The sequence below is a fragment of the Nicotiana tomentosiformis genome, chromosome 5 (genome assembly GCF_000390325.3).
Source record: "Nicotiana tomentosiformis chromosome 5, ASM39032v3, whole genome shotgun sequence".
Classification (NCBI taxonomy): domain Eukaryota; kingdom Viridiplantae; phylum Streptophyta; class Magnoliopsida; order Solanales; family Solanaceae; genus Nicotiana; species Nicotiana tomentosiformis.
The window spans coordinates 13,304,592-13,427,614 of NC_090816.1; the positions used below are offsets into that span (position 1 = coordinate 13,304,592).

Here is a 123,023-nt window from a genome sequence, read left to right on the forward strand (position 1 = left end):
GACTCCAATATTATCAATGTTGACTTGTAAAAGTGTAATTATTTCAACATCCTTAAATCCTAAGTAGACGGTTGGGAACATAACCAATTCAATCTCAACTGCTTTAAAGCAATCTAAACTGACCTAAATCGAATTATCCATTTGAAAACTCTAGAACAGACTCATTGTAATGTTTCAACATGGAGGTTAAATCGATATCTGATGATTTAATCAATATATTTGGTTTTTTGTCAAGAGGCTCATTATAAATGGTATGCATTTAAATCTTTTAGCATTTATTTGGATGGAGCGGGAGGAACTAGGGTTTCATTCCCGTAGCCGTAGCCGAAGCCGAAGCCGAGCGAGCGACGACGACGACGGCGCGAGGCTTGCTTTCTTCTTAACTCTTTAAGAGCTACAAGAAGAGCAATTATATATATACCCACCAAAAATGTCTTCCACTTCCAATATGGGACAATGTCTCATTGTTAAGAGGGAAAACTTAAAATTTTACTCAAAATTTCATTTTCCCTCCATTTCCCATTCACCCTCATTTTAAGAATATTACATCTTAAATTAAAACCTCAACATGCACAATAGACAACATTCTTAGAAAGTATGAGAAGAAGAGTTTAGATGTAATGTAAGAAGTTGATCTTGGAAAACAAAGATTCATCACTCTTCACCCTCATGATTTTCTCTTGCATTAGCATTTTGGTCTTAAAAAAATAGAATCAACTATTAATTTCATCTCTATATAGCTCGTAACTAACAGTTTTTTTATAATTCATCGCTAATTTGTGATTAACTACTAATTTTATTGTTTAACTACAAAAGTTACTTGTCGCTAATTTTTGGTTTTTAGTAGTATGCGTAATAATAGATTGATTATGCATGTCAATAGGCAATAAAAGCACACTGAAGTTACTGTAAAGATGTCCCGTAAATCTTTTGTCCTTTTCGTGATTTTTGTGTTGAATGTTTTCACTTGACTTTTGCTCACTCCAGTAAGGAAATTTTGGCACGATTAATTAATGCTTCGTGTACGATGAGAGCAGAGCAACTATATTCACCAGTGACAATGTATGTATATTAGGACCTTTTATTTTTGGACCAGTGCAACAAAAGCTTTCATTATATATGGTTTATTTAAACTAGAGAAAAAGGGCTAAATTTACCCCCTTTACAATTCAAAAAGGTTTAAGTTTATCCTTCATTATTCTTTCATAAATCGCTCTATTCCATCTTCAGTGAAAGTTCACTGAGGGCACGACTATAAAAGGGTATGGAGGTCGCATTACGGTATATAGGTAGCCGAGTGTTGTCTCGCATTCTTATGGGAGAGGATGGGTGGTAGTTTGGAGCTCATTATCTACTTCTATTTTTTTGTCACTAGTATTAGTACTATTCTTTGATTCTTATGTATTAAATATTGTTTCTTGTATTGCGATTATATATCTTATTATTTTAATGTTGTTAATGCCCCTTTTTTCAAATACTTTGTAATACTTTTCTTTATTATTTTTCCTTATTGATTTTCTTTTTTAAAATTGCTTTGAGGTGTTTTTCTTGAGTGGAAAATCTACTAAAAATAACATTTTTATCTTTATAAGACAGGATAAATTCTGTATATGTATTAGCTTACAGAGACCCCACATTAGATTGTGCTTGTTATCGTCACGCTATTCCACTTGAAAGCAACGTTTTAAGATGGTGGATTTAATGAGAGATTGACCCTACTACACCCCGATTGATAAAGATAACAGAGAAAATCTTTTGCATTCTTCCCACTTGGGTAGTTGTCCAAAACCGGTAAACCCCACTTATACGATGACATAATTAACTAGTACACTGTGGGACGGTTTGGTTTTAAGATAAGTTATTTGAGATTAGTTATACTCAAATTAGTTATATGGGGAAGTTATCTTGGTATTATTTTTTACTATTTACTATTTAGTATGTTATATCCGGATTCGCGTCGAGAAGTCCCTCGTTAGGGTAAAGTACTCTCTGACAAAGGCGACTACATACCCAAGGCTCGAACCCGATATTTCTGATTAAGGATGACGGAGACTTACCATTCTACCATAACTTTTATGGTATTCCAAAATTATTTTTGCTCATCTATCATACCAAACGACCCATACAAGTATAATTTAACATTTATAATTTAAAGATTAAATTTTATTTATTATGAGTAGTTAGATATTGTTATCTTTTTAGTAAATCATGTGATAGAAATTTTGGTACACCAAAAGTGTATACAACTAGGGCCGGATTGGTATTATGTATGAATTCACGTGAACCTAGTAGTTTTTGCTTATATTTTATATGTATATTAAAAAATTTATTAAATATATAAGAATATTAAGTTTGGAACTCAGTTCGTTGGTCCGATTATTCTTGAATCATAAGATCATTTAAAAAATTTCATAACCTTCAAATCATAAGTCCGCATTTACGTACAAATTGAACAGTTGAACTCTAACATATACGTACAAAGTTGCTTTTCTTTTTCCGGCAAGCAAATCACAAACTCTTACTAAAATTAACAAAATACGCTTCTAAATTTATGGATAACTCTTTCTAAAATTAACAAATATATATAAGAAGGTTGCTTTCTCTTATTTCCAACTAATCACAAACTCTGCTGTTTTGAGATATATGTATACTAGCATTGTATGCATATTTTAGTTTTCCAAATTATCCCTGCCATCATATTTAATATAAGAATTTTTAGGGCCTTTTTGGTATAATAGATATACGTATATTTTTTCCGAAGTTATGCCATCATATGGGGTATATATATATAGGTTCACCCCTGTATATATATATATATATATACAAAAACACAAAACCACACTCATTTCAATTTTTTCAAACTTCTTTTAGTAAAAAATTCAGACAATACTGCAATGACAACACAAGAAGAGGGATTAACGTTAGAGCTCATTCGACAACATCTCCTTGAAGATTTCACAAGTAAAGAATCATTTATCGACAGCCTTAATTCTTGTTTTACCGATCATATCTCCCCTACTTTGACCTCAGTAAAAACAGAGCCTTCTACTTCCAATAATTCACTCTCAGATTCTCCTACATCGTACCCAAATTCACCAATTTCCCATTATTTCAGCGATTTCCCAGAATTCAATACAAATTCAGACACTAATCTTAGCCCAACATCCGACAGCTGTGTTAGTTCCAGGTCGACTATTTCATCGGATACAATGAGTGGTAATAATAATGAAAATGATAAGAAGAATTACAGAGGAGTAAGGAGAAGGCCGTGGGGTAAATTTGCAGCAGAGATCAGAGATCCTAATAAAAAAGGGTCAAGGATTTGGTTAGGTACTTTTGATGCTGACGTGGATGCAGCTAGAGCTTATGATTGTGCTGCATTTAAGATGAGAGGTAGAAAAGCTATTTTAAATTTTCCGTTGGATGCCGGAAAGTCTGGTGCTCCGGCGAATATTGGCCGGAAAAGAAGAAGAGATCAGGGGATGGAGATGTTATGTTAAATTTTTTACTTTGGAGATTGAAAATGTATAAAGAAGTGCTGCGGTTTTAAGAGTTTAAGTTATATATTTCATCTGTTAATATATTTTTTATATCTCATATCATCTAAAGAATATTTATTGGTAGATCTTTTTAAAATTTGAGATTTATAATCTCAAAAATAAAATAAATTTTCGTATGCAACAAGTAAAGGTGACCTAATGATATAAATATTCTTTATACCACCAACGGTGCATATTACACATCTCCATTACTTACGAAGAACAAGAGCTACGTTAAATGTCCAAACAGCTGGTTAGTTAGTTATAGCTAGCGTTGGGACATAGATTAGTTGAAACTTGAAAAAAAAAAAAATTAAAATTGTATTGAAAAATATTTTTTGGAAATTGAGGTTATTTTGGACATGCATTTTATTTGAGAAAGATTGAAGTTTTGTAACTATAAGGAAAATTTTCACTCAAAAACTAGCCCAAACTAATTTTTGGAACTTGATCAAATTTCATGAACAAATAATATTTTTAATAATTTTTGGAAAAAAATAGCTAAAATTAATGTCTAAACGGGAGCTAAGTTAGGAGCCGACCCGTACAAAATATCTTGGGAGTTAGGATACTTGTAAATTTTGGTTGATTATGTCGATTAAAGTTATATAATCTCTAAATTTGAGAGATACTATAAGTGCTCCTAAGTTCGTACGATTTTTCTCTAGCAGACCTCAAATTATTAAAAGTATTCGGACTCTTTATAAGTCACCTAAGGTATAATCTCATACAAGTTAATGAAGAAACTAGAAATATCTAAAATAACAAGAAGAAACCATAGCTTTAAGTGTGGATTGGATATTTATGGTTTTGAAGTAAGCAGTAGGATTTTGTGACCTCTGCATGTTGAGTTGGGGTCTTTATTATTAGGATGTCCATCTTTGTTTCGGAGGGGAGTTTTGAAGCAATAATAAAGTTATTTACGTGTGACCTATAGATCACGAGTTCGAACCGTAAAAGCAGTTACTAATATTTGTATTATGATAAGTTGTCTATATCTCATCCCTTAAGGTGCGACCTTTCCCCGGACTCTGCGTAAACACGAAATGCATTATGCAACGGCTTTCCTTTTAGCTCCATCCTTGTTTCAAATCCAGTTGGGGGTATCTGAAATTCAGTGAATCTTTCTACAACAAATTTTGCAACTTGGCATTTGGCAGGTTATAGACAATATTTTCCAATTATTTCTATGTCCGACTTCATGTTGACATTGAGTGGACTCTTTGTATATTTTAGTTAATTTAATTAATTTTGAATTGGGTCCCAAATTAATTGATTGTTGAACTACTGAGCTTTAATCGCATCTCTGAAAAGTACCACATCCATTGGATTAGCAAATTGGAAAAAAAGCTCATAACTAACATTTAACTTCAACATGTATTTTAGGAATTAGTTGAAGTTCTTGTTTCGTTTTCACTACTATTCAGGTTTGACTAAAAGGTGCAAGATGGAAAAGAAGCTTCACAAATCACCAAGGATTAATCGTTTTGATGACACAATTATAGAAAATATTAAAACAATTCTTGGTTGTTGTTACTGTTCCTCTTTCCGTAATTCTTTGTCATAATTGATGTGATTATACTTTCCTCGACAGAATTGGCTTGTAATCTAATGGCTGCAAGTTCTTGTGCAGAGTTTCAATTTCACAAAATGTTATTTTCCTTTCTATCAGTTCGTTACTACTTCATATAATATATTGTTTTTGGTTTTTTATCTGGTGTTCGGTACCTATATTGGGATCCGATTAAATCCGAATTCGTGTCGGGAAATCCCACATTGAATGGTAAAGCGTTCCCTAATAAAGACGACTACATATCCAGGGACTCAAACCCGAGACATGTGGTTAATGATGAAAGAGTAATTATTACTTCACAAAAACTCTTGTCGGTCACTACTTCATATAATTGACCATTAAATTAATCCTCATTGTAAGTGCAGTTGGAATCTTTCAATCTCAATCAAAGTCTGGAACTCTAACCTTTTCTAGCGCTTTTCTTTTCTTAGTAGATCTACCTAGCACAAACTTGAATTAATTGAATTAGTGAGTGAGTCGAATATCAGATAATTAAACTCAAAAAAGAAATAAAAATATTCTTTCCAAAGAGATATCTAATGTTCACATAGAGATAACTTTAATTAGGGACAAAGATGTGGCAAGTTGAAGCAATTCTTATCTTCTTTGCTCAAATACACTGCAGGCTGGCCAAGAGAAACAACAATAGTGATTTAGCCAATACAATAGTAAAGTCCTATTGCAGGTCCACACATTGTACGGAAAGGTACGCAACTTGCATTAATAGTACACTAATTCCCTCTTTATAGGATTTTCTTGAAGTTCTAAAGTAAAAATATATATGATGTAAATTCCGAATTTAGTAGCATTAATCTCGGAACCTTATTATAAACGGACAAAATATGTAAACTTCGACCTATATAAATATAATTGTAACTCACCCAAATTAGACAGTGAAAAAACAAAAAGATAATCTTATGCTCCTGCTAGTCATGAGGTTCGAAGAAGGATCATGTCAAATTGGATCTTATTTATGCAATTTAGATTATTTTTATGACTTGAACTCGCTATCTTCTACAAATACGATGACAACTTTTATCGTTACACCAAAACTTACTTAGTATAATACATAGTAAAATAATAATAATAAAAATAGTAAAACGGTGGAAGCTGCAGGAAGGGGACATCTAATCTCCCTCAAGATAACTGCATTAGCCATGTCCTATTATATGTATAGAAGGTACACCCACTGTGCTCTTGCAGAAAGATGAGTACTGAACCCATTTGTGGTTGTTTTTGTCAAGCAGGACGGAAATGCATATAAAAAAAAGAGTTACCTAACTATATATAACGTTTTTTTAAAGAGCACTATACCTTAACGGACGTGTGTGTATATATATATATATATATATATATATATATATATATAAAACGCCTTTATAAACAACGTTATGCATGGGCTGATAAGACAGTATGCATAGTGCGGTATATAAAAGTGCTATATGTATAGCGCTGTTATATACCACGCTATACATAGATAAAAACGGTCCTCTTCCCTTCTTCCCCACCAGTCCCCTTCCCCCTTTTTAAAAAAAATCCCCCTCCCCCCCTAAATTTCTCCAAAAAAAAATCCGAGTGGACCCCACACGTCACACAAAACGACAAGATTGTAGGTCCCACATCGTAGTCAAGCCTTCTATTGTTGTGGTTTGCTTGTTTCGGACTCAAATTTTCAATTTATCAACTTTCCAAAAAACATAAATCGAGGTATTCCGATTTAGTTTATGTCGAAACTCGTATAAATAATGCATACTAGTTGTTTTGAATGTGTTTCCATGTTATTTTGTATTTTTTTTTGCGATTAAACTATTATGTTATTTTAACCGGACTAAGATATTAGTGTTCTAAAAATATATATAAAAATTGAGAAATCATTATTATTTGTTAATAAAAATATTTAATAAATTTCTTTTACTATTTTATATGTATTTTCGCGAATGTTTTGTGATTAAATTTATTGTTGTTTTTATCTAGTTTAGAATATTTATTTGCTTAAAGACTAGTAATATAGTACCCTTTTAGCATAGTAAAATGTAGAGCCTTTTAGCGCAGTATCCATGTAGTTTAAGTATCTCTTATATTGATAGATCAAACACAAACTCAGTCCAATTTATAAAAATTAATTATTTAATTTACAAAACAAACATATAAAATTATGAAACTAACATGTAAAATAATAAAATTGACACATACAAGAATTTAGGATAGTTTGGTGCTACTGGTCCTCAAATATAGAGCCTGAAACCCATAGATATATACTATGTCCAATTAAATATTGTAGAACTTTAAAAAATAATTATTTAATTTACAGAACAAAGCATACAAAATTATGAAAATAATAAAATTGACACATACAAGAATTTAAGATAGCTTGGTGCTACTGGTCCTCAAATATCGAGCCTGAAACCCATAGATATATACTATGTCCAATTAAATATTGTAGAACTTTAAAAAATAACTATTTAATTTATAGAACAAAGCATACAAAATTATGAAAATAATAAAATTGACACATACAAGAATTCAGGATAGCTTGGTGCTACTGGGCCTCAAATATCGAGCCTGGAACACATAGATATATACTATGTCCAATTAAATATTGTATAACTTTTAAAATTAATTATTTAATTTACAGAACAAAACATACAAAATTATGAAAATTATAAAATTGACACATACAAGAATTTAAGATAGCTTGGTGGTGCTACTGGGACTCAAATATCGAGCCTGAAACCCATAGATATATACTCTGTCCAATTAAATATTGTAGAACTTTAAAAAATAATTATTTAATTTACAGAACAAAACATACAAAATTATGAAAATAAGAAAATTGACACATACAAGAATTCAAGATAGCTTGGTGCTACTGGGCCTTAAATATTGAACCTGGAACCCATAGATATATACTCTGTCCAATTAAATATTGTATAACTTTTAAAATTAATTATTTAATTTACAAATCAAACATACAATTAATGTTGTTTAATTTACAGTAGACGATTTGGATGTACGCCTATGCTTCCCGGACCTTTCTCCGATGAGCTATTAGTGTGACATGGCGATCATAGGTTCTCCTACGTATGGGAGAGAGAGTTACTAGCCCAGACTCTCCGCGCCACGAGAGTGGACGACATGTGGGATTTTATGAAGGACAGAGATCTCCATCCCCGTGTAGTCCAGTGCCTGCTGGATGCGGGCTTCTACATGATTTTGGAAATCGGGCGACTACAGCTTGACTGGTCTTTGGTCACGGCCCTGATAGAACGGTGGCGACCGGAGACGCACACATTCCACCTCCCTATTGGCGAGGCCATTATCACGCTGCAGGACTTGGAGGTTTTATATGGGTTACTCGGGGAACCTAGTCAGCTTAAGATTTCTTCATCATCTTGAGCAGCTAGATGATTTACCCGAGTACAGCTAGGGTGTTGCTGTTCTCGCCTACTTGTACACGCAGATGTGCCGGGAGAGCATGGGCACCCAACATGACGTATGTGAATTTTTGCCGCTGCTACAGGTGACAACATATTCGAATACTCTATTCACTATAACATATCTAGTAAAAATTAATCTTAAATTTTACGTTAACTTTGTATGTTAGGTTTGGGACTGAGAGTGGTTCCTGCAGTTGCAACCTCCTCTACCACCATTACCTCCGAATGTACCACCACTGTTTCTCCCTCTAGCTAGGACGTGGGTTCTCTGGCGGGGATACGTACATATCTACAAGGCTCGGCATAATCTCCTCCTTTGCAGGGATTTGTTGGATATGCTGGAGGGCGCACAGGTAAATGTATACCTAAGTTTACTTGGTATAGCTTCACATGTGTTGCACATACTCACATTTTCTGATGTTATTTAATAGTTCATCTGGACGCCATACAACAACGACTTGAAAGGGGCATGGCCGATTATTGCTCGGCCGACCGACTGATTTGGAGCACTTCCGTCCCGCTGATGTGCCTCGATATTGAGGAGCATCATGCCACGGAGCAGGTACTTTGCTAGTTTGGCCGTCCATAGCTTGTACCGAGAGGGCCCACATGGGAGCCCACACATTATCACCGGGGTGATCGTTCCAAGGTGGACGACGCACATGTGGCATTGCTAGAGGCGCAGGTCGATACTTGGGACCGGCGAGCTGACTTGATTCAGCCCCCCCTCACAGAGCCGTACGGATACTATTCATGAGTATATGCCCTGGTACCGCCGCGTTACCCGACTTTTCGTCGGGAATCCCATTCATCGAGCTGGCGGTCGGTACGTTCCATACGTCGGGTGGCACGAGGCCCTAGTATGTTTTCTGGTATTATTACTTATATAACTGTAACTTAGTGTTCTGTAGTTTATATTTTATACGTTGTGCAGGCTATTTGCCTACATATAATCTACCAGATGGGATTGCAGATGCAATAGAATGCCAGCGAGGGAGCGGCCGCTTTGCACGATTATGGCCGGCAGCTTGCAGAGGTGGCTGCCCGGACACTGCAGCGAGCCCGGGAGGATCAGTGCTTAGGATACGACCCTGCTTATGTGGTGCCAGAGCAGTACCAATGAGGTAGGGGTGCCCCATGAGGCAGGGCTGCCCCAGTGGGTCATGGTGGGCGGCGAGGAGATGGTCCCCAACAAGGGGGCGTGGAGGCCCCTGTTGATGATGTTGATGCTGATCTGTCGGGTGACCTTCACGAGTCGGACGAGTATCCCAGCAGCATGTCGTCATACATCCTTGGGTTGCAGCTCACTCTAGGGACTTCGCAGGTGACCCCGTTAGGTCCATTATTGATCACGGGCACGAACATTACCGGAGAGGATTGGGATACATACTTCCCAGGCCCATCGACCGCTGCTGAGGATCGGCCGACCCGAGATGTGGATAGTGGGCGTCGGCTGAGTTATGGCTCATCATCGAGGGGTGCTAGGGAGCTTTCACAGGCGCATGCATGTTTTTATTAGTATTTACTTTTAAAAAAATTCTTTTCTCATTTATTTTCCATAAATAACTTTATTAATTTTCTTATTAAGGCTCCATCCTCGCCCTTCACGGAGGCCGCTTTGTGCGATGCTGACCTGGCTGCGAGGGATGATTATATTCAGGAGGACGACGAGATCGTGCTAAGACAATTTAAATTGTTGTGACTTAATATATATTTTCCTATACTGAGATAACTTATTCTTCTATAGGTTACTACTGGACCGACGGCCACTTCTACGATCTTATGAGCACTACTGATGATCATGTTGCAGCGCATCCTACTATAAAGAGGCGACATGATGAGGATGATCCTGATAGTGTAGCCGGGTGGGATGGGATGCGCCTCAGACCAGCGGCTGCATTGAAGCACACAGGCAGTGGAACATATTGATTTTTTTTTGTATTTGATGTAAATATTATTTTATGTAAATAATAGCAATAATTTTTATTGTTTTCGTTATATGCGCATTATGTATATATTTCTCGGGTTCTTTGTTATTTTAATACTGCAACACAAACACAAACACAAACACATACACAAACACAAACAATATAACTTAACATAATTTAAATTCGGCACACATAATGAAAATACATGACATGGAAAGCATAACGATAAAATACAACACTCCACACATACATTGGTTTGTTTAGTCAACTATTCTCTTCTTCAACCACTCAAATTAATCCAACTACTTATTTTTTTCTTCTTCCACCTCTTTTAGTTTCTCCTTCAACGCCGCAATTTCTCATTTATACATAACCTCATCACGCTCGTATCTTTTGTTCAAATCATGAATATACTGCAAAGTTTGTTTGTAGCATTCCTGCTTACAGAGTTCATCAATCCATACCTCAAAATTGCAAAAACGTTCGTCGGGAATCCTATAAAATTTGTTCACACACATTCAGTATCGGCGCCCAACTTCACCATCATCCGAACAGTCCGCCATCATACAATTTTTGCCGCACTGGAACCTTGGTACATAAAGGCGTTTAGACATTTGTTAAAGCAAAAAACAAATCCTACTTTTATGGAGAGTTTTGCTATTGGTTATTGTTAAGCGCATAAATAACTAGAATGCGCCCGTTATTTATAGGCAAGACAACACACATAACATATTATTTAACCGCGCTATGCTTCGCGTGTTAAAGATTCTTTCGGATACAAAACAAAGTTTTTGCAGGCGGACAACTTTTCAGTTCGACAAGACAACACACATTACGTAATATTTAACCGCGCTATGCTAACACATAACGTAGTATTTACCCGCGCTATATATATTCACATATTTATCAAAAGTCTTCCTCCTCTGACAGTGTAGTTTTTTAATAATAATTTTAGCGTGAAATTTGAAGGTCTACTAAAAACTTTTCTTTTTTTTAATTTAATACTATTTTTGATTACATGAACGGGAGGGAGAAATTCATTAAATCACTCAACTGAAAAATGGACAATTATCAATAAGATCTAACAACAATGGAAACATAATTTTATTTGATACATCTTTCACTTAAACAAGTACATACACTTATTACAACTACATTGCGAAACCCAGTTACTACGTGTATCCTTGATAGTTGGGAACATTAGAAGAACTCCCACCACGAGCTGGATTACCACCGCCACCCAAACCAGCCGAAGGACATTTTCGACGGTCATGTCCTGTTTGCGAGCATATACCACATTTGCGCACATAAACGGTATCGCTAACATCCATTTGGTTCCGTATACGCGTTCTCTCCTGCACCTGTATTCAACGCAAAAACTCCTTGTTACACACCATTTTAAATGGTTCCGGCGGCCAATAATGCTCAGCACCCACTGGCTGCAACTGTCCACTATAGTTGTTTAAGTATGCAGCGACACTATATTATTTATCAACGTAGTTGGTTGGCCCTAAACCAACATGTTAAAAGCACCTGATGACAGGCGATCACGGCATGTGGTAGATGGACCATTTCCCACAAGAGCATAACCTTGTAGATTCGTTTATGGTATGTACATTATTCCTCCGATTTTGATGGATAGTGGTGCGAACTTCAAAAACATTTCTGCCGTGATCATACTGTAAAAATGAATGCCAATGTACTCGCCGCCTGTATTTCTCAAATCTCTTCATTGGCAGTGGCATAAATTCAATGCCCCTTTCCATCAATGATGTTGCAGCTGCAGCCCTTTCAACAAACCTCTCCGCCATCAGCTTGAACGACATGCGCACCATGTCAGTGACATGCAATCCTCTTGCCGACTTCAATAACCCGTTGAAAGACTCTGACATATTTGTAGTCAGAATTCCCCATCTTCTTCCACCATCCGCATGCAAAGTACACTTGTCAAGCTCATGTCGCATCAACCAACCAAAGGCTCTCTCGTCTTCCTACCTGATAGATTATGTGTGCCTCCGAAATTTATGCTCTTGGTGTTCTGTTGCTGCCATCCACATCAAATCATGCAGATCCTTGTTGGGATGTGCCTTCTGGAAATTGTTCTTCAGGTGCCTCACACAGTAACGATGGTAGGCATAAGGTTCTTGCCATGCAGGCAAATTCTGTACAGAACTTAAGATGCCACCATGCTGATTAGATATTAGACAAATACCGAAACGTTGCTTGACAACGTGGTCTTTCAAATGGTTCAGAAACAACGTCCACGTCTCTTGGCTTTTATTGGCACAAATAGCAAAAGCTAGAGGAAATATTTGCCCATTAGCATCTATTGCAACGACGATCAACAACTTGATATCATACTTTTCATAGACATGAGTGTCGTCTATGGATATTACCGGCTTGCAATGCGAAAAACCATCAATTGTTGGTTTAAATGCCCAGAACACGTAATTGAATATATTTTCTGGTCTTTCCGGACTCCGCTCAAGCTTCCATTCAACAACTGTCCAGGGGTTAAAGTGCTGCAGTGCTACCATGTACCTGGGTAGAGCTGCAAATGACTTATCCCAATTACCATAAACAATTTCAAACGCACGTTTGCACCGGAGAAATGCCTTTCTTTTGGTAATGGTATGGCCATATTCCTGGTGGACTGATGTAATACACTCTTTGATTTTATACATTATGGACGCTTCAAGGTGTGGAATAAGGACAAGAGAAATCAAGTCAATATCCAAGTTGTAGTGATTCACATTGAATGTGTCCATTTTACATCTGTGGGTGGGAATATATTTACCCATTTTCCATAGACCTGTGTTCTTCTTGCTCGCACGCAACATCCAATGACAACCCGTAAACCATCTGCGGCAAACAACCTTGTATACATCCGGACTTGACTCACATACCGTCATCTCACAACACTCTTTTACGTTGTACATTTTTGCCGCCCTGCTTAGGCGCACTTTATCATGAAAAAGCATGCCCTTTGCCAGCACCATTGGTCTAGAATCATCCCACATTGCTGTCCGAATTTCATCAAAATCCCTTGTGAGAGCATCCGTATCTGGCATACTTTGCAAATGATCAAGGTCGGGAATCTTCCTTGAATGAAACAACACTTGGGACTCGTACACTCTTGGTCTAACGGGGGGTAGAGCATACTCCCTCGTCAAATCAGGTCCTTCATTCTCTTCCTCCTCATCACCATCCTCATGAGGGAAGGGTGTGTCGTCTCCGGAATCATCGGCATTATTGTCATAATCACTGTTCTCTTCTTCACTCTGTGCATCTGCCAGATCACGATTTAATATGTCGTCTTCGGGCAATTGAGTCAGGACAGGTGGTTTAACTTGCTCGTTTTCATTACACAAACAACAAAATAATAAGCTACTCAAATTAATAAATACTTTCCATATAGTTGTATCACTTCACTTATAAGTTGTAATGTGTTGACATTCCTTGATGGATATTATCCTATTGGTGATGACTCCCGGATGGACCACCATGATCCAACACACCAGAACTACGCATATTCCAACTGGGCATGGGTTTATAACTTGTAAAAGTCATATCTATGAGTGTTAATACAAATTCAATACAACAAAAATATACATCGTAACACTAAGGAAAATTAAAGTTTACCACTCATCTTGTGGATTATGTAAAGCAGGAGAGAAATTATTGCCTCGCTCCTCATTCGCCTGTGTTGATAAGTTTAAATCAGGCCAAACTCTTTCAGCCGAAACTTGTCCGGCAAAAACTACTCCAGAATAATCACCCGACGACTGGGGTTATCCCTACTATGCTCAACCTCATTATTGTGAACGTCTTCGACCTTGACGTACATTTTCAACATTTTTATCACAAGAAATTCCCGGTATTCATCCGGAGTCCTAAAAAAATCCCTCAAAGTTTCATCATCGTCGATGTTAAACTCAGCGTAACAAGCAACCTCTTGTGGAGTGACGGAATACGGATATCTTTCGGTTACTTTGAGGTTCACCGAACGTTTTCTCACACTCATTTTATTACATAACAACGATACCAATCTATCGTACTCCATTGTAAGTGGCAACTTAACATGACATTGTGGAGATAAGCTATAGCTCACACAGTTATTCGCCACCACAACCTCACCCCTCCCCTCCCCCCCCCAATATAATGAAACCCTTACTTTTCGCTCTTCAGACATTATGAAAAAATGCTTGAGAATTTAACAAGAAGAAAAATTTGAACAGGAGTTAGGAATATTTTTGAATGGATTTTTGTAAAATCCTAACACCTTTAAATAAGGCAATGCCTAGCTCGGGGGGCTGAATTGTTTTAGGTATAACGCTCTTTTAAAGGGCGCTATACCCATTTGAAATATAATTATGGAGACTTATTGGTGGGCCCACAAAATAGGTATAGCGCTCTTTAAAAAAGCGTTATAGATCTATAAAATGCGATTCTTAAAGGCGTTATATGTATAGCGCTCTTTTAAAGAGCGCTATACGTTAACGTCCAAAACGTCTGTTAATGTATAACGCACTTTAACAGAGCGTTATACATAGAAAAATCACTCTTTTTGTTTACACTTATTTTCGTTCTACTTGGTAAAAAGAACCACAATTAGGTTCTGGACTCGCAGAAAGATTAATGTAGCAGATAGATAGACTATGTCTTTCAAAAGGCTATAGTCTTGTTGACTTGGGAAGTGGTGCTCTAGAGAGAAAGAGTGAATGTATTACTCCCTCTTTTCAATTTATGTGAACTCATTTGATTGGGCAAAAAGTTTAAGAAAAGAGAGAAGACTTTTGAACTTGTGGTGTAAAATAAAGCACATATATTTTGTGTGGCTATAAATCATTGCATAAAGATAAATTGTTTCCAAATACGGAAATGAGTCATTCTTTTTGGCACGGACTAAAAATGAAATATGTTCACATAAATTAAAACGGAGGGAGTAGTATCTATCTACTTTTCTTTTTTCTTCTTCCTTTTTTCTTATCTTTCTTTTAATTTGGATAAGAAACGTACATTAAAAATGTACAACCGATCAAGAAGTTCTTAAAAAAAGTAGAAGAACAAGAGGTTGTGAATAAAAAGTTGGATACTGTATGAGTAAAATCTGTCTTTGGAATATTTAAGCCAAAATAATACTAAGGAAAGAATTCTCAAGTCATCATTTGTCGAGATGGCCCAAGAAGCAACAAAGTCTGTGGTCGGAGAGTCAACAAGAGTCGTAGTCAACAAGGGTCGTTATCAACAAGAGCCGTAGTCGAGGTGCAACCAAGGGACGAGGTCGAGGTCGAGGACGAGTACCGTTGACAAAGTTGTATGTGATGACCCAAAAGGTCATCTTATATTTTAGAACTCGAATCTATGCTTTTAAGTCTTAAAAATCTCATTTTTATCCTCCTTGATTTGCGTGCACAATACGGGCAGGTTTCCGGAAAGCTTTTATGTTGAAAACTAATGAAAATAAAATATTTTGCCTTAAAAGTTGATTTTAGTTTACTTCGATCAACATTTTTTGTAAACGGGCCCGGATCCATACTTTGACGGTGTCGGTAGGTCCGTATCGAATTATAGGACCTGGGCATATGTCCGGAATCGAATTCGGAGGTCCCTAGCTTGGGTAATGAATTTTTGATAAAAATTAAAAGTTTGGGAATTATTTGTTTTTAAGAATTGATTGATAATTGGCATTGTTAGTATCGAGTACGTATTTTAGTTCTGGAGCCCGGCATAGGTTCATTATGATATTTAAGACTTATCTGTGAAATTTGGTGTGAAATGGAGTTGATTTGACGTGATTCGGACGTCCAGTTGAAAAAATAAAAATTTTAAAGTGTTTTTGAGAATTTCATTTGATTTGGTGCTAAATTCATAGTTCTAGGTATTATTTTGGCGAATTGATCGCACGACCAAGTCCGTATGATATTTTTAGACTTGCGTTCATGCTTGGTTTGGATCCCCGAGGGCTCGGGTGCCATTCGGGCGATGCGCGAGTTGAGTTCAAACCTCAACAAGGCTGCTGGTGCACCAAATCCGGTGTACCCGCACCTGCGAGCCTTTGGTCGCAAGTGCGAGGTCGCAGGTGCGAGCGATAGCCCCGCAGGTGCGACCCAGGCCCGGACCTCATTTTTCCGCAGATGCAAAATTCTCTCCGCACGAGCGGGACCGCAGAGGCGGAACCTTGTCCGCAGGTGAGGCCCCAGTTGGCCTAGTCATTTAATTCGGATTCCAGTCATTTTGCTTCTCGTTTCAAAAGGATATGAGGCCTAGGGTGATTTTTCAAAGATATTTTATTCCCCAAATCATAGGTAAGTGTTTCTTAACTCGTTTCTTGCAATCTTTTACTTCATTTTACAAGAATTCAACCTAAACTCTAGAGTTTTCATGATAGAATTAGGGGTTAGGGTAGAAACTAGGGATTTCGGGATTTATGGGGATTTAGACCTCGATTTGAGGTCGGATTCCAAAACCAATTACATATTCGGTCTCGAGGGTGAATGGGTAAATAAATTTTGGTCCGAACCTCAGGTTTTGACCAAGCGGGCCCGGGGTCAATTTTTGACTTTTTGGAGGAAAAGTTGGGAAATCTACAATTAAAGATAAAGTTGTGATTGAGAATTTAGTGGCCTTCGGAGCGAGGCAAGTGTCGTGCCTAAATTTGGCTTGAGGGAATAGGTATTGTGTGAGTATTTGCTACGTGTTTTGTTATTGAATACGATGTATAGTTGAGGTGACGAGCATCTATGCGTTGTAGTCGAGTCATAGCATGCGAGTGAAATTCCATTCTTGCGAATTTGTAGTCTTAAATCTTGTTATCCATGCTTATTGTCATTGTTGAAATGTTGGGAGACGTGTATCCGGTTCCACCAAGGTTGATAAAATTGTGAATATTAAGTCGAAGGTTGAGATGTTAAATTGTGAAAGTAATCATTGATGAAATATTGATTTTTTTGTGAAACTTCTCTATATCCGTTGTTATTGATTCTGTGAATTGTATGGAAGATGTAAAGCACGAAGGGTGATGTCGTGCATGATTTATTTATATTTTGAGGAAGAGTGTAAAGCACGAAGGGTGATGTCGTGCGTGATTTATTTATATGGTGAGAAAGAGTGTAAAGCACGAAGGGTAATGCCGATGTCGTGCGTGATTTATTTATATGGTGAGAAAGAGCGTAAAGCACGAAGGGTGATGTCGTGCATGAATTATTTATATTGTGAGAAAGAGAGTAAAAGCACGAAGGGTGATGCCGTGCAGTCTTATTTATTATTTGGTGAGGTTGAGAGTAAAAGCACGAAGGGTGATGCCGTGCAATTTTCCTTGCTATTTTAATTGCTCAATTCGTTTAAGGATTTTCAGTTTAATTTTTCCTTTTCATTATTCTCACTCTTTATGTTGTATTCCTCCACTGTATGTTCCCTTCCCATTATTTCCATGCTATTTCTTTATTTACTGTTGGTAGCACTAGCAGAATTATATTGTTCAGGTTAAATGTGGGTGTCTTGTCCTAGCCTTGCCACTACTTTGCCGAGGTTAGGCTCGACAATTAGCAGTATATGGGGTCGGTTGTACTGATGTTGCACTCTGCACTTTCTGTGCAGATTTTGACACCGGCTCAGGTTGATCGAGATTTGCTACAGGTCCGCTGTCCGTAGATTTAAGGTAGATCTGTTGGCGTTCACAGACCTTGAAATCCCCGTCTATCTTTTATGTCCTATTGTTTTCTTTCATTCAGACAGTTGTATTTCTTTCAGACTATTACTTGTAGTAAATTCTAGAAAGCTCGTGAATTGTGACTCTAGATCCGGGTGGTAGTAATTAATACAGTTTTATGATATTCCGTACTTATTATATTTCATCTTAGTTAATTATTATTATTTACTGAATGGAAATAAGGAATTGGTTAAACGATTTTTCTAACATTGGCTTGCCTAGAAAGTGGAATGTTAGGCACCATCACGGTCCCGTCGGTGGAATTTTCGGGTCGTGACACTGTAACGGCTAGTTTTCGAGATAAGACATTAAAGAGAATATTCTAATGGATATTCTATACACTTGTACTATTAGGGTTTCTTAGAAACATGTCCCATATAAATAGAAAAAAAGACCATGATAGGGGTATGTGATATTCATTTGTAAAGAACACACTTTGACTAAACAATTCGTCTTTCTCTCTTGCTAAAACACAAACATCACCTTTTCACTAAGATTCTTGTCCATACTTTTCCATCAGATTCGAGAATAACTTGAATATTCAAGAATTTATCTATCATCACTCATTGTAAGGAGAAAGATCCACTTATTCCATTCATTATTGGGTGAATAATTTCTCCTATTTATTTTAATGTCATTTATTGTTGTTCATCATTACTGAATACTACATCATTACTTTTGATTTCTAGGGTATTTATTGCATGTTATTGCTGTTACTCGGCCACAACTACGCAACATTTATTGCCTCTTTTAAAACTCCATCTAGAGATATTATTGTTAGCTTAGATTAACCCTTATTTACATAAATTTGGTTATTTGAACCAAGATATATATTTTTTGGTCAAATAATTTGGCGTCGTCTGTGGGGATTTCTTAGATAAATTTTTAGTATCTTCTAGATCTACAACAAAGGTCACTAACGTAAAAAAATCCAAGACCTCCTTTCTTTGTGTATACAAAACCCTACATGGCAGGTCACTGAGAAAAAAGGACGAGGATAACAAGTGACCGCCCAACCAACCTCATGAATGTCACCCGAAAGTTGTGAAATGGCAGATGAGGGCGCGACCCCCAGTGCATCCCTTAGACAGGATGGGTCATCGCCCCCATACTGCAGCATAACAAAACCCCGTGGTAAAGGAGCCTCCACATCCGCAGAGGAAGGGACAACCCTAGTTGTGAAAAACCTTCTCGAGGTGTGGCTAACTGACACGCTAACAAACGTCCTCAACAAACATGCTCCAGGCATGACTACAGAAACCGCAAGGCCTTGCACGATACAACGAACAGATGAGCAGTGCAACCAACCCCTCCCTCTAACGACAAGTATAACTCACAATGTCATTGATAGTGCAGGTCACAACACCTTCGCTGCCTTATAAAATGGATTGAACAAATGGAGAATGAAAACAAGGCGCTCCGAGACCAGATGAAAGAACACCAACAACAGGTTGATAAGATAATGGGCACTCCTAAGTTGCTGCTGAAAAGGGACGTTGGCCGGTTCGTTGAACAGTCGTACAGTGATGATGCAGCCCCGCATGTCATACCAAAGACCTTCAAGATGACGCCATATCTCAGAAAATATGACTACACGACCGATCATGAAGAACACATGACTCACTACGTCACCGCCATGAAAGGCAACGACCTCGCCAAGGAACAAGTGTCCTCCATTTTGCTGAAAAATTGGCGAAACCATCATGGGAGGAGCACTGACGTGGTATTCACAGCTACCAACCCGCTCCATAGAAACTTTTGAAGAAATGGCTGATAAATTTGTAACCGCCCATGCCGGAGCGAAGAAGACCGATGCAAGAGTGAACGGCATATTTGTCGTCAGGCAGTCCTTAGGAGAGGGGTTAAGGGACTTCCTCGCTCGGTTCAACCGAGTAAGTTGACTCTACCAAATGTATCTGAAGAGATGGCGATCGCAGCCTTTCAGAACGGGCTGAGTAAAGATGGTTAGAAAGCAAATAGAAAATTGTTGAGTCGGCTGATGAAGGATCCCCCAACCACTTGGGATGAAATTCACAATGCTTATTGTGGCGAGCCCGATGCAGATGAGGACGACCTTAACGGGCCAACTCAATGATTAACCTTAATACAAGATAAATCTAGAAAAGATCGAAGAGACAGCGCCAGAAGAGATCATCCAATTCCGCGACCTAACAGGGAATGACACCAACCGTATATCAGAACGGTCGTTGTGCCCTCCCCCCGCTACGAAAAAAGCACATCCAAATAAGGACGGGAACTCATCGGAATGAAAAAAGGTATGCCTCCCTTATTATCTACTCACAATTTGTTTTGTCAGATACAGAGATAGTCTACGCCTTGGAGAAGCTCGGACCAAAAGTGAAATGGTCGTCGAAGATAATATCGGACCCGAACACTAGAAAGTATGACGCCCTCTGTGAATTCCACCAGGAACGAGGGCACAAACCGAAGATTGCATTGCCCTCAGGCAGAAAGTCGTGAACATGTTGCGATGAAGGCACCTCAAATAACTTCTAAGCGACAGGGGAATAACCAGTTTCTCCAGAGGATGCGAGCACCAAGGACCGCCAAAGCTGTCGTCGCCAGCTTGCACCATCAACATGATTATCGGCGGTGGCGATGACGCCTATATCAACAACGTGAAGTTCACCACTATCCAACAAATCAAGCGATCTATCACCCGCAAGCGGTACGACGAACGCGAAGAGAATATTCGACAAGTCGGATGCCGACAGTTTGACTCTTCCTTATAATGACGCCCTCATTATTACTTTATGAATTTTAGATACCAATGTTAAATGCATTATGGTAGATGACGGGAGCGGCGCGTGCATTATCCATCCCCGAGTACTTTCCCAAATGAAACTCGAAGATAAGATAGTGACGTGCTGAATCACGTTATCTAGTTTTAACAATGCAGTTGAACGGACATCCGGGGAAATTACACTCCCCGTTTTGGACGGCGGCGTAACTCTAGAGACAACGTTCCACATCATGGACTAGGTCACTGCGTACAACTCCATTGTGGGACAACCATGGATACATCTCATGAAAGTCATCCCCTCCAACTTATACCAAGTAATTAAATTTCCAAACTCCATGGGGGATTTTCAGCAAACGCGGAGAACAGCTTACATCATGACCCTCTTGCTGAGCTTAAGCTCTTCCTCTCTGCTTCTCAACGTCCCCTCTAGGACGTTGCACTTCCCCACCATCCGCACCAACTCCTCGTCTCGGGCCTTCAAATCAACGGCAAATGCAACCATAAAGAAATATCAACAAGGGCACTCCCCAGGTACCACCTCGTAGTCCCAAATTATAAATAAATTCACAATATCTCATTTTCTTATATCACCGCAGGAGCCTTCACATTTAAATTTTAAAGAAATATATTTTTTTCCGAAATAGCATCTCGCGTTTTAGCCACCCTTATCACACCGCATAACTTCTAGTAGTTCCCCTACTAGCCACGCGTATCAAGCCACCCTTATCTCACTGCATGTGTTTCAACACCCAGACCTTATACCACCGCATGTGTATCAATATCACAATATATCATAATTTGTACCTCAAGTGCCCAAATATTTTAACTTGCCAAAATAAATCAACAACAATAATATTTTCCACAATAAAGAGCTCATGGCTCATGCCAAAATAAATCAACAATAATATTTTCCATAATAAGGAGCTCATAGCTCAATCACAATAAGTACGAAAATCTCACAAAATATTCAGCAACATAATATTTCACAAATTTAACACCTTGTCTAAATATCAAAATTTTAAATGTAAAATAATTTATTTTTAATAATATTTAAATTAAGAAATCCATCCTTCAAATAATGCACATAACAAAAGAAATAGAGTTTCAACTAAACAGGTAAAATACTTAGCAGGAACAAGTCAAGCAAATTTAAAGTATAAAAATTAGATCAATGATGAAGAATATAACAAGATAAAATAATTTAATGAATATGCAACGGTGATCTCCACAATTTAAAGACATAATCTTCCACATTTAGCCTGTGTACACACTCGGCACCTTGTATACACGACTCTCAACACATTACAATTATCACATCAATACCAATCCTAGGGGAAAGTTCCTCCACACAAGGTTAGGCAATTCACTTACCTCAAACCGCGCTCAATCAGTCAAGTAGTATGCCTTTTCCTCGATTTTTGGACTCCGATCGGCTTGAATCTAATCATAATTAATTTGATTCAATCAATACAAATTATAGGAAATAAATTCCATAAGAAAGTATAAATTTTCTAACAAAACCTAAAATTTAGCACAAAAAATCGCCTATGGGGCCCATGTCTCGTAAACTGACAAAAATTATAAAATCTGAAAGCTCATTCAACCACGAGTCTAACCATACCAATTTTACCACAATTCGACCTCAACTACGCCTCCAAATCTCAAATTCTCATTTTGAAATCCCTAAGTTCAAATCCCCGATTTACACCTGAAAAACATGTAATCTAGTTGGATTATTCGATGATAATTCAATATTATGGAGTAGAAATGATCACAAGTGACTTACCTCAAGATTTTCCGTGAAAACCTCGTTCAAAAATCGCCCAACCCGAGCTTGAAATGCCCAAAAATAGAAAAAGCTCGAAACCCCTCTGTTTTTGTACTATCCAGGAGTTTCCGCTTCTACAGAAGTTTTAGTCGCTTCTGTGCAACCGCTTCTGCGGAAGCCACTTATTTCCCCCAACTCCGCACATGCGCTAAAAAATCCCGCACATGCGGGTGCGCTTCTGCGAACTCCTCACCGTACCTGCGGCCATGCCGCACCTGCGACCTTCGTCCTCCTCAGCCTTGGCAGCTTCTGTGATGGCCCTTGCTCACCTATGGTGTTGCACCTGCGAGCTAATTACAGCTGCTGCGATTACATCAGATGGCAACATGTTTACAATTTTGTTCTAAGTCCGAATTTGATCCGTTAACCATCCGAAACTCACTAGAGGCCCCCGGGACCTCAACCAAATATACAAACAAGTCCTAAAATATCATACAAACTTAGTCGAGTCCTCAAATCAAATCAAACAGCACTAAAAACATGAATCACACCTAGATTCAAGCGTAATGAAACTTAAAAATTCCAACTTCTACATTCTTGTCGAAACCTATTAAATCAATTTCAATTGACCTCAAATTTTTCACGCAAGTCATAAACGACATAACATAGCTATAAAAAATTTCAGAACTGGATTCCGACCCCGATATCAAAAAGTCAACTCCCCGGTCAAACTTCTCAAAAATTTAACTTTTGCCATTTCAAACCTAATTCCACTACAGACTTTTAAATAATTTTTCGGACACGCTCCTAAGTCCAAATCACCATACGGAGCTATTGGAATCATTAAAATTCTATTCCGGGGTCATTTTCACATAAGTCAATATCCGGTCAACCTTTTCAATGTAAGCCTTCAACCTTGAGACTAAGTATCTTAATTCATTTCGAAATCTCTCCGGACCCGAACCGACTACCCCGACAAGTCACATAACAATTATAAAGCACAGAATAAGCAGTAAATAAGGGAACGTGGCTACAACTTTTTAAGCGACTGGTCGGGTCGTTACACTTTAACATCACGTAAATTTCTTTGCACCTCTTCTCCCTGCAAGCACTCTCAATTTCCAAGACGACCATCTACAAAACGAACAAAAGAAGTTAGAGACTGTGAAGAAACAAAATCAAAGGAAAAATAACTAACAGCGAATGTATTTACCTGGAGGGCGAGGCCAACAATATTGTTCGACGGGTCGCTATCGTTCATATCCTTGACGGTCATACTCTCCACTTTAGAACAGAGAGGGACAAGTGAAGGGTTAATTTGCTCAGTATTCACAAGAAAATTACGGTCCATAGGATCGTAATAGTCCTAGAACCCCCCTCCAACCTTACTTCGAGATGGGTAAGCCCCTCGTCGATCATACTCAGTTTGTCCGCATCCATGTCGACATCAGATCCAACATCCTCTTCAGCAACAACCTTACTTCTATCATCAATCAAAGGAGGTGCATCCGCTGTAACACTGGAAGATGAGGCCTCGTCGCATCTTGGAAGCACAGAGTCGTCGTCCTCCACGCCCTACACGGTATCCTATCCGACCGGAATCAATTCAACATGGTCGGGAAGCCCAAATTTATCCCTAAGTTCTCCCAATTCTTTCTCTGTCTTCACAGACTGAAAGGCCCCAATGTCAGTATCTGGTAATTTAGAGAAGCCAGACCAAGTATCAGGGTTGCGAGGAACTATCTTCTCTACCAACGGAAAACTTCCATTATTGACGACAACAGGAACGTTTTCCTCGTGAGGAGGAAACACCGTCGCCAAAGGGATCACTTCACTCCCCTCACTAGACTCGGAAGGCATGTTAGACATGTTTTAAAAGAAGTATCGAACGGTGTAGAACTGAGAACGAGTGCAAGTCACTAGAATAGAAAGAAGAGGTTTGGGGCAAGGGAATAATGCTAGGTTTTGAAATAGAAAACTTGAAACTTCAAAATCATATCCTAACATTCCTATTTATAAGGATCTTGGCTCTAGAACCAAAGACAGTTCATCATTACCTAGCACCGGAATTGAAGCGGCAAGTTCAATCAAGGGTCACACACGAAACGAAGCAACACATAGGGAACATGCGTCATAATGAAGGATAACGTCATGACGTCATCCTAATTTGTGGATAGCATAACTCCAACAAACCAAACGGAAAAATCAAAGCGTTTGAAATAAGCGGCCCACGTAGGGCCACGTTGCCAGTTAGTCGTAAGCACTCCAACCCGCACAACCCGCTCGATTGTTCTGACCACGACGAACAAAATTCGCTCATCGAACTCGACTGAAGCCGGCCTCAATAAGCGGAGTAACTAACTGTATGGGTCAAAATCTATCTTTGGAATGTTTAAGCCAAGATAATACTAAGGAAAGAGTTCTCAAGTCGTAATTTGTCGAGATGCCCAAGAAGCAACAAAGTCTGTGGTCGAAGAGTCAACAAGAGCCGTAGTCAACAAGGGTCGGTATCAACAAGAGCCCTAGTCGAGGTGCCAACAAGGGACGAGGCCGAGGTCGAGTACCGTTGATAGAGCTGTAACAACTAATTTTCGAGATAGGATATTCAAGAGAATATTCTTGTGGATATTCTCTACACTTGTATTATTAGGGTTTCTTAGGAATATGTCCCATATAAATAGAGAAATGAGACAATAATAGGGGCATGTGATATTCATTTGTAAAGAACACACTTTGACTAAATGATTCGTCTCTCTCTACTAAAACACAAACATCACATTTTCACTAAGATTCTTGTCCATACTTTCCATTAAATCCGAGAATAACTTGAATATTCAAGGATTTGTCTATCATCACTCATTGTGAGGAGAAAGATTCACTTATTCCATCATTTATTGGGTGAATCATTCCTCCTATTTACTTGAATGTCATTTATTGTTGTTCATTATTATTGAATGCTACATCATTACTTATTATTTCTAGGATATTTATTGTATGTTATTGTTGTTACTCGGCCACACCTACGCAACATTTACTGTCTCTTTAAAAACTCCATCTAGAGATATTATTATTAGCTTAGATTAACCCTTAGTTACATAAATTTAGTTATTTGAACCAAGATATATAAATTTTTGGTCAAACAGACACTATTTACCGTCATGATTTATCATAACTCTTACTAATCAAAAGGTTCTTTTCCAAGAAATCTCACAAACTTGTATAAAGTATTCTTTGCATTATATGTGACGTAGTTTGATATACGAAGGTCATGCAAACTGATTTTTAGCGTGAATGAAAATATTATTTTCTTTAAAATAAAAGTATATATATTTAGAAATCACATAAAAATATTATAAGTCACAATAGTTAACAATGCAAAATATTTAAAAAGTATTTTCTAAAAACCAATAAAAAAACATTCTTCAACTCTCCAAACATCAAATGTGTATCATAAAATGGAACAGAGAGAATTTTTTTTATATTTTTATTTTGAGACTTCTTAGAAGGCTTTATATTACTTTCACTATCAACATTATCTAATGACGTTCACTTTCACGAATTCAAATTTATTTAATCAAATCAAAATTTAAATTTTCTTTTCGTTCTAACTATATTCTAAACTATCACTCTTAATTAATGTAAGGTAAATTAACTTCTACATTTATTTTAGCAAGTTCAGACAAAATTGAACAGAGGGAGTTTAATACAGCTCTTTAAAGGATTAACATACTTAATTCACACATTTTTGTTACACATCTTCTTTCTCCTAAATAAAAACCTTTACACTGTTACAAATTCAGCATCTCAAGCTCCATCCCGTTATCTCTTCTCCTTTTCCGGCGAATATTCGCCGGAGCACCAGATTTTCCGGCGTCCATCGGAAAATTCAAAATAGCTTTTCTACCTCTCATCTTAAACGCAGCACAATCATAAGCTCTAGCTGCATCCACGTCAGCATCAAAAGTACCTAACCAAATCCTCGACCCTTTTTTATTAGGATCTCTTATCTCTGCTGCAAATTTACCCCATGGCCTTTTCCTTACTCCTCTGTAATTCTTATTCTTATATTCGTTAATATTACTACTCGTTGTATCCGATGAAATAGTCGAGTTGGAACTAACAGAGCTGTTGGATGTTGGGCTAAGATTAGTGTCTGAATTTGTTTTGAATTCGGGGAAATCGCTGAAGTAATGGGAAATTGGTGAATTTGGGTACGATGTAGGAGAATCTGAGAGTGAATTATTGGAAGTAGAAGGCTCTGTTTTTACTGAGGTGAAAATAGGGGAGATTTGATTGGAAAAACAAGAATTAAGGCTGTTGAAAAATGATTCTGTACTTGTGAAATCTTCAAGGAGATGTTGTCGAATGAGCTCTAACGTTAATCCCTCTTCTTGTGTTGTCATTGCAATATTGTCTGAATTTTTTGCTGAAATAAGGTTGAAAATTTTGGAGTGTATCTTTGTGTTTGTTTTATCTATATATAGAAACAGACACACACATATATATATATATATATATATATATATATATATATATATATATATATATATATATATATACACGCACAATTATCCAACACGCTCAAGAGGGGGTGGGGTATGACATTTTATTGGGGAAACGGCTTGGACACTGTTTTTTATTTGTGTGTGACAGAGAGTTTGTGATTAGTTGGAAATAAGAAAAAGCAACCTTCTTATATATATTTGTTAATTTTAGAAAGGTTATCCATAACTTTAGAAGCGTGTTTTGTTAATTTTAGTAAGAGTTTGTGATTTGCACGAATAAGAAAAGCAACCTTATACATATTATAATATGTTAGAGTATATATAGAAGTTCCAATAGATGATCTTATGCTAATATGTAAGAATAATCGAACCAACGGTAAAGCTGTTTTTGTGTGACTTTGGATCACAAGTTCGAGCCGTAGAAACAGTTATTAATACTTGTATTAGGGTAGACTGTTTATATCACACCCCTTGGGGTGCGGTCTTTCTCCGGACTCTACATGAATGTGGGATGCCTTATGCACCGTGCTACCCTTTTAATTGGACCAACAGTTTAGGCTGTGATTAGTTGGATATGAGCGAAAGCAACCTTATATTTGTGAGAGTTTAATTTATATCAATGTTGACAATTTTTACATTATCATATCACCATGTATTTCATCCATTTTAATTTATATGAACTTTTTTGGAGTACGAGAGTCAAATTTACTAATTTGCTGTGTGAATTCGAATAAATAATTTTTTAACTTTATTGAAATAATTAAAAACTATATAAAAAGCACTATAGATCACAATAAGTAATAATTTAGAAAAACATTAAAGCTATTTGCAAAAAATATGATCAAAGAAAACCTTGTTTGACTCACCAAATAATAATAAGTTTATTCTTTTTGAAAATCGAAGGATTATAAGTATTCATCATGGTTGAAATTAATTTTTAAGAGAATTAGACAGACAATCTATTAGGATAAATAAATATAGTGATAATATAAAAGAAATTTACACTGTTAGTCTATATGAATTAAATCATATCCATAAGAAGCTTTTCCAGCCCCCATATTTCTATCTTTGTTTTCTCCTTCTTCATCTCTTATCTTTTTTTTAGAGTTAAGGGTTAGATTAAGGAATGGGGGACGGGAAGAGGAATAATGCTTCGAAAGTCTATGTTGTATTTCGTGGTAAGAGGACTGGATTATACAACTCTTGGCACCAGTGTGCTCCTATGGTTACTGGTAGCAAGGGTAGCATCTTCAAGGCTTTCAAATCATATGATGAAGCCATAGCAGCGTTCAATGAGTTTAGAAAAAGTTGTCAAGCTGATAATATATCGGCATCGAAGGTGTATGTGGTATTTCGTGGTAAAAGTCCCGGATTATACAACTCTTGGTGTGAGTGTCCTCCTATGGTTATAGGTGTCAAAGGAAGCATTTTCAAGTCTTACAAATCTTATGATGAATCCATAGCAGCATTCAATGAATTCCAAGAAGAAAATGCTAACAGTGAAGAAACATCTTCAAGTTCGTTTGTAGATGAAAGTGGTGTAGGGGTTGAAGGTGACAATGGAATAAGTGTTATTTCATATGTGTTGTTAGCTGGAATGTTTGTAAGGATGAAGATATCAGAAAATTGTTCAGTTTGATTATTAATAAAATTATTTTTCCCCTTATGAACTGAACGTTTTATCTATATTGTTGGATCTCAATTGAAAAGTTTAGTTCTAAGTGTCAAAGTGTTATTATCTACTGACTAGATGTTAAGTAGTTATAAGTGTTAGATTCATTTTGCACATGTTTTAAACCTTACTACATTGATTCATGATATTCATTAGATTTTGGACATTGCCTGAAATGTTAGATGAACATTTCACATTTGTTTGATTCTGGAAAATGGTAGTTATGTCAGATTTTGGACACTGTTTGATTCATCTCTAAAATATTCTTGTCAATTCCTTCTTTTGACAAGAACTTGGGAAGTTTGCTTCATAAGTACTTCTTCTATTTTCAACTATCTTCAAGTTTTTTTACATATTTCTTGACAATATATTTTCCTATTGTCCAAGGTTTGGTGTCATAAGTTCAATGTATTATCTTAATTTGGCAAAACATTAACCACCTTTAGAGGACTTAATTAATCTTTACAAATGCTACATTAGTTCTTTCATTGCATTTGGCATCAAATGAACAGTTGCACTTTTGAAGACAATATGAATGTTTTGTTAACTGGAATCAAACGATCATTTAAGTAAAGTAAAATGATTCAAAGACATAATAATATAGTTTCATTAATATGAAATTTTATAACATTACTAAAACATAATAACATCAATAAAAATATCACCATAAGGGGTAGACAACTTCATAGACTATTAGAAAAACATCACCATAAGTGAAAGACAACTTGCGAGAAAACTTCATAATGCATGAATTACTCAATATTCTGGGTCACAAAGAGAGACTTGGTGGTCTTGGAGGTAGATTTAGTGTCACTAGTGATAACAATAATAGAATTGCTCTTAGCTTCATTCTGGACGGATGGTGTGGGCATATCATCAAGCATGTTATAAATTGAGGTTAGCGGATGCTCCTCCAACATGACACTTTTTAGGTAATCAATGCTTGAGTCACGAACCACCCTCTCAAGCAATTCATTAACCTCACGCTTCAGCTTAGTAAATTCACGCTTAAGATCTTGGTACAAAATATTATGACTAACGGGTGAACCATGGAGTGGCTGTTCAACAACTTTCTTGATCGGCATCCTATCCATTGTTATGCTTAGATGTAGTAGTAGTTTCAGTTTGTTTGTTTTATGTAGGGTTAGCATACGAGAAAAATATATAGGGAGAGTTATAATAGCTATTTCACTTCCCATTAGAACTTAATGTCTCTTTGTAGAGACCCTATGCAGCCATTACTCTTCCCAATAGTCACCTCCACTTCTCCATACGGACATTACACTTCCCAGTAGCCACTTTCACTCCTCTACGCATCCATTACACTTTCCAGTAGCCCCTTCCACTCCTTCATGCAACTATTACACTTCCCAGTAGTCAATTTCACTCCTCCATGCAACCATTACTCTCTTCCATGACTATAATTAATTATCGAAACTTGTCTTTATCCATCCGCCTATACAGATTTTGGATAAAAAAAATTTAACTTCTGCTATATAGTGGCAGTGCCCTTCATAGGTTTTATCACATAGTCTTAATCTTAGATTTATCAGACTTGAGTAATCCATGTAAATATTATTTGACCCTTGTTTAGGTTTAGGTTTATATTTTGGTTCTCTTTTGGTTTAGGTTCGTTTACGTTTAAGTTTTGGTGGTTGAATTCTAATTAATAACGGATCGGTCTCAAAAATTTTGTATCGGTAAATACAATTTTTGATTTTCCGTGTTAATTTTTTCACTTCTCTATGAGCAAATTAATGTCGATTTTTAAACTCTTTTTTAAAGATAAGCTTCCCAGTCTTGTTCTTGGTTATAAAAGGATAAAAAAGAAGAGGGGGACTTGGCCTAAACGATGAATGCTAAATAATATCTTGGTTATAGTTTTAGCTTAGTCATTTTTTGCACTAAATATATTAAATGATTTCCAGTTTAAATAGGCTTTTTTTAATCTAGTAGTCTTCTTAAAATAAATAAATAAATATAACAATAATCATTTGAAAAAAAAAATATTATAAGGAACAATCATATTAATCCAGAAATATGTTCTTATAATACTACTTTGATCCGTTTGAAGTCACTACATATAACTAAAAGCACATATGACGAACTAAGAATTAGGTGTTCCTTGCACTTCAACAAAGAAGATCACAACCCCTAATGTAGCCTCAACTAGTTCAAAGAGAAGAACACTCCCTTTCTTCAGATTATTTTCAACAACAAATTATTTCCACCCCTTAACGAGTCTTCTCCGAACACCACATGTGAGAGTCACAACGCACTCCTTCCCATTACATAGAAGCATTATTTTAACCCAAATAGGAGGAAGATAGTCACATATACTCTTTGGAAGAAACTGCAAGAACATAAAGTAAAAATAGGGTTCGGGATTCATTGCTAGTTGGGATAATCAATAGTTATCAAATTATGAAAATTAAAAAAAAATTACCAAATCATCACGCTTAATGTACGATCTGAGCACGTTCATCCTAAACCATGTATAGAAATCATCTTCAATCCATCCGTTAGCATTCATGTTTATAGTATCGTTTTTGTTTGGAGAGTTGAAAATGTTGTTTAACACTTTAACTTGTGTTTAAGAGATATATAAAGAGTCAAAGCATTTAATTTCCCTCCAATCGTATTTTTACTTTTCCTTTTGTTTCCCTCCGAAAATTTTATTTGACATTTTAGTCCAAAAATGTCATCTTGTTTTCCCTCCTAATAAAGTAGCTAGAATACATTTTAGTCCTAAAATTTAATCATGTTTTCTCTTTTATTACAATTAAGATTATCCAATAAAAATATATAGAATTATATATTGGTTGTTATATAAACGGTTAATATGACCTTAATGAATGAAATTATACATTGGCTATGTATAACATAGGCCATATGGCTATAACCTTAGTCAATGGACTTATGAATAACTTTAGGCCGATACGCATGACCTTAATGAATAAAATTATATAAACAGTCAATATAACTATGAATCATAATGATGTAATTAACATAGACCATATTACTATAACCTTAGTCAGTGGACTTATATGATTGCTATGAATAACTATAAGTCGATGCGTATGACCTTAATGAATGAAATTATATATTGGCTATTATATAAGCGGTCAATATAACTATGAATCACAGCGATATAATTAACATAGGCCATATTACTATAACCTTAGTCAATGGACTTATATGGTTGCTATGAATAATTATAGGTTGATAAGTATGACCTTAGTGAATGAAATTATACATTGGCTATTACATAAACGATCAATATAAATATGAATCGCAACGATGTAATTAACATTAGCGTAGTATATGACTACAACCTTAGTTAATAGACTTATATTGTTGCTATGAATAACTAGTGGCTGATACGTATGACCTTAACAAATGAAATTATATATTGTCTATTACATAAACGATCAATATAACTATGAATCGCAACGATGTAATTAACACTAGCATAGTATATGACTACAACCTTAGTCAATGGACTTATATTTTTGTTATAAATAACTAGTGGCTTATACGTATGACCTTAATGAATAAAATTATATATTAGCTATTATATAGACAGTCAATATAACTATGAAACGCAACGATATAATTAACATAGGTTATATGAATACAACATTAGTCAATGGATTTATATGGTTACTATGAATAACTAGTGGCTGATACGTATGACTTTAATGAATGAAATTATATATTGGATATTATATAGACGGTCGATATAACTATGAAGCACAACGATATAATTAACATAGGTTATATGACTACAACCTTAGTCAATGGATTTATATTGTTGCTATGAATATCTAGTGGCCGATACATATGACCTTAGTGAATGAAATTATATATTAACTATTATATAGATGGTCAATATAACTATGAAGCGCAACGATATAATTAACATAGGTTATATGACTACAACCTTAGTCAATGGATTTATATGGTTATTATTAATATCTACTTATTATTATGGTTTGAATTAAATAATTTAACAATTGAGGTCAAAATGAACATTACACGGGCACACTTAATTCAGTAATATTTCATAATTAAATTGCTAATTAGGTCCCAAATCTAATAATTGATATCAAAATTCATATTACAAGGGGACTAAATATGCAAAATACACATTTTAATTAGGTTCCAAATCTGCATTTTACTAAAATTTATAGTCAAATATGCCTTTTTAACGGTTGGCCGTGTATATATACACATTCACCAAGAAAAACCCTATAGACATAAACACACACTCTTACACAAACCCTAGAAAACCAACTATGGAATCCTCTCCCAGCTCTGCCAAACGATCCCTATCTTACTCCTCTTCTGATGATAACGAGGACGAGCATAATCCAACATTTGAAGTGCTTTTGAAAGATTCATACATCAATCACGACTATCTGGTAAATGAATTTTTTTTATATAAATAATTTTAAACCATTAACCTTCGGCAGTGTGTCTTATTTTATGGGGGGTTGGGCTAAATGAGTTTTCTACTATTATTTTTGATGCCTTAACTCCAGATAAATATATGCATCGGTATATTATTGATGCCTCCGGCATTGTGGCTTTTTGTTTTATAGTTTAGGGTTAAAAGTTATTACTAATGATTTTTTCTTCTATTTGCAACATATTCCAAAACGAATCTACGAACATCTTCCTGAAACAAATAACACCGCGCTTCTTCAATATAGGAGCAAAGAGTGGTTTGTAGGATTGATCATTGGTGAACGAAGAAGGCTGGAAAATATTTGTAGTGGAGAATAATATCAAGCGAGGGTCGTTAAATTTGAGTTGGTTGAAATTGCACCATTGTTTGTTTTCTTCAAAGTGCAAGTGAAAGGTCAAGGAACTTCTGAAGATCCGGTTAAAATTAATTAGTTTTTAGGTTATGTTTGCGTTGGTTTTTCCTTTTTTTAGCTTTTATTTTTAAGTTCATCCAGTTATGATATATGTACTTTTATTTTTTATTGAACTATGAGTGATATCAAATTTCTATCTTCATCCAGCTCTCATGTGTTTTTTGTTATAACTGTATCTTTTTTTCATATATCATTTCAAAAGACTAAAACAGTCTTGAATACGAAAGAGTTAGGAAGAGCAAATAAGAGGTGTAAATGCTTTATTGAGAAGTTAAATGGTTGGTATGTGAATAGTTTTGTTAGTAAATAAGATTCAATATCTACATGGGGATTCAAAAATTGTAGTTATCAATATAATTTTGGTAACCAAAATAGTTAATACAATTCAACTAATACCATTAATTTCGACAACAACTCTATCCAAACCAAATCAGATAGTCGCACCAGTAATAGGTTGTTCATTCACTGACATGATTCTTTAGGCTAACTAAAATGGAGGATTCATTAGGCTAACTAGAATGTAAATAATTTTAATGGTTAAATTATTATGCTAATTAAGATTCTTTTTTTCAGTGGTCTTACTGTCACGACCCCAATTTCCCTCTATAGGGTGTCGTGATGGCACATAGTCTCTATGACTAGGTGAGCCTAACAATTTGCGAAATAACTGAATATAAAACTAAACTCAAATCTCAACATATGAAATATAAACAAGAACTGCGATTCAAATAATTAGAACTCCCAAAATCCGGTAAAAATAAGTCACAAGCTCTAAGGAGAAAGTGCTAAGTGTCCATATACATCAAAATCTAATAAACATAAAGAAAGCAACATCATAAAGTTAGAGGGGGACTCTGAGATCTGCGGACGCTGGCAGTTATACCTTGAAGTCTCCACGTACGGTCTAGCTCACTGGCACCTGGTCTGATAAGCAGTACCTGGATCTACACAAAAAGATGTGCAGAAGTATAGTATGAGTACACCACAACAGTACCCAGTAAGTGTTAAGTCTAACCTCGGTAGAGTAGTGACGATATCAAGTCAAGGCCTTACTGGAACAAAAGAGAAGCAAGGCAGAAGATATAATAATATAATGAAACAACGGAGAATTTAACAATGGGAAATTACAGAAAGGTAACAACACAACAAACAAGGTAAATAACAGGGGTGCTCTCGAGGTACCACCTCGTAGTCCTAAATGTAAATACATAACAGGGGGATCTCCCGAGGTACCGTACCGTAGTCCCAAAAGTAAATATGCAATAGGCGATCTCCCGAGGTACTGCTTCGTAGTCCCAAAAGTAAATATGTAACAGGGGATCTCCCGATGTACCGCCTCGTAGTCCCAGAAGTAAATATACGACAGGGAATCTCCCGAGATACCGCCTCGCAGTCCCAAAAGTAAATATGCAGCAAGGATTCTCCCGAAGTACCGCCTCGTAGTGCCAAAAGTAAATAGACGACAGGGGGAGCTCCCGAGGTACCGTCTCGTAGTCCCAAAAGTAAATACACAACTTATAACCTATGGAACAACGAATTTACAGCAAGGAACCATATAGTTAAAGACTGGATACAAAAATCAAGGAAACAGATAATTTACTAAGCATGTTGCATAAATTTCAAGTAAGAGTAAAGACACGTAGACATGTGATACTAGGCAAAACATGATAACTACACATGCTAAGGCAACGCAGTTAAGGAATTAAAAGAAGACTACTCAACAAGAACCAAAATTTCCACATTTAGCCTGTGTATTCACTCGTCACCTCTCAAACACGGCATTCACATATTACAAATTGTTACAATAGTACCAAATCCTAAGGGGATTTCCTCCCGCACAAGGTTAGACAAGTCACTTACCTCAAGTCTCGCTCAATCAATTGATAAGAATGCCTTTCCCTCGACTTTCTGACTCCGAACGGCCCAAATCTAGACAAAAGCAATTACATACCATGAATACAACTGCAAAAAATTAATTTAAATAATAAATTTATGACTTTAGCAACGAATCAAAAATCACCCCAAAAGGTCGACATGGGCCCACGTCTCAGAATCGGGTAAAAGTCACAAAATACGAACACCCATTCGATATAGAGTCACAAATTTCTCAACCCAAATCCTTAATTAAATGAAGAATCAATGATATCTTAGTGGAAATAAATAAAAAACAAGTCAAGAATCCTTACCCAAATGTTTTCTCTGAAAAACTCTCGAAATTTCGCCTCAATCCGAGCTCTGTAGGTTCAAAAATGGAGAATGAAATTAAACCCTCGGAATTGGCCCTTTTCTGCCCCGCGAAATCGCTTTTGTGACCACATTAGCCACTTCTATGGTACCGCATTTGCGGTCTGTCCTTCGCATATACGGAGGCCACTAAGCCGCCCAACCGCTTCTGTGGTCAAGTCCCCACTTCTGCGGGTGCGCATCTGCGCAAACGAACCCGCTTCTGCGGACCAGCCTCATCAACTCTACTTTCGCTTCTGCGACCCTCCAAGTGCACGTGCGAGTCTGCACTCGCGGAATTCCTTCCGCATCTGTGCAACTCAGCTTCTATTCCATTCCCCCGCATCTGCGAGCTCGTACCTGCGATCAAAGCTCCACTGGTGCGGTTACACCAGTAGAGCCTAGTCTTCAGCAATCTCACAACTTTAATTTTTGATCCGTTAACCATCCGGAATCACCCGGAGGTCCCCAAGACATCAACCAAATATACCAACTAGTCCTAAAACATCATACATACTTAGTCTAGCCTTTAAATCACATCAAACAACGCTAAAAATACGAATTGCACATCGATTCAATCCTAATGAACTTTAAAACTTTAAACTTCTACATCCGATGTCGAAACCTATCAAATCAAGTCCAATTGACCTCGAATTTTGCGCACCAGTCATAATTGATATTACATACCTACTCCAACTTCCGAAATAGGAAACCGACCCCGATATCAAAAAATTCACTCCCGGTCACACTTTTTAAAAATCATCAAATTTCCAACTTTCGTCAATTAACGCTGAAATGACCTACAGACCTACAAATCAACATCTAGACATGTCTATAAGAACAAAATCATCATACGAAACTGTTGGAACCTTCAAATCCCAATTCCGAGGTCGTTTACTCGAAAGTCAAACCTTAGTCAATTCTCCCAACTTAAAGCTTCCGAAATTAAACTTTTCTTTTCAAATCCACTCCGAACTTGCCGAAATTAAACTCCGACCACACGTACAAGTCATATTACCTGAAGTGAAGCTCTTCAAGGCCTCATACCGCTGAACGATGCACTAGAGCTCAAAATGACCCGACCTTCTACCCCATTTAAACATACGTTCGTCCTCGAACGTGCTAAGGATTTCCCCGGAGTTGTCCAAAATCATTGTTCAACACCTCGTGCACCTACCCGTACCACCACAACCTAGTTAAACACATTATCTCGAGCCAGACTGAAGATCCTCCCCTTATCATTTAGTCAAAAAGCCTTAGAACCAAATGTTAACCTCCGAATTGCTTTACAAGTCCTGATTCTAACATCACTGTATCAATCACCACACACTGTACCAAAACATGATCGTGCACCTATAATGAATTCACACTATGCACCACATAAGTTGGTTTCCCATAATAACATCCTCCAACCACAATAGCTGGAATTTCACGAATCTGATGCCCGCAATACACCTTATGACGCATATGAGTCATGTTCCAACTCTCGAAATACTGCCACGACAGAAGAGATGCATAGAAACTATTAACCTCCTGCCGAATCAAAAAATCATGGAGTCTCTCTTCCTAACAAGGATCATCACCTTATTCTGAACTGAATAACGATATTTGCTCTTTAGCCTACATAAACATAGCTCCGATTGCACTGATCCCAGGTCCAATAACCTCGTCTTACCTAGTACAAGCTGCTCAGGCAATAAACCATCTCAAACACTGCCAAAGATTACATATGACACCCACAATGCGCCAATAAGCTACAAACGCGAATGTGATACATAAGGAAAACGAACTCTCGAAAAAACCCTACTCGGCCCGCGTAATGAATAAAACGGCCGAAGAGATGCTATGAACCTTTCTCCTAGAATGAAAAACAAATACACACAATAAGTAAGTATAGGGGACCGTACTCAACATCTCACTGTTGCGGCGTGCAACCCGATCCACATATGATATTGTTGCGGCGTGCAACCCGATCCAAATATGATACCGTTGCGGCGTGCAACCCGATCCATACATAACAATTAACAAGAACGTACCCATCAATCCATAATTCTTCTGCCTACGGAATACCGAGTACCGTCCACAAGCACGCCAAGTGCGTAATACAAAACCTATGGAGATGGATAGCTCCAAACGCTATGAAGCCCAAACACGACTAAGGTACAATAAATGACCTGCATCTCGAGAGTCATCCTGCTCATATAATACCACAAGCTACACGGAGCCACAACACACATGCGAATAGTCAAGCCGTCTATCGACCCACACAACACAATAGAGTATTACATGGAATACCCGGTAACGGGAATAACACCCAATGCCCGATGACTCCTCCGTAAGCAATGCTATGATGAATGAACACATCCGACCTGACGTAGAACACACATTCACATTAGGCCCACCCGCGGACCTCAAATCGATTCCGATCATACCATACTGAGCCAATAACCTTCCAAGGATCCATAATGGCCCAGTCATGACACATACGAGCAGACATTCACTCCGGACCAACTCCTATGGTTCACAACTAAGGGAATAGAGCGCCTTCCATAAATAAACTTTCACATTAACGATAGTACCAAACATCTCCGTACTTGGTTTCAATCTTTTACAATCAAGTGACTAACATGTCACACTTATATAGATTTCCCCAGGGGGTACACTCCCACGACCTTCCACCCAGGTAGCAAAGTTCGTACATCCATACCACCAATCGTACTAATTCTGTAAAGCAAATCAAGAATTTGCAAATCAATACACAAAGCCTCTTATACAAAACGATGTACTCAGGTGACACTACAAAAACAATGCCAGCTTACTGTGAACATCCAAATTCTTCCCGGCTTATCCGAGCTCGTGACATTCTTGACAACACTGAACCGCAACCTTGATCCTCAACTTCTAAATTCCCATACCACTCACTGCACCCATCATGCTGCTACGGGAGAATACATGAATTCATCATAACCCTTGAACTACCAGTAAAATAAATATTACATTGGATAGAAACCTTTCACTTAGCTCATTTCAGAAGAGCCTGCAACACGCAACTTAATTCCCGAACAGTAGAAAAATACAAACCTCAATACGTGATCTAAACCGCCGGAATCCATTTACACAACAAGGTCATTTGAATCAAATACCTCTAAAATCAATCACGTTATGGTAGTTGTCAAGCCCGTACGTACAACCACAAATCACACGTGTAACGTCACATGCTGAAAGAACTGATCATTGCCACGATCATGCCGGTTCAACTATTACTAACCGACCCCACTTCTTTTAATTTACTCTTGACCTGCCTTGGAAATAATAATAGCATCCTTCACGACATAACGAACTCAACACTAATCCTGAGTGACTCGAATTGCGAGACCACATCGTCCCAATACCCATGAATCATCTCATACCCTTCTCAAGAACACAACATCATCTCCAACTTGTACACCCACTCTGAAATGATCCCGTATATAACCATACTTCAACGCTCGGCTAGCACATGAACACCCTCTCAAAGAAGCAACCATCTGAATTATTTTCCTTGTACATTACATCCACGAGAAGCATAAACTCTGAGTCTTCCCAAAACCCGCACATGAATCGATAAGGCGAAGTATAACACACATTCATCGAGTTCCTTGTTCGAATTACTCCCGATATTTCCTTTTTCCTAGTCATAAATAATCCACCAACGCATCGATGACCAGAAACCGCACAAGCAGACAACCACGTGATGGAATGGTAGATGGTTGGGCTCCCCCATTTAGCTTTAAGCTACCATCACATAATGTAGAGCCCACAACGATCCCTCCTTCTCAATTGCCATGATCTCGCACCGTCAACCCGCTAAATTTCTTGTAGTTCCTTATTAAACTTTTCATGAACATTCCGAATTATCAGCCATAATCCTATACTCGACCTTCCGCTTCGTACTAAGTAGAACTCTTTGTAGAAACTTCATCAAAATCACACAACCAATGACATGTCCACATGAGATAACCCACTTGTGGAAATCCATACTGATATCCCCCAACGATGTTGCACTGGGTACAACTACCACAAAATCAGTAACCCTCCTGAGCCCGTGCTCATCCACTGGATGTACAAGTCCGTTCATTTCCCATTGATATCGACTGAAAGTCCGACAATACATTCCACCCTCAAAGTCATGTTGCATCCCAACAATAATCAAGTTTTCACATCCCTTTTCATTTCAAGAAAACTTCTTTCTACCATATTCATTGTTCTTCAATACAGTATCCACCATCCCAAATAAAATTCATAGACCTAGTCACTTTTCCACCATGATTCCCTAAACCGCTCTAAACTCTCTCAAGGCACGCAGCTGTCCTACCACAGAATCTATATGTTAATCTGTCACTCTTACTTAGGTTAAACCATCTCCTTTAAGAAACTTCTCGTCCTCTGCTCCTCATACTTGACCTACCAGTAATTCAACCACCACGAGACACTTCCCGCCATGTCCTCCCTCATACTTCGCTGCCCAAATGTTGTTTCAAATCAAATCCATACATGTAGCGTTGGAACTAATGAATTTCTACCAACTCTAGACCTCCTAGAAGATCATCTTTCTGGAGCCATCAACATTAGAAATACCAATTTGATTCTGAACCGCTACACACCGCTATCTCTGACAACCTCTTCTTAGGAGCCACTTCCCAATATCCTGCCCTGAAGGAAAATCGAAGAAGACCATAACACCGGCGAACCTTAATGCGTTCTAACCAGGGCGACAACACCACATCACAAATGAGAATTCCACCGCACTCAAAAATATCAAGTCTCGTCGCTTCATCGACTAAGGCCTGAATATCCATAGTCCGATTGCCTTTCCTTTGCCAGAATTAAATGCTGAACCTCTAAATCATGCACTGAGAAATCCTTCTTTCAAGTCATTCACTGCCTCGACACATAGACAAGTACCATACCATTACACCAACGCTGTGAGATTACAATGCGTAAACATCATAGCAATCCGTGTATAGCCTAAAAACCATAGGGAGTACAGATACTAAACCGAAACGACAAAACATCATTCCGCAAGGCGAACATAATATCCCACTCGAACACGTAAGGAAAACATCTTGCACCATATCTGCAGTACCACTACAACTTCTCGATGCCCAATTGATAACAAGCGCTTTACATCGCAGGAGATTGAGTAGGAAGGAAATAAAGGCATAGGCGTCAAAGAATCAAATCGTACGGTGAGGAAATCAAGGAAGTGGAGCTTTTCCAAACAGTTCTGTAGCCTCCCAAAGATAAGTACAAACGTGTTCGTACCGATACGCAAGACACTACTAAACCTGCTTGTGACTCATAACACCTATGAACCTAGAGCTCTAATACCAACTTGTCACGAGCCCAATTTCCCTTTGTAGGATATCGTTATGGAACCTAGTCTCTAAGTCTAGGTAAGCTAAATAATTTACGGAATAACTGAATATAAAACTAAACTAAAATCTCAACATATGAAATATAAACAAGAACTGCGATTCAAATAATTACAATTCCCAAAACCTGGTAGAAATAAGTCACAAGCTCTAAGGAGAAAGTGCTAAGTGTCCCTATACATAAAAATCTAATAAACATAAAGAAAGCAACATCATAAAGATAGAGGGGGACTCCGAGGTCTGCGGATGCTGGCAGGTATACCTTGAAGTCTCCATGTACGGTCTAGCTCATCGGTACCTAGTCTATAAGCAGTACATGAATCTGCACAAAACGATGTGCAGAAGTATAGTATGAATACACCACAACGGTACCCAGTAAGTTTCAAGCCCAACCTCGGTAGAGTAGTGACGGGGTCAGGTCAGGGCCTTACTGGAACAAAAGAGAAGCAAGGCAGAAGATATAATAATATAATGAAACAACGGAGAATTTAACAATGGGAAATTACAGAAAGGTAACAACACAACAAACAAGGTAAATAACAGGGGTACTCTCGAGGTACCACCTCGTAGTCATAAATGTAAATACATAACAGGGGGATCTCCCGAGGTACCGTACCGTAGTCCCAAAAGTAAATATGCAATAGGGGATCTCCCGAGGTACTGCTTCGTAGTCCCAAAAGTAAATATGTAACAGGGGATCTCCCGATGTACCGCCTCGTAGTCCCAGAAGTAAATATACGACAGGGAATCTCCCGAGGTACTGCCTCGTAGTCCCAAAAGTAAATATGCAGCAAGGATTCTCCCGAAGTACCGCCTCGTAGTCCCAGAAGTAAATATGCAGTAGGGGATCTCCCGAGGTACCGCCTCGTAGTCCCAAAAGTAAATACACAACAAGGAGAACTCCCGAAATACCGCCTCATAGTCCCAAAAGTAAAGACTCAACTCATAACCTATGGAACAACGAATTTACAGCAAGGAACCATACAGTTAAACACTGAATACAAAAATCAAGGAAAGATATAATTTAACTAAGCATGTCGCACAAATTGCAAGTAAGCGTTAAGACACGTAGACATGCGATACTAGGCAAAACATGATGACTACACTTGCTAAGGCAACTCAGTTAAGGAATTAAGAGAAGACTACTCAACAAGAACCATAATTTCTATATTTAGCCCGTGTATACACTCGTCATCTCGAGTACACGACATTCACACATCAAAAATTGTTACAATAGTTCCAAATCCTAAAGGAATTTCCCCCACACAAGGTTAGACAAGTCACTTACCTCAAGTCTCGCTCAATTAACGGATAAGAAGACTTTCCGACTCCGAACGGCCCAAATCTAGACAAAAGCAATTACATACCATGAATACAACTACAAAAAACTAATTTAAATAATAAACCTACGAGTTTAGCAAAGAATCAAAAATTGCCCTAAAAGGTCGATCTGGCCCACGTCTTAGAATCGGGTAAACGTCACAAAATATGAACACCCATTCGATATCGAGTTCACCCATACTAAAATTATTCAAACCCGATACAAAATTCTCGATCAAAACCTCAAAATTCGGCCTAAGGATTTTCCCCCATTTTCACAAATTTCTCAACCTAAATCCATAATTAAATGAAGAATAAATAATATCTTAGTAAAAATAAATCAAAAACAAGTCAAGAATCTTTACCCAAATAGTTTCTCTGAAAAACCCTCGAAAATCCGTCTCAATCTGAGCTCTCTAGGTTTAAAAATGGAGAATGAAATTAAACCCTCGGAATTGGCCCTTTTCTGCCTAGCGAAATCGCTTATGCGGCCACATTAACCGCTTCTGCGGAACCACATTTGCGGTTCGTCCTTCACATCTGCGTAGGCCAATAAGCCGCCCAACCGCTTCTATGGTCAAGTCCCCACTTCTGCGGGCGCGCATCTGCGTAAACCCGCTTCTGCGGACCAACCTCATCACCCCCGCTTCCGCTTTTGCGACCTTCCAACCGCAGGTGCGAGTCCGCACTTGCGAAATTCCTACCGCATCTGCGCAACACAGCCCCCAGTCCATTGCTCTGCATTTGTGCGACACAGTACGCACCTGTGAGCTTGCACCTGCAATCAAAGCTCTGCAGCTGCGGTTACACCAGCAGAGCCTAGTCTTCAGTAATCTCACAACTTTAACTTTTGATTCGTTAACCATCCGGAATCAACTCGAGGTCCCTGGGACCTCAAAACGTTATACCATCCAGTCCTAAAATATCATACGGACTTAGTCGAGCCTTTAAATTATATCAAACAATGCTAAAAATACGAATTGCACATCGATTCAAGCCTAATGAACTTTAAAACTTCAAACTTCTACATCTGATGTCGAAACCTATCAAATCAAGCACGATTGACCTCAAATTTGGCGCACAAATCATAATTGACATTACGTACCTACTCCAACTTCTAATATCAAAAATCGACCCCGATATCAAAAAGTCTACTCCCGGTCAAACTTTTCAAGAATCATCTAATTTCTAACTTTCGCCAATTGACGCCGAAATGACCTACAGACCTCCATATCAACATCCGGATACACCCCTAAGACCAAAATCATCATACAAATATTTTGGAACCTTCAAATCTCGATTCCGGGGTTGTTTAATTGAAAGTCAAACTTTAGTCAATTCTCCCAACTTAAAGCTTCCGAAATTAAATTTTTCTTTCCAAATCCACTCCGAAATTTCCAAAATTCCCGAAATTCAACTCCGACTACATGTACAAATCATATTACCTGAAGTGAAGCTATTCAAGGCCTCAAACCGTTGAACGAGGCGCTAGAGCTCAAAACGACCAATCAGGTCGTTACACCTACTATGTCCCAAGATCGTGATTATTAAAAGGGACCTCTTTATGCAAAATATATCTATATTTCATAATCAAAATTGCTACTTGGGATTCAAATTTAGGATGAAAAATGATGGAATTAGCATTAAAATACTATTTAATTAGCACTCAAACGATGAGATACAAAGTTGTCAAAATTGAACGAAGAAAAAACTTAAGAGGGAAAATTAGCATTCAAAATTTTTAGTAGGGCGTTTGAAATATTTTTTTGGACTGGGTTGGCCCCATATATATAGTCTCATATACTCAAACCCTAAAGACTTGTACTCACCTACAAACCCTAACTATGGACGCATCTCCCTCTACCAAATCAGCCCTATATTACTCTTCTACTAGTGATAATGAAGAAGACACTCATCCAACATTTGAAGTGGTTATGACTGATTCATACGTCAACTACGATGATCTGGTAATTATTATGTCCTTTAAACTTTATTTCTTCTAATTTTACAATAACTTCTTGAGTTAATCCTAACAGAATTTATTTTTACATAAAATACTTTTGTTTCTTATACCTTAAATCCAGAAAATATATATGCATCAGTATTGTATATATGCTTTTTCTTGTTTCAATTTCATATTTTTCGAAAACTTAATAGTAATGGTTTTTTTTCTTGTTTTTGTATATTCCAAGAAAAATCTACAAGCATCTTCCTCCAACAGTAGAAACCGTGCTTCTTCACTATCGTGGCAAATAGTGGTTTGTATCTATGAGTGTTGGTGATCGAATAAGGTTCAAAGAAGGTTGATTGTTTTGGACAATTATGTCAAGCGAGGTTTCGTCGTCAAATTTGTGTTGGTTGATGTTGCACCAATGTATGTTGTCTTCGATGCTCAAGTGAAGGGAGAAGGGACTTCTGATCATAATTCGGTTGAAATTGATTAGTTTCTAGGATGGGTTTGTGTTGATTTATCCTTTTATTATCTTTTATTTTCATGTTGCTTTGGTTATGGTAGTTGTGCCTTTGATTTTCTGCTGAACTATTGATGTTATGAAATTTCAATCTTCATCACATTGGTCTTCTTTACTATAATAATTTTTTTTTAAATTATCATTCAAAAAACCGAAATGGAATGATCAGTGATCATGTATTGGAAGAGTAAATGCCTTATAAGGAAGTTAAATGGTTGGTATGTCATTAATGTGAGAGGGAGTTTGTATTCAAAATAAATTTTACACAGATTTTACATTTATGCTAATTCCGGAAAAAAAATAGGTATTGTATTAAAACAACTTTGGTATCCGAAATCATTAACTACAATGCAACTAACACCAATACAACCTGAAAATCGAAGCAAGCAATTAATGAGAAGAATAAGAGCAGCAGTTAATGTGTCGAGGGGTCGCATGTAAATTAATGGGGAGAAGAAAAGTTGCATGTAGAATAATTAAGAGAGCAACACTGGATGAAATGCAATACGTGTATCAATACCTAGGGTAGGGTTACAAAATAGTAGTTGAATGTTGGTTAAATTTTCGGGAAAAAAATGGTTGAATGTAAAAGTTGAAGGTAGGGTTTTAAATACCAAGATAGGGGTTGAAGGTAGGGTTTTAAGTTGCAAACTGGATGTTTTTTATTTTTAGTAATGTCAAGATGTGAGTATTTTAGTTCTTAGTTTTGTACTGATTTTAATCTTGTCAAGTCTTTCGCTTCTGTACTAGTTACAACTAGTCACATTTTGTTAGTCTAATCCTCTAAATTCAAAGCAAGTAATAATAAAATGAAGTATTTAACAATGACAATTATAATACCATACGTTTAAACTCATTACAAAACAAAATTAATAAATTCAAAATAAATCTATCTCAAATCAAATTAAATAAATTTCAAACTTAAATCATCTCAAACTAAACGGTCAAGTCTTCCACTTCCTAGTTTGCTTCATTGTTTAGATCAGGCAAGCTATTCTGTGGTGGTAATGTTGCATCATCTTGTTGTAATTAGAGTAAATAAGACTAATAAGTATAAGCAATGTATTTACGTAAAAAAAATTTAATCAAATTTGTTATACTTTACCTCAACTCCTTCCGCTAGCCGAAGAGTTCCACCACTTCTACCACCACCTCTACCCTAGCCTCTACCACTTCTATTACCTCTAACTCTACTTCCACCACCTATTTGTGAACTTCTAAAGTATGAATCAATTTGACCTCTATATCTATTCAACCACGAGATGCTGCGTATCTAGGATCTCTTATATTTCTTCCTTCACCCCCACCCCCACCCCCACCCCCACCCTTACCCATACCATCATGTATATCTTCCAATTCCCAATTTTGAGCTATCATATCATCATCTCAATTCAAAAGGTCATGCTCCAATATGTTCAAATCATACTTAATATATTGCCTCATCACTTCAGTGTCCAATGCAATATCACAAACTCATTCAAAATACTTTAATAGTTCCTTGTACATCATGTATTCAAAATTCATGCATGGGTAACCTCCTAGAAAGAAACGTTTCAAGTGTGGACGAACAACATCTCTTCTCCACCTTTTCAATATATACCTCTCATTAACGTTTTCAATCATCTTATGAGACAACACCTTAAGTATATGGCAACATAGAATACCTTTTGTTTCAAACCACTTGCAGTTGCAACTTAGATATTCGCCAATAGGTGTATATTCAACCGTGAAGACAAATGGATCTCTAGTGTTAACTCTTGAGCGAATAATATATTATAATGTATTTCTCCACTCCAGGGTTTGCTTGATGATCTTTAGGGATGCTGATTTCACAATGGTACAGTTTTCTTAATTGTACTTGAAAAATTTCAAACACTTCACGAGTATAATATGCGTGAAGTTTTTCCTCCCGTGCGAATTTAGACAAACATTTTGGTTCAAAGCATCTTGACCTATATTCAGCTTCCAATTCTTTATCGAACTTAGCTCTTATGGCTAACTCATATTGCTGAAAAAATAGCTTCAAAGTACTTTGGCGGGTGATAAATCCATCAAAGAAAGCATGCATTCCTTCACTTTTTTATGTGGACAATATCCCAACCCAAAAGTGGTCATTTAGGTATACATGAACCCATTTTTCCTTCTCCAAATAAAGCTTATAAAACCAATCCCTTCCATCTAAGATATATTTTGCAATATAATCAGTCCATCTTCTCTCAAACTCAGCAACGTTAATGCTATCAAGGACTAAAGCCTTAAATTCTGCCTTTGCAATCTTACCATTAAGAACTCTGCTTAACTTCATAGGCAGCTTTGCGAATATGTGCCATATACAATATCTATGTACTGTATTTGGCATCAATGCATTGATGACAACCTTAATACTATTACATTGGCCAGTCGTGTTAGCTAATGGATGAACATTGTTTAGAGCCTCAAGCCATGTAGAGAGCACCATTTTGTAACTTGTTATATTTTCACTAGACATAAGAGCGCATCCCAAAAGTATGGACTGTCTATGCTGATTGACACCAACAAATGAAGCAACTGGCATATTGTATCGATTCACAAGGTATGTGGTATCAAGGCATATTACATCATGGAACTCCTCATATACAACCTTAGAGTGTGAATGAACCTATACAACATTACGAAGTCGACCAAAACTATCCACATCTACGGAGTAGTAAAATTTTCTATCTTTTTGCTGCATGTCACTGAAGAACTTGAGTTATAATTTTGTGTCTCCTTCTTGCAATTGAAGCTTTCTACTCTTCAAAATATAATTTCAGTCCTTTGGTGTACAACCCTGATTTTCGGGGAGCAAGTACTTCAGCGACTCTTATATTTTTTTAGGGTCTTAAGCCAGCAATATCTTTGGCTATAAGAGCTCTCTTAAGAGACTTACTAAGCAATCTGTGTCCACCCATCAATCGCGATAGTGTTGGTTCCAATTGATGATTATGTTTTTTAATCACATTTGAAATACGTCATGAACCATTCTCCTCCAAAAGTTCATTTATTCTAGCACGACAATTCCTTCTCTTGGTAACATGCTTATTCCTTGGTTTTCTAGACCTATCACAACCATATTGCACATACATTACAATATCACCACCTTTTTTGTTTAATATTCTTTTGATAATGCAAAATCCTACTAATCTTGCATGTTCTTTGTAAAAATAAAACATAACATCCTTATTACTGAACCGCATTCCAGTAATTGGACCTATTACGAGATCTTCTTCATTGAACTCCTTAGATATTTCCCTGTCCTCTCCACCTTCTCCCTCTTCCTCTAAATAATGGCCGACATCATCATCATCATCAGCAATATCGTCAACATGATCTTCTCCATCATTGAAGTTGCCGTCTGAATCAATGTTACCCCACTCATCTTCATTCATCAAACTGTCGTCCGAATACAGTCCTAAAGTTATGTGTAATGCATTCCTTAGTTGCTCTGACCTAGTTTCTATGTTGTTATTCGGGTTTAATAGCTCCAAATTGGTTTCTTGATTAGCATTCATGTTTAGGTTAAGAGAAGAGTGGTGAATTATGTGTTTAATAAAAGTTCTCTTATCATATGTGTATGGTATAACAAGGTTACTTGAATTTACATACTGTATAAATATTCGAAAAACAATATACGTATACATACGAAAGCTTTTGATCTTCCCATCCATATAAATTTTATTTAAAAAAAATACATAACAGTGTACATATACATACAAAGACTTTTGATCTTCCCATGAGAGTGATGATTTTATGGGATCAATGTTTTGGGATAATCAATAGTTATTAGCTTGTTTGGGAGAGAAATATTTTGGAGGAAAATAATGACTGTTAAGCCAAATATGAAATTAAGGGTTTTAAGAATATTTTACGGGTGTTGCCATCGTTGGACCACTATGAGTGTGGCCAAATAGCAGCACTCTTAAGAATTATCCTTAGCTAACCGATGGTGAGGTGTGGCTTGTGAGGTACATGGAAATGCAAATTGTGTCCCGTGATGTTGGAGAGGGGGAATTGATTTGTTGACGTTTACAGGTTTTGGACAACAATGACTATCCAAGTGGGAAGAAGACGAAGACTTTGTCGATCTGTCTTCTTTTATCAAGTGGAATGCAGTAGGGTCAACCTTTAATTAAAATCTACCATCTTAAAACGTTATTAAGGTACTTAAAGGTGATTAATATAGTTTAAACCATATATAGTTATAGCTTTAGTTGCACAAGTGAAAATACTAATCACACGGAAGATACTCTTAATATGATGTGATATTGTATGTTTTGGGTCAAGCTCGCATGATTTTCCCCAAAAGATCAATCATCATTAAACCCTGTAGACGAGCAAAGGCATTAAGGCCTCATTTGTTTGCACTTAATGGAGAAATCATTCAGATCTCATACATTAGGTGTGTTTATTTTTTTAAATCTAAATCTTAATTATTCAGATCTTAATCACTAAGTATTTTTTTTTTTACTTCACAATCACTTAATGGGTCTGAATAGGCCTGTATGATTAAGATCTATAACAGAAACTTAATTTCATTAAGATGCTATCATCCATATTTATTTTTAATTGTCGTCACCGCCTACCATTATCAACTACCACCATGCCACCACCACCACCACCATCCTCAATCATAACCGCCACCATTATCGACTACCGCCACCATCCCCATCACTCCCACCACCATCATTCACAACCACAACCAACACTCATCCACCTCAACTGCCACAACTAACCACCCCCATCACCATCAATAACCATAGTCGGCACTGCCCATCATTATAAACTACCACCACATTCCTCAATTACAACTACCATCACCGCCCGCCATTATTAACTATCACCACCCACCACTACCATCCTCAATCATAATGTCCACCACTATTAATCACCACTAGCTACTACCCTGAACCACCACCATCAACCAAAACTACCACCAACCACCGCTTCTAGTTTGCATTCGCAAGCACCATCGTTAGCCATTACCACCACCAACTACCATATTTTTATACATTCAGATGTTAAAAATCAAACAAACTTAATCCTTTAGCATTCAGATCTTAATACACATCTTAATATTCGGATGTGTATTCAGATTTAGATGTCTTAATCTTAATACACATCTTGATATTCGGATGTGTATTCAGATTCAGACATTTTAATCTTTAAAAAAAATGAGGCATAAGCTGGGCCTCATACCACACTTTGCCATCTTCGTAGTTCCGCCGCCAAGTCATTGGCTCTGATACTCTTAACATAATGTGATATTGTTTGTTTTGAGTCAAGCCTACACGGTTTTTTCTAAAATGCCTCTCACCATTAAGAGTATTCAACTCCTTATATAGTTTTTTCTTCTTCCTACTTTCCATGTGAGACTTTGTTCACACACATCCATCACAATTTATATAGCGTAATTTGATCGGAAGGAAATTTTAAGAAAGAACGAAAGATGTTTGGAAGAACTGTATTAAACCAGTATTCTTGATTTAAGGTTCAAAACTTGTATTCACCTCTTTTAATAAATAGATTAATTCTATTTTAACCTAGTATTAACTGCTCCTATACGACCATGAAGCTAATTAAGATTTACTCGTAGGAGGGCTTTTAAACAAAGTTTAGGTTTTATCTATAAAGGTATCAACAATTTTTACTCAACGAAATCACTTCTAAACAAATTATAGGTAAGTGTTTTTACAAAGCATAACTAGCGTAAAAAGCTGATGGATAACCAATTGTAAACAGTTAAATTACACATAACTTGACATACACAGAATTTTGCGCAAAGTTTAGATATGGCAGTAGGGACTAAGACTTTATTTCTAGTATGTGATGGTGTTTATTTTGCATTTACTTTTTAAGCAGTATCTACCTATTTTATATATACATATTAGCTTTTAGAAAAATATATAAAATTTCACTCTTTTCTGTGTATGACTCGTGTCTAAGCAAGTAGATAAAGATAGTCCAAGCATTAACACAGAGAGAAAGAATAACTTCACACAGTAGGAACCAAAGCACAGGACCATTTCCAGATGCTTGAAGTTGATTAGGGCAATTGGACCCTACCCCTTTTTAATTTGGTTCATGCATTTACTATGTCAACAGCAGTCTGAGCCCAAGGCACAGACAGACAGTGACCTAAATTTGGATAGTTTATAGATCACAACATAGTACTATCTATAGCAATATATGTAGACAAGTTTTACAAGTCTAGAAACTAGCAAGCATAGGCGGATGGGTCGTTTCATTTTATCTTCGTACTTTCGTTACAGAGCATAAATTTGTGTGTAAAAATTTACTATCATTGAAATAAAAAATAGATATGAATCCATAATTTTAAAAATACAATAAGTTCAATACTAATTATAAACCTTAATGAGTCGGTTGGTACGCGGACTAAATTATCTCGGGATTATAGTCCTAGAATTATAATCCGTAGACTAATTTATCCCATATGGGAGGTGAGATAAAATAATACCAACTTTGATGGGATAAGGTGAGACAAGATGAGATATTCAGGATTAAGTCTGGGACTAAGTTTATACTATGTTTGATTGACGAAATAAATTTATCCCGGAATAAATTTACACCGTCAACCAAACATAATATAAATTTAGTAACACACTTTATCCCACCTTATCCCCGTACCAAACGACTCCTAAGGGGTTGTTGGTTAGTAGGATAGGGATTAGACAAGGATATCCCATCCTTGTCTATCTTGGGATGTCCCACGTGGTTAGTTATCTCACATTCTATATGGGATAGCTAATCTCATTATCTTAGTACAAAATGGTTCCCGAGACTAATTAATATTCATAACCAAACGCGGGATAAAATAATATTGCATGGTATATATTCCAAGATTGTTTATCCCTTATTCCACTAACCAAACAATCCCTAAAGGTTGAACCCATAAAGTTTAAGTCTTGAATCAATCTATGCTAGTAAGTGGCGAATCCAAAAATTTATCCAAGAGAATTCAAATTTAAAAGAAGTGAAAAATATTTCCCAATAATAAGTATTCAATATATTTATATACCTCTAAAACTTAATATTTTACCTATATACAAAATATAAATTTTCGACGAAGGACGGTCTTCTCCCATAATGCATAGTATGTCGATAAACACAAAAATCTACAGGGGAAACAAGTTGATGTACCACTTGCTGAGTCCTTTAAACTAGTTGCAAAGCTTTTGTCTCAACATCCCTAACATGGGCCATATATCATTATTTGTTAGTAAATTCATCAATGTCACCATCATAGCAGTGCCATATGTGCCTTTCCAGCATTGAGCACGAACACATACATCAATTGTCCTCCAATTCAACTATATGTTGTATATGTATATATGGGAAAAAGGATAAAAATACCTCTCTACTATATCAAATATTTGAATTTACCTTCTGTTATACTCTAGATTCATCCATATTCTTGTTATTAACTGTGTTGCACGGACTCTTCAAAATAACTGTCGCACCCATATCGGATTCTGCAAAAATACATTACTTTTGAAGGATTCAATATGCTCTCATCGATATTTTCAGAGAGTCCGATCAACATAGGTTATTAACATTTCTTTTCGTTTTGGTCCTTGATCCTTAATGGAGTTTCAACCTGAGATATATTAGAGAGTAATTTTAAACGATAGTAAAAAATAAATGGATAATTTTGAAACTTTTTCTCGAAGTATTTAGACATATAAAATCCAACTATTTCAAGCTGGAGCTCTAGTAATGGCAATGCAAATACGATAGCCATCGGATATTTGGAGCATTTATTAGATACCAAGGGGAAGGCGCAGCCGCAAAAATCCAAAAAGGTCAATAACTTTCTCACTGGGCCAAGGGGGACCCCTAATTGTATCTTGCTTATCCAGAAACTTTTGATATGTCGCTTTAGCCTATTTATTATTTTTATTTTATAGAACTCTCCGGCCTTGACGTAACTGGTAAAATTATTGCCATGTGACCAGAAAGGTCACAGGTTCGAGCCGTGGAAACAGCCTCTTGTAAAAATGCAGGGTAAGGTTGCGTACAATAGACCCTTGTGGTCCGGCCCTTCTCCAGACCCCGTGCATAGCGGGAGCCTAGTGCACCGGACTGCCCCTTTTATTTTATAGAATTCTCCAAACTGTACATAACGTTATTTCATAGGTGCGACTTCAATATTGTTACTAAAGCAGATGCATAATAAAGCAAGCATAAATATAAAAGGCATAGACTGTATTTAAAAAATGTAAACACAGTGGTCCAAGTGATGCAGTCTAGATAGGTCAAGCTTCATTTTGTTCAGAAAACTTAATATTGCAAATCTGGAAACATGGCATATCACAGTCCAGGATTTAGAAACATTGGATTCAGTATGAGACTAATAACAATATTAAAGCAGTATACCGCAATTACTTTAGATTCAGACTCAAAAAATGCTAAATCCAATCCTACAAAGCATAATATAGGCGGTCGCATGTAAAAGGTTGTTATGTAAGTATACTCACGTCAGCAACTTATCTTACATAATAGATAAGTGACACCACTTAGAAATAACAAAAAACTCATTTTCCAACTCAACCTACAACTAATGTCTTCCACCATGTGGAAATCAAGGGTTCTTTATTTTTATTTTTTTAACAGGTCCAAAAATGAGTTTTTATTTTTTTAAATAGTATCACCTGGATATTACGTGAAGTCAATAGCAGAGTCGCAGCCTATATAGTTTGTGTTTTCGAGTAGCATTTTCTGGCGTTTTTTGAAATTTCTATGGTATATAGGTACAATTGAATTTTAGTTCACAAATTAAAAATCGAATGACCATTTTTATTTATTTTTTTGGTTGCAAAATCTCTATTATAAACTAATTAATAAACAAAATCTCTATTCTATTATCCGATAAAAAAGACAAAATGGTCTTCTGTTGCAGTAAAACACTTCTTATGTTGCCAAAATACTAGCTGTTTTTATTTTTTTCGTGAAGTCACATGTAAGCCAAACAATTACTCCCAGTTTGAAAACCTCTGTATCTATTTATAATACGTTTTACACCCAATTGATTGCAATGTTGATCTAACTCCTTGCTCGCAAGCATCCTATGGATTAACTCACAGTTTTCTCTAAAACCATGAAAGAGGCTTGCAGCAAAATGCCTTAATCTCAAACTCTAAGTTAAGGTCATAAATTTTCATTCACCATGTCGCTCCATTTAAGCTCATCTCTGGTGTCGATGTGACATGCCTTGGTGAACACGTCCCAATGATATATTATGTATTACGAGGATTCATCATAAATTGACTAACTTTGTGCTTACTGCTAATCAGCTACAACCCTTATCACTTACCGGGCTTGAAATCGACAATATGAGCAAGTTCGCACATGCTGAGTTATGAGATAAGTTTGCCTTTAACTAGATAAAATACATGGAGTAATTTTCCCAACCTTTCTCGTCATCTTTGTATAAGCCATATATCCCAAGCATATTCTGAAACCGCTTCGCCATAATCGAGTGCTAGTAAAGGTACTATCTTAAAGACAACCTAACGTTATTATTTATCCAAATGAATAAATTAAAGACAGATTACCTAATGTTATTTCCTAAACGTCAAAGTAGCCTTAATAATATCTTACAAGTCTCTCTTTCTGCCTTCAGTATTTTCATCAATCTAGCTTTTCTCTTTGATTTCTTTCTACTTTTCATGAACTATTTGTACTAAATTTGTTGTTCAGTTACTATTAGCAGCTTCAACGTCTCGTACATTGTGCTTAATTAAGTCTAGAACTATCACAAGGTGCTGGCTTGCATAGAAAATTGTACTCCTTGCTCTTAAAGAAGCAAAAATTGAGTAAAAATTGAGTACAACTTATCGGTCATTATCTTGACTTCAATTCCCCAAAAAAGAAAGTCAATGACACAAACCTGATTAATATGAAAGGAGTGTATTTGATTCTCTGAAGTTAATTAGTAGAGAACAACAAGGTTACTATTACAAATACCACTTGGGTAATATTTCCATAGGGGTTACAAATGGATCTGCAGGTTCACTAATCATTGATGGTTCTAAAATGGCTAACCCTACATTAGATGCAATAGTACCTAGAATTACTATCGGAAATTTATAGTATAAAAGATCATAGGGCTAGGCTATGTGGCCACTGCTACCACAGAACTCAACTATTGTGTTTTGTCATAGAGAAGTTTTCCCCCTCCTACAAATTTTGTCTTGCATAGGAAGGGTGATATCAGATATGTGATCAGTGGTTTGACGTTGGAACATAAACTCCAAACTCCAGTATAGGAAAGTGGAAATTGTATTGAGGAAATAATATTTTTCATTTTATGAATGAACTGTGTTCATGTACCCTAGAGCACAGTGAGTTAACAAAGTTCCTCATAATTGTTTCTTGTTTACAATTCATAAAATGGGTTATAATGAGACCCAAAAGAATCTTACCTGCAAGGCTGCAACCAAAGATGAGAAATTCAAATTACTTGTCAGCAGACCACAACAAGCCTTCTATGCAAGACAATCCAAAGTCTAGGAAAGAAAAGGAAATAAGAGACTACAGATGCAAATAGTAGATCACCTTGAATAATTCAGATTTGATTTGGCTTCTATACAATAAAATTATCAATCATATGTTGTATAACGTCAGCACCTTCGGCATGCATATATTGATCCTTCACCTGTAAACATCCAATGAGCATTACAGTCTTAAGCCCACATTACATTTGACTAAGGGTAAAAAGGTGAAAAAGCTTTAATCCTATTGTGAGTTGCATTTTTACAGTTTACTCTATATACTTTTAATTGCATTAAGTCACATGGTTTATCAATTGAATGACAAATTGCATGTAGTTACAGGGTTTATGAAGTGAATGAGAAACTGCAAGTATTACAGGGTTTATTAAGTGAATGACAAAACGCATCTAGTTTCAGGGTGTAGTAAGTGAATGACACATTCAACCCCTTTAATAAGCAACAAAGATGACCTAACCCATTCCACGGAACCTAGAGGGAAGAGAACGGGATGAGAAAAATAAAGAGAGAAAATAGAAGAGTGAAAAAAGTTGCAAGTCCCGTTGGTCTGGTTAAAAGGAAATAATGGAAGTATATATAAGATTTGTCCTTGTTTTGGGAAGAGAAATAGTAAGCCCAAGAGAAAGGTAGACTCCTTTTTGAGTTTCAGTATCTTTCCACCTTTACATACCAAAACGGAGAGGAAGCTTATAAAACTTTCTTCATTTCATATCCTTCCTCTTCTTTCTAAACAAAGCATAAGATCACATTTCAAAATATCTACGTCCAATCACCAGCAACCATCTATCCCACACTGCATTTCAACACCTCAAAAATTACTTTTGTTTACTGCTTTAAATTGTAATGCCTTTCTCCCAGCTAGCTTATGAATTCAAACAAAAGAACAGAATAGGGTAAAGTACATAGCACGCTCCAAGAATGTCAATGTCTTACACTGGCTCTTCCCTCCACTGCTACCCACCACCACAACTTGGGATTGTAATATCTTATCATTTTTGAGCACTAGGCACTCCTCCACTATGTCATCTACATGTCTAAAGTGGCAAAGTGGTCCAGAAACAGACATGGTTCAAGCCAAAATCTCTTGGGTCAGTTATTCAAGGGAGTGGGGAGATCGACGATGATGTCACATATCGTATTGGGGCGGGATGGATGAAAAGGAGGCTCGCTTCCAGTATCTTGTGTGATAAGAATGTGCCATCAAGACTGAAGCTGATTGAAATGAAGATGTTGAGATGGATGTGCGGGAATACCAGGTTAGACAGAATTAGAAATGAAGTTATCCGGGACAAGGTGGGCGTGACCTCTCTAGAGGACAAAATGCGAGGCGAGACTTAGATGGTTCGGGCATGTGAAGAGGAAAAGAGACACAGATGAACCAGTGAGGAGGTGTGAGAGGTTGGCCTTGAGGGCCAACGGAGGGGTGGAGGTAGGCCGAAGAAGTATTGAGGAGAGGTGATTAGGCAAGATATGACGTTGCTCCAGCTGAGGACATGACCATGGATAGGAAGGTGTGGCGGTTGAGAATTAGTGTAGAGGATTAGGTAACTATGCTTTGTCATTGTTTGTTACAGTAGCTTTAGTACATCACTTAGCGTCTTTCGTGTATTTTCATATTTCTAGACTTCTGTTATTACTTGTTGTTGCCTTCGCTTTAGTTTTCTAATTGCATTACCTAGTGTTTTCGCTTGGTTTTTTTGATTTGTTTGCTTGTCATTGGCCCTTCCCTTTATCTTTCATGAGCCGAGGGTCTACCGGAAACAGCCTCTTTGCCTTCTCAAAGGCAGGGTAAGGTCTGCGTACACACTACCCTCCCCAAACCCTACTTGTGGGAATAAAGTGGGTTTGTTGTTGCTAGTACCGAAAGGTCAAATTAGAAGTCCAATACTCTTAAGATGTATCCCATAGGGTTAGGACAGATAAATATGGAACAGTATGCCCCTGTTTCAAAAAGGTAAATTGTGGGTGATTGCAATTTCTCTCCATAACTTAAAACCTTGTAGAAGATGGATAACTAGTTAATACTTTTGCTTACTAATTCTTGAGGCTATAAAACATGCAAGGAACAGGAGAAAAACATGAAAATACAGGACAAAGATATGAGTCTCGTAAGTGCTTTTTCAGTCTTAAATCTGTGAGGGAGATGAAAAAAAGTTTAATTTCCACATATTACACAAAAACAATGTATAATTCCTACTTCTATCAATGTAAATCAACTTTGACTTGACTGTGGTTCCAGGAGAACCAACAAAATATCTATAAAATGCTTTGGGCAATCATATTGTTAAGCATCTGCAGTCAGGAGTGAAAGAGATAGACCTGAATAACACTGTGAGCGGCAAATCTACGCTTGCTCTTGTGAAAGCTAACGTCTACTTTGTCCCATGACACTCTAGATAAACCAGTCACCAATTCCTCTGTATAATTGTCCAAAGCATGAATACTGCAATATTTAGAAGCCAAGAGAGGCAAATAATACACACACACACACACACACACACACACACACACACATACACATATATATATATATATATATATATATATATATATATATAATGGGCAAGAAACTCGGGTTCCAAATTCAAAATCCAGTGGACTAAAACAAAATACAATCAAGAAACAACCACTCGAACCAAGAAGCGTAGGGCAAGTTACAAGATTCGCAATGTGTAACAAGGATGAGGGCCTATGTTACCTCCATTTGTTTTAGCGCTACATGTTCAATGCAAGTGGTGTATGTATCCGCTATAAGTAAACAATCTTTTTTCATAATTTCTAGTGTATTTTGAAGTATTCTAATGTACTCATACCCAATGCACACCTGTTTACATTCGACCAGATTTGTTAAGTAAAATGAAGGATCCATATGAGACAAGAGAGGACCTAATACCATCTCCATTTTACCAAATAAATAGCAAAAGATTTCAGGATCAAATATTGGTTATCTTTTAACGGTGGTATGTACTAGAAAACAGATACAAAATTAAATTCAATCATGCATGTACTATAGAGCAGCATTACAGAATATGTCAGAGACCCCAGAAGGGGGGAGGACAATGGAACTAAGAAAAGCAAGAAATGATTTGACCTAAAGCCAACTTCTTGTCATAAGAAAAGAGCTACAAACCTTCCGTCTTGTCCAAAGAATCATCTTTCTTCACCACGGACTCACCCTGCTCACCATCACATGCCTTGCAATGTTCTTCGTACACAATGTGAGGATACTTTTCATTCAAGGAGTCTTCCCACTATAAGCACCACAGTGATTTTGCACATAAGAACTAACATGTGGCAGCTAAAAGACATATCATAGGATGATTGTACCTTGGGTAGTTCATTATTACGTCTAATAGATGATGTTCTCCAACCAACAATATCTAAACAATTATTGTTAAAGAGAAACGGTCTATCTTCAGAAGTTAGGGTATCATAATTGCTGAATGTGTGATTCAACAGTGCAATCAGGATACGGTCATAGCCAACATTTGAATATGCAACCCGGCGCTTGAACAAACGCAATGCAGACCTGTATACATGTATTTTTCAACTAATTAACATCATAGACAGTATTTACTACAGGTTCCCAATAAACACAGGACCAATCAATGAACTATATTAATCTATGTAACATACATGAAGCGCAGTTCACCATCATCTTCCATCATGCGTTTAAGTAATGGGGGCTTCCCTTCATCATTATCACAAAGAAAAAGGTGCTGCCCTGTTCTTTTGAATATCAAATGAATTACATGAAAAGCAACTTTCTCTAGGGCAGTTACACCAAAAAGAAATGGCACCTGACAATACCTTAAAGAATTAATATTACCAAAAGGTTCAACAGCTGACATAGCATATTTTCTAAGATAGACTAGGAAGAAACTTCAAAATCTTACAAACAAGAATCATGAACACACACGCTTGACAAAACAGGAACTACAATTTCGCATTCCTCAAGATCTAGGCAACAAAAGGAATATGTCGAAGATTCGCAATAGCCTTGATCCTTCCAGATAGTCAGATAAAGGAGCATTTCTATTTCCACGGTAATGCAGCATTAATATGGGATCAGAATATATGTACGACTAAACACTATCATGTCCAAACAACTGATTCTAAGCTATAGGCAAGTAGACAAACCAAATAAGTACGATCTGCCGTCACTGAATTGACACTTCTTGAAGAAGCATCACCGCAGCAGAACAATGATTTTTACCAGAAAGTGCCAAGATTAAAGGGTTAATCTGGGATATTTGATGCTTTTAAAAGCTCAGTAAACCTCCTAAAGAAACCTAAATCAAAACGTACCCAGACATACATGAGCAACTTTCAAGGTTACTAAAGAGCGACCATTACGACAAGATCTGAGAAGTTTTTCAGTGTGCAGATATGATATGATAGATGTGGCTAGATAAAAAACTTTCTCACATTGTATACCATTTAGCACCCTTGGAATCGATCATGTGTCACGCAAGTTATCAACTTGAAAATAGATAGAATTGTCCAGTGATGGAGTTCTAATAAAGATCCACACTCCCACTATATAAGCATGGTAAAAGGACTTTTCGGCCCCCTCAATTATAAATTGGAAAACTGGCACTTCTAATTCAATGGCTGCTCTTCTGCTTCTGCCCAGGCACAAATAGCTGTCAACCCATCCTTCCATCCACACACCTGCATCATCTCCCTCAACCCACATCACCCCACTTTGATCTCCTTTACTGGATCCTCCACACATCATACGCTCTTCTTCCCCCAGGCCATTTTTTTTGTTTTGCTGCATTTTATCTGGCTTTGTTGCTATAAAGCAAAAATCTCCTACTGTGCAGTAACTTCTCCAGATCTCAATGTTTTTTGCATGAAGATCGCACTCGGGGATGAAAATAAATGTTCAGAAAAGCTTGACATAATTTTGAAATTAAAACCACCATTCCTTTTTTTTTTCAGAAACAAGTACAGGCAAAACCACAAAAGAAAACGATAATTTTAAACTTGTATCAAGGATATTTGGTGATAAATACTATTCCTAACCAGACCTAATAAACAACAGGATATCTCATTAAATATCCAAAACACCAATCATGGGATGATGGAGAGCAATACAACCTATTACAATTCGATCTGAAGGAAAAGTTATATTGGCATGCCAAATGACCCGTAAAACTAACTATACCTGGTCTCTAAAAGCATCACAATATGGGAGTGTGAGTCCATCTCTATCTGCTCCTAAGCATCATTTACCCAACAACGAGACAAGAGACATATTGAATGAAGATAATAATCCATTTTCTTCAACGAAAACTATATTACCTTTAAGTAATTGGTAATGATTTCAATATACACTTATACCTGCTTGTTACCTCTAGAACCAAGATGAGGTGTGGCAACAGTGACAAAATTTATTGGTTGCAAACCAGCTATCGTACCCTTTGACCCTTCTACGCATGCATTGGCCAATAAATCCTCCATATTCTCCATTCTATGAGGTCTGTATAATCTCCCAATGGCATATCTTGCCACCAACCCTCCAACAGAATGGGACACAAAAGAAATTTTCTTTAGACCTGGATTTCTCTTGATCACTTCAAGAACCTAAATCCATTTCCACATCGTTAGTAGATTTGGTAAGCATACCAAGCTCTAGAGCACATATTAGAAAAAAGGATTGCACATAAGCGAAAAGAATAAAAAAGATAAATGAATAGTATCAGAAGATAACCTCCTCAACCAATCTCTCAGCCATTACATCCACACCATCCAATGTTAGTTTTGCCATATTACGTTCACTACCTGCAGAGGAAATCATTTTCAGTAGTCTTCCTTTTGGTATTCCATTTTTTGTGCACTTATATCCAATAGTTATCGTAGATTGGATGCATGTGTCAACTGAGCAATATATACTACAAATGTCCATACAATCTTGCAAGTAGCTCACTAGCACTCGGCTAAAATGAAGAAGATACAATACAGCGTAGAATTACAGAGTAACATGCCAGAATAAAATCTGCTCTGAATCATTATAGCTATCTATTCACGTAAGAAATCTCAATTAAGAGATTGGGACAAAGAAGCTGGGGACTCCATTCAGAGTTGACTATTACCTTAAGTTGAGTGTTATCACTTATCAATGAAACTACGCACGTGAGGCAATGTGTTGTAGACCTAAACTAAATTAATAGAAGTGTTTCCTCTCTAATAACTTATACTAGATGGTTCAGACAACTGCACGAATTCAACATGAACAAAAGTTTCAAGAATTAGAAGCCAAAATTAGAGGCACACAACAAAAATGTTTAGTTGATAACAACTTAAGCTAATAACTCACAACTAAGTTCAAGAAATAAATTCCACCTAGGCAAACAAATGATTACTTGAAGGTTATATGAAGTAGCATATACAACATTTCAATTTTTGTATAACCAAACAAAGAGCAAGATTCCAGATGAATAAATAAATTTGACCTATCACTAAGAACAAAAAAACCTCAATCTACAATCTAATTTTCAATGAAAATTTGCTGGAATAGAATCAAATGGGAATGTATAAGAAAATGCAGTTCCTTCCAGGATGACACTTAATCCTTTATTCTGTTATCATTTATACGTGGTTTATTAGCACTCAGAACAGATGATATTAAGGACACACAGTGCGACCACATATCAGATCTATCAACGTAACAGGCAGAGAATAACAAAAAGGATACCTGAGATTTATTGCCAAAGCAGCGAAATGGTAAGTGCAAGGGAATGGTAGAGGAATTGCAATATATAGAAACACAAGCATTTGAAATTAGAAATGGCACTCCGAATAGATGAACTTACAATGAACAAATACTTTGTGGGGAAGCATCCGAACAAACTGCTCAGCACCAAACTTCCAGTCTGTGGCGCTGTTGAAATACATCCATTATAATACCAAGCCATAAGTACCTCTGCTTTCAGTTAAAGTAAAAACTAGAGAATGATTGCACCAAAAAAAAAAAAAAAAAAAAAAAACTAGAGAATGAATTATCATTACTCCAATAGAAAATCATTCCATGGCGGAACAACTACGCATTTCAAGTGCAGATACCCAAACCAAAGAAACTATTCAACACAGAATGCAGTCTAAGAGCAGCTTGTTTATGGCATGGAGAAGTGGAAAATTTCGTGATCTACCTACTGAAGAAACATTCAGTATGGTGGCAAAAAGTAGAATAGATGAATATTACCTAGTCAATCAATTAGCTAAATAAGTTTTGAAGATGTCCCAGATAATGAAGCAATGAAAGCGAGGGGCGGATGTAACACAGTAACTTTAGCTCAAACCTTGTATTATAGTTAATAAATCTACTAAAAATGTAACTCAGAACCCCGTTACTAGCTCTTGAGTAGGATCCAGAACCCATAAAGTTCACTATCCTGGATCCACCTATATTAAAAGCCAGTTGAAGCACAGATACTCCAAGTAAACAAAGGAACGTGTAAAATAACAAATATAAGCAAAAACTAAACAAATATCCTCCATTTCCGGACGAACTACTTTTAATATTCGCAGGACTAAGAGAACCTAAAATATCAGGGACCAATTATAAGAATCTCAAAAATCACTAACAACTAGAAAGTAAGATGAAAATTCTCCAATTTTTCCCGTCTAATTAAATTCTAACACTTCGATTTCATAAACAGATAATTACTTCAACTTCAATATTCCGCAAAATGAATAGAAAATGATAACATAATATACTTAAACTGTAGCGCGCGCGTACACACACACTCACACACACAAAACACACCTTCCGAGAATACCGTGGACCATAATAACAAGATGATCAGCATCGGAATTTTGGCAACTGAAGATATCTTCGCCGCCGTTAACGCTTTCCGATGAGCAAACTCCTCCGTCCTCTACTTTTCCGTTTTCCATTTCGTTTGTTTCTCTACTCTATAATTCTTTAATTCGGAAAATTGATAATCGCATTTAGTACTAGTAGTAAAATGATCAGAATTCGAATTTGAAGAGAAGAAAATGAGAAATAGTAAGAGTTAGGTTAACGCTTTAATTAATAAAGATATAGATAGCAGGGGAGAGATGTTAGTTATGAAAGAGACTGAAAGATTTAAGGAAGCTGACGACGTGGCGGGTACTGCATTTTTACTGAGCGTCAAAGGTTTAAGGATTCACTTTTTTAATTGCGTTTTTCTATTGATAATAAATTTTACTTTTCATCTTTAATGACAATTTTTTTATAACAACAAAAATATCATAGTAGATTTAAATTATAAATTTTAAATAAATTTATTCTTTTCTTAATTTCATGCCAATGCAAATTCTGTCATATAAATTGAAATTGACAAAGTAGTATTTAAAAATAATTACGGGATAGCTTTAGAGGAAAATTTGCTTATTCTGTGAATTGTTTCTATCAAAATAATTTTTTCGAGAATTACTTTTAAACAACAAAATAGTGAATCTTTCTATAAATTATTTATAAGCTTCCCTTCGTAGATTTAGGAATTAAATAATGTCTCTTGCTAGTACTTATTTTCTTGTGTTAAAAACCAATAATATTTTTTCCATTTGCGGAGGAAAGAAATAATGTAAAAGTTGATTAATTAATAGGAAATCGGCATGGATTTTTTCCTAATTAATCAAAATATTCTTAAATAATAAAGATGCATTTGAAATTGCTAATAAAATTTTGAGATAACAACCTGAAATCTAACGCCATTAAAAAAAAAAATAGTAGCACTAAATAACAAGGCTGATAATATTTTTTCGTCTAACAAGGCTGATATGTTGATACTAATAATTGAATGCAATATAATATCAAGTTCTCTACAAGATCTCTGTTTTTTAAGGTAGTGTAATCCATTCGCCAAGCATAAAACATGTGATATTGCTTAGTCAATCAAAATACGTCATTCCAACACATTTCCTTATCAAAAAGAGAATACCAAAGGTATTGATTATTTGCCTTTGCATATTTCAGTCAGAAGAAACTGCACGTTTTGACTTTTAAATACTAAGGAAATAATTTTATTTGAGTTTTAAGGGCTGCCGACTCACCATGGGGAAAAACTGATCACTTTTTATAAGTGGCGGATCCACAATTTTTATCAAGGGATGTCAAAATATAAATAATTAAATACATCGAAAAGTCAAGAGGAGTCAACGTATAGTAAATATACATAAAATTAAAAAATTTATCTAGCAAAATAATGTAATTTTCCGGCGAAGGGGTATCGCTTGACACCCCTTGCTTCAATGTGGCTCCGCCAATTTTTATGGCTCTGGTTCAGACCATAGGCAAATGTAGCCTTTTAGCTATGGATTCATTAGATACATGGAATATTATGTAACAACTTAAACTAATGAACCACAACTAAGTTCAAGAAATAAGTTCCACCTAAGCAAACAAATGATTACTAAACAGTTATATGAAGCAGCATATATGATATTTCAATTTATATATGACCAAACAAAGAGCAAGATTTCAGATGAAAACTTTGGTTTATCATTAAGAACAAAGTAACCTCAGTCTACAATCTAATGAGCAATGAAAATTTGCTGGAACAAAATCAAACGGGAATGTATTAGAAAATGCAGTTCCTGTCGGGATGATTATTTACCTTGTTCTCATTTATATGCAGTTTACTTGCACTCAGAACAGATGATATAACATTAAGGACACAAAGTGCGATCACATATCAGATCTATCGTCTGAGGCCTCTTTGTGATGGAAAAAAGCCTTCTGGCGAGCCATTGATGATGACTGAGAGTCTCCCATTTCCTTAAGCATATTGATAAGGAAGCCCCAATTGACATGGTCTAATGCTTTCTCTATGTCAAGCTTGCAAATAATTCCCGAGCAGCTGCTTTTCTTCATTGTGACCAAGCATTCATTAGCAATAAGAGCAACATCCATGATCTGTCTGCCTCTAATAAAGGCCATCTGTGAATTACTTTTTTCAATCTCTCTGTCAACGACTTAGAACTGATGTTCTAGAAGATACCAATTAAACTTATGGGTCTGAAGTCCCTCAACTCCACAACATCATTCTTGTTAAGTATATGTATGTGGCATTAAAGCTCAAAGAACACCTCCATAGCCTTCATGATGTCCTCTTTGATGAAAGACAAGCATTTTTTATATAAACACATTGAGTAATCATTTGGACCAGGTGCCTTGTCACTTGCACACTATTTTATCACATGAATGGCATCCATTTCTTCAAATGGTCTTTGAAGCCAAAGATTCTCCTCTTCAGTAATTTTGTAGCTGTCCTCAATATTGTACCTGGGTCTCCAATCTTCAGTTTCAGAGTAAAGGTTCTGGTAGAAGCATAAGATTTCCCTTTTAATGTCCTCAAGCTTTTCTGAAGTCACCCCATTCATCTCTATTTTGTTAAAGCTGTTGTATCTCTTGCGTGCATTGGCCATCATTTTGAAAAAGCTTGGTTTTTTGTCCCCCTGTTTAATCCAAAGAACCCTAGACCTTCGTCTCCATTTTATTTTTTCACACTTGGCAATGTCTTCGAGTCCCATGTAGATGTCTGTTTTCGGGACACGTTCATCCTCACCATGTGGATGGAATTCCACCATTCTTTCAACATGTCAGTAAATCCATCAACTTCAAGCCACAAGCTTTCAAACTTGAAATAAGAATTTGATTTCTTCTAGTCTCCACACTGTAAAAGCAAAGGAACATGATCAGAGGATACTCTTGGAATAACAATCTGTTTGATTGCCTTATATTCATCATCCCACTCATCTGACAATAAGGATCTGTCCAGTCTTGAAGTAGCTACGTGATTGTAGCTTTTAATCCAGGTGAAATTACCACCAGTCAGAGGAGGATCAATGAGTTTGAATTCTTCAATACAGTTTGTAAAATCAGCCCACATCTGCTGCTGGTTCTTTCAGATGCAAACCTGGTTGTATTAAAGTCTCCACATGTAACCCAGGGTCCAGGACAAATGCCTCTGATTACTGCAAGTTCCCGCAACAAGTCTTTTTTCTCATGTCTTGTATATGGCCCATAAACCCCAGTTAGATGCAATGTGAAATTCTGGTCTCGCAAAGAGAACTTCAAGGTAATGTAGTATTCCCCTGTAGCAATGACCACTCCCTGCCATCTCCTTTTGTCCCAAAAAATCTAATAAAATACTTTTTCGGAACTGAAGAAGTAATTACAGTAAAATGATCACAATTTGAAGAGAAGAAGAGAATAAGAGATTGGTGGGAGTTAAGAAGTAATTCATATCCTAGAGTAGAACCATGACTTTTATTTGAAAGCTCTCACTTCACATTTCAACATAACATGTATTTATCTTAACAAACACCTATGGCACATAAAGTTTTACCTAAGGACACAAAAATACCCAAAAAGAATGCAGCGGCCATCATACCTTTAGATTTGTAAGCCAGCCGAAATTAATCCAATCAACTCTTTAACAGGAGGCGCCAGTAGAGGTTTTCCCAAATGCTAGACAAAGTTCCTAAAGATCAGTTTCTCTCAAGTATACATCTCTGTATTGCCCAAAAGATAGTTCTAAGGAAGAAAAGCCATGTGCATGAGCAGATGAGACAGATATTATTGCATGCATGTACAGCTTCTAGCAAATTCTTCCAAGTAAAGGCAAAAAACAGAAGAGAAAGCTAATTGAAGATAACAGAAGGAAACAGAGGCGAGAAAGAAACAACACCAACCGCAGAAAAATCAGTTAATAGAGAAGAAACAGAAGAGAAAAAGAAACAAATGAAAGAAATATGGCAGAAAGAAAACGGTACTCCAAACCCAGTAACACCGATGGAGAATGCAAATGAACAAAGAAGGTAGAAGCAGAAGGGGAACCCAGTTGGCTTAGCACGTTTCACCATTAAAAAAGGAACATGAATTCATGAAATGACTGAAATTGAAGAGCAAAATACCAAATACACATGACAAACAACAGTAATTCCTATAGTACCCCTATCCGTACACCCCAACTCCCATTTCTATATAATAGTAATACACATGAAACCTTTTGATACAAGCTATATCTAAAACAACAAAAGATGAAGCAGCCAGTTCACCATGACTACTGCAAAAACTTTGTGAATCATAGCAGCTGTACAAGGAAATGAATAAAGGACACCCTTTGTGATTTTCAGTTGGTACATGTTCAAAGTGGGTGAACCATTTGAGTTTGCCGCCAGACACAACCAAAAACATCAAGAAGATGTTCTTCAATACATTGTTGCTCTTCTTTTTAGGGAGTATCAATTCAATCCCATTAGAGACCTAATTCCTTTTTCAATTGGGCAAGGGTTGCTTCAATCTCATCAATATTTTCTTCAATACTGCTATCTTTCTCTGTCCTATTTTCTTTTCCATTACCAGTTCTGTTTGTTCCAGATTGTGCATTTCCCTTCTGGGGTCTTTCATCATTGCTTTCTTCTTCTACCTCTGCATCGGTTATATTAAGCTCCTTCTCTAAGAACTCAACAAATTCTTCTCCGATTTCCTGTCAACAATCAAACTTTATAGTGAGAGAAACTCCAATTCTTTCTTTATCGCATGCAGAGTAGAAGTACCACAATTTTGTCCACCTCTAATAGTTAAACGATTTTCACATCCAAGAAAACCTGCTCAACCTCTGTACCCAGGGGTATCTAAGCCAGAGGCACCTCACAGGAAAATAAAGGATGATACCTAGAGGGTGGTAAGAGGCAAATGATCAAAAGGAGAAAAAAAAGAACGGAAAAGGGCCAAAACTGCCCCTAAACTATTGGATTTGGTACAAAAATGCCTTCAGTCCACCTACTGAGCCAAAAATGCCACAGCCGTCTTCTTTTGGTCCAAAATGTCCTAAAAACTAACGGACCATTTAAAACAAAAAGCGAAAAGACCAAAACTTCCGCCGATCTATTGGATTTGGTTAAAAATGCCCTCCATTAAGGCGTTAACCACATATTGTATGATCTTAAATGTGCTTTTCTTTCATACCAATTGAATTAATCAAGTTCTTACCGCCAATTCTTCCCACAAACTCTTTGGTTTTCCCTCCGAAGCGACAGTTGCCTCCCAATTCCGAAATTCTTCTTGGACATCCCTAAAGAAGTCCGCTGCAGAAAGAAATTAGACTTGAGACCCACATGACTCTTTAACTGCAAGACGGGCTATATGTGAAAAATGTCCTAGCGCAGTTGAAGTATCGATAGTGTATCTTTAACTGCCATGTGCAAATCTACCTATTGTTATTTGAACATCCGTGAAAAAGCTACCTGCAGCATGAAGGGGTTAAACATAAGAATGTAAAACCAAAAAGAGATAAGAACTGCCTTACTGAACAGATTAACGAATAATTTTTTTTTTTTTTGATTAGTGAACAGATAAACGTAGAGTTCTGTTTTGTTTTTCTTGTGCTCTGGTTTTTGTTTTTTTCAGGTTTCATTTTGTTTAATAAAAGCATATAGTTCGTTAGCATGGATATCATAGGTGAACCCTCTAAACACTGAAATTAAAGACCTTATGCTTGGATTCTGTATGGTGGAAGTATTGCTTTATTCAGAATGTTGGTGTAAAGTAACTATTTTGAGGTATCGGCATCACAAACAATTTTCAGCGACAAGGGTTCAAACATCCAACTCTATTGAACAATCACGTAATCAGTTTCTGTGGTGAGATTTCTCATCCACGATCAAATTAGTTCGATGGAGTTCTCTGTTGCTCTTTGTCGAAAAGCCCATCCCCCTATAAAAACTGGGGGAAGCGCGAAGAGTTCGTGGCGAAGGAAGTAAGATATTCATTCTACTTTGTGAGCCGGTGCCTAAGTTTTATGATCAGCTAATGCATCCTTCAGAAGTCGACCTTCATACTTTCTTTCGTAAATGTTACAAGTCAATCAAGACACTGGAGGCATTTCAGACTACACACTCAAGTTGATTAATTAGTGGATGACAGATGCTTTTACTATTTTCATGTTTAAATTCTTATTACAGTTTTTAGTTCTTTTTGAAGAAAGAAATGATAAGAGGTTTTGAACACAGCTCCTGACCACAGGATGGCAAGGTAAAGCAGCTGTTGCTTTATTATTTCAAAGCTAAGATTTTTTATCTGGACATAAACAAACATGCATACTAACAGAACTTAAGTACAAGTGAGCAGCAAATATCACTAATTAGCAAGGGTGTTTTACCAAAGCCATAGAAGTCTTCTTCATCTGCAGTACTTCTATTTTTTCCTGCTCCACTATAATATGAAGAACTTGTTGTGTCACTTCCCGAATCATATCTCTTCCTGGTTTTGGAGTTCAATAGTGTGTTGTATGCATGCTTAATCCTCATAAACTTTTCTTGAGCATTGGGCTGTACAGAAAGGCATTAACAAAAAGGGAGATGTCCTTCAATAAAACCAGATTTAATCACCGGGAAGGAAGAGAAAGTTTTAGTTCCTAGTTCCCGTTTTAACTTCAGGCTATATGTTTTTCTTCTTTTCCTGCCGTCAACAAGCACCATGCAAAAAGTGAAAAAGGATAAGGTAATTTGACAAATAATGCCTTGATTCCCTAAAGTAAAATAAATAGTGTTGTACCATATTTGGAATTTCTGTTGCTAGATTTATGTGCGCGGGGATCACGCGAACCCAGCAGCTTTTGCCAATACCATGTATATATAATAAAAAATCCACTAAATATCTATAAATATTTGATTGTGAACCCAGTTCTTATTACACTATTAACTTGAGATCGCGGGAGGAACCCATAAACTTCAAATCATGGATCTGCCTCTGCTTGTGTGTATATTTTGCTATTTCTAGTGCTAATCCTAGGTGAACAAGTAAAATACAAAGCAAGTACGGGAGGTTTGCAACTGATGAACCACTACAGCTATAAGCAACAGCGCCAAATGTGTTATTGCAAACAGTGTTGTCAAAGGCAAAAACATTAAAAAGCGGTCCAAGTCAATCGGGGCTTCAAGCACAAAGCATAATTAAAGTGTGGGATTTAGTTTTAAAAGGCACAATGAAGAAAAAAATAAAAATATATATGTAACGCAAGAAAAAATGACAATTTCATTCATAATGATTTCCTCAACAACTAATATATCTTTTCGCCAATCATATTTATTGTTTTGTACCGCTTCATTCAAGATAGAACTTATAGTCAATCAGGACACACCTTAGTGCCTTGCCTACACTGTAGCGCAGCCTAAGTGAGGCGAAGAGCATACCCTGAGCTTTTTTGAGCTTCAAGGCTTAAGCGCGTTCAAATGAGCCTTTGACAACACTGATTACGAAGTTAACTAAAATCATTTTATAAACTTCAGCACTTAACGCATAGGCATATTTATTAGGTCATCCAAATTATCAAGTTAAAACTAATAAATTCAAAGGGCTACGCTACCTCTTTGTTAACATCAGGATGATACTTAAGAGCAAGTTTGCGATAGGCTCTTTTGATTTGGTCTGCCGTCGCCGATGAAGACACCCCTAAAACTTCATACGGAGACTCTTTTCGACTTGCCTTAACCAATGCAGCTTTGAATTTTCTCCTCTTCTGCTTATTATAGTAACCGCCGCCGCCTGGACTAGGTGAGAAGCCCAATCCCGACCCATACCCAATTCTAGAAACGGGTAACTTTTGCAATGGAAAATGGAAGAAGTTGTAGTTTGCTGCTGGATTTTGAGACAGAGCAGATTTTGCAAATATATAAATGGACGGCTGAAAATTCACACCTATCATTGCTAAGTTACGACAAGACCCATCCCTATGATGTGCTCTCCTTAATTCACTTTATTTATTTCTATAGCATCGCAATCACAAATTAAGCGGAAAACAATAAATGGACCCTTTGCTTTTTCTGTGATTGGCAACGTATTTATGGGTTTCTGATATAGAACTCGAGTCAAGACTAAAGTATGGTCCTCTGTTCAACCTCAGAATTGGAACTGGATTTGGAATTGGAATTGGATTTCGTTGTTTGTAGCCACTCATTAGCCTACCAAGATTTTGGAGATGCAAAATTGTTTGGCCTACCTTGTAAAATCTGCTTTTATTTTGACAATTGCTTTTTCTTGCTTTTCAAAAAAAATTATTTTTGATGAAAAAAAAGTTTGTGTTGGACTAATTAATTTGGAAAGCACAACAATTAGTGTTTGGCCAAGTTTTAAAAAATACTTCTAAGTATATTTTTCTAAGTATATACTTCTAAGTTTTCTCAAAAATACTTTTAAAAGTACTTCTAATTAGAAACTATTTTTTCTTGCTTTTTAAAAACAGCTTCTACTTCAACTCAAAAATATTTTTTTCCTTAAAACAACTTGGCGGAACACCTTGACTTTGAGAAGAAAAAAAATCTTTCGACAAAAAAGCTTGGCCAAACAGGCTAATAGGCTACCAATTATGTTTTACTTAAAGGGCACATACGTTTTGTCTCCGTTAGTTAGGATTAAGAGCCCGTTTGGATTAATTGACAAGTTTGAAGTGATTGAATTTTTTTTTGAGTGTTTACCTGTTTTGATAAATATGCTGAAACTTATAATAAATAGTTGATGTATTTGGTAGAAAAGTATTGATAAGTTGTTCTTTTATCCTTAATAATATTTTTTAATTCACAAATTATTTTTCAAGCTTGAAGTGATTGAAAAGTATTTTTAAATGCTGAAACTGATTTTTAAGCATTTACGAGTTTGGATAAACGTGCTGAAACTGATAATAAGCCGTTGATGTTTGGTAGAAAAGTACTCACTAAAATAAGTTATTTTTTGCTAAATTGACTAAAATACCCTTAAGGCTTTACAAACAAATATAAATTAAAAAGATTTTTTATAAAGAAAATGATAAACAATAAATAACGAAGAGAAAGTTAGAAAATTTATTTTGAAAAAAATATTTTATGAATTAAAAAATATTATTAAGGATAAATTAGTAAAAGTCATGGCCAAACAAAAAATACTTATAAGTCGAAAGCAATAAGTTGACCACTTATGACTCATAGTTAATTTTATCTTATACGTACTTTGGGTGTTTAACAAACAGGTAGATAAACTAAAAGATGCTTATAATCTAGTTTAACCAACTTATAAGGTTCCCCAAACACAAAAGATTGAAAATGCACTAGTTTGTCAAAATAACAAAGAAATAGGATCATTATGTACCTAAATATAAAGATAGAGGACTATTTTGGCTTTTTCTCCATTTTCTAAAGTTAAAACTCTGATCATCGAAAAATTGCAACAGCTCAAACTCGCCCAATTCTTGGTAGTATCCATTTTTAAGGCCGTTCTTCAATAGTTTTCTCCTTTCATAGTTCACTCGCTTTCGCTATACAGAGGTAGAATGTTGCCGAGATGGAGCAAGGCCATTTCACAGTTTTCTAGGGCTTATTCTCAAAGGAACATAAAAATGGGAAGACGATTGTGTTCTTTTTCATATCGAGATTATTCCGCGGTTGCGCCGTCTGTAGACCATTCCACTGAGAAAAACTATCATAGCAAACCCCAGGTTTGAAAATTTTCATTTTTTTTTTCTTTTGTGGTAATTAGATGTTAGTAAGGTAATGCCCCAGGACTTTGATTCAATGGCCTGAAAAAAAAAAGGATCTTTACACAACGTATACATAGTTAAACACATATTATACATAAGTTATACATATGATACATCCGCCAGCCATTTTTAGTTTAAGCGGTTGGGTGAGCGGTTATTTAGGTCATTCTTCAACAAAAAAAGTGGTCTGGTTCATTTGCTGCATGATATCTGCTAATCAATTTGCTTATTTATCCTAGGTTTAGATGCTATTTTGAGTACTTGATGTACATTCAAAGGCGAACATAAGATTTCAAATAAGTGGGTGTGTAATACGACTGCACTGACTACATCATTGTGACAATGTGTGTTGAATATTTTTCTTCTTGACGGTAGTGTTTGAGTGAGTTTACGCACCTCAACTATTCTATCGGGTACCTGCTTTCTCTACTAGTATAGGTGTTGGGTAACTCTGTGCAACTCTATTTAGGCTGGTGAGAAAGAAGTCACTTAGCTTTTTAGTCTCTACTGCAATTTAGAACTTTGGTCTCCCATGGTCTTCATTCCAACTTCATTGACCTCTAGGATACACCCTTGGTGTCGACTGCATACCTATAAATATATACTCCTTATGTAGAGTCTTTCGACTATGCAACAATAATTCGTACGAAGTTTAATAAATTTTCAATGGTGCAACTTTTTGAGCTGAAGGGATGCTAGCACACTAGCAGCTGACATTGACACTACTGTCCACCCTGCTAGCAGTTTTACCTTTCGGAGATTTTAAGGGTTTTGATATTGCATGTTTATTTTTCTGTAATTTTTCTATAATGATATTGTGCCATGAAAAAAGATACCTTTCTCTTAATTGAGTTGTTGATCTCTATGCTTAGTAGAACATAGATTTGTTGCATGACTAGTGTCTGATTTGCGAAGGACTGATAGTTGAACTCCTGCTATTTGAGCAGGTAAATTTAAACAAGATGTTCTGGTCTAAGCCTCAATCATTGGCATTGGCCCCTGATTCACCGTTAAGAATTGATGAGCCACAATATGAGGGCATCCAGCGTTTTCTCCTCAAATTGATGTTGTTCTATAGTAAGCAAAGCACGTCCATTCGAGGAGCTCATGTTATTTATCGCCGTGTTATTCACCAAATTGATAGACCTGCTATCTATGATGGTGAGCCTCTTTGCACTTCAGCTCATTGAACACACTATCTTTGGCCATTTTCCTATGTGCTTATGGATTGTTATGTGAAACTTTTCTTTTATTTGTTTGTTTATAGAAGAGAAAAAGAATGGTGTTCTTCTTGAGTCTGTTCATTTGGATTGCTTATGACTCCGATTGGGCATTCAAGCAGCCGATATATGTAACAAAGATGCATTTTACAAAGTTGTAGTTAAGAACTATCTGTAGATGCTTCTTGACTTAAGTCTATGGCTCTTATTCCCCTACAAATTCTTTAGTCATTTCTCTTCCGTACTCTGGTGCTGAGGTGTGAATTTCTAGATCGCGCTACAGTTTTGAAATTGTTGCACATCAAAAACCTTTATACGCGTTCCTCATCTGCAATCCTTTCACATTATCTAGCTCATCATTATAATTATTTAGGCACTGGCAGCTATCTCTCTAACCCAATTGTTGCAAATCTTTGACAAGCATTACTGCTCATGTTAATTCAAGAGCCCAAGTGAGTTGAATGTTCATTCAATCTTTAAGCATAATTACCTTTTTTCTTTTAATTAAGTGAGCACTGTCTCTTCACAAAATAGCTATGCTAATCTGTGTTTGCCTTAGTTATTTGATCTGCTTGTATGTGTTGCATGCAGTATTTAGCTTGGAGAAAACATTTAAGACCACATTTGCTTTACTTGTTATCCATATGTGGCTATGCTTGCGACGCTTGAAGCAGGAGGGAAAGGAAGGCGTCGAGTTGGGGCAATATCTGTATGAGATATATAATCATGATCTGGAGTTGAGAGTTTCTAAAGCTGGGGTAAGTTATTAAACTCGTGTATTGAAAAATCAATTCAATATCGCAAATAATTCTTCTTCTTGGCGTTCAGTTGGGAAAGTAAATTCAAGTGGCAATGCTATTTGTAATCGAACGTCCATCTTGTTGAACAGGGCGGATGTAGTGTGCTAATAACAGGTTCAATTGAACCCATAACTATCAACGCGGAGTAAAAATTTATATGTGAAAAATCGTTAAAACTGCAAAAATATACTAAGATGAGCCCATAACTTTAAAAATATAATGGGTTCAATGCTAAAACCTTAAAAATTGAACACATAGAGTTTAAATCCTGGATCCGCCTCTGTTGTTGAATATCTTTTGATCTTCTCTTTGTTGTTAAATTGACAACCAAGCTAGAGTGGCTGTAAAGTTTTAACTACTCTTATGTTTGGTTTTAAGAGAATTTTTTGTTGCAACCGCTGGTAAAGTATATAAAAGCATGACTAATGGTAAGAAGAACAAGCCCACACTTTTGTTTTAGCAATCTGTAAATATGGCTCCAACACAGCCTTTGTGCTGAGGATTAATATACTGTTACCTGTCTAAAAAAAAAAGAGCATGACTAATGATGTCGGGCCCTCCAAAAAAAAAAAAGAAGAAAGAAATCTTAAGAAAAAATGGAAGGAAATGGAAAAAGTCGGAAGGAAAAATAGAGCTCTAGAGCAAACAAAATATCGTGGTTACAGGCAGGTTTATAGTAAGTCTAAGCTAGTGATATCTATGATTTTTCCATACAAAAGTTTATGTTATTATATTTCTTACATCAACAATTGGGATGGTTATCCTAAACTTTCCTCTTTTAACGTTACCTTATATAAAAAAAACAATTGGGATGGTTTTCAGACTTGTCACTTACCTTGGTGGAAGAGCATCAATCAGCTCGAATAGGCTCTTTTGCATCATTTACTATTTTCATTTTTCATTTTCATATGTTGCGACAGAAGATCTCTTTTTCCAGAGGTTTTATGGGGTTTGACTTTCAAGCTCATCGAATTACATCTCAGCTCCCACCCCATCCTTGTTTTAAAATTGACTATCAACAAGCGATTTGTTTAAGCTATTGTTCATGATGTACGTTTTTGCATTGGTTTACAACTTATTTTGAGAATTACTGCCCCTTTTGCATTGTTTAAGCTCATCGAATTACTGCCCATTTTCTGCTTCATTCATTTTCTTTTTGGACAATTTATTCTCACCTCCAAAGCGTAATGGAGGAAAAGAATACACAATTTAATTTGCAGCTCCATAATGGTGACTCGGTTTATTTGTCTTCCTTGTGGAATGATACTGGCATCTCAGATTCTATTGTTCATGACAAAAAATAGAAAATTTAAACTTATCTATCATATCCTTTGTCTATTTTTAAATCGCAGGTTAATTTATTGTTGACTAAATGGATGAAGGATTTGGAGAAGATATTTTATGGTAACATTGTTGCTTATGATGCTGCTATGCTTCCTGAAGCTGGGCAGGATGAGCTGCAAACTGTAATTTGGAGGTAAATACATTGGTTCAGGATCCACAATATTGTTTTAATGTTGTATGTTTCCTTTTGCTTTGTTTTGATGAATAATGATCAGTGTGTTCAACAAACATGCTTACATGGTCATTATATGGAACTAATGTGCTATTTCATGAACATCCATTCAGGTTAATTGTTTGTCAGTATTCTACTTATGTAGAGTTACTCGTATTTGTCAGAATTTCCACTTAGCAGATTATTACTATTACGAGCAGCGCATGGTTGCATGAATTAAATTGAATATTATCAGAAAAGAAGCATATAAAGTTTATAGACCTTAGCTAAGAAAAGCTTCAAGACCTTATTTTGAATGCACTATGCAGTCCTCATATGCTTACAGTTGTCAAAAAATTAGCTCTAAGCTCTCGGTGGATGAAGGTTGTAAAAATTTGAGCTGGATATTTATCAGATTGAGAATGAGTATTGGGTTGATTGATCCATTACCCAGACTGGAAAGCAGTTCTCAGACTTGTTTTCTAACATTTGGCTTAAAGCAGCAGAACTGGAGAAAAGCCAAGGCATGAGGAATCTTTGTTTTAATATAAAGAGGCATGAGGGATCTCTTGATGCCCTTCTTCGAAAAGCTTTTATATTCCTAATTTTGAGGGTTTTCGTTGATGGGAAATGTGGAGAAGTGTCTTGTGTGTGTGTGTACCTGCTGATCGTGCCTATTAAAAATTTCCTTAATGGAATGATTAGGACATCTCCGAATGCATCACTATTAATGTAGCCTTACTGAATTGCTTTTATGTTCTTACTGAATTGCTTCTCCCTCATTTTGAATGAGTGCTGCATCAAAGTTTGAGAAGAAAATAAACAAGAGGAAAAGAGAAGGTTCTTTGCTGAAGTTAACAGGAAACAAACAAAGAACCGTGACAAAAGCATATGCCTTACTGTCGTTATTTCTAGATTCTGTTTTTATCCATAGAGTAGGATTAGAGAATTTGAAGCCAACTATATTGCAGTACCCATTAGAATCTGCTTTGCCTCATTTACTCTATTTGTTTTTTGTTTATATCTGGAGTCGATTGGCATGCCATGGTCACCCTTCGTTCATTGAGTATACCTTTTTTTTCGGAATTCACCAAAAATGAGAGTTTTCTTGTTTATGAGCTGAGAACAAGCTGTTGGTAGTAATCGAAGCTGAATGATTTGTAGTTGATATCACTATGGTGTTATCACAAACTAGGATTTGGCATCGGAGAGGAATATAAGGGAAGCTCCGGTTTCTAATTTTGGTAATTTGACAAGGATGGAGTTTCTTATTCACGGCAAATGACAATTAAAATTAAAATTGGTGATGGCCTTTTAGTTTACTGAAGAGACTCTATATGCCTTTATTTGATTACCCTTCTGATATTCTATGTTGTAGGAATGTCTTCTCTGATGATGGTACATCTTTACCAAATGATGCAGCCCTGCTTCCAGTCCAGGCAAGTATACATACATATACTTAAAGTGCTTTTTCTTTTTATCTGATACTTCGGGTGCTTTTATTAGTGACAAAATGTCCAATATTTGCACAGAAGAGAATTATAACACTTACACAAATTATAGTTCTTTGAAAACCAGGCCTTATAAAACAAATTTTTAGTTCTTTCAACTCTTGTGTGGTACATAGAATTTGGTGTTATTTCTCCTGAAGCTCTTTATATATGTTCATGCAGCTTTGACTTGGTATTGACTATGTTACAATTTTGGTGCATATTTTCTAGTATTTTTCCTTGTATTTTTGTTGCTTTTTGTGTTTCTGTATTAGGATGTTGGACATTTGGACCAGATTGTGTCAAAGACGATGGTCTGTACACCATGCTTATTTGTTTGATTTGGTCATTGCAGGCTATTTGTAGGTATGTTCGCAGGGAATCCAACTGTCTGTCATTGACAGGTACGAATTGTGTCCCAACTAATCTGTACTAAATCAGTTCATGTGAAAAGCATGTAGGCACATATAACTCCTAAGGGTTTCTGTACTCTTGCTCTTTCTCCATAGAAAAGGAGAAAAACCTTAAAGTTGAACTTGGCGCCTTTTTCTCTTTTCTGTTATTGTGATCTACTTGTTGCATATCTTCAAGCCAGTCCTCAAGAAGTAGGTGAAGAAAAATTATTTACAGGATCACTTGCTGGCTTCGAATTCCCTCTTAAGGCTTAACGATCTTCATCCTGTTGTTGGGATTGACTCAGTATTAGATACTTACTTTTGAGGGTAACAAAATATGTTTTAGCTTAAATACCGTGTCACTCTCTATGCTGTATTTATTGTGAATTCTAAATGTTCCTGAGTTTTCATCTGAAGCCAAATAGTGGCAGAGTTATTAGAAAGCTTGATTTGACAGTTGCTTTGTCTTTTATACATTGAACTTAATTTAACTGAAGTTACTTTATCTTAAAAATAATAATAATAATAAGAAATAAATCTAATGGCCAATCATACTATATTAAAAGTGGGAGCACTCTAACTCTAAAGTTATTTTACATTTTTGGACTAGCCTGGGTCATGCCTAATAGTATTAAAGAGGCCTACGAAAGCTGGTGCTCTTGGAGAGTTGGCAAATCCATCAAAAAAACTTGGCTTTTGGTCCCCGCTTCTATTTTCTGGTGTATATGGACTGAAAGGAATTGCAGATGTTTTGATGAGATATCAACTCCAAATCATGCTCTTAAAGCTAAATGTTTATTTAACCTTTTTACTTGGCTTAGGCACCTGTATCTAGTTGTGATCGTTTTTTGGACTGTGTCTGCTCCTTATTTTTAACATAGGTTTCTTTTTGTTATGTTTATGAGCAGACACACTCTATTTACTTGTACTCTCTTTTGCTATGCATCTTCTTGATGCCTTTAATGAAATTCTCTTACTTCATCAAAAAAACTCTAAAGTTATTTTACAACTGTGTCCTTTAAAATCTGAGTGACCATTTTGTCCTTCAATCAAATATTACTCCTATAATATTTTGGTACAAAAATGTAATTGTATATTCTAATAAATGCTACCCTATTAGATATAATTATTGTATAATAAAAAAGAATCATCCTATTAAAGAAGTCTTTGATTTAAGGTTCCATTAGAGCAAACATTATCCATGAAGCTTTTGCTACTTGAGGAAACTTTGTATTGTATTCAACCATTCCTGTTGAAAGCTTCACTTAACTAAAACTGAGAAAGGAGATGAAAGTATTCAATCATTCATGCTTATATTTCTGTATTAGACTGAATAAGATATTTAATTTCCAGAGCTATCATTCTGATGATAATACTTTTGTTTGCACAGATAAAGATGCTGTCTTTTCGGGCAACTTCACGTTCACCTCATTGGAAAACACAAAAGCTGATAAAGAGGGAAATTAGACGCAAAGAAAACAATGTCAAAACCAACCATGCTCATGCAACTGTGCCACAATTCATTGTAGAGATTCAGGCTTTCCCTCACTGAAATTATAAGAAATTGCTGAATGCGCAGGCGTGAAACATGAAATCCACTGTTCTTTGAGTTTCAGTAATCTAGGTGCAAATCTAAGGTTGCTTTGCTTTTTTGTGCCACAACATAAATCCTAGAAATGACTGTCAAACTGTTGATGGCTAATGTTTCTAATGGAAGTTATACGAGCTCATTCGTTACATTATGAAGGAATAAATCAAGTAGTTGAAGGAGTCATGGGCGTGTGACCTTTTGTATTTCTTTATCAGTTCTGAGGAAAGTGGGACTGTAAGTTGTATATGGTAATTGCGCCTTAATTCGGATTATTGATTTTGGATAAGTCCCTTAATTGCTGATAATGGTAGAACATCTTCAATTGCTTGTTCTATATAAGGTTAGACAGAGAGATTTTTGCACAGTTGGTTTGTAAAAACTCAGGCAAAACTATATTTTAACGATATTAATGCATCTAAAATGATTATACGGTCTCTGATTAGTAAGTTGAATACACACCAAAAACCATGCCATTTTTTTCTTTTTCAATTCACAAGCTCATTTCTTTCCTCATCAATTCATAATGCTAGTACTTCTAGTACTGCAAATTTACATTTTAAGGGATAATCATAATTTTGGAAAAGCCAACAAATGAAAATGATATTTAACTGTCTGGTAAAGGAATTTTTAAATGACATTCTTCACCAACCTGCAACAAATATAAAGTTTGTAACTTAAATAGAACACGATTGTTAATCAAATTGTTCAACAAATTCAATATTCAAAGCTGATATAATTAATTAAATAAACACAAAATATTTGTCAAGAATAAAATGATGTTAGTAAAAATAGGAAATTATCTTTTTTTCTCTGAGAAACTTGAGCAAGAACTTCTTCAGCGTACTATTCTAATACTCTCTTTCATTTGGAGTGAATTATGAAACAAGATTAAATTGTGCTGTCATGACTAATGTGATATAAGAAAGTATACTACTAGTACTATGTAGTAATTAAAAACTCGTGCTTGTTCCTCATCTTTCAAAGCTGGTTTCCCTTGATTTTAGAAAATGTGGTGAAGATAGAGAATGAACGGTTGGTCTTGTGGTGAACACCCTTCACTTCCAACTAAGGGGTTGTGAGTTCGAGTCACCCCAAGAGGCAAGGTGGAGAGTTCTTGGAGGGAGGGAGTCGAGGGTCTATCAGAAACAGCCTCTCTACTCAGGGTAGGGGTAAGGTCTGCGTACACACTATCCTCCCCAGACCGCACTAGCGAAATTATACTGGGTTGTTGTTGTTGTTTGGTGAAGATAGAGAATACACATCATCAGTTTAAAGGCATATGAAATGGGACTCGACTCCCCTTTCTTGGTTTTTGGTAATAATTAGTAGCATCAATTATGGAATTGTTACTATCCACATAGTGTTTTCTTGAGAAATATTCTTTGCAGTAATGGATAATATAGATGGATTCCTCATTCCTATGTTTCTCGAATCAGCTCTGATCATCAGTTCTGCTTCTTTTATTTCTTTTTTCAAGACCTACATTGAAAGAATTCTTACATCAACATTTTTCGCTCCTTTATTGAAGATTCCACAATATGCCTTTCATTTCCATTATAATATGGATTAACATTCCGCCTTGTCACATTCTTATAGCCAAGAAATGCAAATGAAGTTGGTTTTCTTCGTTCATGGCTTCCGTCTTCATCTTTGAAACCCCTCCTTGGTTACAGGGATCGAACATAATTATTTTCTTGAGAGGAATCCTTCTTTGATTTTATAATCTTAAATAAAACTCCTTAAAAATTTCATCTCATTGAAGATCTAACGCTTATATAAATACTAGTCTTTATGCATGTACATTGCACGTGCATAAAAAGATGCACATACGTATATACATGCATAAAAAATGCACATACGTTGTACATGCATAAAAAATGCACATGCATTACACGTACATTTCATGTTATATATATAAAATCAAAGAAGATAAGATAACGAAACACATATACTTTAAAAATTAACTTATATAAAAGAAAATTACGTAATCTTGAAATTTAGAGGGAAATACACATAGAGAATTTTCATAAAGAAATAAAGATGATACATTTGTTACATGAAGTTAATAAACAAACCTAACACTTCACAGAAAGAAATTAAATTGTAAAGAAAAAAATTACATTCCTACAATTCCGAACGTAAATAAAATAAGATTAAAAAAATACATTTTTAACATAAATAAAATTGAAAAACACTTCTGGAAGAAAAAATAACATAATATCCAACAATTGTTCTTGCATCTCATTGAATGAGATGTCAACGCATGTAGTAGTGGCACATTTATTTCTGATATGCCGAGACCAGGTAATGAAGATGAAATAGTTTCTGAAGCTAGTGATGTAGAGAGTCAATAACGGTTTACTTCAATCATTGCTAGCAACTTAATACCAATATTCAGGGGACCATTGGTTATGCCTTGAATGTCACACGTAATATTGGCCTTGAAGGTTTCATGGTTACATTCTCTAAAGAAATTCACTTAAAAGAAATAAAAGCCTCTACAAACAACTTTTCTGCCTATATAAATGTATAGCTCATCCTCTTTGCATTCACCATGTAACTTCGGTCATTCCATCAGTATAGGCCACTCACTGGTTGATATAGTTTTGGAGCGGAAACCAGTACTTGTTCTTGGATCGATACTTTACTTAGTTGGAAGTATCCTTATATAATAGTTTCCAAATAATATTGTGGCGTCAACAAGCCTAGCAATCATTGGATGCTAGCCTAACATTCCTATGTCATGGTGATTCACGTAATATTGCATGAGATCAATATCGAAAATGTACCAAAGTGTATCGAATATTATTAACTTCTTGAGGGGGATCCTTCTTTGATTTTATAATATAAATAAATTTTCTCAAAAATCTTATCTCATTGAAGGTCTAACGCTTATGCATATTGGCTGCACGTGCATAAAAAGATGCACATACGTACGTACGTGCATAAAAAATGCACATACATTGTACATGCATAAAAAAAATGCACATGCATTGCACATATATTTCACGTCAGCTAATATAAAATCAAAGAAGATAAAATAATGAGACACATATACTTTTAAATTAATTATATGAAAGAAGATTACTTAACCTTGAAATTTAAAGGAATATACTATTGAGAATTTTTTTAAAAAAGTAAAGATGATTCGTTCTGTTAAATAAATCTAACACTTCGCAAAAACAAAAATTATAAAGAGAAAAACTACATTCCTACAATTCCAAATGTAAATAAAAAAAGGCAAAAAAGTACATTCATAAAATTTCTAACATAAATAAAAGGGAAAAGTACTTTTGGAAGAAGGAATAACCCAATATCCAACAATTCTTGGTGTCATTGCCGGTAATGGTGACACATTTATTTTTGATATGCCGAGATCGGGTAATGAAGATGAAATAGTTTCTGAAGCTAGTAATATAGAGACATCACAGTTTACTTTAGTCATTGTTAGCAACTTAACGCCAATATTTAGGGGCTAACCATTGCCTATGCCTTGAATGTCACATGCGATACTGTTGGCAGTGAAGACTTCATGGTTAGATTCTCTAAAGAAATTCACTTAAGAGCAATAAAAACCTCTATAAACAACTTTTAGAGGTTGTTTATAAACTTTTATGCGTATATAAATATATGGTTCATCTTCTTTTGCATCCACTATACAGCTCTCAGCCATTCCATCTGTATAGGCTACTCATGAAATGATGTAATCTTGGAGCGGAAGTCTGTACTTATTATTGGATCGATACTTCACCTAGTTGGAAGTATCCTTTTATACTGATTTCTGGATATAAAATATTGTGGCATCAACAAGCTTAGCATTCATTAGATGTGGCCTGACATTCCTATGCCATGGTGATTCCCGCAATATTGCATGAGATCAATGTCGAAAATGCACGAAAGTACATGAAATATTATTATTTTCTTGAGGGGGTTCCTTCTTTGATTTTATAATATAAATAAAACTCTTCAAATATCTCGTCTCATTAAAGGTCTAATCCTTATACATATAATAATCTTTATGTATATACGTTGCACGTGCATAAAAAGATGCACATACGTATGTACGTGCATCAATAAACGCATATACCTTTTGCGTGCATAAAAAATGCACATTGCACGTATATTTTATATTAGTTAATATAAAATCAAAGAAGACAAAATAACGAAATACATATACCTTAAAAATTAACTTAGAAATTAATAAAAAATTTCTATAGTGTATTTTCCTCTAAATTTCAAGATTAAGTAATCTTCTTTTATAAGTTAATTTATGTTGGCATCGCATTTGGCATACCCCTAATAGTCTGCAATACTTAATGTTCTCTAAGCTTTGTGATTGGATCGAGGCATCCTACCTCAACAAGATCAGAGTGTTAGGTGTATCTTGAGAGACGTGCATATATTTGCTCATGTTACTGTGCTCCTTTGTGCTCTCAAAGCTTGGATATTTATACTTTTTGCTGCTCTGACTCTAGGAATATGCTTCTCAATCTATAAATTATTACCTGAGAGAGAAAAGAAAGATGGTGAAGTATTAAGGAAGAAATCTGAAAACAACATTGGCTTTGGAAGAGGTTTCTTCCTAAAAATGGCAATGGCAGTAGCACTACTAAATATTTCTCAAGAAAATAACTAATAAAATTGTCAAGTTTTGATTTACCAATATAAATGAACTCCTCAAAAACCTTATCTCATTGAAGGTCTAACGTTAATATAGATACTAGTCTTGAGCACATACGTTGCACGTGCAAAAAAATGCACGCACATTGCACATGTATTTCACTTTTAGGAATAAATTTGGACTAGCGAAGCTAGAGCAAAAGTTGATTTACTTATCTTTTGTAGGTGTCATTTTGACGGCTATCAAGACACCTTATACACACAAAAGTAGAGAGTTCTACAGGGATTGTGAAACTTTCGACACCATAGATTTCTTCTGTGGTGATGCAACGGCCTTGTTCCAGAACTACTTAATTGAAACACCCATACTATTGCCCCAGCAGTATAGCACAATCACGGCACAAGAAAGAGAATAAGATAACACCAAAACTGAAATTATGCTACAAAACTACACGTTAAAGCAAGCCACAGTTGGAAAATGGATAATGTCACTACATATTTAGTTTGGTTGAAATTTAGAAAATAATACACCATAGAGAAATTTTACAAATAAGTAAAGATGATTCTTTCTCTATTTGAAGTTAAATAAACCTGACAGTTTGCAAAAAAAAATTAAATTATAAAATTAAAAACTGCATTCCTACAATCCAAACGTAAATATAAAAAGAGAAAAAATATATTCGTAAAATTTCTAACATAAATAAAAGAAAATAGTACTTTTGAAAGAAGGAATAACCCAATATCCTACTTGCATCTTATTGAATGGGATGTCATCACTGGTAGTAGTGTCACATTTATCTCTGACATGTCAAGACCGGCTAATGAAGATGAAATAGTTTCTGAAGCCTGTGATGTAGAGAGTCAATCACGATTTACTTCAGTTGTTGCGAGCAACTTAATGGCAATATTTGGGGGGGCTAACCATTGGTTATGCCTTGAATGTCATATGTGGCACTATTGGCATTGAAGGTTTCATGGTTAGATTCTCTAAAGAAATTCATGTAAGAGCAATGAAGGCCTCTACAAACAACTTTTGTGCCTACATAAATGTATGGTTCATCCTCTTTGCATCCATCTTGTAGCTCTTGTCCATTCCATCTTTATAGGCCGCTTATGGAATGATGTAGTCTTGGAGTCGGAAGCCAGTACTTATTCTTGGCTTGATACTTCACCTAGTTGGAAGTTTCCTTATGTATTGGTTTACAAATAATGTTGTAACATCAATAAATCTAGTAAATATTGGAAGTAGCGTGTCGTTCCTATGTCATGGAGATTCCCACAATATTGCATGAGGTCAATATTGAAAATCCACCAAAGTAGATCTCACTTACTTTCAGCTCTATGATGTTATGAGGAAGCACCATGACAAGCGTGTAAAGATGGCGATGTCTCATAATTTCCGATATGGATGGTGTTAGTCATTTGCATTTATAATTCTAGTTCTTATACTATCGTTATTTCTTAATGAGACCCCCGGGTTTCTCATTAAGAAAGGGTTAATAGAGGAGGCAAAAGTAGCCCTCGAGAGATTAAGGAAAAGTGAAGCAGAAGCATTGTTGCACATCAATGTTGGGGGGCTTAATAGAAAATAAAGGCAGGGAAATGAAAGAAGCTATTACCCTCACCACTTTTAGTGGTTAACATAGTGTGCAAGTTTTCGAGCAAGTGTTGGGCTTTGACTCAATATTCTTCTTCGGACCTTTATTTTTTCAATCAGTTGGATACACATATAACGTCTCATTGCTGGAGTTGTTCGAGCTGGAATTGTCGGACTTTCAGTAGAGTATTTTGTCTTTTAACTAAGCCGACAGAGTGCCTATGTTGGCATAGCATTTGTCATCCCCCTCATAGTATGCTATTTAATGTTCTCTGAGCCTTGTGATTGGACTGAGGCATCCTTACCCGATGAAATCAGAGTGCTAGGCGTATCTTAGGAGACGAGCATATCTTTGCTCATATCACCAGTCATGAATCCGGTGATTTTGCTTCCTTTGTGATCTCAAATCTTGGATATTCGCTCTTTTTGCTGCTCTGACTCTAGGAATATATGTTTCTCAACCTAATAAAATTGTCAAATTCTAATTTAATAATATAAATGAACTCTTCAAAATCCTTATCTCATTGAAAGTTTAACACTAATATAAATACTAGTCTTTGTACACATATATTGCACGTGCATAAAAAAGATGCATGTACATTGTCAAAATTCTCATAATCTGTAATATTTAATATTTTCTAGGCCATGTGATTGGACTGAGACATCCTACCCCGATGAGATCAGAGTGTATCTTGGGAGACGATCATATCTTTGCTCATGTCACTAGTCATTAATCTGGCAATTTTGCTGCTTCTTTGTACTCTTAAAACTTGGATATTCATGCTTTTTGCTGCTCTGGCTCTAGGAATATACTTCTCAATCTACAAATTGTTACCCGAGAGAGAAAAGAAAGATGGTGAAGCATTAAGGAAGAAATCTGAAAGCAACATTGGATTTGGAAGAGATTTCGTCCTAAAGATGGCAATATTGAAACTGTATAGCTGATGACAATAGCACTACTAAATATTTCCTAAAAATAATATAATGTCAAGCGAAAATAAGTAATAAAATTATCAAATTCTGATTTAATAATATAAATGAAATCCTGAAAAACCTTATCTCATCGAAAGTTTAACATTAATATGAATACTAGTCTTTGTGCACGTATATTGCACTTTCATAAAAAAGATGCACGTATATTGTCAAAATTCTCATAGTCTACAATATTTAATATTTTCTAGGCCTTGTGATTGGACTGAGGCATCCTTCCCCTGATGAGATTAGAGTGTATCTTGGGAGACGAGCATATCTTTGCTCATGCTAGTCATGAATCTGGTAATTTTGTTGCTCATTTGTGCTCTTAAAGCTTGGATATTCATGCTTTTTGCTTCTATGGTTCTAGGAATATGCTTCTCAATCTACAAATTATTACCCGAGAGAGAAAAGAAAGATGGTGAATCATTAAGGAAGAAATCTAAATGCAACATTGGATTTGAACGAGTTTACTTCCTAAAGATGGCAATGCTAAAATTGTATAGCTGATGACAATAGCACTACTAAATATTTCGTAAGAATAATATAATGTCAGGCGAAAATAAGTAATAAAATTGTCAAATTCTTATTTAATAATATAAATGAATTCCTCAAAAACCTTATCTCATTGAAAGTTTAACATCAATATAAATACTAGTGTTTGTGCACATATATTGCACGTGCATAAAAAAGATGCACGTACATTGTAAAGATCCCCATAGTCTGCAATATTTAATTTTTTCTAGGCCTTGTGATTGGACTGAGGCATCCTACCTCGATGAGATCAAAGTGTATCTTGGGAGACGAGCATATCTTTGCTCATGTCACTAGTCATGAATCTGGCAATTTTGATACTCCTTTGTGCTCTTAAAGCTTGGATATTCACGCTTTTTGCTACTGTTGCTCTAGGAATATGCTTCTCAATCTACAAATTGTTATCCGAGAGAGAAAAGAAAGATTGTGAAGCATTAAAGAAGAAATCCGAAAGAAACATTGGATTTGGAAGAGTTTTCTTCCTAAAGATGGCAATGTCGAATCTGTATAGCTGATGACAATAGCACTACTAAATATTTCCTAAGAATAATATAATGCCATGCGAAAATAAGTAATAAAATTGTCAAATTATGATTTAATAATATAAATGAACTCCTCAAAAACCTTATCTTATTGAAAGTTTAACATTAATATAAATACTAGTCTTTGTGCACGTATATTCCACGTGCATAAAAAAGATGCACGTACATTGTCAAAATCCTCATAGTCTGCAATATTTAATATTTTCTAGGCTTTGTGATTGGACTGAGGCATCCTACCGCATTGAGATCAGAGTTTATCTAGTGAGACGAGCATATCTTTGCTCATGTCACTAGTCATGAATCTGGCAATTTTGATGCTCCTTTGTGCTCTTAAAGCTTGGATATTCATGTTTTTTGCTGCTCTGGCTCTAGGAATATGCTTCTTAATCCACAAATTGTTACCCGAGAGAGAAAAGAAAGATGGTTGTAACGACCCGACCGAGTCATTTTACTTTCTAAATCTATGTTCTAATAATTAAGACTTCACGTATGTACTTTTACTGTTTTATGACTTGCGGGGATGGTTAGTTCGAGTTTGGAAGGGTTCAGGTTGAAATTAGAACACTTAGTTCCTTAATATTGGCTTAAAAGGGTTAAGTTTGACTTGGGTCAACATTTTTAGTAAACGACCTCGGAACCGGGATTTGACGGTCCCAATAAGTTCGTATGGTAATTTTGGACTTGGCTGTATGTTCGTATTGGATTTCGGATTACTCGGGTGCGTTTCAGTGCTTAATATTGGAAGTTGGCGCATTGAAGGTTTTCAAGTTCTTTAAATTTGGTTTGAGGTAGGATTTGGTGTTATTGAGGTCCGATTGGGATTCTGAGCCTTGGAAGAGTTTTGTATAGTGAGTTATGACTTACATGCAAAATTTAGTGTCATTCCGAGTAGTTTAAGCATGATTCGACGCGTTCGGAGTAAGTTGAAAAAAACTTGAAATTCATAAGTTGATTCGATTGGTTTTAGGGTGCGATTGTTAGTTTTGATATTGTTTTACTCGTTTCAAGGGTTCGAGCGAGACCATTTTTTGTTTACAAACTTGTTGGTATGTTTGGATGGCCCCCGAGAGCCTCGGGTACTATTCGGTCAATGTGCGGAACATTTTTGAACTTGGAAGAATGGCTGAAGCAGCAAGGATCTGGTATGCGTTCGCACCTGCGAAGAATTGGCCGTAGGTGCGGCACCGTAGAAGCAGCTGGCTAGCCGCAAGTGCAAAATTTGGCAAGATGGGCTGAGTTCGCAGGTATGGGTATGTGGGCACAGGCGCGTGACCGCAAATACGGTTAGTGGTCCGCGGAATCGGCCTGGAGCTGAAGGAGGCAAAGGTGCAAGTGCGAGGGCTCGACCGCATCTGCGAGCCCGCAGATGCGAAGAAGGCGTCGCAGAAGCGGAAGGAGGCCGGCTAGAGAGGACCGCACCTGCGATGCATTTTCTGTAGATGCGGAGATGCGGCCAATTTTTCGCAGAAGTGGAACCACTTGGAGGCAGAAGTGTGCATTTAAGTCGGGACTTAGGCTATTTTGGCTTATTTCTTTCATCTCTTGGGCGATTTTTGAGCTCTTTGAAGAAGAGTTTTCACCTAGCTTTTGAAGGTAAATAATTTCTACCCAATGCAAGTTAAATACATAGGTTGTGGGTAGATTTTAATATGTAAAATTATGAAAATTATGTGTGTAGTTGAAAAACTTAGGTTTTGGATAAAAATGGAATTTAACCACGAAAATAATTATGGAATTGGGTGAAAATTATATATTTGAGTTCGTGAGGTTATGGGTAACATTCATATTTGAAAATTTTCGGAATCCGGGCCCGGGGTGAATTTTAGGAATCTTCCAATTTAGGGTGGATAATTACTCTAATAGCTAAATTATTAACTTTTGAGTTTATATTGATTAATTTATACAATATTTGGCTAGCTTCGGATTGTTCGGCACCAAGTTGAGGCCTTAGAGTGAATTTGTAGGCCGGAAAGTGAGCTTTGAGACGAGGTAAGTCTCTTGCCTAACATTGTAAGAGGAAATTTACCACATGGGTATTTTAAATTACTATTTGCTTCTAATTGTGGGGGCTACGCACGCACGAGGGGACAAGAGTCCATGTCTAGCTACTAATTATTCTTAAGTCCGGGTAGTTTTCCGACCCAAATCATGAAATACTTATATTGTTTGCACTCTATTTGCTAATTTAAGTACCTAAATTATATTGAAATTTGGTAAAGGATTCATAAAGACCGAATTTCACTTACTTTGAGTTTTGGCGGGTTACTTGACCGTTAATGAAAATTGTGCTTCCGTGTGTATTAGTCTTATAATAGCTTTTAAATCGGATGTTCATAAAGTATTCTCTCTTCTTGTGGAGTGGGCCAAACGCCTCGACAGTAGAATAGATGTATCTATGGTTCGTGTCGCTCGACCCTCGGCAGTGTACATATTATTCTGGATCGAGTCGTACGACCTCAGCATAAATCGTGTGTGTTAATGCTTGGAGCCCGAATACACTTGTTATTAGTTTTATAAATTGAGGGGTTATAACTTATTTATTGGCCCGAATTTTATCTGGAGTTAGCATGTGTTAGTTGAAGAATTTTTGGATTCCTATCAGTTAAATAATCATTTGTCCACTGCTTGCTGACGTGTTATTATTATTATTCACATATCTCATGCCTATTTAAAATTCCTGTATTTTATTGTTGTCCCATAGTAAGTGTTGATGTCGACCCCTCATCACTACTTCTTCGATGTTAGACTGAATACTTACTAGGTACATGTTATTTATGTACTCACGCTACACTTCTGCACTAATTACACAGGATCTGAGGCAGGTGCATCTGGCAGTCATCCCGGCGCGCACCCCCGTTACCCCGAGGTTTAGTAGTGATCAGCTTTCTAAGTCCATTCTGCAGTACCCGGAGTCTCTCTTTTATATTTACTTTCTGTCTACTCTATTTCAAACAGTAGCTTAGTGTTTTGTATATTCTACTAGTTGCTCATACACTTGTAACACCGGGTATTGGAAATATTCTAGTAGGTATAATTTTTTTGTAGAGTATATATATCACTGTACTTGCTCCTTTATGAGCTTACGCTTACTTTACTGAATTTTTCACTTCTCATTTGCTTAATAAATACAAATCAACTACTTTAAAATTATTAAAAGGAATAAATACATGGCTAGTTCATGCGTTGGCTTACCTAGTGGCGACGTTGGGTTCCATCACTGCCTATAGGAGAAATTGGGTTGTGACAACATGGTATCAGAGCACTAGGTTCACGTAGGTCTCACAAGTTATGAGAAGGCCAAATAGAGTCTTGCGGATCGGTGCGGAGACGTTCGTACTTATCTTCGAGAGGCTATAGGGTGTTAGAAAACTACTCTTTCTTCATCTCCTATCGTGCAGTTGATGTTGTGCTAAGTGTCCTTCTCTTGTCCTCTCACATATGGTGAGAACGCACGTGGCAGATGTACCCGACCATGGAGAAGCTGCTCTCCATGTTGCTAGAGGCTGAGGCAAAGGCCGAGGGAGGGATCCAACTTGTGGTAGAGGATGAGGGTGTCATAGAGTTGCTCCAGTTGTGCCACCAGTGGATCTAGTGGAGGATCATGCTATTGAGGAGCAGGGCGAGGTGTCTGCATCGGAGCCAGCCCCAGTGGATTTTATGTCCGCACCAGGATTCCAGGAGGTCATGGGCCATATGTTGCGATTCATGGATTCTATGACTCAGGCTGGTTTATTTCCAGCAGACCCAGCCACATCTCAAGCGGGAGGGGGAGAACAGACCCCTACCGCTCAGGCTCCAGGGCATGCATCTGTCATATATCAGATCCTGAGCGCACTATCTATGGGCGGAGCTCAGCCAGTTGCAACAGATATTCCTGAGCCCAGACCATCTACGACCGGCGAGCCGCAAAAACTATTGGACAGATGGACTAGGCTACATCCTCCTGTCTTTGGAGGTGAGCCACATGAGGACCCCCAAGACTTTATTGATAGTTGCAGGGACAGACTGCACAACATGAGGATATTGGAGTCCCACGAGGTGAACTTTACCATCTTTCAGCTGGAGGGCAGGGCCCGTAGATAGTGACAGTACTATCTTCTCAGCAAGCCAGCAAGTTCTCCTCCCTTGACTTGGGACCAGTTCACACGCCTCTTCTTGGATAGATATATTCCACCCTCTCAAAGGGAAGAGTTTCGATTTCAGTTTGAGCAGCTCCAGCAGGGCCAGATGTCGGTGACCGACTATGAGGCGAGATTCTCTAAGTTGTCTCGCCATGCACTTATGATACTTCCTACTAATGCAAAAAGAGTGCAGAGGTTTGTTGCGGGTTTGTACTCTGGTATCCATGCCACTATAGCCCGAGAGGTTGAGATGGGGACTTCGTACGAGGTTGTTGTGGAGATAGCTCGGAGGATCAAGGGTGTTCGTCAGCAGAGCCGAGAGTAGGTGGCGAAGGATAAGTAGTTTCGATATTCTGGAGGGTTCAGTAGTGCTCCGGTTGGGGGAAGAGGTTCGTTTGTGAGGGATTAGTCTAGTAGGCCCACATATCCAACACCGCCGCCTCCTCGAGGTGCTCCAGTGTGGCCCTACTTCAGCGCCATTCCAGAGAACTCCTACCGTCCCCCAGCAATTCAGGGTTCCTACAGTAGGCCTTCGGTCCATCAGGACTAGACTTCAGGTCAGCAGTCTACCGTACCGAGAGGTTGTTTCAAGTGTGGGGATCTTGGTCATGTGAGGAGGTTCTGCCCCAGGCTTCGGGGCAAGGCAGTACAGCAGGGTCAACAGCCTATGATTTCTGCACCAACTGTCGCACCAACTGTCTGGCCACCCAGAAGTGAAGGGCAGGTGGGTAGGGGTCGTCCTAGAGGTGGAGGCCAGTCATATGGCACTCCAGCTAGGTTCTATGCCTTTTCGGCCAGACCAGATGCAGTAGCCTCAGATGCCGTGATCGTAGGTATTATTTCTATCTGTGGTAGGGATGCTTCGGTACTATTTGATCTAGGGTCTACGTATTCACATGTTTCATCTATGTTTGCTCATTTTCTAGGTGTTCCTCGTGAGTCATTGGGAACTCCTGTTTATGTGTCCACGCCAGTGGGCGAATCTGTTATTGTGGATCAGATCTATCTATCCTGTATCGTGACTTTCTTTGGTTATGAGACTAGAGAGGATCTTTTGTTGCTTGATATGACCGACTATGAGGTCATCCTAGGCATGGGCTGGTTGTCTCCATATCATTCCATCCTTGATTTCCATGCCAAGACTGTTACCTTGGCAATGCTAGAGTTTCCTAGATTGGAGTGGAAGGGTTCGTCTGTCTGTACATCTAGTCGGGTTATCTCTTTTCTAAAGGCTTGACACATGGTCGAGAAGGGTTGTGGGGCTTATCTAGCTTATGTTCAGGATACTACTACAGAGACTCCGGCAATTGATTCAGTGCCTGTGGTCCATGAGTTCTCCGATATGTTTCCTTCTGATCTTCCAGACATGCCACCAGATTGTAATATCGATTTCTATATTAATTTGGCTCCAGGTACCCAGCCTATCTCTATTCTACCATACCGCATGGCTCCGAAAGAGTTGAAGGAGTTGAAAGAACAGCTTGAGGAGTTTCTAGCAAAGGGGTTTGTCAGACCGAGTGTGTCGTGGTGGGGTGCACCAATGTTGTTCGTGAAGAAGAAAGATGGGACTATGCGGATATGCATTGATTACCGCCAGTTGAACAAAGTTACCATTAAGAACAAGTACCTGTTGCTGCACATTGATAATTTGTTTGACCAGTTGCAGGGTGCCAGGGTGTTCTCTAAGATCGACTTGAGATCTGGGTACCATCAGTTGAAGATTCGTGATTCAGATGTTCCGAAGACGGCTTTCCGGACTAGATAGGGCCACTATGAGTTCTTAGTGATGTCCTTCGACTTGACTAATGCCCTTGTGGCATTTATGGATTTGATGAACCGAGTGTTCTGGCCATATATTGACTCGTTCGTCATTGTCTTCATTGATGACATTTTGATCTACTCGCGTAGCATGGAGGAGCACGAGCAACATTTGGGAGTGGTGCTTCAGACCTTGCGGGAACAGAAGCTATATGCTAAGTTCTCCAAGTGTGAGTTTTGGTTAAATTTATGCTATATGCTAAGTTCTCCAAGTGTGAGTTTTGGTTAAATTTAATGGCATTCTTGGGGCATGTTGTATCAGGCGAGGGTATTAAAGTAGATCCCAAGAAGATCGAGGCAGTTCAGAGTTGGCCTCGTCCTACCACAGCGACCGAGATCAATAGCTTCTTGGGATTAACAGGTTATTATCATCTATTTGTGGAGAGATTCTCATCTATTGAAGCACCTTTGACTAGATTGACCCAGAAAGGGTGCTCTGTTCCGATGGTACGACGATTGCGAGGCAAGCTTTCAGAAGCTCAAGACCGCTTTGACTTCAGCACTGATGTTAGTGTTGCCTTCTAGTTCAGGGATGTATACTGTGTATTGCAATGTTTCACGCATTGGCCTAGGTTGTGTATTGATGCAGTAGGGGCGAGTTATTGCATATGCTTCACGTCAACTGAAGCCCTACGAGAAGAATTATCCAGTACATGATTTGGAGTTGGTCGTGATAGTTCATGCTCTCAAGATCTAGAGGCATTATCTTTATGGGGTGTCCTGTGAGGTTTACACCGATCATCGCAGCTTGCAGCATTTTTTCAAGTAGAGGGATCTCAATTTGAGGCAACACAAGTGGCTTGAGTTACTAAAAGATTATGATATTACTATCCTTTATCATCCGGGAAAGGCGAATGTGGTTGCGGATACCTTAAGCAGAAAGGTGGAGAGTATGCGTAGTTTGGCATTCAATTAAGTAGAGGAGAGGCCATTAGCTTTGAACATCTATTCCTTGGCTAATAGACTTGTGAGGTTTGATATCTCATAGCCCAGCCGAGTTCTTGCATGCATCGTCACTCAGTTTTCATTATTCGAGCAGATTAAGGCTCGTCAGTACGACGATATGCACTTATTGATTCTCAGAGAGACGGTACTACAGGGTGGTGCCAAGGAGGTTACTATCGGTGAGGATGGTGTTCTGCTGCTCCAGGGTCATCTATGTGTTCCTAATGTTGATGGATTGAGGGAAAAGATTCTAGAGAAGGCACACAGTTCTCGGTACTCTATTCATCCAGGTGCTACGAAGATATATCGCGACCTGAGGCAGCATTATTGGTGGCGGCGAATGAAGAATTACATAGTTGAGTATGTAGTGAGGTGCCTAAATTGCCAGCAGGTTAAGTGTGAGCACCAGAGGCCAGGTGGCCTACTCCAGCAGATGGTTATACCTGAGTGGAAATGGGAGCACATTACTATGAACTTCGTAGTTGGGTTGTCATGGACCTTGAGGAAGTTTGATGCATTTTGGGTCATTGTCGACAGGTTGACCAAGTCGGCACACTTCATTCTGGTTGTGACCACGTATTCTTTAGAGAAATTGGACCAGATTTACATTCATGAGATTGTTCGGTTGCATGGTGTGCTTGTTTCCATCATATCAGATAGAGGCCCAGTACAGAGTGAGTTGGGGACCCGGGTAGAGCTCAGCACAACCTTTCATCCGCAGACCGACGGGAATTCGGAGCGGACGATTCAGATCTTGGAGGATATGGTCAGAGCATGTGTGTTTGTATTCGGAAGGCAGTGGGATCGATTCTTGCCTTTGGTTGAGTTTGCTTACTACAACAGTTATTAGTCCAGCATCGAGATGGCTCCGTTTGAGGCTTTATATGGTCGGCGATGTCGTCCGCCCATCGGATGGTTTGAGCCCAGTGAGGCTAAGTTATATGGTACTGATTTGGTGAAGGATGCCTTGGAAGAGGTAAAAATAATTCAGGAGCGACTTCGCACAGCACAGTCCCGACAGAAGAGTTACACGGATCAGAAGGCACGTGATTGATCATTTATGGTGGCGATAAGGTTCTCTTGAAGGTCTCGCCGATGAAGGGAATCATGAGGTTCGGGAAGAAGGGCAAGTTGAGTCCAATGTTTATAGGTCCATTTGAGGTGTTGAGAGGAATTGGGGAGGTTGCTTATGAGCTTGCTTTGCCTCCCAGTCTATGGGGAGTTCATCCGGTATTCCACGTGTCTATGCTCCAGAAGTATCATGTCGACAGGTCCCATGTGTTAGACTACAGCACGGTTCATCTAGATGGGAGCCTGGGTTATGAGGATGAGCCAGTGGCCATTGTTGAAAGGCAGGTTCGCCAGTTGAGGTCCAAGAAGATTTCTGCTGTAAAGGTTCGGTGGAGGGGTCAACCATTCGAGGGGTTGACTTGGGAGATCGATGATTACATATGGAGCAGATATCCACACTTATTCTGCACTCCAGGTATGATTCTAGACCCGTTCGAGGACGAATGTTTGTTTAAGAGGTGGAGAATGTAACGAACCGACCAGTTATTTTGCTTTCTAGATACATGTTCCCCTAATTAAGACTCCTCGTATGTGCTTTTACTATTTTATGACTTGCGGTGAGGGTTAGTTCGGGTTTGTAAGGGTTCAGGTTGAAATCGGAACACTTAGTTCCTTAATATTGTCTTAAAAAGATTAAGTTTGACTCGGGTCAACATTTTTAGTAAACGACCTTAGAACCATGATTTGACGGTCCCAATAGGTTCGTATGATAATTTTGGACTTGGGCGTATGTTTGGATTGGGTTTCGGATGGCCGGGAGCGTTTCGGTGCTTAATATTGGAAGTTTACGCATTGAAGGTTTTCAAGTTCTGTAAATTTGGTTTGAGGTAAGATTTGGTGTTATCGAGGCCCAATTGGGATTCCGAGCCTTGGAATAGTTTCGTATGGTGATTTGTGACTCGCACGCAAAATTTGGTGTCATTCTGAGTAGTTTAAGTATGATTCGGTACGTTCATAATAAGTTGGAAAAAACTTGAAATTCATAAGTTGATTCGATTGGTTTTGGGGTGCGATTCTTAGTTTTGATGTTGTTTTACACATTCCGAGGGTTCGAGCTAGTCCGTTTTATGTTTAGAAACTTGTTGGTGTATTTGGACGGGGCCTCGGGTACTATTCATTCAATGTGCGGAACATTTTAGAACTTGAAAGAATGGCTGAAGCAGCAGGAATCTGGTGCGTTCGCACCTGCGAAGAATTGGCCACAGGTGCGGCACCGCAAAAGTGGCTGGCTAGCCGCAGGTGCAAAATTTGTAAAGATGGGCTGAGTCCGCAGGTGCGGATGTGTGGGCATAGGCGCGCGACCGTAGATGCGGTTAGTGGTCCGCAAAAACGGACTGGAGCTGAAGGGGGCAAAGGCGCAGGTGCGAGGGCTCGACCGCATCTGCGGCCCGCAGAAGCAGAAGGAGGCCAGCTGGGGAAGACCACATCTGCGATGCATTTTCCGTAGATGCGGAGCCACAGAAACTGGCAATATTTCGCAGAAGCGGAACCACTGGGAGGCAGAAGGGTGCATTTAAGTCGGGACTTAGGCTATTTTGGCTCATTTCTTTCATCTCTTGGACGATTTTTGAGCTCTTTGAAGAGAGGGTTTTACCTAGGTATTTAAGGTAAGTAATTTCTACCCAATATAAGTTAAATACATAGGTTGTGGATAGATCTTAGCATGTAAAATTATAAAAATTATGGGTTTAGTTGAAAAACCTAGGTTTTGGATAAAAATGGGATTTAACCATGAAAATGATTATAGAATTGGGTGAAAAGTATATATTTGAGTTCATGAGGTTATGGGTAATATTCATCTTCGAAAATTTCTGAAATTTGGGTTCGTGGGCCAGGGGTGAATTTTTGGAATCTTCCAATTTGGATTGGGTAATTACTCTAATAGCTATATTATTAACTTTTGACTGTATATTAATTAATTTATATAATATTTGGCTAGCTTCGGATTGTTCGGCACCAAGTTGTGGCCTTAGAGTGAATTTGTGGGCCAGAAAGTGAGCTTTGAGACGAGGTAAGTCTCTTGCCTAACCTTGTAAGAGGGAATTTACCCCATAGGTATTTTAAATTACTATTTGCTTCTAATTGTGGGGGCTACGCACGCACGAGGTGACGAGAGTCCATGCGTAGCTACTAATTATGCTTAAGTGCGGGTAGTTTTAGGATCTAAATCATGAAATACTTGTATTGTTTTCACTCTACTTGCTAATTTAAGTGCCTAAATTATATTCAAACTTGGTAAAGGATTCGTAAAGACCGAATTTCACTTACTTTGAGTTTTGGCGGTTTACTTGACCGTTAATGGAAATTGTGCTTCCGTGTGTATTAGTCTTGTAATAGCTTTTAAATCGGATGTTCATAGAGTATTCTCTCATTTAAATCGACCCCTCGTCACTACTTATTCGAGGTTAGACTGGATACTTACTGGGTACATGTTATTTATGTACTCACGCTACACTTTTACACTAATCGTGCAGGATCTGAGGCAGGTGCATCTGGCAGTCATCCTAGCGCGCACCCCTGTTACCCCAAGGCTTAGTGGTGAGCTGCTTTCTAAGTCCGTCCTTCAGCACCCAGAGTCTCTCTTTTGTATTTACTTTCTGTCTACTCTATCTCAGACAATAGCTTAGTGTTTTGTATATTCTACTAGTTTCTCATACACTTGTGACACCGGGTCTTGAAAATATGCTAGTAGGCATTTGATGTTTTGTTTGGGTATTTATATCATTGTACTTGCTCCTTTATGATCTTACGCTTACTTTACTAAATTTTTCACTTCTCATTTACTTAATAAATACAAATCAACTACTTTGAAACAATTAAAAAGATAAATACATGGCTAGTTCACGCGTTGGCTTGCTTAGTGGCGACGTTGGGCGCCATCAAGGCATATAGAATAAATTGGGTCGTGATGATGGTGAAGCTTTAAGGAAGAAATATGAAAGCAACATTGGATTTGGAAGAGATTTCTTCCTAAAGATGGCAATGCTGAAACTGTATAGCTGATGACAATAGCACTACTAAATATTTCCTAAGAATAATAAAATGTCAAACGAAAATAAGTAATAAAATTTTCAAATTCTGATTTAATAATATAAATGAACTCCTCAAAAATCTTATCTCATTGAAAGTTTAACATTAATATAGATACTAGTCTTTATGCACGTATATTGCACGTGCATAAAAAAGATGCGCGTACATTGTTAAAATCCTCATAGTTTGTAATATTTAATATTTTCTAGGCCTTGTGATTGGACTGAGGCATCCTACCCCTATGAGATCAGAATTTATCTTGGGAGACGAGCATATCTTTGCCCATAACACTAGTCATGAATCTGACAATTTTGATGTTCTTTTGTGCTCTTAAAGCTTTGATATTCATGCATTTATCTCCTCTGGATCTAGGAATATGCTTCTCAATCCACAAATTATTTCCCGAGAGAGAAAAAGAAAGATGGTGAAGCATTAAGGAAGAAATCTGAAAGCAACATTGGATTCGAAAGAGATTTCTTCCTAAAGATGGCAATGCTGAAATTGTATATCTGATGACAATAGGCTACTAAATATTTCCTAAAAATAATATAATGTCAGGTGAAAATAAGTAATAAATTGTCAAATTCTAATTTAATAATATAAATGAGCTCTTCAAAAACCTTATCTCATTGAAAGTTTAACATTAATATAAATACTAGTCTCTGTGCATGTATATTGCACGTGCATTGTCAAAATCCTCATAGTCTGCAATATTTAACATTTTCTAGGCCTTGTGATCGGACTGGGCATCCTACCTCGATGAGATCAGAGTGTATCTTGGGAGACGAGCATATCTTTGCTCATGTCACTAGTCATGAATCTGGCAATTTTGCTGCTCTTTTGTGCTCTTAAAGCTTGGATATTCATGCTTTTTGCTGCTCTGGCTCTAGGAATATGCTTCTCAATCTATAAATTATTACCCGAGTGAGAAAAGAAAGATGGTGAAGCATTAAGGAAGAAATATGAAAGCAACATTGGATTTGGAAGAGATTTCTTCCTAAAGATGGCAATGCTGAAACTGTATAGCTGATGACAATAGCACTACTAAATATTTTCTAAGAATAATATAATGTCAGACGAAAATAAGTAATAAAATTTTCAAATTCTGATTTAATAATATAAATGAACTCCTCAAAAATCTATCTCATTAAAAGTTTAACATTAATATAAATACTAGTATTTGTGCACGTATATTGCACGTGCATAAAAAAGATGCGCGTACAGTGTCAAAATCCTCATAGTCTGCAATATTTAATACTTTCTAGGCCTTGTGATTGGAATGAGGCATCCTACCCCAATAAGATGAGAGAGTATCTTGAGAGACGAGCATATCTTTGCTCATGTCACTAGTCATGAATCTGGCAATTTTGATGCTCTTAAAGCTTGGATATTCATATTTTTTGCTGCTCTGGCTCTAGGAATATGCTTCTCAATCTACAAATTGTTACCCGAGAGAGAAAAGAAAGATGGTGAAGCATTAAGGAAGAAATCTGAAAGCAACATAGGATTTAGAAGAGTTTTCTTCCTAAAGATGGCAATGCTGAAACTATATAGCTTATGACAATAGCACTACTAAATATTTCCTAAGAATAATATAATGTAAGACGAAAATAAATAATAAAATTATCAAATTCTGATTTAATAATATCTCATTGAAAGTTTAACATTTATATAAATACTAGTCTTTGTGTATGTATATTGCACGTGCATAAAAAAGATACACGTACATTATCAAAATCCTCATAGTCTGCAATATTTAATATTTTCTTGGCCTTGTATTGGACTGAGGCATCCTACCTCGATGAGATCAGAGTGTATCTTGGGAGAAGAGCATATCTTTGCTCATGTCACTAGTCATGAATCTAACAATTTTGCTGCTCCTTTGTGCTCTTAAAGCTTGAATATTCATGCTTTTTGCTGCTCTGGCTCTAGGAATATGCTTCTCAATCTACAAACTGTTATCCAAGAGAGAAAAGAAAGATGGTGAAGCATTAAGGAAGAAAACTGAAAGCAACATTGGCTTTAGGAGAGGTTTCTTCCTAAAGATGGCAATGCTGAAATTATGTAGTTGATCACCAAAACCTTTTTAAGAATAATATAATGTCAGGTGAAAATACCTAATAAAATTGTCAAATTCCAATTTAATAATGTAAATGAACTCCTCAAAATCCTTATCTTATTGAAAGTTTAACATTAATATAAATACTAGTCTTTGTGCATATATATTACACGTGCATAAAAAAAGATACATGTACATTGTCAAAATCCTCATAGTCTACAATATTTAATATTTTCTAGGCCTTGTGATTGGACTAAGGTATCCTACCCCGATGAGATCAGAGTATATCTTGAGATACGAGTATATCTTTGCTCATGTCACTAGTCATGAATCTGGCAATTTTGATGCTCCTTTGTGCTCTTAAAGTTTGGATATTCATGATTTTTGCTGCTCTGGCTCTAGGAATATGCTTCTCAATCTACAAATTGTTACCCGAGAGAGAAAAGAAAGATGGTGAAGCATTAAGGAAGAAATCTAAAAGCAACATTGGATTTGGAAGAGATTTATTCCTAAAGATGGCAATGCTGAAATTGTGTAGTTGATGATTGTAGCACTACCAAAAATTTCTCATGAATAATATAATGTTAGGTGAAAATACCTAGTAAAATTGTCAAATTCTAATTTAATAATGTAAATGAACTCCTCAAAGTTCTTATCTCATCAAAAGTTTTATTATAAATACTAGTTTTTATGCACATATATTGCACGTGCATAAAAAAGATGCAGGTACATTGCACGTATATTTCACTTTTAAGAATATATTTGGACTAGAGAAGATACAGTTAGTATAAGAGAATAAGTTGATTTATTTAGCTTTTATAGATGTCATTTTTACAGCTATCAAGACATTACACACACAAAAAAGTAGACAATTCTATAGGGATTGTGAAATTTTTGGCACAATTGATTTCTTCTTTGGTAATGCGACTAGCCTTGTTTAATTGAAGCACTCATGTCATTGCCCTAGAAGTATAATATCATCACGACACAAGGGAGAGGATTTGAGAACACCAAAACTGGAATAGTGCTACAAGTCATAAGCTCTACTGAGTTTACTAGAAAAATCTTCTAAGTACAACTGTTTCGAAATAGAAATAGGCAGTACAAGTACAAAATCATAAGGTGACTCCGAGGCCTGCGAACGCGATGGCATGTATATCTTGAGTCTCCACAGCAAAATCCGAACAGCTAGCAAATGATCAACCGACTCCGAAGTACTTAAGTCTGCATAAAAATGCGCAGAAAGTGTAGCATGAGTACACCACAGAGATACCCAGTAAGTATCAAGACTAACATCGGTGGAGTAGTGATGAGAAACAGTCAAGAAATCTACAAGACTTAACAACCTGTACAAATATGAATGTAAAACTAACAAGGAAACAATGTCAATATAAAATTAAGCACGGAAAAGATAATAAAGCTAAACTCCCAATAGGACACTAGAAACAACAACTAGCGATAGGGAGAAACAGGTAGTAATGCCGTGAAGTAAGCGGAACACAGTTTAAGTCCGGTGAAACCAAGTAGAGAAAACAAGTAACAACTCAATAAGAGCAACCACTTTCACAAAAGATTTGTTCAAGAATTTTCCCCTAGATACTTCGCCTCATAGTCACATTTTACCGGTCCCAATTCATGAACCCTAATCACTTGGCATCTTGTACCCATATTACAATTCATAATCGCATGGACGACTCCCCTGCTAGAGGAGTGACAGTATCTCATATACACACGGACAACTCACGTACCAACAATAATAATGACTCATGACCGTACGGACAACTCACGTGCCAATAGGATAACTCTCACACATAAGGCAAGTAAATGAGAGTACATGTAAATGGTCAATAACATCAGGATTTATATTCTTAAACCGATATGGGTGATTAATTACGTGTATACTTGTACAAGTGTTCTATCACAACTCAAGTCAACAAATAAGGGTAGAGGCAATGAATGGCACATAGAAAACCATCACCGCAAAATGTACAATGTATAACTCACACAAGGTAGGCACAACACCACACAAATATCATCAATAACAATGCCTCCAGGGCATCACAAGTCATCACAAATCATCCCCGGCGTAGCCCACCTTGTCTCGCCACACGCGCATAATAATATTCCCACCTTATCTCTCCACATGCACAAACCCACATATATATCCCGTTTTGTCACATCGCATGTGCAAATATAAATAGTAATAAAAATACGGACAACTCACGTGCGAACACCCCGACAGTCCTCTCAACAATACCACGTGTGCCAAAACACAATAACACAATATAAGGTCTTTTACCACATGTGCCCATATGCCACAACTTTTTTCTCAAAACAAAATTCAATACCGCAACCACGCATAGCCCTCGGCTTGACAACACTGAGTACAACAATAACAACAACAACAACAACAACAACAACAACAACAACAACAACAACAACAACAACAACATGAGAGTATGGCAAGTAAATCAATGTAAGAACTACAGAACATAAGGAAACGGAAGAACGAACTCACAATGAAAGACACAACAGGTAATAACAGTTTCAACAAGAATAGCTCAACAAAAGGAGAGATAATGTATAACAATGATTCCACATAAGTACAACTCGACGATAAGAGAGATAGCATGAATCAATGATTCCAAATAGGGATAAGTCAACAATGAAAAAGATAACAAAACTTCAATTAAGGTTAAGCAATTACGGAAGAGATAATAATAACTTCAATTAAGGTTAATCAATTACGAAAAAGATAATAATAACTTCAATTAAGGTTAAGCAGTTACGGAAAAGATAACGACAACTTCAACTAAGGCACATAAGAACTTATTGGCAACAAGGATAGAACATGAATCAATCAACTCCAAATAAGACACGTAAGAGTGAATTTAGTAAAGGGAAGATTTAACATGATAAGACAATTTCATGTTTAATGAACATAAGAACCTAAGAGCCTAAGACGGTCAAATTCTCACAAATAAGCCCGAGTACGTACTCGTAACCTCGTGTACACGGCCTTCACATGACATAATTAACACAAACGACTCAAATCCTAAGGGGTAATTCCCCCCCTCCCCCATAAAGTTAGGCAAGATACTTACCTCAAAGAAGCTAGACTGATACTCTAAAATGACCTTCTCGTGTGAAACAACCTCCAGACAGCTCGAATCTAGCCAAAATAACTTAACATCATAAATAAAAATCATAGAAAACGATTCTGGATAATAAATCTTCGATCTTGAGAAAAAAAAAGTCAACTCAAAATTTAGCCCCGGGCTCGCGTCTCGGAACCCGACCAAAATTATAAAATCCGGACACCTATTCGATAACAAGTCCAACCATACAAGAATTACTCAAATCCGACCTCAAATCGCCTTTCAAATCTCCAAAGTTTAGTCTAAGAAGTTTTCACAATTTTCCCAAAATGTCCAACAGAAATCAATAATTAAACGATGAAAATAACAATGGATTCATGAAATATAATAAGATTCGGGTAAAGAACACTTACCCTAATGCATTTCTTGAAAAACCCACGAAACATCGTCACTTACCGAGCTCCCTAGGTCCAAAAATGAGTAATGAAATCAAACCCTCGAATTTAAATCTTCCTGCCAAGCACTTTCGCATTTATTGACAAAGAAGCGCATCTGCACTCTCGCATCTGCGAGAAAATGCACGCATTAGCGACAACAGCCTACCAATCCACTCGTATCTGCGCGAGGAAGGTCGCACCTGCGACACCACAGAAGCGAGATAAGAACCGCAGAAGCGGACAGTCACCCTAAGCCACAAACTTGCATATGCGATGGGCACACCCCAGATGCGGCCACGCACCTGCGTTCGCCAACCCGCAGAAACAGAACTCCCGCCCAGGCCCAACATTGCAGAAGTGACAACAACTTCGCATAAGCGGCTCTGCACCTGTGCTCCAAAATGCGCTGGTGCGATACACCAGAAACAGACCTGACCAAAAGCACGAAAACCATCCAAAACTCGTCTGAAACACACCCAGGGCCCCCGGGACCCCGTCCGAACATACCAACTAGTGCCATAATATAACGAGGACCTGCTCGGGGCCTCAAATCACATCAAACAACATCAAAACTACGAATCGCACCTCAAATCGAACTTAATGAACTTTTGAACTTTCAACTTCTACAACTCGCGCCGAAACATATCAAATCAACCCGAAATAACCCCAATTTTTGCATGCAAGTCCCAAATGACATAACAGAGCTAATACAACTCTCGAAATCATAATCCGAGCCCGATATCAACAAATTCAACTCCCGGTTAAACCTCTCAACCTTCTAAACCTTTAACTTTCTAATTTTCACCAAAATACTTCAAATTAACCTACGGACCTCCAAATCCAAATCTGAACACACGCCTAAGTGCAAAATCACCATGGGAAGCTATTGGAATCGTCAAAACATCATTCCGGGGTCATCTACACAAAAGTCAAACTCCGATCAACTCTTACCGCTTAAGCTTCTAAAACAAGAATTGTTCTTCCAAATCAAATCCTGAATCATCCGAAAATCGAACTCGACCACACACGCAAGTCTTAACACGTAATACAAAGCTACTTGAGACCTTAAGCCACCGAACGGGACACAAATTCTCAAAATGATCGGTCGGGTCGTTACATTCTCCTCTTCTTAAACAAACGTTCGTCCTCGAACGTGCCAAGAACCATTCCAAAGTCATCAAATCACTAGATGTACTTAGTATATATATACTCACGGGTGACCCCACGTCACCCTAATCCACATAAGCCCGACTACACCATCTCAACTGAAGATGTTTCCTTCCACCAGCATTAATAAGCCTTAGAACCAAATTTTTCATCATCCGATCATTTCCAAAAGACCCGATTCCCACATCAACACATGGTATCAGCCTCAACCAGATGAAACAACTCATGCCTACACCCACAAGGTACAACCACACGATGTAACACATCACACATATGCCCATAACAATATCTCTAACCACCATAGCTGCCCATAATCAAATCCAGCACCGGCAATTAACCTCATATCGGCTAGAACCCCGTTCCAAACCTTCACATCATTGACAATGATGCAAGAAACATGAAGGTACCATGACTATTCACTCAAATCGATAAGTCACATCTAATGCCACCTAAGCACACACCTCGCAATCTAAAACCCAATAAGCACCACGCGAATATGACTGAATATTGAAAGAGAAACACATGAGAGAACTATCAAAGAAACCCGACAGGCATAACTCCATATCAGTACCATACTACGAATCTATTCCAGAAGGGAGAATCAAAACATATGAACTAATCACAAGGATCTTATCCTAATGCAACTCCACCGTGGCACGCAGTCCGTTTCAAACATATCAACCCATATGGAAATACGAGGATCCCATCCTCAGCTCTAAATCACAAGTAGAATATGCATCATACCAATCAGACCTTCCACTAATTCCATTTAGCGATACAAAATCACAACACGTAACGAACTTCCCATACCGGTAGAGCATCTAAACACAAATAGTAACCAACCATCCAGAAATCACATCAAAACCTATTGAAATGGGCAACAGAAAGTCACTTTTAGTCTCATAGCTCTCAATAATGAATAAAACAAAATGATAGATACGGGCTACCACTATAGAATCTCCCAACAAGGGTAAACACATAAACAGAGTACAAAATCACGAAATGCACCCATATATGAAGCAAGATAAGAGGACTCACCCCGATAAGTAGAACCAAATTAAAATAAGAATGATGCTCCTCTTTAACAATCGAAACCATACATGCAACAATACCATTTGGTGCAGCGGCCTCAGCCCTATTGTGGAAATCATATCAACAGGCCGGGCCTCCCCCTCTTGGGCTCCCTCTACCCCCCTGACCTACACCTCTAGCTGGCGGTGCAGGGATAGCATCAACTAGGACAAAACTTATAGCCTGAATACCCCGCTGTGACATATCTGTCCAGAGTCTAGGACAATCTCTCACCATGTTGCTGGTATCTCCACACTCAAAACAACCCCTTCGCTGACGTGGCTGTTTAAGTTGTACAGTGCGGGTACTCTGAGACCCATGGGTATCTGAAACACCGTGCGAAGCCTGAAGTGCAAACTGGACTGGCTGACCCACAAAACCTCTACCATGTCATACCCTGCCTCCAAAATAGGGACCAGTAGGCCCTCCCGGTCTACGAGGCCTCTTAGCCTCCCCGACCTCTCCCTCCTAAACCCACATGCCCTCTAATCTACGAGCGGTCTCTACCACCTGCTGGAACGGAGCATCCGTCTCCAACTCCCGAGCCATGCTGAATCGGATAACATGACTGAGCCCCTCAATGAATCTGTGGACTCGCTCTCTGACTGTAGAAACCAAAGAAGGTGCATATCTAAACAAATCACTGAATCTAACGGCATACTCTAACACTGACATAGTGCCCTGGCGTAGCTGCTCAAACTCCGCATGCCATGTATCCTGAAGGGTCTGGGGAACAAACTCTCTCAAGAACATCTCTGAAAACTGAGTCCATGAAAGTGAAGCTGCATCAGTCGGGCTACCCAACTCGTACGCTCGCCACCACTGATATGCCGCTCCCTTAAGCTGGAACATAGTAAAAGCAACCCCACTCATCTTTATAATACCCATAGTACGGAGAATAAGGTGGCACTCCTCTAGGAACCCATGCGCATCCTCTGAAGCCAAATCACTTAAGGTAGGAGGGTAATACTTCTTGAACCTTGCAAGTCTAAGTTGTTCCTCCTCAGATGTTGCTGCCCTAACCACAGGCTGAACTGGAACAACAGGTAGTGTCGGCATGACACCTGGAAACTGACCAATATGGATTCGCTGCTCTAGAGTACGGGCAGCGGGAGTCTGAGCTCCTCCCCAAGTCTGTGAAGTGGTTGGTCAACCGAAATCAACCCTGCCTGAGCCAATATGTCAAACATGCTCAGGAACTGTGCTAAACTCTCTTGAAGTCCCGGGGTAACAACAAGTGCCTCCGGTACCTGTCCCCCAACCGGAGCTACTAGAGACTCCTCAACTGTTTCCCTGACATGTGCTCTAGCTGCAGCACGTGCTCCTCCTCGGCCTCTGCCTCTGCCCCGACCCCTAGCAACACCGGCTCTGGAGGCAGTGTCATCAGTAGCTGCAGCTCGTATCCTCACCATCTGTGAGAGAATAGAATGTCAAAGGCTCAAACTCCGAGATCAATAAACTCGCACGATAGGGATGAAATAAGTGAAATTGTCCTAATAGTTATGTAGCCTCTCGAAGATAAGTACAAACGTCTCCGTACCGATCCACAAGAAACTACTAAACGAGCTTATGACTCGTAGCACCTATGAACCTAGAGCTCTCATACCAACTTGTCACGACCCCAATTTCCCTCCGTATGATGTTGTGATGGCACCTAGTCACTAAGATTAGGTAAGCCTAGCACTTGCTGAATTAAATGATAGAATTAAACTAGAAACAACTATTAAGCATGAAACTGAAATTTCTATAGTAAACTAATAATCCTAATTGCAATACAATACCCAAAACCGGAAGTACAAGTCATAAACTTTATTGAGTTTACTAGAAAATATTTCTAAGTACAATTGTTTCGGAATAGAAATAGATAGTACAAGTACAAAATCAGAAGGTGACTCCGAGGCCTGCGAACGCGATGACAGGTATACCTTGAGTCTCCACAGCAAAACTCGAATAGCTAGCAAGTGATCAACCAACTCCGAAGTACCTGAATTTGCACAAAAATGTGCAGAAAGTGTAGCATGAGTACAGCACAGCGATACCCAGTAAGTATCAAGACTAACCTCGGTGGAGTAGTGACGAGGGATAATCAAGACACCTACTAGACTTAACAGCATGTACAAATATGAATGTGAAACTAACAGGGAAACAATGTCAATATAAAACTAAGCATGGTAAAGATAACAAAGCTAAACTCGCAATAGGACACTAGAAACAACAGCTAACGACAGGGAACAATGGGTAGTAATGCCGTGAAGTAAGCTGAACACAGTTTAAGTCTAATGAAACCAAGTAGAGAAAACAAGTAACAACTCAATAAGAGCAACCACTTCCACAAAAGATTTGTTCAAGGATTTTCCCCGAGTTACTTCGCCTCATAGTCACATTTCACGGATCCCAATTCATGAACCCTAATCACTTGGCATCTTGTACCCACGTTATAATTCATAACCGCACGGATGACTCACGTGCCAAGGGAGTGACAGTATCTCATATCCTCACGGACAACTCACGTGCCAACAATAAAAATGACTCGTGACCGCACAGACAACTCACGTGCAAATTGGACAACTCTCACACAGAAGGCAAGTAAATGAGAGTACATGTAAATGGTCAATAACATCAGGATTCATCTTCTTAAACTGATATGGGCGATTAGTTATGTGTATGCTTGTGCAAGTGATCTATCACAACTCAAGTCAACAAGTAAGAGCAGAGGAAATGAATGGCACATAGGAAACCATCACCACAAAATGTACAATGTATAACTCACACAAGGTAGGCACACCACAACATAAATATCATTAATAACAATGCCCCCAGGCCATCACAAATAATCCCTGGCATAGCCCACCTTGTCTCACCACGTGCGCAACAATAAAGTAAATGCCTTGTCTCGCCAGACGTGCATAATAATATTCCCACCTTGTCACAATTAGCACAAATGACACAAATGTCTAGCCACGTGCGCAACAATAAAGAAAATGCCTTGTCTCGCCAGACATGCATAATAATATTCCCACCTTGTCTCGCCACATGCGCAAATCCACATATATAACCCGCCTTGTCACGCCGCATGTGCAAATACCAATAGTACTAAAAATATAGATAACTCACGTGTGAACACCCCGACAGTCCTCTCAACAATACCACGTGTACCAAAACACAATAACACAATATAAGGTCTTTCACCACATGTGCCCATATGCCACAACTTTCCCTCAAAACAAATTTCAATACCGCAACCACACATAGCCCTAGGCTCGACAACATTGAGTACAACAACAATAACAACAACAACAACAACAACAATAACACGAGAGTACGGCAAGTAAATCAACGCAAAAACCACAGAACACAAGGAAATGGAAGAACGAGCTCACAATGAAAGACACAAAAGGTAATAACAGTTTCAACAAGAATAGCTCAACAAGGGGAGAGATAATGTATAACAATGATTCCATATAAGTACAACTCGACGATAAGAGAGATAGCATGAATCAATGATTCCAAATAAGGATAAGCCAACAATGAAAGAGATAGCAAAACTTCAATTACATAAGAGATAATAATAACTTCAATTAAGGTTTAGCAATTACGAAAAAGATAATAATAACTTCAATTAAGGTTAAGCAATTACGGAAACGATAACGACAACTTTAATTAAGGCACATAAGAGCTTATTGGCAACAAGGGTAGAACATGAATCATTCAACTCCAAATAAGACATGTAATGGTGAATTTAGTAAATGGAGGACTTAACATGATAAGACAATTTTATTTTTAATGAACATAAGAACCTAAGAGCCTAAAACGGTCAAATTCTCACAAATAAGCCCGAGTACATACTCATCACCTCGCGTACACGGCCTTTACATGACACAATTAGCACAAATGACTCAAATCCTAAGGGGTAGTTTCCTCCTCTCCCCCTCCCCTTCCCCCTCCCTCCCCCCTCCCCCCCCCCCACAAAGTTAGGCAAGATACTACCGATACTCTAAAATGACCTTCTCATGTGAAAAAACCTCCGGACGGCTCAAATCTAGTCAAAATAACTTAATATCATAAATAAAAATCATAGGAAACGATTGCGGATAATAAAACTTCGATCTTGAAAGAAAAATAAAAAGTCAACTCAGGGCCCGTATCTCGAAACCTGACCAAAATTATAAAATCCGAACATTCATTCGATAACGAGTCCAACCATACAAGAATTACTCAAATTCGACCTCAAATCGCCTTTCAAATCTCCAAAGTTTAGTCTAAGAAGTTTTCATAATTTTTTTCCCAAATTTCTAACTTAAATCACTAATTAAATGATGAAAATAACAATGGATTCATGAAATATAATAAGATTCGGGTAAAGAACACTTACCCCAATAAATTTCTTGCAAAATCCACGAAACATCGTCACTAACCGAGCTCCCTAGGTCTAAAAATGAGTAATAAAATCAAACCCTCGAATTTAAATCTTCCTGCCTAGCACTTCCGCATTTGCGGACAAAGAAGCGCATCTGCGCTCTCGCACCTGCGAGAAAATTCACGCAGCTGCGACAACTGCCTGCCAGCCCAAGCTTCGCATCTGTGTGTGGAAGGTCACACCTACGACACTGCAGAAGCGAGACAAGAACCGCAGAAGCGGACAGTCACCCCGAGCCACGAAATCGCATATGCGATGGGCACACCGCAGATGCGGCCAAGCACCTGTGTTCGCCAACCCGCAGTAGCGAAACTCCCACCTAGGTCCAACATCGCAGAAGCGACAACAACTTCGCATAAGTGGCTCCGCACCTGCTTCCAAAAGGCGCAGGTGCAACACACCAGAAACAGACACGACCAAAAGCACGAAAACCATCAGAAACTCGTCCGAAAAACACTCGGGGCCACTAGAACCCCATCTGAACATACCAACTAGTTTTATAACATAATGTGGACCTGCTCGAGGCCTCAAATTACATCAAACAATGTCAAAACTATGAATCGCACCTCAAATCGAACTTAATGAACTTATGAACTTTCAACTTCTACAACTCGCGCCGAAACATATCAAATCAACCCGGAATAACCTCAAATTTTGCATGCAAGTTCCAAATGACTTAACGGAGCTAATCCAACTCTTAGAATCGTAATTTGACCTCGATATCAATAGAGTCAACTCTCGGTCAAACCTCTCAACCTTCCAAACCTTCAACTTTCCAATTTTCTCCGAAATGCATCAAATTAACTTACGGGCCTCCAAATCTAAATCCGGACACATGCCTAAGTCCAAAAGCACCATATGAAGCTATTGGAATCGTCAAAATACTATTTTGGAGTCATCTACACAAAAGTCAAACTCCGGTCAACTCTTATCGTTTAAGCTTCTAAAACAAGAATTGTTCTTCCAAATCAAATCCCGAATCATCCGAAAACTGAACTCGACCACACACGCAAGTCTTAACACATAATACGAAGTTGCTCGAGGCCTTAAGCCACCGAATGAGATGCAAATTCTTAAAACGACCGGTCGGATCGTTATAAAAACTGCATGTTAAAGCAACCCCAGATTTGAAAAATGAGTAATGTTACTACATATTTAGTTTGGCTGATAATATATGAAGCAGAGAAAATATTACTACATGGTATTTTATTTTTAATTCAGATTGATTGATTTTAGATACAGTCCTATTTGCTGATAATGGTTTATGTTAACACATTCTCTATTTTAGTCGGTTTGAAGTCAATTCTCTTTTTTCTTTTTCTTTTTTTTTCTCTAAGTACCTTTCATTCACTTCTTGGCTCATTATGTACTGAAAAATGCATTATTATTACTCCTCTCATCATAACCTAAAAGGTTTAAGGTCATAAATAGAGATTATTTCACAGTTGATTTAGTTCTAAAACCACAAGCAAAATTAGCTCTAGTAAATTTAAAGATATGAATGCGACTACAACCACATTGTGATATTTTTTGTTTTTCGAAATTCGAATGAAAGTTATAAGTCAGAGATTTTGGAAAATTAACTTCTATACACTAGTAAAAAATAATTTAAAAAATCACTATCAGATCACCTAAATATCCTTAAAAATAAGGCATGTTACATATTACTAAAAGTTAAAACTGATGTAAAAACAATTTACATTGTCAATATATACAAGTTAAATTTCGTCTCTTTATGATAAACTAATCTAAGTAAGAATTGGCAGCTTGCAAGTGAGATTTGATTTTTTTTCCTTTTACACGACTGTCAATTTTCACTAGTTTTACAAGGTCTCTCTATGAATTTTTGTTTTCTTGAATTCAACACCTGCTCCTTCTGTTTCAAAATCTAAATTTAATTATGTCCATTTTGATAGCCAAAATCCCACCAAGCCACCATTTAAGAAACTTCAAATTCACTTACCCTTCTGGCATTACTATTCTCCAATCTTGCAATGGACTACTTCTATATTCCAGCTTCCGAATTCGTCATTAAACATTAGCCTTTTCGGGGAAACTTGTGATCATTTGCATCTTATACAAATTTCTAGTCCACAAATCCAGTTTGATGTATATGAGATGAAAAGTAACTATTCGGAATTGTCTGTTCCGTACAAGATTGATCTTCAACCTCTACTGCTTTTTCTAAGATGACTAATACATATCTTCACCCTTTTAAAATTGATTATTATAAACTTTGTGATATATCTCTGGTTCGAGGTGGAAGAGTGAAATTGTATTATGAGGAAGAAGAACAGAAAGGTACAGACCCAGTAGAGAAGAAGAGGAAGAAGACGGGAGAGAGAAGAAGATGATGAAAAATGAGAAATATTATTTCGTCTCTTCCGTCTTCTCACTTAAATCCACTTGCATTCTATAGGTGATTTACCTTCAGGTAGTGGAACTATATCCCAAGTGTGATTATTTTCTAAGGCTTCAATCTCAACCTTCATGGCATCTATCTATCTAGGATCTTTGATAGCCTCATGGTAGTTTGCAGGTTCAGATACACAAGAAGATGCAGCAATAAATGATTGATAGGTAGGAGAAATGTTTTCATATGTTATGAATTTAGATAAGGCATAGGGAGGCTCATGATGAATGTTTAAAAACACAAAGTTTTTCATCTAAAGTGGTGGTTTTTTGTCACTATTTGATTTCCTCAAAGTCTCTTCTGTTGACAAAGTAGGATTTTGTTGACTAGATGATTGAACTTGAATAGTATTTGAAGGTAAGGATTCAGTTGCTAACTCAAATATTGTGTTCTGTTGTGATGTTTCAAAGGTAGTATACTGTATTTGATCAGCTGATAAGTTTGGGCTTTGTTGATTTGAATCTTCTGTACCATTGTGGAAATCACCAACTTCATTTATTTGAATGTCATTATGACTTAGTTCAGTAACTTCAGTAGTGAACTGGTTGACTGGTTCATCTGATATTTGTAGAAGGTTGTTGGGTATAAAAATAGGTTGAACTTTGGTTTGATTGAGAGTTTTGAATGGAAAGATATCTTCTTTGAAGATAACATCTCTATTGACAAAGAAGGTCTTGTTGTTAATGTGATACAGTAGGTATCCCTTTTGAGAAGTTGCATATCCCATATGAATGGATGCCTTAGACCTGGGCATCAGTTTATCTTGTTCTTGCACTATTTTTGCATAGCATAAGCATCCTGGTACTTTAAGATATTTTTGTCACGGCCTAAACCGATGGGCCGCGACGGGCACCCAGTATCATACTCAACCGAGTACCAATGTAACGTATATTTATTATTACTTCATCATATACACGTGACATACGGGCCTAATAGGCCAACATGATCATTTATAAACTCAAAACATAGACCGACAAGGCCGTATAATATTTCACGTATACGATATTTGTCTACAAGCCTCTAAGAGTACATGATTGTCATAAAGGTCGGGATAGAGCCCCGCCATATCAAAACATACACATCTAAATCATACTGACCAAACAAGCAACTCCGGAGCAAATAGAGTGCACAAATATCTTTTGCTGAGTTGATCGCCTACTTGGAGGACTTTCGATCTGTCTATCAAGACCTGCGGGCATGAAAAGCAGCGTCCCCAGGTAAAAGGGATGTCAGTACAAATAATGTACCGAGTATGTAAGGAATGAAAATCAGTAAATAATAGACATGAGAGAAACATGGAGTAAAAGACTCAACATGTATGTCTGAATAGCTCTGTAAATCATTTCATATTTATAATGTCATGCATATGCGTATAATGTCATACCATGCATAGGTATATGCGTTCATAACATCATCAAGCCTCTAAGGGCATCCCATAATATCATTTCGGCCACTGTGGATAAATCATCAACGTATACCAGCTGATCAGGTGGTGGTGCGTATATAACGCCATAACCTTTTCTCATATCTCATATACATACAATATATGCGTATATAATGCCATCTGATCATGGGTCAATGTACATGTATAAATGCATGAAATGCATAAGAAATACGTTAATTAGATTTTCTCGGAATGTCATAAAAATAATATGCATGTCGGATAAATTTTATCAAATATGTATTTTTCTGGGACCCATGAATAGAAGATATAATAATGATTCACATGGAGAATCAAGAATATAGACACCCCTAATATTTCTATGAATAGAGTCATTTATGGAAATTGTGCATTTGCTCGTTTCATTTGTATCGTATTGATCATGCCAAAAAGAAAGAAGGGATAGCCTTAACATACCTGGGCCGATTCTCTTGACAATCCCTCTAACACACGTCAATTGCGACGACACGTAACGGTGGATCGAAGTAGGAAAAAATTTGTAGAATATTCTTGAGAAAAATTACATTGTACTCCCTTAGACTCCAACCGTAGCTTTCTTGTTATCTGGTAATTGTTGTACTGCAATGTGAAGAAATAGAAAGAAATGGGGAAACCGTAGCTTTGGGATCTTGAATTGTCACTTTAGAATTTGCTTCTTTTGGTTTCAGTATTAATTGTTGAGTGTTTCACCGTAAGTGACTTATTTACAAGCTATATGAAATCCCTTACCTTTAGGATTTGTGGTCCCCACTTTTGGGGTTTAATTCATCCAAAATTGCCCTAACATTCACCCTAACTATCAAGACCAAATAGTCACAATTGGTTTATTTCATTCTTATCCAAATATTTGAATTAATTATCCAATAATCACTTGATTAACTTATTAATCTCTCATTAATCAATAATTACCCGACTATCCACATAATTAAGAATTATCTTAAATTACTTAAAATATTGCTAATTTTTAGCACACCTTGTACACCTCACTATCATGGTCATGTGGTACCTTGTATGGCACTAGTCCATAAATACCGGGTATTTTAGCTGGGGCCACATTTTATCCCAAAATATCAAACTTCGACGAATTTTATTTTCTTCGATTTGTTTACCCTCTCACCTTCACGAATTTACTCATCACTTGTATGAAACATCATAATGCTTATAATCTCCAAAATAATCTTATTCCCGAACTTATGTCGATTAACTTCCGACGAAACTTTATCATACAAAAATGCAGGATGTAACATCTCATTTTCCGAGCTTCCATCAATTTACTTATGGCGTACTTGCATGTACGAAAACATGGGGTGTAACATCATTCCCCCCTTTGGAACATTCGTCCTCGAATGTTGACTAATGCACTTATCATTTTCATGACTTATGCCTTCCGAATACTTTAGTACTCTCATTGCCATCTAGGAAACTGTTTTGTGAATAATTCCAAAGGCTAAGGCATTTTTCCCCTTTAGGCCTCTTTCTCATACCACGACTTGTGGTCAGAATCCTTCCAATCTCGTAACTGTTGCTACCTTCCATCATGCAGCTTGTACGACTCTGACCTTGCAAGTGCGCCTATGCGACTCTTCTTTCCTTTTTCCTCCAGTTTTTAGCCAATTCCTAGGCCTCACTTTGTAAACATTTACAGAGCTTGACAAGAAAACCCTCTGGGCATCTATATGTATGATGAAGTTCTTCGCTCAGTACTTTGTCGATCTTTAGAATATTGCTATATCTTATTTCATAAATCCGTTTATCCATCTGTATAACTTTACTACATCTAGGTAGGTCATACTATACCCTAACTCTTACTTCGACTTATCGTTACTAAGGTCTGCTATCAAACTCCAGGTTACTCTCGTTTCTTATCCTATATGTATAAATCTAAGTCCTTTAATACTTTCTCATTACTGTTCATCTTAAGAATGACGGCCTAATCTCATCTCATTCTCTGTGACTTTTGTCCATCCATTGTTGATTCACCTCAATATTGAACTACAATATACCACTGATAACTTGAAACCTCTCACGTAATCTATAGGGCTCACGTTTCATCGTGGAACATTTGAAGTGATTTTTCTGATCCACCTGGGGGCGACACGATACTATACTTCCATAATCGTATTTCATAGAATCCCAATGTGATTCTCCTTACGTGGGTATTTTAATCCTGTAAAATTCATCAAATCATTACTCAATCGAACGCCCAATCGTCATCCTTTATTTATCACAATTACACCCTCATTGTACTATCAGGGCGGCATTCCATCTCTTCTAAATGCCATTAGTCTTAGACTTCTTTGAGTTCAGTCAGGCTATACTGAGCTTTCAATAATTTAGAGAAATCATCAACTCTCTTATTTTCATGGGCTTAATACTGAGGACTTATCCATTCTCGTCACCTTATCATTCGCCCTTTCTTATCCTTATTCCCGTCTTCCTAAAATCTTGTTGCTTTACCATACTTTAGCTTGCGACCTACACATATCTAGTTATACTACTCGCAACCTTTCTTCAACTTGCTTGCACCATAGATTTCCTTGTGTTATTTTGGAACATCAAGTGAGACATAACATCGTCTCAAACTCTTCTTTACTCTCTTAACTAGGCCTCTCGGTACCTAGAAACCATAGGCTGGAAGATATATGCCACTGACGTCGCCGCTATCATTCATGGATACCGAATCCCAACGCTTCTAGCCCTCTGTCCGAAGTAAGGACTATTCACAACCTTCTGCACTTGAGTATCTCGTACGTTGTTCACCTTTACCTTACTTGCTTTAAAATATCGCATCACATCTTTTATCTCTTTCATAACTTCCCTTCTGCATAGGTATGATTCACATCCACAACTTGAAGCTCTATTGTAATACTTGCACCTCTGGTGCATATACAATTCTGTGGGAGCTTCATACTGATCCTGTTATAGAATATGGTTGTTGTACTATCTCTCTTGTACCTCTGACATTAAGGGTGATCCTGCAACGTTTTCAATCACGACTTCTATAACATTTTTGGTCCAATAATCAAACTCCTGATTTACTGAGTTGATGTAACTCTTTAGTTTCTTCTTCCTTCTGATCAGCCTTTATGTAGGGCTAAGCTATCTTCCGATCTGCGGCTCCTGGTATTAGTTATTATTTTAGCCTTTCATGGGTGCTATGGAATATCCATGATACAATCTTCTGACAATTCAATCCCTTGTCTATGCCCTAGGCTCAATTCCTTCTTTTAACTCATACCGGAGTCTTCTACGGCTGTATGAATGTCAACATATATTGTGCATGGATATCACTCTGAAGTCTTAAGTGCATAATCCTTTTTGTTCCCTCTAAGCTTCCTTTAAACGTAAGCTATTACTTTTCCCGGTTGTTCTCCCACCTTGTTGCGTGCATGCTTAGCTTATCTTTGTTCCCACGCATGCCGGAATTTTCGTGCAACTCATATGATCTTGAATATTAATTTTTTTTTTTCTTCTTTCTGTTCATTAGCCATGATAGGTGCCACTTTCTTATGGAGTGCATGAAATGTTGTTGTGAGACTGTTGTTACAAGATCATTTCCTCTTTTGGTCACTATGCTTAGGTTGAAGCCTTCTTCCTTATTTCCTCAGCTAGTCTTTCGTTGTCGTACTTAGGGAGGACCCTCTGACTCTTGTAAAGCTACGAGCTTATTACATCGTATACTCGACGGACCTTTTGATGTCCATCCTTACCTATAATTATCCGTAGTTATTTATCTCCACGCCCTTATGCTTGTAGGGATGCTTCTAAACTAATATTTTGACTGTCTTCCCAGTGGGACTCTCTTTTATTTCCTTAATACTCATGCGGTACCTTTACTACCCTGACTCCTATCTGAATATTTCTCAAGTATCACAATGTCATATTTGCGAGACTGAATCCTCCATGTTGGGGTTCACTATGTTTATCTTGTACGATCTGTTGATTTGTATGTATCTTCTTGTCTAGCCATACCTAGGCTCTTCCTGAATCAACTACTAACTACTCATTGGCCCATTCTCATATCAATATTTCGCGTAATCTTTCTTGGGTTATTTCTTTGTCTTAACTTACGTCTCGCACTGGCTCCTTATCTATCAATAACATCTCAGGCAGGAACTCTTACTTCCTCTTCTTAACGTCGTGCTTGCACAATGTTCTGAAATCGTAGCACATCTGTAGGATTTGAATAAGTGCAATCTCATCCCTTTTTCATTTTTTTTTTCGCATTCTTACCTTACCATTCCATAATTACTAGAATCACTTAATTCTGACTTAATACCACATCACTCTATATTCCCCCCTTTAGGGGAGTACTAGGAGTTGGAGCCACGAGGATCTACCTATAGATATTTTACCTCTTCATCTTTAGTATCATTTCAAATAATCGATGACCCTTACTCGCCATGCGAAAATCCTTCTGTATCAAGGATAATAAAATTCCTTATTCGCGAGGGTGACACTTAGCATAACTGGCACATACAGTCTCTTAAGCTTAACTTTGCTCACAATGCTTGCTTTAGGGAAGCGTCTTCCTGAATGACCATTATCTGAATTTCTCATGAATCTTCTTCTATTGTCCACTCTATTATCGCCGGAATGAAATATGAAATTCTCATGATGCTGACTATTATCCAATCACTCATTCCCTAATTCATGTTTAGTTTATCTTTTTTACTAGCCCATACTGATTTCTATTGTTCTGGGGTCTAACTTTTCCTTCCGGTAGTCGCGTTGGAGTCACGAACTTATTTCTTGAAATGATGATATGACTTTATGGCTTATACTCTTTTGTTGTCTCAAGGCCTATCACCTCTCGTCTTTTCCTTCAATTGACTATAAACTCTGTAATACTGTCATCTTTTTGATCTACCGTTGTCATCCATGTATCATATCTTACTCATAATGCTTCATTAACTTTTTTCTTATTTCCCGCTAGTATTTCTGTCTATCACTTTATTCTAAAAACTTTCAACAAGACGTTCTTTTGCTTTTAGCTCTCTTTTGCTCCATCCACTGGCTCTTCGGGTTGTCTAGCATTATCTCTCTACTAAGGAGGAGTCGTACAAAGATAATATTTATCCCTTCCGGGCTTCCAGTGCCCATCTTTGTGGCACTCATATGTAGCTGTACTATTTTAGAGTACACTATCTGGGTGTCTCACAAGGAGATCTATTAGTATATTTGTAATATCATTCAGAAATGTCAGCTAACGCTAACAATCCATCCACCATTTTAGGTTACCCTAACCCCAGCTAGATCCTGATATCCTGCCTTCTCTTATACTACTCAAAAGGCTTATATTCCTATGCGACAATCTTCTTTAGCTGGGTAGCTCGTACCTTTTTTCATCTTGCTTCTTTTACTTGCTGAAACTTGTATCTACCTTCCGATTCTCTTATCTCTTTTTACCGTAAGAGTGGATAGACACTCTTGCCTTAGGGATCCTTATTAAGAAGTTTATACATCATAGTACACACATGATCTGCTGAATACCTCATATTTATCCATTATAAGCATGATGCAAATATTGAGTTCCTCTGACTCAACTCTTCCATAGCCACATTCAATCTCTTACCAATCATCTTTCTATATGTAGGCATCGTCGTATTCTGAATAAGATAGAGTTTAGGAAATTGAGTTCTTACAACTGAGCTCTACCACACGATCTAGAGTAAGAAGAAAGAGTGACAGCCCTAAATGCCCTGTATCCTTCTGCTTATAAATGCGGTGCACAATACACCCATAAACAAGACTCTACTAAACACGGCTTGTAGACTCCCTAGGACAGAACTGCTCTAATACCACTTTTGTCACGACCCAAATCGATGGGCACCTAGTACCTTACTCAACCGAGTACCAACGTAACGTATCTTTCTTATTAATTCATCATATACACGTGACATATAGGCCTAATAGACCAGCATGATCATTTATAAACTCAAAACATAGGCTGACAAGGCCATACAATATTTCACATACACGACATTTGTCTACAAGCCTCTAAGAGTACATGATTATCATAAAGGTCGGGACAGAGCCCCGCCATACCAAAACATACACATCTAAATCATACTGACCAAACAAGCAACTCCAGAGCAAATGGAGTGCACCAATATCTTCTGTTGAGCTGATCGCCTACTTGGAGGACTTTCGACCTGCCTATCGAGACCTGCGGGCATGAAACGCAGTGTACCCAGGCAAAAGGGATGTCAGTACAAATAATGTATCGAGTATGTATGGAATAAAAATCAGTAAATAATAGACATGAGAGAAACATGGAGTAAAAGTCTCAACATGTATGTCTAAATAGCTCTGTAAATCATTTCATATTTATAATGTCATGCATATGCATATAATGTCATACCATGCTTAGGTATATGCGTTCATAACATCATCAAGCCTCTGAGGGCATCCCATCATATCATTTCGGTCACTGTGGATAAATCATCAACGTATACCAGCTGATCAGGTGGTGGTGCGTATATAACGCCATAACCTTTTCTCATATCCCATATACATATAATATACACGAATATAACGTCATCTGGTCATGGGTTAATGTACATGTATAAATACATGAAATGCATAGAAATACGTTAATAAGATTTTCTCAGAATGTCATAAAAATAATATGCATGTCGGATAAATTTTATGAAATACGTATTTTTCTGGGACCTAAGAACAGAAAATATAATAATGATTTACATGGGGAATCAAGAATATAGACACCCCTAAAATTTCTATGAATAGAGTCATTTATGGAAATTGTGCATTTGCGCGTTTCGTTTGTATCGTATTGATCACGCCAAAAAGAAAGAAGGGATAGCCCTAACATACCTGGGCCGATTCTCTTGACAATCCCTCTAACACACGTCAATTGCGACAACATATAACGGCGGATCGAAGTAGGAGAAAATTCGTAGAATATTCTTGAGAAAGATTGCACCGTACTCCCTTAGAATCGCAAATTTCCGTTGTTATTACGCAATATACTTTTGTATGAAATATTTGTTGAAGCAGAGTCACGTCAATCTATCTCACTTTGTTGCTTAACTCCAAGAGGAGAAGTTATGATGTAGGAAACTGTCCAGTCACAATATATATAAGGGTCTCCCGCTAAACAAACTTTTATCAAGTTGAGAGGCAAACTCAAGAAAAAGAGACATAAATAATTTGGTAATCCAGAGAACATATGATTACGACTCCAACCGTAGCTTTCTTGTTATCTGGTAATTGTAGTAATGCAATGTGAAGAAATAGAAAGAAATGGGGGAAACCGTAGCTTTGGGATCTTGAATTGTCACTTTAGACTTTGCTTCTTCCGGTTTCCGTATGAATTGTTGAGTGTTTCACCGTAAGTAACTTATTTACAAGCTATATGAAATCCCTTACCTTTAGGATTTGTGGTCCCCAC

At 37.3% G+C, this 123,023-nt stretch overlaps 6 protein-coding genes across 8 annotated transcripts; 3 read left to right on the forward strand and 3 right to left on the reverse strand.

The window, feature by feature from the left end:
• The first annotated feature begins 2,826 nt into the window (after positions 1 to 2,826).
• Positions 2,827 to 3,569, forward strand: LOC104093597 (ethylene-responsive transcription factor ERF106-like). Its single transcript, XM_009599364.4, has one exon. It carries the CDS (start codon positions 2,895 to 2,897, stop codon positions 3,498 to 3,500), a length of 606 nt encoding a protein of 201 aa, XP_009597659.1. The 5' UTR covers positions 2,827 to 2,894; the 3' UTR covers positions 3,501 to 3,569.
• Positions 3,570 to 26,359: 22,790 nt separating this feature from the next.
• LOC104093596 (ethylene-responsive transcription factor ERF106-like) lies at positions 26,360 to 27,192 on the reverse strand. The gene has a single exon (XM_070202003.1). The coding sequence runs from the start codon at positions 27,121 to 27,123 to the stop codon at positions 26,509 to 26,511; it is 615 nt and encodes a 204-aa protein (XP_070058104.1). The 5' UTR covers positions 27,124 to 27,192; the 3' UTR covers positions 26,360 to 26,508.
• A 1,159-nt stretch (positions 27,193 to 28,351) lies between these two features.
• On the forward strand, positions 28,352 to 28,864 carry LOC138891940 (uncharacterized). The gene has a single exon (XM_070175628.1). It carries the CDS (start codon positions 28,352 to 28,354, stop codon positions 28,862 to 28,864), a length of 513 nt encoding a protein of 170 aa, XP_070031729.1.
• A 26,643-nt stretch (positions 28,865 to 55,507) lies between these two features.
• On the reverse strand, positions 55,508 to 63,829 carry LOC104113883 (lipid droplet phospholipase 1-like). Of its 2 annotated transcripts, none has more exons than XM_018776891.3 (11): positions 63,530 to 63,829; positions 62,577 to 62,644; positions 61,475 to 61,545; positions 61,105 to 61,347; positions 59,392 to 59,555; positions 59,229 to 59,284; positions 59,083 to 59,135; positions 58,886 to 59,006; positions 58,075 to 58,172; positions 55,802 to 55,901; positions 55,508 to 55,668 (listed from the first exon to the last, which is right to left on the reverse strand). In XM_018776891.3, the coding sequence occupies exons 1-10, from the start codon at positions 63,658 to 63,660 to the stop codon at positions 55,830 to 55,832; spliced, it is 1,077 nt and encodes a 358-aa protein (XP_018632407.1). In that variant the 5' UTR covers positions 63,661 to 63,829; the 3' UTR covers positions 55,508 to 55,668; positions 55,802 to 55,829. The 2 variants fall into 2 exon arrangements, with proteins under 2 accessions (XP_018632407.1, XP_009622491.1); XM_009624196.4 differs by having other exon boundaries at positions 55,508 to 55,676.
• A 3,805-nt stretch (positions 63,830 to 67,634) lies between these two features.
• LOC104113882 (uncharacterized) lies at positions 67,635 to 71,743 on the reverse strand. Of its 2 annotated transcripts, XM_009624194.4 has the most exons (5): positions 71,124 to 71,743; positions 69,918 to 70,086; positions 68,971 to 69,003; positions 68,750 to 68,844; positions 67,635 to 68,243 (listed from the first exon to the last, which is right to left on the reverse strand). In XM_009624194.4, the coding sequence occupies exons 1-5, from the start codon at positions 71,460 to 71,462 to the stop codon at positions 68,013 to 68,015; spliced, it is 867 nt and encodes a 288-aa protein (XP_009622489.1). In that variant the 5' UTR covers positions 71,463 to 71,743; the 3' UTR covers positions 67,635 to 68,012. The 2 variants fall into 2 exon arrangements, with proteins under 2 accessions (XP_009622489.1, XP_033516598.1); XM_033660707.2 differs by lacking the exon at positions 68,971 to 69,003 and having other exon boundaries at positions 71,124 to 71,742.
• A 1,208-nt stretch (positions 71,744 to 72,951) lies between these two features.
• On the forward strand, positions 72,952 to 80,578 carry LOC104113881 (uncharacterized). The gene is made up of 7 exons (XM_009624193.4): positions 72,952 to 73,223; positions 74,213 to 74,426; positions 75,077 to 75,243; positions 76,638 to 76,762; positions 78,159 to 78,219; positions 78,626 to 78,674; positions 80,056 to 80,578. The coding sequence occupies exons 1-7, from the start codon at positions 73,059 to 73,061 to the stop codon at positions 80,130 to 80,132; spliced, it is 858 nt and encodes a 285-aa protein (XP_009622488.1). The 5' UTR covers positions 72,952 to 73,058; the 3' UTR covers positions 80,133 to 80,578.
• The last annotated feature ends 42,445 nt before the right edge of the window (positions 80,579 to 123,023 follow it).

What these genes read in the sequence shown, in the direction of transcription:
- LOC104093597 (XM_009599364.4), top strand. Translation starts at nt 2,895, where the DNA reads ATGACAACACAAGAAGAGGGATTAACGTTAGAGCTCATTCGACAACAT.
- LOC104093596 (XM_070202003.1), bottom strand. Translation starts at nt 27,123, where the DNA reads ATGACAACACAAGAAGAGGGATTAACGTTAGAGCTCATTCGACAACAT.
- LOC138891940 (XM_070175628.1), top strand. Translation starts at nt 28,352, where the DNA reads ATGGGGGACGGGAAGAGGAATAATGCTTCGAAAGTCTATGTTGTATTT.
- LOC104113883 (XM_018776891.3), bottom strand. Translation starts at nt 63,660, where the DNA reads ATGGAAAACGGAAAAGTAGAGGACGGAGGAGTTTGCTCATCGGAAAGC. An exon ending in GTTCTAGAGGTAACAAGCAG is followed by an intron (nt 59,556 to 61,104) that starts GTATAAGTGTAT and finishes AGGTATTGTCAG; the next exon opens with GTGCCATTTCTTTTTGGTGT. An exon ending in TTCAAATGTTGGCTATGACC is followed by an intron (nt 59,136 to 59,228) that starts GTATCCTGATTG and finishes ATAATTGTTTAG; the next exon opens with ATATTGTTGGTTGGAGAACA.
- LOC104113882 (XM_009624194.4), bottom strand. Translation starts at nt 71,462, where the DNA reads ATGATAGGTGTGAATTTTCAGCCGTCCATTTATATATTTGCAAAATCT. An exon ending in GGATGTTCAAATAACAATAG is followed by an intron (nt 68,845 to 68,970) that starts GTAGATTTGCAC and finishes TTCTTTCTGCAG; the next exon opens with CGGACTTCTTTAGGGATGTC. An exon ending in GTTTGTGGGAAGAATTGGCG is followed by an intron (nt 68,244 to 68,749) that starts GTAAGAACTTGA and finishes GATTGTTGACAG; the next exon opens with GAAATCGGAGAAGAATTTGT.
- LOC104113881 (XM_009624193.4), top strand. Translation starts at nt 73,059, where the DNA reads ATGTTGCCGAGATGGAGCAAGGCCATTTCACAGTTTTCTAGGGCTTAT. An exon ending in CAGCCCTGCTTCCAGTCCAG is followed by an intron (nt 78,220 to 78,625) that starts GCAAGTATACAT and finishes TGGTCATTGCAG; the next exon opens with GCTATTTGTAGGTATGTTCG. An exon ending in CAACTGTCTGTCATTGACAG is followed by an intron (nt 78,675 to 80,055) that starts GTACGAATTGTG and finishes TTGTTTGCACAG; the next exon opens with ATAAAGATGCTGTCTTTTCG.